The 144179-nt window shown below is 35.3% G+C and overlaps 2 protein-coding genes across 7 annotated transcripts; both read right to left on the bottom strand.

Moving 5' to 3' along the window:
- Positions 1-30776: 30776 nt before the first annotated feature.
- Positions 30777-62518, bottom strand: LOC136029070 (ankyrin repeat domain-containing protein 40-like). Of its 4 annotated transcripts, none has more exons than XM_065707111.1 (4): positions 62447-62518; positions 52637-52815; positions 48611-49005; positions 30777-31301 (listed from the first exon to the last, which is right to left on the bottom strand). In XM_065707111.1, exons 2-4 carry the CDS (start codon positions 52759-52761, stop codon positions 30934-30936), a joined length of 888 nt encoding a protein of 295 aa, XP_065563183.1. In that variant the 5' UTR covers positions 52762-52815; positions 62447-62518; the 3' UTR covers positions 30777-30933. The 4 variants fall into 4 exon arrangements, with proteins under 4 accessions (XP_065563183.1, XP_065563182.1, XP_065563184.1 ...); XM_065707110.1 differs by having other exon boundaries at positions 62392-62479; XM_065707112.1 differs by having other exon boundaries at positions 62386-62467.
- Positions 62519-64303: 1785 nt separating this feature from the next.
- LOC136028616 (paired mesoderm homeobox protein 2-like) lies at positions 64304-131212 on the bottom strand. 3 transcript variants are annotated; one of them, XM_065706448.1, is made up of 5 exons: positions 131013-131212; positions 110421-110590; positions 74512-74629; positions 70389-70469; positions 64304-65276 (listed from the first exon to the last, which is right to left on the bottom strand). In XM_065706448.1, the coding sequence occupies exons 1-5, from the start codon at positions 131203-131205 to the stop codon at positions 65242-65244; spliced, it is 597 nt and encodes a 198-aa protein (XP_065562520.1). In that variant the 5' UTR covers positions 131206-131212; the 3' UTR covers positions 64304-65241. The 3 variants fall into 3 exon arrangements, with proteins under 3 accessions (XP_065562520.1, XP_065562519.1, XP_065562521.1); XM_065706447.1 differs by lacking the exon at positions 64304-65276 and adding an exon at positions 67975-68094; XM_065706449.1 differs by lacking the exons at positions 64304-65276; positions 131013-131212 and adding exons at positions 67975-68094; positions 111937-112041.
- Between the last annotated feature and the right edge of the window lie 12967 nt (positions 131213-144179).

Here is a 144179-nt window from a genome sequence, read left to right as displayed (position 1 = left end):
TTTATTCAGACAGGGGGGAGCTGGAACCCCTGCCCCCTTTTTATAGGTACCTATGGTCGGAGGGCTAGCTGACATAGTTCAACAAAGCTATGGTTTTTACGAGACATATATCTGCTTCTGAGTAGAAAGTTCTGTGTTAATAAGCAAGTAAGTAGGCACAGTTTTAAACAATGTGTCAACAAAATTTTTCCTAAATGTTATCGCCTACTGGTGATCTATTACCTGTTTTGACCTCTATGAGAAGGGGGGGGGACACTCCCAGATATTGTCATTATACCATGCACAAGAACGATGTAAAATAATAAGAATTAAAAATGTATTTTCTTCAAAAAGTTTCTAAGAGGCTATCTATTAAAAAGCTGCTATCCCAACTTTAATTGCCTTAGGCTACTGGTATTAGGAGGCTGCTAACCTGATTTTGGATCGCTAGAATTTAATTAGCACCAATGAAAACGCCTAACATAGAAGTTTCAAGTGAAAAAGAGGGTTGAAAGTTCAACTCAATCAGGGCTATATTTTTTGCCGCATAGAAAAGGTAATATCTTGATCAATCATCCGATTCGTTACATGCAAATAAAGATGATTTGTCCTTTCTTTTCTAAAGTTTTAAAAAGGCTGATTGTCAAAAAGTTTCTAAAAGTCTATCTATTAGAAAGCTGCTATCCCAACTTTAATTGCCTTCGTGTACTGATATTAGGAGCCTGCTAACTCGATTTTAAATCACTAAAATATATCAGAAGCCATATTTAATGAGCACCAATGAAAACACCTAACATAGAAGTTTCAAGTGAAAAAGAGGACTTTAAGCATAACCCGTCCAGGGCTGTAGTTTTTGCCGAATAGAAAAGGCAAATATCCTGATCAATCATTCGATACGTTACATGCAAATAAAGGTGATTTGTCCCTTCTTTTCTAAAGTTTCAAAAAGGATGATTGTCAAAAAGTTTCTAAAAGGCTATCTATTAGAAAGCTGCTATCCCAACTTTAATTGTCTTCGCCTACTGTCATTAGGAGCCTGCTAACTCGATTTTAAATCACTAAAATATATCACAGGCCCTATTTAATGAGCACCAATGAAAACGCCTAACATAGAAGTTTCAAGTGAAAAAGAGGGTTGAAAGTTCAACTCGTTCAGGGCTGTAACTTTTTCCGAATAGAAGAGGTAAATATCCCGATCAATCATCCGATACGTTACATACAAACAAATGTGATTTGTTCTCTTTTTTCTAAAGTTTCTAAAAGGCTGATTGTCAAAAAGTTTCTAAAAGGCTATCTATTAGAAAGCTGCTACCCCAACTTTATTTGCCTTCGGTTACTGATATTAGGAGCCTGCTAACTCGATTTTGTACTACTAGAAGGCATTAGAAGCCCTATTTATTGAGCACCAATGAAAACGCCTAACATAGAAGTTTCAAGTGAAAAAGAGGGTTGAAAGTTCAACTTGTTCAGGGCTGCAATTTTTGCCGAATAGAAAAGGTAAATATCACGATCAATCATCCGATAAGTTACATGCAAATAAAGGTGATTTGTCCTCTCTTTTTCAGTAATGACCACGAGCTGGCAACCACAGCGATTAATGCCAATCCTTAAATCATAGAAGTTGATTTGGCATATGCTTCAATCAACCAAAAACATGTGCAAATTCTGTATACGGACGGTAATTAAACACTTTTGGAGGTCAATGGCAAGATCATCGATACTTTCCAACAATTAAACTTTTTATTGCTTTTTTAACTCAATTAACTCAAATTTGCTCAATTTTCATTCCTTTTTTGAAAAAGGGGGAAAAACACCCAAAAAATCAAGTTATCTTAGTGAAAATCACTCCATCAGATTCAACATAGCAGAAGGTACCAGAAGGCAACATAGCAACATAGGATCAAATTCCTATGTACAAAAATGTGGAATTTTGCATATTTTTTTTTTTGCCAGAATAAAGATCACAGATGCGTGTCTATTTGGTTTTTTTCCCAGGGGTCATCATATCTAACCAGAGATTGTAGAAGATTGGGGGAGAGCTCATTTGATCAGAAATAAGAAGTTCTAGTACCCTTTTTAAGCGACCAAAAATATTAGGGTGCAGCTAGCCCCCTCCTACACTCGTTTTTCTCCAAAGTCACCCGAAAAATTTGAGATAACTATTTTGTGTCTTATAACTATGTCCTTGAGGATAACGTAACCCCCACAGTTCCTGGAGAAAATGGCTGTAAGCTATGAACTTTGCCCGTTGTCCACATATAGTATTGGTTATTGGGAAGCATACAGAGGTTTTCAGGGGAGATTCTTCTGGTTGGGGGGACCAGGGATATACGTGAGAGGATCTTTCCATGGAGGAAATTTTCACGGGGGAAGAGAAGTCTCCATTGTGGGGGAGCTAGATATCATAGCATTATTGAAAAAACAATCAGAAATTAAATAAATAAAAAAGATTTTCAACTAAAAGTAAGGAGCAACATTAAAACAAAAACGAACAGAAATTATTACGTATTTTTTGGGAGGGGGTCGCCCCCTCGCCAATACCTCACTCTTTACGCTAAAGTTTTTTCGCTGCTCTTAAAAGAGCTATTTATTCTAACTAAACGACCTTACAAACAGTTCTTCTATCTTGTATATATAGCAGTATCTTGTATATTTAGAATCAGCATAATAAGTTAATTTTCTTTTGTATATATTGATATTAAAATTTTTTTTGTTAGAGTTTTGGTTAGTGTTGAGTCGAGGCATTCCTTACTTACAGTTCGTTTCAAACAGTTCTTGGTAACGAACTGTGAATAAGGAGCGACACGGCTCAATTTTAACCAAAACTCTAAGAAACAGTATTTTGATATCAATAGAAATATCAAAAGAGTAGGCTTATTATGCTGATTTCAAATATATAAGTTTCATTAAGTTTAGTGTTACAAATCAAAGGCTACGAACCTGAAAAAATTTGCCTGATTTTTCAAAAGGGGGGAATACCCCTTAAAAGGCGGAGAATCTTAATGAAAATCAAAGCATGAGATTCAGCGTATCAGGGAATCTTTTTTCAGAGGTTTCAACCTCCTATCTGCAAAAATGTGGAATTTTCTAAAAAAAAAAAAAATCAGAAGAAAGATTACGGATACGTATTCTTTTTTTATTTCCACGGACGATAGTAACAACCGAGTGATCCTAGAATATCGAGAGAGGGCTCATTTGAGCGAAATTGAAAGTTCTAGCACCCTTTTTAAATGACCAAAAAATTGGTAAGTGACCACAATATCTCCTGGAATTATTTAAAATAAAGGATCATAAATTAAATTTAAAAAAATATATATTTTCAACTGAAAGTAAGGGGCAAAATTAAAACTTAAAACGAACAGAAATTATTACGCACATGAAGGAGATTGCCGCCTCCTCAACACGTCGGTCTTTACGCTAGTTGAAAGTTTTCCCAAATTCTTTAAGAACGACTCCTGAAACAAAAGGGTTGTTTAATTAGAACAATAAGAAGGTTTTTAAAAAGTAATAAAAAACTTTAGCACAAACAGCGAGGTCTTGAGGAGGGGCAACCCTCTTCATATACGTAATAATTTCTGTTCGTTTTAGGTTTTGATTTTGCTCCATACTTTCATTTGGAAAAAACTTGTTTTTTAATTTGATGTAATTCAGGAGCCATTCTTAAAGAATTTGGATAAAATTTAAACTTAAGCGTACAAAGTGAGGTATTGACGTGGGGAGAAACCATGCCTATACGTAATAATTACTTTTCCTTTTAAGTTTTAATGTTGCTCCTTATTTTCAGTTGAAAAACTTGTTTTTTTTTATTTAATAAAGATAATGATTCAGAATGATACGAAAATATTAAACGGTATCTACTTGAAGACATATAGTCAACTTATTAAAGAGAGCATGGGATATATATATATATATATATATATATATATATATATATATATATATATATATATATATATATATATATATATATATATATATATATTTCCTTGACCAATTCTGAGAATCCACTTATACAGTTTAATTGAGTCGTATATTTCCTGCTGCCAAGTCATATGGACTTCTATTTTTTATTCTTTTCTGAAACCACTTGTTAAGCTCTATGGTGGTCTTTCCAGGTCCCGTAAAATTTATTTAATCATTTGTTTCAGATCAGTCGTGTTATCAGCTCCATGGCTCTCAGAATATTCAGATTCCGCATATTCCAACAGTGAGATCTGACTTCAATCCCTTAGTTGCATGTCATATTATTTGGAATACCCTTACTTATCTGTCTTGAGAATACCACTCTTTTGGCACCTTCAAATACTTTAAAAAAATTTAGTTTCTTGTCGATTTTTCAGCCATTGATTGACTGTCTGGTTTTTACGGATTGGTCACATGAAATTCCTGTAAACCATAAAAATCTTTCCTTCTCTCTCTCCCCTCTTGCTCTGTGTCTTTTTTGTTCATTTGTTCATTTTTTTTGTGTTTACTGTTTAAGAGTTAGTGTTTAAATAGTATGCGTATTTTTTCCCTCCTTTACGGGCCACGAAGCTTTGTTGGGGATACATAAACTAATTTGTCAGTAGATTTTAGCGTTTTCTATTAATTATTAACTCGTGTCTAACTCACTTTTTTATTAGGTCATTTTCCACGATTCACCGACTTTTTTTGGAGCTTTTTTGGTTTGTTTATACCATAAATTTGCTATATTTGTGAGCCATTTTCCGACTATTTTCGAATGTTTTATTAGTTCCAAATTTAATTAGCACAAAGTTTGAGCCCCAAAATTATCCCTTATGTATACTTACCCTTGTAGAAAAAATACAACCTAAACAGGTGATTGGCAGCAGCCAAAAGTAGAAAAAAAAACTATCAAAGAGTTCGTGGTAACGAACTGTAAGCAAGGAGCGACCCGGCTCAATTGTAATCGAAACTCTAAAAAATCGAATTTTGATATTAGTAGGTATATCAAAACATTTGGCTTATTGTGCTGATTCCAAAGATAGCAGACTCATTAAGTTTAGTGTTACCTATCAAAAGCTACGAGCCTGAGAAAATTTGCCTGGTTTTCAAAAAACGGGAAAAATGTCCGTTAATGAATCAAGGAATCTTAACAAAAATCACACCATCAATTTCAGCGTATCTGAGAACTTTATTGTAAAAGTTCTCAAACATGTAGGCACAGACCTACATGTCTGAGAAGGGGCCTTGTTAAAGTTTCGAGCTCCCATCAGCAAAAATGTGGGATTTTTCTTCTTTTTTGTTTGCTAGAAGAAAGACCACAAATGCTTTTTTTTCCCAAGGGTGATTACTCACTAGTACTACGTTGTCGCTCTTACAAAAATCAAATTTTGATATTAGTAGGCATATCTAAAGGTTTGGCTTATTGTGCTGATTCCAAAGATATCAGACTCATTAAGTTTAGTGTTACCTATCAAAAGCTACGAGCCTGAGAAAATTTGCCTGATTTTCAAAAAACGGGAAAATGTCCGTTAATGAATCAAGGAATCTTAATAAAAATCACACCATCAATTTCAGCGTATCTGAGAACTTTATTTTAGGAGTCTCAAGCTCCCATCGGCAAAAATGTGGGATTTTTCTTCTTTTTTGTTTGCTAGAAGAAAGACCACAAATGCTTTTTTTCCCAAGGGTGATTACTCACTAGTGCTACTTGTCGCTCTTACGGTTGAAATCTGTTGTATCCAAAAACGACTGGAATAAGGTTTCCTTATTGGATTCTATCATAGCCTCAAGGACTTCAGCTGTATAGGGGTGAGTTGGAGTGGGTACTCTTGTGGTTTCTGCAGCATTACTTTGTGTAATCTACAGTAATGGTGGCAAAGATTGGGGGACTAGATAACGATCCACAAGTGACAACCTTTCAAATGTTGAAGGATCCAGATATGCTGCTGTTAAAAAAAAGTAATTCCAAAATGTTAGCATAAAATACTTTTTTAACTACACAACTATGAGTTTTTGAGGGGTGTAACACTGGGGCCATCACCAGCTCTAGTGTTACAAAAGAACTCACGCCCTTCTAAGATTAGGTTTGCTCGACTACCAGTTGGATATGTAGAAGCACTTGTCAGTACAGTGGCATTGCGCATGGGAGCAAGTTCAGCAAAAGCAGCTTTTAGTACAGTCCAGCCACTAGACGTAAGCCAGAGACTCCTGATGGAATCGTTGCATTTGTTGAATATAAAAAATAAAAAAATTCCAGGCTCCTTGTGTTTTTTTTTTATTATCATTATTATTTTTATATGTAGACTCAAGCATTACACTGTGCTGTTCCATCAAATTGTTGTACAAAGAGGGGTATTTGAGGGGTTTTTTGCAGGCTCTTTGCGCCATCTTTTAAAGGTACCATGTTGGACAGTGGAAACTTTTAGTTTACTCAGTATTTTTTCCGGCTGTATCAACGCTTGAGAAAGTGTAACGTTTCTTTGGATAGCCTCTTCTGCAACCTCGTTTCCTGACTGACTCCCAGCTCCCCACTCTTCTTCTCCATTACTTTCACCACCCTCTTCTGCAAACACTGTATCAGTTTCATCAGATTATTCAGTAAACTTATCTTCACTTCTGGAGTTTTTAGACTCAGAAAGGCCGTCTGAATCATTTTCACCAGTTGGCTCGACATCTTTGTTATCATCAGAGGATTCCAAGAATCCTTCTTCAGGGATGTCATTGGCTAGGCTCCGAGTAGACCAGAATCCAGCGTACATACCAGATAAATGAAGACAATGTACAAAATATAAAGTTAATATAAGTGCTCCAAGCACACAAACTTTGCTGATCTTGTCCCCAGAATCAGTCACAACATGGAAAATCTTATCTGTAAGTGAAAAATTCCTGATTTCAACTTGGATTGGTTAAAGAATGGTAGTAGCTGTATGAGAATGTTTAAGCCTCTTGAAGTGTGAAACACAGTCGTGCAACTTCTGCTCATTCTTCACCTTGCTGAGGTAATGGGCAGTAATACCTATAAGGCCAGATCCTTTTGCAGACCAGCAGTCAAAAGTCAAGCCAGCCTGATTAGTACACCTTAAAGCAGCCTTCAGTTTCAATTGTTTTTTTCTGGCAACAACGTGACGATGGATGGTTCCCTAGGATGGTACTTTCAAATTCTCTATTTTTTTTTCAATAAGCTGTGTCATATCTGGCTTATCAAACACAGTAATTGGCAATTTGTCCTTAAACAGTGTTTTACAGCAGAGCTTCTGCAGAGTGGCTTGTTTTGACCGATTAGAAATAAAGAATGATCGTATGCCTGCTCTCCTTGCTCCGGACTTGCTATTCCATTGGCCTCTGTGACAATTGCTTTGCTATCTGGAAATCTGGAGCTTTCTTTAGGGACGCAGCCTGACTTGATATACTTTTTTGATTGGGCTAGAGTTCGTTATTTGCCGAACTGGCGGCAGATATTTCATGTTTATGCCTATCAATGGTATGCTTCCTTTAAAGATGATATATCAATGTCACGGTAGACACTCCCTTCGCCTTTAGAGATACTTTGCAGAAGTTGCACCTGATACTTATTTTCCGTAGTGAACCCAGAGAGATACCTTCGAGTTTTGCTTGGAGCATCAAAATTTTCGTCAGAAGATGATGTTATGGTTTTCTTAAAACAAAGCATGGTTTTGCAATTTTGAAAAAATTAAAAGCATTTTCCAGTAGCCTCCCATTTCGAAAGTTGTACTTCCACCCAAATATCTAACTTCTTTCATCTCAGTGGCTTAAGTAGGAGGAAAGGGCTCAACTGCCCCCTAAGCTGTTTTGTTGGCAAAATAAGCCAAGAAAATTTATCGGCAAATAAAAGCAAAATGAAAGTTCCCAATTCCGGTTTCCTATTAACTTAGACCACAATATTAATTTTCAAAGAAATTTTCTCGTCTGTAGTAGGCATTTAAGAGACAGATACAAGAAGTAATATATTTGTTAGTGACAATATTATTTTATTTCTTGTGCTGTATGGTAGAAAATGCCATTTTTACTGAAGATTGGCAAACAACTGAATGAGAGAAGTGTATCAGCAATTTATATAACTTTAACACTTCCCGAAAGGTAAAATATCCTCTTGATTCATAGTATTAAAATACTGAAAAATGGAGATCACATCAGGAAGATAATTTCTTTAAAAAAAAAACAACAACAACGAAGTGTTACAATATTCTCTGCTATGGTGGAGAACTTACAGGAAATTATTGGAAGAAAATTAAGCATACATTCGAATAGTGCCAATATAGTTCACCACGTTGAAACACTGCTGAAGCGACTACTAAAGTGAGGGACAATCGCCATAAGGCTCATATCCTTAGAGCTTGTGACGTATTCAAAATTTTTGGGATAGGAAAGAACTAAATCTGTATGCTTTCGTTTTGCTTGACAAATTCGTAAGGAAGGAACGGGAATTTATCAAAAATTCTTATCTTAAATTTGCAATTTAAAAAAATGTCTAATTGCCAAGAAATGTTTTCCTGAACTGATTTGGTTTACTTAAAAGTTATAATTAGAGGCAAGTCATCCACAACTATTTCAAATAAGGGATGTTAATTGGTCTGTCCTTATTTAATTATTTTTAACAAATCCAAATGTAGTTAGATTGATGTAGTCTAGAATTTTGCTTTTTTGGGAAATTTATTTAGGAAATACACTGCAACAAAAAACATTCTGGATGAATTTTATGCTACAAGACTAAAACTAATTTCTTGAACAAAGTTACCAGAAGTTGTAAAGATTACAAAGCCAAGAAGCATGGAGACATAAATCCATTTTTAGACTCAAGCTAATTAACGATATATAATTGATCTAAACAGGCAGTTCTAGCATGTGCAGAAGGTTATATGTAAAACGACTACGGCTACTGCTATAGTTTTTATTAGACACTACCAGGAATCATTAGTATGAAACTGAAAGCAGACAAAGTACATATACAAGAAACAATAGCATTTCCTCAAAATTCTTCTCTGATAGAACTTTTGGTACCTTGAACAGATTCTGTACTTTTCTTCATTTTGGGAGGTTTATATTCTCTTTTCAGTAATTTTTACGCAAGAATTTATGTAAATTTTACTAAAGTTGCTTTAAAAAAGGTGTTTTCTTTTTTAGCTTTTGCTTCTTCATTTACAATCCTTTTTAATTTATCTTGTTTCTTTTTCAATATTTCTGATTTTAAAATGTTAAGTACAACATTAATTTCAAAAACAATGTATTTATAGCTTCTTTTACAAAAAGTGATATATCCATTAGTGAATATCTTACATTTCCTCATGATTTGGCTTCCGAACGCTAATAAAAACGATATATAGATAAGTCGAACCTTATCAAACAGTTCGTGGTAACGAACTGTAGTAAGGAGCGACCAGGCTCAATAGTAACCAAAACTCTAAAAAATAGAATTGTGATACCAATAGTTACATCAAAAGAATAGCATTTTAATGCTGATTTTAAATATATAAGTTTCATCAAGATTAATCTTACCTATAAAAAGTTACGAGCCTGAGAAAATTTGCCTCATTTTAGATAATAGGAGGAAACACCCCCTAAAAGTCATACGATCTTAACAAAAATCACACCATCAGATTCAGCGTGTCAGAGAACCTTGTTATAGAAGTTTCATTTGTAGAATTTCATTATTGTAGAAGCCCCTATCTACAAAAATGTGGAATTTCGCATTTTTTGCCAGAAGACAAATCACAGATTCGTGTTTATTTGTTTTTTGTTTTTTTGTTTTTTTTTCTCCAGGGGTGATCGTATCGACTCAGTGGTCCTAAAATGTCGCGAAAGGGCTCATTCTAACGGAAATTAAAAGTTCTAGTGCCCTTTTTAGGTGACCAAAAAGTTGGAGGGCACCTAGGCCCCCTCCCACGCTCATTTTTTACCCAGTCATCGGATCAAAATTCTGAGATAGCCATTTTATTCACCATAGTCGAAAAACCCAATAAATATGTCTTTGGGGACGACTGACTCCCCCGGAATTGCCGTGGGAGGGGCTGCAAGTTACAAACTTTGACCTGTGTTTACATACGGTAATGGTTACTGGAAAGTGTAAAGACGTTTTCAGGGGCATTTTTTTGGTTTGGGGGGATATTTGAGGGGGGAGGGTTACCGGGGAGGATCTTTCCATGGAGGAACTTCTCATGGGGGAAGAGACTTTCAATGGAGGGGGCGCAGGATTTTCTAGCGTTGTTTAAAAAAGAAAACAATGAAAAAATAAATATGAAAAGTTTTTTCTACTGAAATTGAGAAGCAGCATTAAAACTTAAAACGAACAAAAATTATTACGCATATGAGGGGTTTACCTCCTCGTAATACCTCGCTCTTTACGCTAAAGTGTTTTTAGTAATTTTAACTATTTATTCTACGGCCTTAGGGATTCAGGGGTCATTCTTAAGGAATCGGGACAAAATTTCAGCTTTAATGTAAAGAGCGAGGTATCGACGAGGGGTGAGCCCCCTCATATACGCAATAAAAACATACGAATATGGAAGTTCGCTAAGTAATTTAATTCGTAAGTTACGTATATTTTTTTCTTATAGAAACGTTCGTAAAAAATTATAAGTTCTAGTTGCCTTATTAAGTAATCAAAAACTTGGAGGGAAACTAGGCCTCCTCCCTCGCTCCTTTTTTCTCAAAATCTTCCGATTAAAACTATGAAAAAGCCATTTAGCCCCAAAAATTTAATATGTAAATTTCGTTTTAATTATTTCTGTGCGGAGAGCCAAGATCAAACCATGCATTATTTCAAAAACTTCCAGAAATTAAACAAAAAAAAACAAGTTTTTTTTTAAATAAAAGTAAGGAGCGACATTAAAACTTAAAACGAACAGAAATTACTCCGTATTTGAAAGGGGCTTTTCCTCCTAAACGCCCCGTTCTTTGCGCTAAAGTTTTTTACTGTTTTAAAATGTAGAGTTAAGAAAAAGAGTCAAACTTTAGCGTAAACAACGGGGCGTTGAGGAGGAAAAGCCTCTTTCAAATACGGAGTAATTTCTGTTCGCTTTAAGTTTTAATGTCGCTCCTTACTTTTATTTTTTTTAAACTTGTTTTTTTTTTGTTTAATTAGCAAGAAAAGACAAGACAATACTCTGAAATGTGGCAACTATAGGGATACTCACATGATGTTTTTTTTTTTTTATTATTATTATTAAAATTTTGTCACTGCTAAATATCAAATAAAGCAAATAATATTTTAACATTGACCCTTTTAAGATAGATGTTTACAAGCCTTAGAAGGAAAGAAGTGAGCATGAATTTCAAGTCTATATCCAGTGATGGTTAAAGGTTCGAATGCCCCTCAAGATGTTTGTCTGACAATAAAAACATAACAAAATGAATAAATAAAATTATTTAATGCGTTTTATAAAGTTTATTCGTAAAATTCTCCCCAAATAAACTATCTTTTGATCATCCCAATTTTTCATATTTTTTGACAAAAAAATCAATTTAAATAAGCGCATATAAATACTTATATCCTATATAAGTAAAATCGCAGTATTTATAACCGTAACAGTATAACTGTAACTATTCTATTGTGTAAGTTATCCCTCGTGCCAACCCTGTAAACGTGACTCAGGTCTGAGACTTTTTACATTCAATAATTGTCATATAATAAGTCCTCGTGCTTCGTCCATATCCCTGCCCGTCCTCCACATCCGAATCCCCAAAGCAAATCCTCCTCTTACCCTTCTTCTCCAAAGCATAATAAAGTTAAATTAAAACCCTACCCAGGAAATTCTCAAACCCATCAAAAACAAACCCTGTCGCGATTCCCCAATCGGTTTGTTTTTCCTAAACTTTTAGTTACTAATGCTGAAAGTCTTAATTTTGAAAAGCTTACTGAACTCGAGGTGGTTTCAGAATCAAATTTGATAGATATTATAGCTGTTACTGAAGTTCAATCCCATGACCCAGGGTCCCTACGCCTGACAAATTATTCAGAGTTTATTAAACTCCCTCCTTCAGACCACCCACTCGAAAAAAAAGGTGGCGGAATTTTGTTTTTTACTAAGAGTCACCTTTACCCAAAGGTTATTCAAGTCCCTAACTTATCCGAGTATGATGAAATCCTCTGGCTAAGTGTTAGACCAAAAGTACTCCCTCGTCCATTTAGTATTATTGCACTAGCTGTTTTCTATCACTCCCCAAATCAAAATATCGAGTCAAAACGTAATTTTATCCAGCAATTACAGGCAAGTACTGATTTTGTTATTTCTAAGTACCCCAATGCTGGCCTTTTTTTAGTTGGCGATGCCAACGACCTTAAAATGGATTCTTTATGCTTCGCTTAAAGTAAAGCAAATTGTTAAAACACCGACGACTCGGGGTAATACCTCTCTTGATGTTATTTTAACTAATATATACAATTTTTACAGCCCTCCCTCAACTTTGCCCCCATTAGGTGGGAATTATCATCTTTCCATTCTTTTGTCCCCCTCCTCAAATTTTAAGCATACTTTCTCAATAGCTTATAGCACTTACCGCCCTCTTCAAAATTCTGGTCTTCTTTCTTTCGGTATGTGGCTGAGTACAGAAGATTGGTCCGACATTTATAGTTTACAAAACCTTGATGAGAAAACAGCCACGTTTCATAAAAAGCTAATTGATAAATATCAAATTTGTTTCCCAGAAAAAAGGATTAAAAGGTGCTCAAGTGATAAACCCTTTATTAATCAAACAATAAAAACACTAATTAGAACCAAATTGAAGCTGTTTAAAAATGGTAAACTCGATAGAGCCAATATACTAAGAAAATCAATCAAAAGAGAAACTCGTAAATTGGCACGATCCTACTACAAAAATAAGATCGAAGAATTGTTCACTAATAAGCCAAAAACTGGTATTCCGAGGTTAAAAAGCTATGTGGCAGGAGTCTTGACCAGCTTAATTTCAACTTACCAGAGCCCCCTGATTTTACTGCAAATAGTCTAAATAAATTTCTCGCTTCCATTGTCCAGAGCCTTCCAGCATTGTCAATCCAATTATCAACAGGAGCCCCATCCCCCTTTTTCCCGACCATTTCCCCGTCTGAGATTGAAAGAAGAATTGATAAACTAAGAAAGCCAAGTGTTTGTCCTTTGGATATCCCGCTTCCTCTTATTAGAGCCTTTGGTGACTTCCTGTCTAAGCACTTGTCTGTCCTGTTTAACGAACTTACTAAGTCTGAGTAAATTCCAACAATTTGGAAACAGGGTTTCATTATCCCTTTGAAAAAGAACAAGAGCTAAGAGCTCATATGGCACTTGTGACGAGGTCGGAAGAGCCAAGAGCTAAGAGCTCATACGGTTTGAGCTCTAGCAAAATTCTAAGAATCAATAGATTGCTTTAAAAGGAAAATCAGAGGCTTTATGTCGGTTGGGATTTAAAATAAGAGCTCTGAGTCACGAGGTCAAGCTAAATATCAAAATTCATTAAGATCCGATCACCCACTCGCAAGCTAAAAATACCTCAATTTTTCTATTTTTTCCTCTCCCTTCAGCCTCCCAGATGTTCGAATCGGAGGAAACAACTTTATCGAGTCAATTTGTACAGCTCCCTGACATACCTACCAATTTTCATCGTCCTAGCACGTCCAGAAGCACCAAACTCACCAAAGCACTGAACCCCACCACCTAACTCCACCAAAGATATCGGATCCGGTCCGGTTATGTCAGTCACCTATCTTGGACTTGTGCTTATTCTGTCCATTAAGTTTCTTCCCGATCCCTCCATTCTAAGCATTTTCCAAGATTTTAGGTACCGCCCCCCTCCCCCCCCCCAACTTCCCCTTCGCCGGATAAGGTCGAGATTTAATATAAGAGCTCTGAGACATGATATCCTTCCAAACATTAAATTTCATCAAGATCCGATCACTCCTTCGTAAGTTAAAAATACCTATTTTCGTGCTTATTTTTCCCACCAAGCTTCATCCTGATCCCTCAGCTCTAAGCGTTTTACAAGATCTTAGGCCCCCCCCCCTCAATTCTCCCGGATCCAGTCGGGATTTAAAATAAGAGCTCTGAGACACGATGTCCTTTCAAACTTCAAATTTTATTGAAATCCGATCACTCCTTCGTAAGTTAAAAATACCTCATTTTTCTAATTTGTTCAGAATTACACCCCCTCCCCAACTCCCCCAAAGAGAGCGGATCCGTTCCGGTTATGTTAATCACGTATCTAGGACTCGAGTTTATTTTCCCCACCAAGTTTCATCCCGATCCCTCCACTCTAAGCGTTTTCCAAGATTTTAGGCCCCCCCCTCAATTCCCCCCAATGTCACCCGATCCAGTCGGGATTTAAAATAAGAGCTCTGAGACACGATATCCTTTGAAACTTCAAATTTCATTAAGATCCGATCTCTCCTTCGTAAGTTAAAAATACCTAATTTTTTCTAATTTTTCAGAAATACCCCCCCCCCCTCCCCCAACAGAGCAAATCTGTTCCGGTTATGTCAATAACGTATCTAGGTCTTCTGATTATTTTTCCCATCAAGTTTCATCCTGATCTCTTCATTCTAAGCGTTTTCCAAGATTTTAGGTTCCCCCCCCCCTCTAACTCCCCCCAATGTCATCGGATCTGGTCGGAATTTAAAATAAGAGATCTGAATCACGATATCCTTCCAAACATCAAATTTCATTAAGATCCTCTCCTTCGTAAGTTAAAGATATCGTCCTAGCTTATCTGTAAGTGCCTAAAGTAGCAACACCGGGACCGACAGACAGACAGACCGACAGACAGACCGACAGAATTTGCGATTGCTATATGTCACTTGGTTAATACCAAGTGCCATAAAAACAGAAAGCCTTGCTTTGAAGGCGTCCTTCATCCTGATCCCTTCATTCTAAGCGTTTTCCAAGATTTTAGGTTCCCCCCCTCTAACTCCCCCCAATGTCATCGGATCTAGTCGGAATTTAAAATAAGAGATCTGAATCACGATATCCTTCCAAACATCAAATTTCATTAAGATCCTCTCCTTCGTAAGTTAAAAATACCTCATTTTTCTAATTTGTTCAGAATTACCCCCCCCCCATCTCCCCCAAAGAGAGCGGATCCGTTTCGGTTATATCAATCACGTATCTAGGACTTGTGCCTATTTTTCCCACCAAGTTTCATCCCGATCCCTCCACTCTAAGCATTTTCCAAGATTTTAGGCCCCCCTCAATTCCCCCCAATGTCACCGGATCCTGTCGGGATTTAAAATAAGAGCTGTGAGACACAATACCCTTCCAAACTTCAAATTTCATTAAGATCCGATCACTCCTTCGCAAGTTAAAAATAGCTCATTTTTTCTAATTTTTCAGAATTAACCCCCCAGAATTAACCCCCCTCGAACTCCCCCAAACAGAGCAGATCCGTTCCGGTCATGTTAATAACGTATGTAGGTCTTCTGCTTATTTTTTCCACCAAGTTTCATCCCGATCCCTCCACTCTAAGCGTTTTCCAAGATTTTAGGTTTCCCATTAGATCTGGTCAGGATTTAAAATAAGAGCTTTGAGACACGATATCATTCCAAACATCAAATTTCATTAAGATCCCATCACCCGTTCATAAGCTAAAAATACTTCATTTTTTCTATTTTTTCCGAATTAACCGGCCCCCCATTCCCCCCAGATGGTCAAATCGGGAAAATGACTATTTCTAATTTAATCTGGTCCAGTCCCTGATACGCTTGCCGAATTTCACCGTCCTAGCTTACCTGGAAGTGCCTAAAGTAGCAACACCGGGACCGACAGACAGACAGACCGACAGAATTTGCGATTGCTATATGTCACTTGGTTAATACCAAGTGCCATAAAAACAGAAAGCCTTGCTTTGAAGGCGTTCGACCTATTACGCTTACTCCTATTTTTTCAAATTGTATGAAGGATTCCTTGCAGATTTGCTAAAGGAAAAAATCCTACCTCTTTCTGACCTGAAACAATTCGGAAACCTAAAATCAACTTCTACTTCCCACTACCTCGTTTCTCTTATTTACTACATCAGGAAAATCCTCGAAAAGCCTAATTCCTGGCTAAACTTAATTTCCATTGAACTTCAGAAAGCCTTTGCCCTTGTTAACCACAATATTTTAATTGAGAAAATAGAAAGCGAGTTCAATATCGACCCCTTACTGGTAAAATTGGTTGCCTCCTTTTTAACAAATAGATCGTGGGTGGTTAAATACCAGAACCATTCCTCAAATCCTCTTCCTATCTACAATGGCATACCCCAAGGAACTCTCCTAGGTCCCCTCCTTTTTTCAGTCGTGATTAACAGCCTCACGAAGGAAATTCCTCACCGTTGGATATTTGTTGATGACCTAACGATTGTTGAAAGTTGCTTCAGAAATTTAATAGGCGACCCTATGAGTATCCTCAATGAAATTGGAAGTGAGGCTTTGGACCTAGATATGATAGTAAGCCCCTCTAAGTCCATGATAATGCCGATTTGTTTCCTCCAATCTCGCCCTGTTTTCTTAACCCTATCCCTCCTGAAATTTATGCGTCCTCGGTTAAATTACTTGGAGTCACAATTTCTTCAAATTTAAAGTGGGATATCCACGTTAAAGATATCATCCATAAAGCTAATGCGTCTATCGCCCTCCTTAAGTTCCTAAATAAATATAGTGTCCCCCCTTCTCACTCCTTAAGGTTGTACACGTCTTTTGTCCGCCCGCATCTTGAATATACTTGTCCAGTTTGGCACCCTGGCCTCTCCCGTGAAGAATCAGACAAAATTGAGTCAATCCAAAAAAGAGCCTTGCGAATAATTTTCAAAGAAGGCAAGGTGCCTTACTCTCTGCTCCTAAAAAAAGCTAGTTTGGAAACCCTTGAGCGAGGGAGGTCGTCGTTGTGCCTCCGTTTTTCAAAAAATGCAATAACGAACCCTCGGACGGCAAGTATTCTCCCCAAACGTCACTCACCATCCAGATTACGACAGCCTCGAGCTGTTTCTGAGCCTATCCCAGTTTTGTCCCCCACTCGCTGCGTTACTTCCAGATATGAAAAAACCTTTGTCCCCTTCATCACAGAAAAATAAAAAAAAAAATAGCCAACTAGTTTCTCCCCCCCTTTTTTTTCATGTGAGGTGCTTTAGGTCGTTGCACTAATTTGCTTGCCCCCCGCTTTTTTGGTTTAGTTTCCCTTTTAATCATATGTGTTTTTCGTGTGTTTTATGCTTCGTTCTTTTTTTTGTGAGTTTTTGGACTTTTTTAGTGTCCCTTTTAATTTTTTTATATATATGTTTATTTCTTGTTCTTTTCTGTATTGTTAGATTTTTTTTGTCCCCTTCCCTTTTTTTCTGACTTGTATTTGCTCAAGTTTAGTTTGACAGATTTTTTTTTTTTTTTTTACTCATAATTTGATTATCCATTATTATTAGTGTTTTTTGCTTTGTTTGCTTTGTTAGTCGACTCCGAAGTCCAAATTCGGCCCTTTGAGGGCTTGTGATAGTGATCTTTTTGAAATTTTGTCCCCTTCCCTTTTTTTCTGACTTGTATTTGCTCAAGTTTAGTTTGACAGATTTTTTTTTTTTTTTTTACTCATAATTTGATTATCCATTATTATTAGTGTTTTTTGCTTTGTTTGCTTTGTTAGTCGACTCCGAAGTCCAAATTCGGCCCTTTGAGGGCTTGTGATAGTGATCTTTTTGAAATAAATATCTTATCTTATCTAAGTTAATCGATGGTTATCTTTCCTATCTCTAGTTACTTTTTTCCCCGGTTGTGTTTTTCTCTCTTTCTTTTTCTAGCCTCGTCTTCCGAAAAAAATGCTGGACACGGCCCTGGTGAATTTTAGGGATACACCTCTTCTCAGCAAGTCTCATTCGGGTGATCTTAAAATTATAACAACAGTCGGAATTAAAAGCTGCGTGTTTAAAATCTAGAAAACAAAGACGGGTTTTCTTTAAGGTTGTTTTCTAAAGAATACTCAGTCCTATCATAATTTGGATTTATTCAAATTTTGAAGTAAAAAATGATTAGAATTCCACTAAGTTAATTTATTTTGAAAAAGGCGGATAACTAATAAATTACATCAATAGTTGTGTTGATACAAAGGGTCGCGTATTTGACATTTATACATAACTTTAAACTTTAGTACTAATTTATAAAAAGTGACAATACTTTAGAGCCAATAGTTTAATATTTATTACCAAATTTGAGCTCAATTTATTCCCTGTGGTATAAATCTATGGTAGTAATCATAAGAGTATTAGTATATATTTTTAGGTGAGTCTAAACTTTGGTATGATAGGAAGAAGGTGTTAAGCTAGCCTGTAGCTAGAGATCAGGCGCGCACCTACGGGGAGGGGCAAAAGTAGCTTTAGGCCCCCCCTCCTTCAAGAAAAAATATAATAAAAAACGGTATTTAAGTTAAAACACCGGTTTTTCTAAGGAATTTTTTTAAGTTTTCCGTTGGTTGGCCCACGGACGCCCGATCAGACCCCCCCCCATAGTTTTTTCTGAGTGTGCCACTGCTAGAGATGGTTAAGTATTAATTGCTGCATTAAGCAATATTCGGACCGATTCTGCATCGCCTCATTATCAGGCCTCTTTAAATCTAAATTCTCTGCCAAAACACGTGTTTTGACAAAGGAAAATTTTATACCGGAAATTAAATAAAAAACTTCGTGCTAAGAAACTGTAATTATGATACAACTTGGCTAATAGTAGCTTGTAACCTAAAAGGAGTTCTGACAACAATACACACGTCCAACGAATGAACCCTTTAAGGTTATAAGATATATACAATTAATCAAGTTTAAAGTAGACTGCCAAAAATAACGGGCATAAGCTCCAGCCTATGAGCCTAACTCGTGCAGTTTTCAAAACAGGGGGGAAGATGCACAAACAGAGGGTGAAATCCTGATGAAAATTACGCAATCAAATTCAAAATGTGAGACAAGTCTCTTGAGGAGGTTTCAAGTCTTTATCTACAAAAGTATCATTTTTTTTTAATCTAAAATGGAGGTGCAGTTTCCTTGTTTTTGGTTGTTGTTAGTTGTTGGGTTTCTTTTTTGTCAGAGTTGATCTTATCAAAACCAATGGTTTCTAGAATGTCGGAAGAAGGATTACTTGAATGGAAACCATAAGTTTTAGTGCCCTTTTAAAGTAGCAAAAAGGATTTTGCTACAACAAAGTTGTGTGTCCTCCCATTTTGTGGCACAAAACAACAACTTTGGCCAAAAAAATGCCAAAAATGCTATCGAGTAAAAATCCAGAAATAGAAAATCGATTTATATCATCGAAGAGTTTTAAGCTGATCTTCAGAGCTGAGATTCAGACACAATTAAGGAGCACTGCTGCATTTTCGCTCCTAAAGATACACATATTTGATTTAGTTGAGGCCTGATAAAATAATGTACAGTTTTGTATAATCGGACATAAATAATTTTGGAGTAGGGTCAGTGGACCTTTTTGTAGGTAGGGAAGGCGGTTTGAAGCCTCAAGAAAAGCTTTGATTCTAAATTTTCCATTAGATGTTTTTAATTTTCCAAATTATGAATTAGCCTCTAATGCACTTTCATTCTTGATAATATTTTTGGACAGAATCCTTAATTTGAGGGGTGATGCATTCCTTCTTGTTATAGATTGTTTGTTCTGGAGAGAACAAAAATTTGCACTCATATACTTACCGGCACAAAAGAGGGGAAGGGCACCAAGAAATTTCCCGGCGGGGCAATACAACCAGAGCTTTTTTCACCAGAATTTTAATGGGAGTATTTCTCATTTTCTAATGGGTCCCTATTAAAAATTGATTCATTCATAGAACTCATCGGGAAATGATGAATTTATAACTAAATTTACATATTTCAGACCCTCTCCTAATTAATATATCAGGTGGTGCGTCTTCCCAGGGATGAATATCAGAGTATTTTTATATAGATATTAAACTTGAATTAAGGAACAAGGGTTAAAACAAGGATTCCCTCACGTCCAAGAGAGCCTTGAATTAAACATTTCGTATCAAACTCAACATGTGTGAGAACCCTTAAGCGACTAGCTACAAAATATGAAATCTTAAGGAATTTTTAAGGAAGTAGATGGCCACATATGTGGGTATCCACAATCCGTATTCATAGAATAACAAAGAATAACAATAAAAAGTCTTAGAATAGCAACATCTGTTCCTAAACATAAAAATTGACTATAAAAAGAAACGCTTATTGTAGAGCATTCGTCCAATAGCACTAACGGTTATAGAGTATGGCCTAGCTGCACATTATGTATGAGGGTGGTGACCAATGGATTTTTTAATTTCAAATTTAAAACAAAAAAAAGAAAAATGTTAGGAGATTGTAGTTTCAAGCATGTTTAGACCTAAGATGGGTTCAGGGAAAAAATTATTTTTATATTAAGGTCCTTGGTACCTTCAATAGATGCAGTAATTATAAACAGAATAAACAAAGAAATTCATAGGCCTGTCCAGTTGAATTTAAATAATTTTACTCATGTTATTAAAGGAATCTTTCAAGCGCTGCTGAATTCATTTTTGGAGATACAATCCATTTCTTAACTTCTCACTGTAATATTTTAACTAGGAACATTCTTATTAGCTTATTTTCTTTAGCTACACGACTGTTCAATAGCTTTCCCCTGCTTTAAACATTGTTATTTTGATTTCTCCAGACTCTTCCACAAGGAATCAAAAGTGTTTAATTTTATTGACTCATAAAAATTAAAACTATTAAATTTTTGAAAATTTTTTAACCTTTCATATTTAAAAAGTTACCCTCCAGGATTGCCCAAGCCATTTTCTTTTTAAAAATTGTCTTATTGTGAAGAACCGATCTTTGCTTTATTCAGGTACACTGCATTTTGATTGAAATCTACCATATCGCCATCACTCTTACCGGTAGAAATTCAAATAGTTTTCTAAGTCTTGCACCTATGGTCTTAGCTAGGATGCCACTGGGACATTGTTTTAACGAGTTATTATTGCTTTATATATAGTTCCGCTGTTGTATTAATCTTAATGGGTGTATCATGGGCAGGACAATAGCGCTGCCTAAGGAAAGAGAGAATTGGGGTCCATGTATTTTTTCATCAAGGCACTTCACATGGAAGGAGCCGACTTAGAAACTTTTGGAAAGGTCTCATTTGATTGGAAAATAAAAGTTCTGGTGCTCTTTTCAAAAATTAAAAGTGATTAGGGGGAAACCACCCCTCCTCTCACATCCCTCTTTGCTTTCCACCCCCTCAAAAATACAGTCAAATAACCATTTTAATCAGCATGGTCCATTATCTATACCTCTGTGGATGATAGGACCCCCCCCATGGTCATTAGGGAAAGGGTTGTAAGTCACGCAGTTTGCCCAATGCTTAGATATAGTATTTGTTACTGGGAAAGTTTGATTCAGTGTCTCCGAAATGGAAAAGGATGTTAAAGTGAAGCTTTCGGGGAATGTTGAGGAAGAAGTTGAGGAAGATACTGAAACTTGCAGGATATATTGAACAAACAAACCACACCATGTGCATACTATTGCTACAACTACTTCTACTGCTGCTATTTGCAATAAATCAAAACAAACTTTGTAAATGCAAGTTGTCAAAAGGGCGTATCAGAAATATCTTAAGAAAAGCCAAGGGTTCTAAATTGAAACTTTCAGGAGCAAGACGGAGGCACTTTTCAACTGACCAAAAGGCAATATGTGCATGTTACCACCACCACTACTACTGCTACCGCTACAGCTACTGCTGCAACTACAACTATTTCAACTACCACTACTACTTCTACTACTACGACTACTACTATGGCTAAGAGTTCTAAGATGAACATTTCACGAAATATTTAGGGAGGAATTGATGTACATCAAATCGTAGTATGTGCATGGAGGTTAATGGCTCAGGAACAGCTTGGAGTAACGAGTTGAAACTCACAGGCATACTGAGGGCAGGGGCGTAATTTTCTACACAGGGGGGATGCCCCTCCCAGACCTTGGTTTTCCCCACCCACACCCATGGGAGTTATATAATAGTTATTTCTCCAAATTATGGGGGGGGGCAACTGCTCACCTTGCCCTCCCCCCAAAACGACGCCCCTACCCAAAATCCTATTTCACCCCCTCCCCCAATCTGAAATTTAGTTTCTTCAAAAATCTTGTCAAAACTAAGGTTAGTTAACGTAATTCAAGCATCCAAAGAAACTGGTCAGTCTTCTTTAGTATATCTTTACCTTTATGGAGCTATGTGGCTCATTTTTCAGTTATTACTGTCATTTTCACTTGATTTTAAATATTGGCTACAACTCTATCCTTCCCCCAGGATTTTGACAAAATTTCACCACTGGCTTAGGGGAATGATGAACTAACCAAAAGGCACTATAAGCATTCTACTACTACTGCTTTTACAACAACTATAACTACAACTACTGCTAAGGCTAAGAGTAATGATAAAATAATTTCAGATACTGATGAACTAAATTAAACCACACCATATGTTTACAGATTGTCAAAAAGGCTAACAGCGATGCAGAATAATGACTTAGGGTATTAAGTTGCCACTTTCTGGACATCTTGAGGGGGACTTTGAACAAATCAAAAGTCATTACGTGCATGCTACTACTACTTCCTCTACTGCAACTACTACAACTTATATTGCAACTACAACTGCTGCTACTACTGCTGCAGATTGTCAAAAAGGCGCATAAACAATATCCAGAAATGGCTTAGGATATTTACACGGAGCTTTCTGGATATCTTGAGGATGATGTTGAACTATATCGAAACCCGCTATGCACATGCAGGTTGTCAAAAGGGCGTATCAGCAATATCACAACAAAGCCTCAGGGTATCAAGCAGCAACTTTCAGGGCTACTATTATTATCATTACAGCTAGCATTTCTATTACTGCTACTACAACCACTACTATTGAACTAAATAATAAGGATTTCAGTTTATCCGGGTTGTCAAAATAGCATAGATGCAATATCTCAGGCATTAAATAGGGTATTAAGTTAAAACTTTCCAGGGAATTTATGTTGATATTAAACGAAATGAAACAGCGCTAGGTACATGCTGGTTGTCGATAGTTTGGATCAGCTATATCCGAGGAACAGCTGAGGAAACTATGGTTGTAACTTTTAGGGCAACCATTATTACTGCTACTTCTCCTATTACTTTTATCGAACTAAACCAAAAGAGGTTAAATATATCCATGTTATCAAATGGCACAGAAACAATGTCTTAGAAAGAAAATAGGGAATTAAGTTTTAATTTTCAGGGAAAGCTGGGGGGGGGGGTGTAAAACTTAATAAAAAAGTAATATGTGTAGCCAGATTGTCTTAAGAGCGTTTAGTAAAAGAATGTATCCGCAATACGTTGAAGTGGGTAAGGGCATTGAGGTTAAACTTTTAGAGGATATTGGGGTGGATGTTGATCTAAATCAAAATACACTATGTGTTTGCAAATTGTCGTGTGAGCAATATCTCAGGAGCTGCAGAGCTTGAGTCTAAGACTACTTGCGACTAAGACTACTCGCTACAGCGACTAATTGTGACTCTGACTACTTGCGACTGTGAATACTTGGAACTGGGATTACGACTGCGTGCAACTGCGACAACTACTTGCGTCTGCAGCTACTCACGACTGTGAAGCAACTAATTGACACCGTGACCGTCACTATTTGTGACTGCGACTACTTGAAACTCCAACTGCGGCTCTTTGCTCAACTTGAAAACAGTAACCATGACTATCTGCGACTGCGACTACTTCTAACTACAACTACTAATGATTGCAAATACTGGTACTACTGCGACTGTTACTGCTACTACCACTTCCGCCACTACTAATACGACTGCTACTACTGCTACTACTACTTTAAGTGCATCCAGGTTCTCAAATTGGCACAGATGCAATATTTCGGGAACGGAATAGAGTATTAAGATGAAACTTTGAGGGAAGGTTGAGGACGATATAAGACTAAATTATAAGAATGGGTAATCTGGACCCATAAGAATGTGTCCAGATTTTCAAAAAGGTGTTTTTGCAATATTCCACGAAAAGCTTGTTGGGGCCCCCCTTTCTTATCAGATAATTCCCATTTTTTTATATAGATTTACCTGAATAATTTTTCAAATACATGGCTGCCATAAATCACTATCAATAAATAAATGAAACAAAAAGCAAATAGAAACTGTATTGAATTTTCTGATTACATTAACCCAGTCAGACTTAGAATGAGTACAACTACAACAAGGAGTCGCGCTAACACCCCTGTGCCTTCTAAAGATCAAAACGTAAATTTTACTATACTGAAAACAAAATATATTTTAAACATTTTCTCATTTATAACTGTAACATGTCCAAAATTGCAGGAACGAAAGTCAGTATATAGAAACTGTAGATTCATATTCATTTGTCCTTTTCGTTAATCTAAGTTAATATTTTGTTGTTTGTTTTTATGTGAGAAATAAAAACACATAGTTCGAAATGAACATTGATTGTGAAAAAATGGAAGTTCGGCTGAATTCACAATGGTTTAACCACTACATTATTAGGCCGTTTTTTCCCTTGCCATTTTCACGAATTGATTTTTTTCCTAATTAATTTAAAAACTTTTTTCGCAAAACACGTTTATCAAAGAAAAGTAAAGAAGTCCATTAAACCAAAAATGAGCAAAAATAAAGTCAAATTATCTTCTAGGCGTAAAACTACCAAAATAACTATCAATAAATAAATGAAACTAAAAACGCACAGAAATTACAATAAATAGGCGAGTCAAATTCAAAACGAGCAAAAATTAACATGCTTAGGACCAATAGCCCCAATGCCTTCTCAATACCAGAACATAATTTGTGCTTTAATGAAAAAGAACACACACACAAAAAAAATACAGTCTATTGCTAGTTAATTGGCATATACTGATACTTATTTCTTAAAGTTTTGATAATTTTTATGTATGAGAGTAAAAAAAAGTGAAAATATTTAAAACATGTTTTATTTTCAGTTAAGCGCAAATTATGTTCTGGTCTTGAGAAAATAAGGGAGTTATCGGCCCTACACAAGTTAACTTTATCTCGTTTTGAGTTTGACTCGGCTGTTTACTGTTCTTATAGTTTTCAGTTTTATTATTCAATGATAGTGATTTGTAGTAATTTACGCTTAGAAGATTGGTTGAATTTATTTCTGCTCATTTTTGGCTTAATGGAGCTCTTTAGTTTTATTTATAAAATTTACTTTTTGGAAAGTTTTGAAGATTAATTTCTGTTCGTTTTTTATTGGCATCCTCTTTTTTTATAAATATTTTATACCTTTTCAGTTTCTTTTCTATAAGAATCCATAGTCTGGGTTGCTATTTGTATGTTCAAGAAACTTTTTCAACATTTTTAAATCCTGACACAAACAGTATTTTTTACTTCAATTTTTATAACTCCTGAAGTTGACCAAAAAAAACTTAATATCATTCCCAAAAGATCCTAGCTATGCTCTTGGATAGCCTGGATACACTTATACTCTTTTTATTTATATAGACCGCCAAAGCAGAATCAACAATAGTAGTATACCCTAAAAGGTTCAACTTACTACCTGGAGTCGTTCTCGATATACTCCTGATGTGTCTAATTTGCAAACAAAAACACAATCCCTTTTGATTTAGCTTAAAGCAACATTTAGTTTTAAAGCATAATGGCCCAATTCCATAATTGTGGGGGGTTGACGTCCCAAATATCCCTAAAAAATAGCTGCTGGACAGTTCTACTATGCTGAACAAGATGGTTGTATCAAAATTTTGACTGGATGCGTTTGGAAAATAACTGTGCTTGAGAGAAGGCTGTTTCCCCTTCAATCTCTTTTTAGTCTTAAAAAGGGCACCAGAGCTTTTAATTTTGAATCGAATTAGCTCCTTTAAGAAGTTTCAATGATATACCTAGCTATTATAGAGTGATGCTGTCTATGATATTGCTTAAATGCACTTTTGAAAACCTGTATATATACAGTCTTTTCGCTTAATTGAAACTCCTCCAAAATGTTCCCTAAAAGTTTCATGTGTATACCCTTAGCGTCATTCGTTACACTCACTATAATGGCAGTATTAAAAGTATACATATAGTGCCTTCTGGCTATTTCAAAATCCCCCACAACAGCTTACAACTCAACCAACTACCAGATTTCAATTTCTCTTGATGAATGACAAAGAAGACCAGCGTCAGGCCAGCGACTCATGAAGTTTCTAACTCATGAATAGGCCCAAATCTGCCGTAAATTAAAGGTGGGATTTAAGAAAGACTGATCAAAACATAAATGTTTCCGGTCAACAATGATCAAGCTGACCTTACCTTATAAGCACGACGCCGGGGACTAGTGGTAATTGTAGTAACAGTGGTAGCATACAAATATTCCATTTTTGATCATCTCCCTTATCATTTCCTGACAGTTACAAATTGAAATGCCCATTCATTCATGAGTTGCGCCCTTTTGACAATCCGATAAACAAGTAACGTTTTTGATTTACTTCAGCCCTATCCTCAACATTCTCTGAAAGGATCACCTATTTTCTCTTTGCCTTTTTGGAAAATGAAGTTCAAACATGAATACATTTCTCAATGACATGTACTATATGTAAGCAATGAACAAATTGCCTAACTTAGGGGCCTTAACCAGAGGACTGTGGGGAGGATGACATACCCAAAGATATAATTATTGAACCTTTCAATAATACTAAACAAAATAGTTCTCTTAAAATTTTGATTGGATGTGTTTTGGGGAATGATAGGATTGTCGGAGAGGGGCTAGTTGTCCTCCTTTCACTTTTGATTCTTAAAAAGTACACTAGATCTTCCGACTTCCAATCGAATGAGCCCCATAAGATTTGAAGCTTATACGACCATTTCTTCCATAAGAACTTTATATGCCCAGGGCATAACTAACTACCCTAGCATATGGGCTCTGGAGGATTGTGTCCGCCTTGAAGCCATTGTTATATGCTCTTTGAACTATTGGGAACAAAATGCCTATCTCACAATTTCGATTGGATGCGTTTGGAGAAAATATGTTGTCAGGGAGGGGGGCTAGTTGCCCTCTATCCATTTTTTCTCTTAAAGGGGAACTAGAACTATACATTTCCAATTAGATTAGCTTCCTCGGAAGATCAAACAACCACACCTTCCATAGAAAGCTTATATGCCCCCGAGGCATAACTTATAACCATGGCCCCCAGACTCTGGGGGGTTGTGTCAACTAGAAAGGCCTTGCTATGTGGTCTTTGGACTGTTTTTGAACAAAAACTATCTCAAAATTTCCATTGAATGCTGGGGAAAACAGACCGTAAGGGTAGGGGGGATAGTTGCCCTCTTATCATTTTGACTCATAAAAAGGGAACTAGAATTTCTGATTTCCAATCCAATGAGCTCCTTCCGTAGTTTATAGCACCATTCTATCAGTTTAAACATTTTACATTGCCTTCGAGACATAAATTACAACCCTTATCCTGAGGACAGTGTGTGGGGGATGGGGGTTATCACCTTCAAATACACAGTTACTGGACCTTTCAACTACATTAAACAAAACGGCTATTTAAAAAAAAATTATTGAGTGCTTTTGGCGAAATGATTGGCGCGCGGATGAATAGTTGTCCTCCGATCACTTTAGCGCACCAGAACTTCTGATTACCAGTCCAATAAGTCCCCTCCGAAGCTTATACAACAACCATTTCTATCAAAACCTTATATGACCCCAGGACATAACATACAACCCTTGCCCTGTGGGCTGTTGGGGGGAGGGGTTGTCATCTTCAAAGACATAATTTCTGAACCTTTTGACTACGCTGGACAACTGATTTTTTGCAAATTTTGATTGGATGTGTTTGGAGTAATGATGGGCAGGGGGTAGCTGCCCTCCGATCACTTACTCTTAATAGGGGCACTCGAACATCAGATTACCATTCCAATAAGCCCCTTCGAAGCTTGCACGACCACCCTTGTCTATGGAGACCTTATATGCCCCCAGGGCACAACTTACAACACTTGCCCTGAAGGCTGTGGGGGAGGGGGCTTGTCATCCTCAAAGACATAATTTCCGGACATTTCAACTACGCTGAACAAAATGGATATCTCAAAATTTTTATTCGATATGTTTAGGGGAATTATGGGCGTGTGGGGGGAGGGGTTGCTGCTCTCCAATCACCTTCACTCATAAAAGGGCCCTAGAGCTTCTGATTACCAATCCAACAAGCCCCCTCTGAAGCTTATACGACCATCCTTTTTATAAAAAACCTTATGTGCCCCGGGGCATAACTTGCAACCCTTACTTTGAGGGCTATTGGGGGAGGGGTGTCATCCTCAAATATAATTTCTGGAACTTACAACTATGTTGAAAAGCATGGCTATCTCAAAATTTTAACATAAGTTTTGAGAAATGATTGGCGTGTCAGGTGGTTGGATGCCCTCCAATCACTTTCTACTATTAAAATAAGCACTGGCCCCTTCAATTTCCAACCAAGTGAGCCCTTTTCAAAGTTTCTGCCACAACTTCTATACGAAATACACTGGTAAAAATAATAATAAATTGAGCTCACGTCGCTCTTTGCTTGGGTAGCGCGATTATGCCGCCTATGATGATCTTCCTCTTTAAGCCTTCTCTAGAGGTTCCAAGTTAATACCCAAATCGATTCTTGAGACACACTATTTTGACAACTTGCATGCACATAGTATCTTCAGACTTAGTTTGAATTTCCCCCCAATACCGTAAATGGAGTAGTCTGGTAGGAGTAGCGGTGGTAGTTGTAGTAGCATTGATAGCATATACATATTATCTTTTTGATAAAATCGCTTATCATTTCCTGAATTTTCAAGATTAACATACTCAGTTATTCCTGTGTTACACCCTTTTGACAATCCTTATACACATAACACATTTTGATTTAGTTTAACACTCCCCTCAATGTTCTTCTAAGGCTCACCTAAATGCCCTTCGTCTTCTAAGAAAACAAAGTTCAAACATGCATACCTTTCTTAATAACATATACTATGTGTAAACAATGAACGAACTGCCTAGCCTACAGCCCTTGTCCTAAGAACTGTGGGAAAGTTAACATCCCCAAAGACATAATTACTGGATCTTTCAACAGGGCTGAACAAAATAGATGTCTTAAAATTCTGGGCGGATATGTTTTTGGGAATGATAGGCTTGGGGGGGGGGGCTGATTGCCTTTTATTGATTTTTGACTCTTAAAGGGCACTAAACTTCCAACTTCCAATCAAATCCATCCGATCCAAATTTTATATAACTTACAGCCCTTGACCATGGGTTCTGTCCACCTAAAAGAAGAAAATGACCATCTTACCATTTCAGTTAATGCGTTTTGAGAAAAGAGGATGTCAGGAAGGGGGTGGGGGGCTAGTTGCTCTCCATCGTGCTTTACTCTTAAAAATGAGCTAAAACTTTACATTTCCAAAAAATGAGCCTACTCTAAAGTTCACACGACCCCCTTCAATAAAACCCTATGTTCCCCCTGGAATATAACTTACAATCATTAATCCCAAACTCTTGGGGATTCGGTCAACCCCAAAGGCCTGATTATATGATCTTTGAGCTATTTTTGAACAAATGGCTATCTCAAAATTTCTATCGGATACACGTGCGGAAAATACGACGCGGGGGGGGATGCCCTCCTAAGACTTTGACTCACAATAAGAGCACTACAATATCTGATTTACAGTCAAATGAGCCCATTCCGGAGTTTATACGACCACCCTTTCCATAAAAACCATACATGCCCTGGGGACATAATTTATAGCCCTGACACTGAGGACTGTAGGGGGGGGGGGAGAATGTCATCTTCAAAGACATAATTTCCAGACCTTTTAACTACACTGAACAAAATGGCTATCTCAAAATTTTGATTAAGTTTGTTTAGGGAATTGATGGGCGTGGGGGTTGTTGCCCTACAATCACTTTTGACTATTAAAAAGAGCACTAGCCTTTTCAATTTCCAATCGAATGAGCCTTTTTTTCAGTTTCTACGACATCAAATGGCCATCTCAAAATTTCTATCAGATGTATTTCAGGAAAATACAAGGTGTGGGGGGAGTATCTACCCTCCAATAAATCTGAATCTTAAAAAGGAAACTAGAACTTCTGTTTAGCAATCCAATGATCCCCCTCCCAAGTTTATACTATCACCCTTTCTGTACAAACTTTTTGCCCCCAAGGCATAACTTACAACCCTTGCCCTTGAGGGCTGTGGGTGGGTTTTCATCCTCAAAGACGTAATTTCCGGACCTTTCAACTACGTTGAACAAAACGGCTATCTCAAAACTTTGATTGGAAGTGTTTGGGAAAATGGTGGGCGTGAAAGAGAGTGAGTAATTGCTCGCCAATTACTTTCGACTATTAAAAAGGACACTAGCCCTTTCAATTTCCAATCAAACGAGCCCATTTCGAAGTTTCTACGACAAATCCTTCCATACGAAGTGTCCTGGCCTAGAATAGAAAAGAAAAATAATAATATATTTGGCGCTCTTTACTTTGGCAGCGATATTGCGCTGCCTATGATACTTGACTGTCTTCTTTCGATAGCATTTGATTGTTGACTAAATCTCAAAATGAGCCCAATAATTACTATTTGACAGATGAAGAATGATGGATTGCAAAAGATTGTTCTTTTTGGCCGTCCATCTTGGGGAAACCAAAAGCATATCGAACCCAATGAGGTGGGAGAAGGTCACGAGGAAATATTTAAAGAAAATTGGAACTTCATGAGAGACGGGTGAAGTGTGACACTTTGAACAGATTGGAGTGAAGTACGTGCAGCTGTGTCGGTGTCGTGTGGCTTGGTGCCGCAGTGATTTTTCAGTAGTGGAGCAGTAGCACGTATTTTAACATGGACAGGAAGGGTATCTTGACGAAAAACCCGGTCTATTACACCCTTTTCATCGTAAATTGTTTTTATTCAACAAGTTGAGCACTTTTGAAAATATGCATATAGATTGTAAAGAAAAAATCAACTAACATTATAATTCACACTTGAAAATATCAATTTGAACTCCATCCATCTTCTGACACGATAAAAAAGCAACCATTTTATTAGTATAAAACCCTCTGATTTTTATACATTGAGATTGATTGATATCCATTGCTCACTGAAGTTGTCACTTCTCCTGGCTTTGAGCCAGGTTTCGAAAATTCACAAGAACCAGCATTAGAATCCAAAACTTTACTCATGAGCAAGACAACTTCAATTTCCGCATAATCAGTAAGACGACGCACTTCATTATCCTTTCTTAATATAGTGTTGGGTAATTTCCGGATTCGCTCTATGTACCGACAATCTATTTTCAATTCGTGACAGCACAGATTGACTAGGTTGGCGTAAGTCGCTTCTTTTTTTGACAACTCCACTTCTATAAAATCCTGGTCACCAGTGTCAGCTATTCGAATTTTCAAGATCATTTCTAAAAACAAAAGAATTAAATATAACGACAGAGTATTAAAGAAAAAAAAACTATTACTAAGTCTTTGTAGGACAAATAGTTTGAAACTTATCCGGATCAACATGTCAATGTCCGATTTCTCAATATCAAGGTACTTCAGTTGGTTAGGGCATATACCCAGTATTCAGGAAACCATGGATTCATATGTCTCTTCTAACAAATTTTTCAGAACTTTCCTTATTAGTTTCACCAAATGCCACAAATAGGATGAATACTAAATAAAAAGATTCAGTCATTCATAACAAAGGATCCCCTCCTCAGTTGAAAAAACAAAAGTAGCGGCTTAATTTGTGACTGTTTCCAATTTTAACCCTTCGCCTCATCCCAAGGCTCACACCTAATCATATCTAAAAAGTCGTTTCATGAAAAAACAAACCGACTTTTAGAGGATCGAGCAGGATTTTTCTCATTGGTACACGAGTCAAAGCTCCAAAAGAGAATCAGAAGATCTTCTTTCATGAGATTCAGAGTAAGACTAGGAATTCGCTAACTGGTGCAACGAATAAAGCTATGAATATTTCTGGGGGCGAGAGTTCCCCTGCATAACAAAGCTTTTCGCCAGAAATGTGGTGTGTTTTGTTTTGTTTTTTTCTTCCTATAGTACGTTCCTGGGGATGATTCTCATCGCTATTTAAATGTGTCAGATATTTCAGATATATGCATATATAATCACAATTCCCCCCTCCAGGTTGTTCAAAAATCATTTCTTCTTAATATTAAACAAAATTCAGATATTCTTCTTTAAATGAAAGTAGACCAAAGTTGAAAATCAAAAATTAATTTTCTCTTCATAATTGTTAGGTTTTTCTGGGGGGAGGGGTCTTTCGAGAAATATTTTGCACAGGGGAATGCCCCCTTCCCCTCTTACCTCTGTGTAGGTAAGTATATGAATGTAGTCTCCTATTTTAGATTCAAAATATTTCAATAATAAAAGGAGACTTACGACACCATCAACCGAAAAATAATTTTGACCGAATAAAGAAACATAAGGAGGCAAAGTCCCACCTCCGTATTTTTCTCAAATGTTTGCCACAGAAAACTGGAATTTTTGATGCTCTTCCCCCTCCCCGTACTCGAAGACACAATTACCTTCTTTATTGTCCCCCCATCTCTGACTCTCCTCTCCCCCCAAAAACATCGGACGCATCCATCCAATTGAATGAGCGTTAAAAGATAGATTCTCTCACCTCATTCACCTTCTGTAGAAGTTCTCACGAAAAGTGGGAGGATTCCGGCCGAAAAATGTTATTCTGAAGTTTCCACCCTCCCCTCTTTTCGCAGGAGAATTGATCTGCCCCTATTAATTTATACGTAACTGCAATTCTGTACATTAAAGAATTGAATCTAAAAAAGCTAAGTGAAATGAAACCAGCAAATAAATGTCTATAATATATGCTTAATTTTAGTAGAATGTATATCAAACAGTATATGGTAACAAACTATAGGCGATGGGTGACAAATGTCACCATCTTCGCCTATAGCAAAATCGGACTTGAAGGGTATTTCGCCTTTTTGCTGAAATTATGGAAATTCACATTAAGCAAAGAAATTTTGACTAGCACCTTGAATTTAACAAATTGTGACTATTTTGAATCAGCATAAAATTGAGAGCTCTAATATATATATATATATATATATATATATATATATATATATATATATATATATATATATATATATATATATATATATATATATATATATATATATATATATATATATATATATATATATATATATATATATATATATATATATATATATATATATATATATATATATATATATATATATATATATATATATATATATATATATATATATATATATATATATATATATATATATATATATATATATATATATATATATATATATATATATATATATAAAGGTAAGGTAAAGGATACGGCATTAGACTTTACAGTCCGTACCGGCGGTGCTGATCTCCATTTCTTGGCCCTTCAGCCAGGAAGTGCAATGGGGGGTTGGGGGCCAGCCATCCTGTGCTTTCGCATACCCTTCCTGCTTACCTTCCCCAGATTTCTCCAGGTACCCATTTAGAGCTGGGTCGACTCTGGCTAAGCTTACAGAGTCATGCCACTGACCCCCGTCCCAAACTAAAGAATTGGGTACACCGGGATTCGAAATATGTATATATATATGTATATATATATATATATATATATATATATATATATATATATATATATATATATATATATATACATATATATATATATATATATATATATATATATATATATATATATATATATATATATATATATATATATATGTCTATATATCTATATATATAAAAATAAGTTGATGTTAAATATATATATATATATATATATATGTATATATATATATATATATATATATATATATATATATATATATATATATATATATGTCCTTATATCTATATATATAAAAATAAGTTGACGTTAAATATATATATATATATATATATATATATATATATATATATATATATATATATATATATGTATATATCTATACCTATATCTATATCTATCTATATATATAAAAATAAGTTGTCTGTCTGTGTATCTGTCTTTCTGTCAGGTGACGTCATGTTTCTGTGTCGACTGACGTCATGATGTTAGTTGTCGTCATTTTTGCTATGACGATGACGTCATTAAAGATATTTAATCATGAAGTTAGTTGTCGTCATTTTTGCTTGGACGGTGACGTCATTAAAGATATATAAGACATATGTTCACGTAGAAATCTATTAATGTTTAAGTTTAAAATGACTGATGAACTTACAATGGCAAAAGCCGATGAAGATGCTCAAAGAGTGTATGCCAAAAAACTTGCTGCTGATAGAGAAAGTCAGAAAAGAAAGCGTGCCGAGGAATCAAAAGAACAGCAAGGAAACAGGCTTGAGGCTGATAGAGAAAGAAAGAACAGAAAGCGTGCCGAGGAATCAAAAGAACAGCAAGGAAACAGGCTTGAAGCTGATAGAGAAAGAAAGAACAGAAAGCGTGCCGAGGAATCAAAAGAACAGCAAGGAAACAGGCTTGAGGCTGATAGAGAAAGAAAGAACAGAAAGCGTGCCGAGGAACTACCAAAGCAACGCGAAAGCAGACTTGCTGCTAAAAGAGAAAGTGAAAAAATAAGGCGTGTCGAGGAATCACAAGAACAGCAAGAAATCAGGCTTGATGCTGATAGAGAAAGTAAGAAAAGAAAGCGTGCCGAGGAATCACAAGAACAGCAAGAAATCAGGCTTGCTGCTGATAGAGAAAGTAAGAAAAGAAAGCGTGCCGAGGAATCAGAGCAACCTGAAAGTTATCGCCTGGCTTTCAGGTACAGCCCAGTCGGGACAATGTCTAAAATTTGTCCCTATTGCAAGGCCTTGAAATTCAATGCTGAAACAATGGGAATGTGTTGCGCCTCAGGAAAAGTTAAACTTTCTTTATTGGCTGCACCACCAGAGCCATTGAAGACTTTCCTTACTGGAACTACGTCAGAATCTAAGCGTTTTTTGTCAAAAATCAGAAAATACAACTCATGTTTCCAAATGACGTCGTTTGGAGCCCAAATCGAAAATCCAGATCAATTTATGTCTACTTTCAAAGTAAAAGGGTAAATTTATCATAGAGCAGGGTCCCTTCTACCATTCTCAGGCGAGAATAATAAATTTTTACAATTGTACTTCATCAGTGATAGAAATTCTGAATTGAATGCACGTTGCGAAATTTCTCCCAACGTTGAAAGGACAATCGTTTCCCAATTGCAACATCTTTTCCACGAAAATAATAATTTAGTGCGTCTGTTCAAAACAGCCATCGATTTGATGCCTACTGATACGCATAAAATTGTTATTTCCGCTGACAAAACGCCTCCTGGCCAACATGTGCGTAGATACAATGCTCCAACTATCGACGAAGTGGCAATCGTTATGGTCGGTGATCAGTTTTTACCTCGAGATATTATTCTTCATAAGCGAAATGCTCAGTTGTTAAGAATTGCTGAAACTCATCGATGCTACGATGCCCTACAATATCCTATCATTTTTTGGGATGGAGCCGACGGCTATCACTTTAATATTAAATTGATGAATCCAGCCACTAACAAAGAAATGAATAAGAAATGCAGTGCAATGCATTATTATTCCTATAGACTAATGATTCGGCAGGATGACGAAAATTATATTTTAAAATGCCGTGAATTGTTTCACCAATTTGTCGTTGATATGTATGCTAAAATTGAATCAGAACGTTTGCTATATATCCGCCTGAATCAGACCAAGCTCCGCTCTGAACAATACATTCATTTGCGAGATGCAGTTATAAATGACGGTAATACCACAAACGTTGGAAGATTAACAATTTTACCTTCGTCATATGCTGGCAGTCCCCGTCATATGCATGAATATGCTCAAGATGCTATTGCGTATGTTCGTCTCTATGGTCGTCCAGATTTATTTATTACATTTACATGTAATCAATCTTGGGACGAGATACTGCAGCTTTTACTTCAAGGACAATCGGCGGTTCATAGGCATGACATTACGGCCCGTGTCTTCCGGCAAAAGTTGAAATCACTGATAAACTACATAGTAAAACTTGAAGTGTTTGGGTCAGTGCGGTGCTGGATGTACTCAGTGGAATGGCAAAAACGAGGTTTGCCACACGCACATATACTAATCTGGCTACATAAAAAAATTACTTCGAACGAAATTGATGATGTGATTTCCGCTGAAATACCTGATAAAAATGTCGATAAAGGGTTACATGATATTATTGTAAAAAATATGATACATGGACCTTGCGGTGCACTGAACGAAAATTCACCATGCATGGCCAAAGGAAGGTGCACAAAGCAATATCCTCGACTTTTAGTATCAAACACAATTACTGGCAATGATGGTTACCCACAATATAGAAGAAGATCTACCGAAGATGGCGGTAAAACAGCAATAATAAAGAAGCGTAACGGTACCACCATCGAAGTAGATAACCAGTGGGTTGTTCCATATTCCCCATTATTATTAAAAACATTTAATGCACACATAAACGTTGAATACTGTAACTCCGTAAAGGCAATCAAATACATATGTAAATACGTCAACAAAGGCAGTGACATGGCAGTTTTTGGCTTGCAGACCGAAATCAAAGATTTCGACGAAATCGTACAATATCAGGCTGGAAGATACATAAGCAGTAATTAAGCTGTTTGGCGAATTCTTTCATTTCCGATACATGAACGTAGTCCAGCTGTTGTTCACTTAGCGGTACATTTACAGAATGGTCAACGTGTTTATTTCACGGAAACCAACGTGCAACAAAGAGCCCTGAATCCACCGGATACAACATTAACAGCTTTTTTTTCGCTTTGCAAAAATGATTCTTTTGCAAAAAAACTGCTGTATACTGAAGTCCCTTCGTATTACACGTGGAATACTAAAAATAAAGTATTTGAACGTCGAAAACAGGGTAAGTCAGTCGACGGCCAACCTACCTTCTTCAAAGATACCACGATAGGAAGACTCTACACCGTTCACCCCAATCAACATGAATGCTTCTTTCTACGCCTGCTTTTGGTGAATGTACCCGGTCCGACATCCTTTGAGTATTTGAGAACTGTAAACGGTACTATACATGACACTTACCGTAGTGCATGCCAAGCTCTGAATTTATTAGAGAATGACCAACACTGGGATAACTGCATCAATGACGCGTGCGAAACGTCAACCCCAAGTCAAATTCGTGCATTGTTTGGCATCATTTTAACAACTTGCTCTCCATCAGCTCCTACAGAGTTATGGGAAAAATATAAGTCAAAAATGTCCGAAGATATACTCCATCGAAAACAGTTAGAGACGTCAGATATGAGTTTTGATTTTACATCAGAAATTTATAACTACACTTTAGTTATTATAGAAGATTTGTGCGTAAGTATGGCAAACAAACCTCTTCAGGATTTGGGAATGCCTTCACCTAACCGTATCGCCGCTGTTTCGACATGTGTAGAATTGGATCGTGAACAAAGTTACAGTACGAGTGATCTATTGTCGTATATACAAAATAACATTTCCAAGTTAACGTCGGAACAAAAAGACATTTATGATACGATAATGCATTGTGTCGATAAAAACGTTGGAGAAATTTTCTTTTTGGATGCGCCAGGAGGTACTGGTAAAACGTTTGTGATAAAACTGATTCTGGCATCAATTCGATCAAAAAATGATATAGCGTTGGCAATTGCGTCGTCCGGAATAGCCGCAACATTGCTGCCTGGTGGAAGAACTGCTCATTCCGCTTTGAAATTGCCTCTGAATTTGCATTCTACAGAAACTCCCACGAGCAATATTTCCAAATCATCTGGGATGGGTAAAGTATTGCAGCAATGCAAACTTATTATTTGGGATGAGTGCACAATGGCACACAAAAAATCGCTCGAGGCTCTGGATCAATGCTTGAAAGATTTGAGAGGGAAGTCGAAACCCTTTGGCAGCACATTAATATTGCTTGCGGGAGATTTCAGGCAAACATTACCTATAATACCTAGATCAACTACTGCAGACGAAATGAATGCTTGCCTGAAAAATTCTAATTTATGGGCACACGTAAAAATATTAAAATTAACTACAAATATGCGTGTCCGATTGCAAAACGATGACTCTGGTCAAACATTTTCAGATCAATTGCTGGCAATTGGAAACGGAAAGCTCCCAGTAGACTCAATTTCAGGACGTATACAACTACTTGCTGATTTCTGTAATTTAGTGACGTCCAAAAATGAATTGATTGAAAAAGAATTTCCGAATATTCTAAAAAATTATAAAAATAATAAATGGCTAAGTGAAAGAGCGATTCTCGCACCCAAAAATATAGACGTCCACGAAATCAACAATATTGTTTTGACCAAGATTCGAGACCAGGCAGTCCTTTACAAGTCAGTCGACACAGTTTTGGAACCAAATGAAGCGGTTAATTATCCATCTGAATTTTTAAATTCCATAGATCTTTCAGGGTTTCCACCACACATGCTACAAATAAAAATAGGCGTACCAATAATACTTTTAAGAAATATCAACCCACCAAAGCTTTGCAATGGCACGCGACTTGCCGGAAAAAAAACAATGGAAAACCTAATAGAGGCCACAATCTTGACAGGGCATTTTGAGGGTGAGGCTGTTCTTATTCCTCGCATTCCCATGATTCCAACGGATCTGCCTTTTCAATTTAAAAGATTGCAATTCCCAATTCGATTAGCATTTGCAATCACCATTATGCAGCGACAATTGGACAGCGAAGAAGGTTGTATATTCGCAAGTTTTACGCAGTTAATTTGTATTGTATCTATCTATCTATCTATCTATCTATATAAAAACGAGTTGTGTGTATGCATGTTTGTTTGTCTGTAAAAAGAGCGTTTGCATATGACGTCATTATTAGTACATACGGCTTTGTATATGCACAGACAATGGGAAAGCCAAGAATGTTGTATATTCGCAATTTTTACGCAGTTTGAAACAGATATATAAATCTATCTATATTCACATGTGGGACACAGGGACACAACTACAACAGCTAGTATATATATATATATATATATATATATATATATATATATATATATATATATATATATACTAGCTGTTGGGATGGCGCTTCGCGCCACCCCAACACCTAGTTGGTGGGGCACTTGGCGCCCCCCCAAGCCCCCCCGCGCGCGTAAGTCGTTACGCGCCATATTAGTTATGCGCCATTGTAGTTGTGTCCCTGTGTCCCACCTGTGAATATAGATAGATTTATATATGTGTTTCAAACTACGTAAAAATTGCGAATAAACAACATTCTTGGCTTTCCCATTGTCTGTGCATATACAAAGCCGTATGTACTAATAATGACGTCATATGCAAACGCTCTTTTTACAAACAAACAAACATGCATCCACACAACTCGTTTTTATATAGATAGATAGATAGATACAATACAAATTAACTGCGTAAAACTTGCAAATATACAACATTCTTCGCTGTCCAATTGTCGCTGCATATAAATACATTGTCAGGTTTACCGACCCTCGAACATGCAACGTACAATTGTCCATGGGAAAAACAATCAGTATTAAGATCTATACCACATTTTTCTAATGATCGACCTTGAGCTTTGTTAATGGTGATTGCAAATACTAATCGAATTGGGAATTGCAATCTTTTAAATTGAAAAAGCAGATCCGTTGGAATCATGGGAATGCGAGGAATAAGAACAGCCTCACCCTCATAAAGCCCTGTCAAGATTGTGGCCTCTATTAGGTTTTCCATTGTTTTTTTTACGGCAAGTCGCGTGCCATTGCAAAGCTTTGGTGGGTTGATATTTCTTAAAAGTATTATTGGTACGCCTATTTTTAGTTGTAGCACTTGTGGTGGAAACCCTGAAGGATCTATGGAATTTAAAAATTCAGATGGATAATTAACCGCTTCATTTGGTTCCAAAACTGTGTCGACTGACTTGTAAAGGACTGCCTGGTCTCGAATCTTGGTCAAAACAATATTGTTGATTTCGTGGACGTCTATATTTTTGGGTGCGAGAATCGCTCTTTCACTTAGCCATTTATTATTTTTATAATTTTTTAGAGTATTCGGAAATACTTTTTCAATCAATTCATTTTTGGACGTCACTAAATTACAGAAATCAGCAGGTAGTTGTATACGTATTGAAATTGAGTCTACTGTTTGACCAGAGTCATCGTTTTGCAATCAGACACGCATATTTGTAGTTAATTTTAATATTTTTACGTGTGCCCATAAATTAGAATTTTTTAGGCAAGCATTCATTTCGTCTGCAGGAGTTAAACTACGTAAAAATTGCGAATATACAACATTCTTGGCTTTCCAATTGTCTCTGTATATACAAAGCCGTATGTACTAATAATGACATCATATGCAAACGCTCTTTTTACAAACAAACAAACATGCATACACACAACTCGTTTTTATATAGATAGATAGATAGATAGATACAATACAAATTAACTGCGTAAAACTTGCGAATATACAACATTCTTCGCTGTCCAATTGTCGCTGCATATAAATAGATTGTCAGGTTTACCGACCCTCGAACATGCAACATACAATTGTCCATGGGAAAAACAATCAGTATTAAGATCTATACCACATTTTTCTAATGATTGACCTTGAGCTTTGTTAATGGTGATTGCAAATGCTAATCGAATTGGGAATTGCAATCTTTTAAATTGAAAAGGCAGATCCGTTGGAATCATGGGAATGCGAGGAATAAGAACAGCCTCACCCTCAAAAGGCCCTGTCAAGATTGTGGCCTCTATTAGGTTTTCCATTGTTTTTTTTACGGCAAGTCGAGTGCCATTGCAAAGCTTTGGTGGGTTTATATTTCTTAAAAGTATTATTGGTACGCCCATTTTTAGTTGTAGCACGTGTGGTGGAAACCCTAAAAGATCTATGGAATTTAAAAATTCAGATGGATAATTAACCGCTTCATTTGGTTCCAAAACTGTGTCGACTGACTTGTAAAGGACTGCCTGGTCTCGAATCCTGGTCAAAACAATATTGTTGATTTCGTGGACGTCTATATTTTTGGGTGCGAGAATCGCTCTTTCACTTAGCCATTTATTATTTTTATAATTTTTTAGAATATTCGGAAATACTTTTTCAATCAATTCATTTTTGGACGTCACTAAATTACAGAAATCAGCAGGTAGTTGTATACGTCCTGAAATTGAGTCTACTGGGAGCTTTCCGTTTCCAATTGTCAGCAATTGATCTGAAAATGTTTGACCAGAGTCATCGTTTTGCAATCGGACACGCATATTTGTAGTTAATTTTAATATTTTTACGTGTGCCCATAAATTAGAATTTTTCAGGCAAGCATTCATTTCGTCTGCAGGAGTTGATCTAGGTATTATAGGTAATGTTTGCCTGAAATCTCCCGCAAGCAATATTAATGTGCTGCCAAAGGGTTTCGACTTCCCTCTCAAATCTTTCAAGCATTGACCCAGAGCCTCGAGCGATTTTTTGTGTGCCATTGTGCACTCATCCCAAATAATAAGTTTGCATTGCTGCAATACTTTACCCATCCCAGATGATTTGGAAATATTGCACGTGGGAGTTTCTGTAGAATGCAAATTCAGAGGCAATTTCAAAGCGGAATGAACAGTTCTTCCACCAGGCAGCAATGTTGCGGCTATTCCGGACGACGCAACTGCCAACGCTATATCATTTTTTGATCGAATTGATGCCAGAATCAGTTAACTTTGTTCACGATCCAATTCTACAATTGTCGAAACAGCAGCGATACGGTTAGGTGAAGGCATTCCCAAATCCTGAAGAGGTTTGTTTGCCATACGTACGCACAAATCTTCTATAATAACTAAAGTGTAGTTATAAATTTCTGATGTAAAATCAAAAGTCATATCTGACGTCTCTAACTGTTTTCGATGGAGTATATCTTCGGACATTTTTGACTTATATTTTTCCCATAACTCTGTAGGAGCTGATGGAGAGCAAGTTGTTAAAATGATGCCAAACAATGCACGAATTTGACTTGGGGTTGACGTTTCGCACGCGTCACTGATGCAGTTATCCCAGTGTTGGTCATTCTCCAATAAATTCAGAGCTTGGCATGCACTACGGTAAGTGTCATGTATAGTACCGTTTACAGTTCTCAAATACTCAAAGGATGTCGGACCGGGTACATTCACCAAAAGCAGGCGTAGAAAGAAGCATTCATGTTGATTGGGGTGAACGGTGTAGAGTCTTCCTATCGTGGTATCTTTGAAGATGGTCGGTTGGCCGTCGACTGACTTACCCTGTTTTCGACGTTCAAATACTTTATTTTTAGTATTCCACGTGTAATACGAAGGCACTTCAGTATACAGCAGTTTTTTTGCAAAAGAATCATTTTTGCAAAGCGAAAAAAAAGCTGTTAATGTTGTATCCGGTGGATTCAGGACTCTTTGTAGCACGTTGGTTTCCGTGAAATAAACACGTTGACCATTCTGTAAATGTACCGCTAAGTGAACAACAGCTGGACTACGTTCATGTATCGGAAATGAAAGAATTCGCCAAACAGCTTCATTACTGCTTATGTATCTTCCAGCCTGATATCGTACGATTTCGTCGAAATCTTTGATTTCGGGCTGCAAGCCAAAAACTGCCATGTCACTGCCTTTGTTGACGTATTTACATATGTATTTGATTGCCTTTACGGAGTTACAGTATTCAACGTTTATGTGTGCATTAAATGTTTTTGATAATAATGGGGAATACGGAACAACCCACTGGTTATCTACTTCGATGGTGGTACCGTTACGCTTCTTTATTATTCCTGTTTTACCGCCATCTTCAGTAGATCTTCTTCTATATTGTGGGTAACCATCATTGCCAGTAATTGTGTTTGATACTAAAAGTCGAGGATATTGCTTTGTGCACCTTCCTTTGGCCATGCATGGTGAATTTTTGTTCAGTGTACCGCAAGGTCCATGTATCATATTTTTTACAATAATATCATGTAACCCCTTATCGACATTTTTATCAGGTATTTCAGCGGAAATCACATCATCAATTTCGTTCGAAGTAATTTTTTTATGTAGCCAGATTAGTATATGTGCGTGTGGCAAACCTCGTTTTTGCCATTCCACTGAGTACATCCAGCATCGCACTGACCCAAACACTTCAAGTTTTACTATGTAGTTTATCAGTGATTTCAACTTTTGCCGGAAGACACGGGCCGTAATGTCATGCCTATGAACCGCCGATTGTCCTTGAAGTCAAAGCTGCAGTATCTCGTCCCAAGATTGATTACATGTAAATGTAATAAATAAATCTGGACGACCATAGAGACGAACATACGCAATAGCATCTTGAGCATATTCATGCATATGACGGGGACTGCCAGCATATGACGAAGGTAAAATTGTTAATCTTCCAACGTTTGTGGTATTACCGTCATTTATAACTGCATCTCGCAAATGAATGTATTGTTCAGAGCGGAGCTTGGTCTGATTCAGGCGGATATATAGAAAACGTTCTGATTCAATTTTAGCATACATATCAACGACAAATTGGTGAAACAATTCACGGCATTTTAAAATATAATTTTCTTCATCCTGCCGAATCATTAGTCTATAGGAATAATAATGCATTGCACTGCATTTCTTATTCATTTCTTTGTTAGTGGCTGGATTCATCAATTTAATATTAAAGTGATAGCCGTCGGCTCCATCCCAAAAAATGATAGGATATTGTAGGGCATCGTAGCATCGATGAGTTTCAGCAATTCTTAACAACTGATCGTTTCGCTTATGAAGAATAATATCTCGAGGTAAAAACTGATCACCGACCATAACGATTGCCACTTCGTCGATAGTTGGAGCATTGTATCTACGCACATGTTGCCCAGGAGGCGTTTTGTCAGCGGAAATAACAATTTTATGCGTATCAGTAGGCATCAAATCGATGGCTGTTTTGAACAGACGCACTAAATTATTATTTTCGTGGAAAAGATGTTGCAATTGGGAAACGATTGTCCTTTCAACGTTGGGAGAAATTTCGCAACGTGCATTCAATTCAGAATTTCTATCACTGATGAAGTACAATTGTAAAAATTTATGATTCTCGCCTGAGAATGGTAGAAGGGACCCTGCTCTATGATAAATTTGCCCTTTTACTTTGAAAGTAGACATAAATTGATATGGATTTTCGATTTGGGCTCCAAACGACGTCATTTGGAAACATGAGTTGTATTTTCTGATTTGTGACAAAAAACGCTTAGATTCTGACGTAGTTCCAGTAAGGAAAGTCTTCAATGGCTCTGGTGGTGCAGCCAATAGAGGAAGTTTAACTTTTCCTGAGGCGCAACACATTCCCATTGTTTCACCATTGAATTTCAAGGCCTTGCAATAGGGACAAATTTTAGACATTGTCCCGATTTGAACACATCTACTCAAGCTATAATCATCGACTGGGTTGTACCTGAATGCCAGGCGATAACTTTCAGGTTGCTCTGATTCCTCGGCACGCTTTCTTTTCTTACTTTCTCTATCAGCAGCAAGCCTGATTTCTTGCTGTTCTTGTGATTCCTCGGCACGCTTTCTTTTCTTACTTTCTCTATCAGCAGCAAGCCTGATTTCTTGCTGTTCTTGTAATTCCTCGGGACGCCTTCTTTTTTCACTTTCTCTTTTAGCAGCAAGTCTGCTTCCGCGTTGCTCTGGTAGTTCCTCGGCACGCTTTCTGTTCTTTCTTTCTCTATCAGCCTCAAGCCTGTTTCCTTGCTGTTCTTTTGATTCCTCGGCACGCTTTCTGTTCTTTCTTTCTCTATCAGCCTCAAGCCTGTTTCCTTGCTGTTCTTTTGATTCCTCGGCACGCTTTCTGTTCTTTCTTTCTCTATCAGCCTCAAGCCTGTTTCCTTGCTGTTCTTTTGATTCCTCGGCACGCTTTCTTTTCTGACTTTCTCTATCAGCAGCAAGTTTTTTGGCATAGACTCTTTGAGCATCTTCATCGGCTTTTGCCATTGTAAGTTCATCAGTCATTTTAAACTTAAACATTAATAGATTTCTACGTGAACATATGTCTTAAATATCTTGAATGACGTCACCGTCAAAGCAAAAATGATATTTTTATATATATAGATGACATCACCGTCAAAGCAAAAATGACGACAACTAACTTCATGACGTCAGTCGAAACAGAAACATGACGTCACCTGACAGACAGACAGACACAGACAGACAACTTATTTTTATATATATATAGATATATCTATACATATATATATATATATATATAAATAAGTTGACGTCATTATATGACTTCTGAATCATTTCATCATATACCAATTCAAATACGAATGTATTCAAACCGAAGTAGCTGAGTTGGTAAAGTGTTATGTTCCAGGTTCCAGGTCCGAGAGGATCCAGGCTCGAACCTTGGCTTTAGCATTAATACAAAAGAAGAAAAAAACTAAAAAAGGTAAAAACTACAAAAAAAATTAAAAAGAAAATACTAAAAAAAACTAAAAAAAGGTAAAAAAACTAAAAACTAAAAAAAAAACTAAAAAAACTAAAAAAAGGTAAAAACTACAAAAAAAAACTAAAAAGAAAAAAAAAGCTAATAGAAAAAACTAAAAGAACTAAAAACTGAAAAAGAAAAAAAAAACAAAAAAAGGAAAAAACTGAAAAATAAAGGAGAAAAAGAAAACTAAAAACCGGGACACAGGGAATATAAATGACGACCGGGACACTCAAAGAGAAATTAAAGACTGGGACACTGGGACACAAATAACGACCGGGAGATATACATGACGACCGGGACAATCAAAGATAAATTACAGACCGCGACACCGGGACACCGGGACACAGGGAATATAAATGACGACTGGGACGCTCAAAGAGAAATTACAGACTGGGACACTGGGACACAAATGACGACCGGGACACAGGGACACAACTACAAGGGGGATGCCGGGGGCACAGGGGGATATATAAATGACGACGGGGACACAGGGAATGTTCGATTAGGAATCACCATCAACAAAGCTCAAGGGCAATCATTAGAATAATCAGGTATAGATCTGAATATGGATTGTTTTTCCCATGGACAATTTTATGTTGCATGTTCAAGAGTCGGTAAACCTGACAATCTATTTATATGCACAGACAATGGGACATCGAAGAATGTTGTATACTCGCAAATTTTACGTAGTTAAAAACATATATATATATATATATATATATATATATATATATATATATATATATATATATATATATATATATATATATATATATATATATATATATATATATATCTATATCTTTCTATATTCACAGGTGGAACACAGGGACACAACTACAATGGCGCGTAACGACTAACACGCGCGGGGGGCTTGGGGGGGGGGGCGCGAAGCACCCCCACCAACTAGGTGTTGGGGTGGCGCGAGATATTCACAGGTGGGACACAACTACAATGGCGCGTAACGACTTACGAGCGCGGGGGGCTTGGAGGGGGGGGCGAAGCGCCCCCACAAACTAGGTGTCGGATCGCATGGATGACGTAAATTGGTTTGGTTTTCTGTTTTAAGGTTTTCGAATTGCTTTAATCCATTTGGTTTTCTGTTTTAAGGTTTTCGAATTGCTTTAATCCATTGTCAAAATCTATTGAAATATTTGTGCAATCACCAGTTTTTTACATTTTAAGCAATTTAATAAAATTTAAAAAGAGCCTCAATTTCTTGAGCTCGTGTAACGGTAATAATGGTCATGTAACAGACGGACACTACATCTAAATATATATATATATATATTAGATCTCTCCATTTTATGCTGATTCAAAATAGTTACAATTGATTAAATTCAAGGTACTAGTCAGAATTTCTTAGCTTAATGTAAATATGCATGATTTCAGAAAAAAAGGCGAAAAACCCCTCAAGTCCGATTTTTCTGAGAATCGGATCATTGAATGCTAAATATCCAAGATCCTCTAACAAAGTTTTCAAGCCCCTAACTAAAAAAAATGTGAGATTTGGTATCTCTCCTTTCATAGATGAGTATTTAATTGTTGTTTTTTTTTTTTTTTCACCAGAAGTGATTGCATCCAACCCACAGTCATGGAATGCCAGACGAAGCTTTATTAGAATAGAGATTGCGATTCCTGTAGCCCTATCTCAGAGCCAAATTGGACAGTAACTACTAACACCCTCCTGGACTTTTCCCTCTAGGGTCGAACATAGCCAAACACGACGTCGCGTAAAAATTTTAAGAAACTCGATAAAAAAGAACAAAATACCCAAAACAATTTCAAGATCTAAAGAGAATTTCCTTTTTCACAAATAAATAAACTATACAGGCTATATCTTACATAGCCTGTATATAGTCTATAGCCTATATTTTTATGTTACATAATCAAATAAATAAATAAAGTATATTCTTGTGTCAATGCCTCGTTCATGCACCTCCGGAGAAATAAGAGCATATTGTAAGATTTTGAAATATACATCAATAAAAGATGCAACCCAGTGGGCTTAAAGGATTCTATATCCTCCTCCTTCCTATAACCCTCTACAACGACCATCGCAAAGATTGCTAACTGACAGATCGTTGAATAAAGTCGCCATGTATTGTGCATTTTTTAAGTTAGAAGTTACTAGAGACTGAACCTAGAGACTGAGACACTGAACCTATTAGTGTTTTTGGCCCGAAGTCCCACCGTGACAAAACATGAAGTAAGACTGAAAATGAAAATACTTATTCAAATGAAAAGGATTGAAATACAGAAAAATGTGTTCCTGAAGATAAAATTCCTGGAATACCCTGAATTACGATGTTAAAAACGAACAGATACTGAAAAACCAATAGCACTTTTTTTCAAATGAAAGTAAAGAGCGATATTAAATCTCAAACCGAACAGAAATTATCATTAATATAAGGGGCTATCACCCCTTCAGCCCCTTACACTTTAAGCTAAAGTTTGATTTTTTTTTGCCCAGTGCTTCAAGAACAATTACTACAATACAAGGGCAATGTGATAAAAAACATTTTCACAATGCCTCGAAAATGCAAATGCTTACTTATTTATATTTACTTCAAAAAATAAGTTTCTAGTTCAAACGTTTTGAGAGGCAAATGATACGTACTAAACAAAATTTAACGTATATCCCTGCACAGAGGCACGGAAACCCTTATATAATGGACACTGAATGGTGGAACACTGTTTCCTCTTTCACTGTTGAAGCAGATAATATTGAATCATTTGAGCATTACTTAGTGCTTACTCGATATTATTTAGAATTCGTTATATTTAACGAATGTATACATAACAAATTCTTAGGTCATTGTTTTATAATACTTCAACAGTTTATTCATAGCCAAATATGCTAAACTCCTTTCTAGCTTTATTGTATGCGTCTTTCATATAATTATTGTGTGCGTAGGTTGTTTTATTTTCTCACATTTTATTTAACGTTACACTTACTCATGTTAATTGTAGCTACAAGCATTTTGCTATTTGTTGTAGTATACTGATTAATGAATAAATAAAACAAAGATTCATTTTTCAAAAGTTATTAAACATACTGCATTGCAAAATAATAAAAGCAGGCGATTCCAGGCAGGAATTATAGTTTATTTGCAAAAACTGAAGCTCTTTTTGTATAACAAAAACACAAAATTGATCATTACTTTTTCCATCTTCTTAATAAAAAGAAACAAAGTGGTGTTGAACCAACTTAGAATAAAGTACATTAAAAACTAACCATGCTCACAGCTGTCTTCTTGCTTGAAAGTATCGAAAGACTTCAAAGGTAAATGTGCACAAGGCTTTGAAATGTGTGATTCTTGGATCACATCGGCTTCTAAATTGGCAGCTTCCAACTTTGGCATTTTTCTTGGTAGACTGGTGTCAACTTTATAGCACAATGGTGCATTTTTCAAGTAATTTGGAGTTATTGGGAGGGAAATGTCCGATATGTCTGTATCATTCATCACTGATTCTTTATTTGGGTCTAGCGCCTTTATAATTTTCTCATCAGTTGTCAGCTGAACAGCTAGGTCTCCAGTTTTGGTTAATATTGACACATCTGCTCCATTTATTAGGAGAATCTCCACTATTCTTAAAAGATTTCTCTTGCTCGCCCAATGAAGCGCAGTCCTAAAACAGATCTAGACATATTTCAAATTGAGAGCTAAGTCAAAGTAACCAAAATAATGTATAGGAATGTAAGATATATAGGTAGGAGGAAGGGCCTTTCAGTCCATCCTCCTAAGTCCCGTGTTTTCACAGATTCCTCTATATTTTGTATATAGATCGCCTTTTTGTTGCTGTTTTAGACCTCCTCCTCCCTCCCCCCCCCTCTCTAAAATAAACACAAACTTCAGGCAACGCATCTTTGTAATAGTCAAACTCATAGCTTTATCTAAATAAAAAAAATACATTTTTGTCACAATTACTGAGGTAGGTTTAGCTCTTTAACCAACTATGACCATAGCCACAATAGATACGCCTGAAAAAAAAGCATTCTTGGTAATACCTTTTCAATTTTCTGGAAGGCGGCTTTTAGGACCAATCCAAGATTGAGGAATTCAGAGAGAGGAATTCTGATATTAAGATAGTTCGCCCCAAAAAGAAATAAGGCTTCCTCAATATTTTTTAAGTGAAGGGTAGAGCTACCTCACCATTTAGACACGGGGTTGATAACAGTAACAGTTTCGTGTGACTATCATCCGAATTACACTAAAGTCCCATAAACAAAACACAAGCTTAGAAGCATCTGTGTGGCATAAATAGGAATCTTCTGGGCATTTGATATATCTGGACTGTATCAAAATACGATGAACTGTTTATAATTGCGTTCAAAAAATCATTTCAAAGAAGAAGCAACAACTGCAATCAACACAGAGCAAAAATCTGAGACACTTTCATACCAATAAGCATCATACAGTTTGAAGACAAGACTCGTTAAAGTGCAAGGAGCAAGCGTTTAAATATGCGTTAATAACGCATAGGGAGTCTGATAGATGCGTTATCTATCAGACTCCCCTTCAAGTTCCTACATCGCGGAGGAACCACCAACCATATTGAGCAGCGTAGAAACAGATAATACGCCTCAGGTAATATCAGACTTACAAGCCGCATTATAGAGTATCAAGGAAAGAGTGATTAAACCGCAGGAGTCTAGTGGCCTAATATGCTTCAATAACTGATTATTCCAGCACTCCACGACAATTAATACAACTAGCAACTCACTGCAGCACCAAGCCGTACGAGACCAACACAACTGCGTATGCTCCCTTTCTATTTCGGTTGATTCAAATCATTACTCTACACCCCCTCCCATAAAGTTTCAATCTCTGTCGCCGCACTCTGCCTTGAAAGTACCATGGCAAGGAAGAAATCCTAGCAGCAACGAACATAGAAAATACACCCTTCCCAAAGAAAATCATGCCCCCACTAAGTGTGGGAGGAGGATAGAAGCCACTGAATTGTTTCAACAGCCTCTATTATAAGAAAAGAAGAAATAAGCACCAATCACAAACAACCTCAATCAGACGGCAAAGGAGAAAAAAACATAAAAGCCCTGGGTGAATTTTGCAATTTCTCAATTCAAATACTAAGCCTTAAGGTAATCAATAGACCAAATTTTTTGAAGAATTGATAAGTTAAGTTTGAAAACAATTACGTTGGAAGTGAAATTACAAACACAAAGTACAATAAACGAACAAAGTACCATTTTCACTAGCAATGTCTTATTGTACAACTACAGAAGAGAGAATAATGAGGACTTTTTTCCCAAGACAGTGAACCAACAAAACCTATTTGAATATTTCGGCCCTATATCTAAGGGCCGCCTTCAGCAAAGAAAATAATAAACAATAAAACACTTACAATAAAAGTTTTCGGTTAAAAATCCATTCTTTTTTTAAATAGCCTTGGCATCATTACTTCTTAAACAAAAGTTCAGCCAAGACTGTGTGATAAATGCTAACATTTTACAAGCTAAAAAGGTTCATTCATTGAACTAACTGTATTTATTAAAAATTGAAATAATTTCTTTTTGCGATATTTGCCTTCTCTGCAGCTAATCTTGTAGTTCTTTTGGGATTGGGCTTGTTTTATTCGTTCCTATTTTTGTTTTATTTTGAATTAGATTATTTTCTGTAATTAATTTTGTGTACACAGGGTTGAGTGTGTATTCGCCCAAGTCTCTATTTAGGGATGTATTATTATTTAAGTTTCGTTTGATTTTAATTGCCTCGTGGACAGTTTGTTTGATTCCTAGATCATTGCCAATTAGAATAGTTTCGTCAAATAGAACATAATGGTTTGGATTTTTAAAAATATGATTGCTTAAAGCTGAATCGAAAGATATGGATTTATTTCTAGATTTTAATGCTTTTTCAATACTTTCTTTGTGTTACTGTAATCTTGTTGCTAAATTTTGGTGTGTTCCACCAATGTAATAATTTCCACAACTACATGGTATTTGATACACCCCTCTTAGACGAGTAAATGGGGTTTTATCCTTACCAGAATTGAGAAGATTCATTATACTTAAATTACTTGTGAATACAACACGTAAATTGTTTTTTAAACAAATTTTTTTCAGTTTTGAAGTAATTTTCGGAATATAAGGTAGGTAAATCGTGCTTGTGGGATTATTTGAATCGTTTTCTGGTGTGGGGTTTAAGGGTTTAGAAGAATGCATCTTTAATCTTTGAGCAATAACCCATCCTGTTTACCTTGCACGGATTTCTTCAAGCACCCATCTGGAGCTGGTTCGACTTTGGCTAAGCTTACAGGGGCACACTACTAACCCTCGTTTCAAACCAAATAACTGACAACATCAGGATTTGAACTCCCATCCCGAAAGATGTAGGATCACAAGTCTAGAACGCAAGCCACTCATCTAGAAGAGTTATGTCGAAACCATGCAAATCAATAGCTGATGGTATTTTTTGAATATTCGTGTTTATTTCTAGCGGATTCACACGCTGTTTTAGAACTAGGAAGAAAAAGTACCCTATTTTAATAATTATCATTCCGGAGAATATTAATGTGCAGGATCAAAATCAATTTCATTCCCCTGGATCTATTGATCCTGTCCATCAAATTGGCAGTATTATATCAAATATTTCTGTAAAATATTTTGTTAATATTGGATTCTTTTTGCAGGGCCCTATTTATGTACTAAATATTTAAATATAATTCAAATTCAGTATATATATATATATATATATATATATATATATATATATATATATATTATATATATATAATATATATATATATATATAAATATATATATATATATATATATATATATATATATATATATATATATATATATATATATATATATATATATATATATATATATATATATATATATATATATATATAGATAATATATATATATATATATATATATATATATATATATATATATATATATATATATATATATATATATATATATATATATATATATATATCAAATTTTAAAGAATAAACATACTAAAAAATTTCATCCAGCAATGCAAACTTAAAATAAGTATATTTGCCATTATTTGAATAATTTGTCATTTTTCCATTATTGTCAAAAGCAATTTACTTTAAATTTTGATTTTTTTTTCAATCTCATGGTAATGCAGGGCCCAACCACTCTAAGCACCCTTTATCCGGCTCTGGGTCCTGGCATGTAATTTTTGATAGGTTTCAAATTATATGGTTTGAAATGTTAGTAGGAAGGGGTCAAAATTATGGCCTTGTAATGCACGCTTACCATCCATTGATGTCATGTTGTGCATTAACATTAACACCTCTATTAAGAAGTTCTACAACAGCTTCAAAATCTCCAAAACATGCTGCCTCTCTCAACATTTCTTCATTGAATCTTGATTGGTTCATGATGAAGGCAAAATTCTAAAATATCTTCTTTTCCAAAAGTAAGAGCATGGAGAACTGAAAAAAAAAATCAAGCTTGTATATAGAAAAAAAATATAATATATACAAAAATAAATCTGCATATAATAAAAATATATCTTGTATATATAAAAATATATCTGCGCAAATATCAGTTGTATTTACATTTTATTTAAGGTTTTGAACTGGATCCAAAGAAACTTGGATCTTTAATAAAAATTTATAATTTAACAGATTAAAATTATACTAAATTTCATGCTTTTTTTTTTTTTTTTGCTGAGCAATGCTGCATTATCAGTGGCACTAGTGTTTACTTTAATTTTTCTAAACCTTGGCAGAACTACAGTTTGAGAGTTGTTTCTAATAGAGAAACTTGTGAAGCTAGTGAACACAATATTCTGGGATGGATCTAAAGCTTGCATTAATATCCAGAAGGGGGATATCAAGTAGCCTATCCACCTCTATTCCTCCCTCCCCTCCAGGCACTAACTTATCATGGACTTAGAAAACTCTTCCAAAAAAGCCTATTTAAATGGAAAAAAAAAACTAAAAAGGGACTGAAAGGTTGTTCTCATTTTTATATCTCCATTCCGTTCTTACTTTTAATTAGTAAAATTCCAGATGAGAGGCTCTTCACTATCTTGAAAAGCAATCAAGCTATCTGAATTTAACTGTCAGAATGGAGCTTAAATTTAAAGGAAAGGGCTTTTCAAGCTCCTATCTCTATTCCTTCCTAATTTCTAGGCTTGGAAGATTGCAAAGAAAATAAGATTGTCCTCACTTGGGCAAAAACAAAATTCTTAAATTTGATGCAGTCTACTTTTCTTTGTTTTAATCACACAATTCTAGGATTTCTTTTCGATTTTTTTTTAAATGTATTTTTACAAGTTGTAGCCTTAAAAAATTACAAATAAGGATTTAGAAAAGATATGAGGCTCAAAAAAACTTTTCTGTAGCCTTATTTGTGGAGTAGATATGTTCCTGTAAATCTTACTTTTAGAGCATAAACATTGTCGAAGTTCATAAGGTCAGCAGTCTTTGGAACAGAAAGGGGACAAATATTTTAAAAACCCTTTAGGGTTGTAATTTAGATTCTACACACATTTCTGAACTTTGTTGTATCTTCTAGCACATTGCTGATTAATATTGTGCATTTTGATGCATAATAAATTGTTGTGCTACAACTACTTACGAAGATAGTAAATACATTTTATCTAGAATGTAAATTGTGTAATATAAATTTAAATTGTCCCCTGTAATGTAAATTATCCTGCCTCAATTACATCCTACCTCTAAAAGTCAAATTCTGCAGAGAATTTAACACAAGTGCGTTCTATATTGCCAAGACAAACTATGTAAGCATAACATCGGCTACTTTCAGCCAAACTTAAAATTGAGACAGTTCCATTGCCTGTTGTCATATAACCCTTGAAACCTACCTTTAAAAGTCAAATTTTGCAGAGAATATAGCACAAGCGTGTTCCATATTGTCAAGACAAACAATGTAAACATAACATACTTTAAGCCAAACTTAAAATTGAGACAATTCCATTATCTGTTATCATAAAACCCTTGGAACCTTGTAAGCAGCAGCGGGTGAAGATGGACACTTGAACACATTCTCTTTGATCCTTAATTGGACTTTCTGTCCATCATTGAGGATTTCATTCACCTGACTCACAAGATTTCCAAGATATGGTAAATAATTATTTCTTTGGCAGTAACCTATTTTAGTCTAATGACCCATCTAATCAAGCTGGTTCAGCAACCCAAAAAAAAGAGAAATGATTCAGCAACCTTATAGAAATACTCTCCTTGTAAACTAGGTACAACAACAACACAACTAATGTCTAATTTTATCAGTATGTTCTTTTATAGGCATTTTTAACTTAATACTGCTACTACTACTAACAGCTCACCACATCACTATGCTGTCAGAGGCTGGCACAGCTATGCCCACTCCTCCTCAACCCCAATTATAGCCTACCAATACAAACCCTCTAAAAAAGTTGTCTTTTCTCTTAAATCTTTCTTTAGGACCCTCTATTTTTGAGACGACCTGTTCTTTATTTGGCCATAGATGTTTAGTCTACCAGGTATTCTCTCATCCTTCATCTCCAGCCCATGTCTCATCCATCTAAACTTTTCTCTCATATAGGCTGAGAAAGCAGGATTCAACCACATTCTGCTTCCTGTTAGATATATGGTTAGTCAGACAGATACCCAAAACAATCCACAAGCAATATCTCTGGAAAACACCTAGCAAGTCCTTTCTCGTCTTTCAGACTGCGCAAGCTTCAAAACCATACTTGACCACTGTCATAACTGTACCTTCCAATATTCTAATCTTGGTTTGCTGACTTATGTTCCTATTCTTCCAAACTTTTTTCAACTGTGAAAAAACACCCAGAGCCTTGGTTATTCTACTTTTAACATCTTCCCTAAACACACCATCTTTACTAACACTATCCTACCTAGGTAAGTGAGACTGTCCACTTGATTGATCTTCTCATTACCCTGCATTACCTCTTCACCTTTGCTTATTCCTAGACTTAGCAGCTGAGTCTTCTTAGCATTAATTTTCAAACCTATTCTTTCACCCTGAACTCTTAGAACCTCAAAAGTTCATTCATTTTGCTAATATTTTCATCTAGGATGCTTAAACATCAGCATAACTCAAGGAGAGTCTCACTTCCCCATTTGATTCCATATTCTCTCATTACCTTTGCTGTGCTTCTTAGGACAAAGTACATTAAAGTAATCCATATAAATAGGGATAGAATGCAACCCTGTTCAATTCCTAGTTAAATTCAAAAACAGCTACTAACCTCACTTTCTACCTCAACCGCAGCAAGATTATTCTTGTACATAGCACTAATCACTTAAAAGTATTTATTTGGTATAACATACAAGGATAGGACCATTGATATAGCTCTTTTATAAGCTTAATCAAACACTTGCTCAAAATGTATAAAACTGGACATTAGAGGGGTTTGATGACTCAGGCACTTCTGAATTAATCTAAGAATGCAAATTTGGTTTAAAAATCCTTTCCCCTTCTTAAGAGCATACTGTTCTTTTCTTAAGACTTTATCTCCAGCATCTCTAAGTCTAAAAAGAATCATCATGCTAAGTAATTTGCTTCCTACAAAAACCAAGCTAACACCTCAATAATTACCATCACTATTGTTGTCTTTCTTATAGTGAGGTTTAATTAAGGTTTTCCCAAAATTGGTAGATACTTCCTCTTTTTCAAAAATTGTTTTCATAATCTTCAGTAATTTATCCCCAACTTCACAGCCACCGTGTTTTAAAAAACTCATTTACTACACTATAAGTACCCGCGGTTTATTATTTTTTAATCCTTTTAGTACTGCCACTAATTCTTCCTCATATAGTTAACCTCCCTTCGTATCCAAATTGTCACAATCTTTTTCACTATTGTTTATATTATTTCCTGTTATTTTATCACTGCTCTACCCATCTGTATCTTACTCTTATTGCAAAAATAATTGTGTCCCCATTCCTACCTTGGACTGGGACAAGTTTAGATTGAGTATTCTTTCTCAATTTATTAACATGTAAACACTGTACAGTGTTTTACAACTATGCCATCTGGCGGTACTTTCCAGATCTACAGCAATTTTATCTATTGCCATCAGACCTCCTTAGTTCCTATTATATGCTTTCTCCACTTTCCTCACAATCCTTTTATTTTAATATGATCTATCACGCAAATAACTCTTGTATAAGCCCCTCCTCCTCTCTGTTAAACATAAAGCATTTTCACAAATATTCCTAGATATGATTCTATCTTTATTCCCTAAGACACCATCAGCAACTTCACAAACAACTTTTCCAAAATTATTCTATCCATCTTCTACATTGTCAAATTTTAGACTCTCTGGCAAAGTATTCAACTGCTACATGAAAATTTCTCCTAAAGTCATATAAACACTCCTCACCAGCTGCATCTAAATCACACTAGAACCTTCAACTTCTTAGAAGAATCATAACCAGTTTGTCATGCAGAATCTTCCTAAAGCTGCACAGGGGAACTGTGAGACCAGTACTGGACTTTGGAACCTGCCTTGCCAGGCTCTTTATGAAAGAGTAAATCCAGCATTGGCAATTTCTTTTTTTTTTCAAGAGAATAATTAATGTAATTTGTTTTTGGCTGTATGCTTTAGAGCGTTCACCTACTTCTAATTATATTTCTTGCATGGTATACAATTTTGTTTCAAGATATTGGAACAAAAGCATCATTGCAAGATTTGAAAAGCAAGAGATGTTGAAAATGAATGAGAAAAGTAAAGGTAATTGTGTATGGGGCCTGACCAATATATATCAGCCAGTCGATATGGGGGTCAGTGTCATTATTGATGAGCCAACCCAAAAATCTCATTCATCCCTTAGTTCTATGACTATCTTCCTTAGTCCTGCCCAAGGATGGATGGATGGTAGACTATATATCAACAAATGAAAATGACATCATTTTTATACAATCCTGGAAAAGGTTAATGTCAACTTTGTTTCTCACTCAGATTATCTGTCTTGGCTTTTTCTCCGATTAGCCATAGCTTGATTTTAATTCAAAAATCAAAAACATTTCAAAAAAATATTAAAATACAATTCCTGCTATTGAAATTTGGGTTTTGAGTAATCAATTTCATTAAATATGTTATGCTTCTTTCAATCAAATTTTCACACATTTGTGTTTGTGTAAATAAACCAGCTCGAAATAGTGTTACTATCCAGACTAGAACTTTATTTGGTTTAATTATTTTTCTATATCTTTCCTAATAAATTTTTTTTGCATTATTTGAAATCCACAGTGAATCATTGAGGTTGTTCTAACTGAGGTGTGTAATAAACCAGGAAGAAACATATGACTATAAATATGGACAGAGAATGAAGGGTTTAAACTTTAGGTAATGTCTTTTTTTCCAAAAGGGATCTTATCAGCAAATTATACTGGTATTGTATTGGTACAATATTGATATATTAGTATCAGACCACACATATCCATATAAATTGGGCCCTAATCATGTACATTCATTCTCCTTTAATGGAAACACTATAACAACAAAAGGGCAGTACCATTCAACCCCCTTACCAAATAGCATAGAATGGGGTTACTTTGGTCCAGTGGAGTATCATCAGTCCAAAATCACAAAAAGGATTCATGAGTCCATATTTTTGCCTACGCTTACTGTAAGTAATTTCTTTACTCTTTTCCACACATGTGATTTTTGTGAAGGATCTCTGAATCCATCTGACATTAAAAGGTTAGTTTGCTTGTTCAAAAAAACTGACAATTCAAATTTTTAATACCACCAACTAAGTATCCTCCATAGTTAGATTTGTTGATAAGCCAGTTAATTTTTTTCAGATAATCTGTTTGTCAGACAACCAAGATTTATGCCTCTGATGGTCATGAGCCTAAAAACTGTCACTTCTTACAAGTAAGGTAATATTGGTCCACACATTATTTTGCTCCAATCAACTTATATACTGTATTTTGTGATTATTCATCATCTAATTCTTTCATCCCTTAGTTCTATGACTATCTACATTAGCTCTGCCCTAAGAATGACCCATGGATGGATGATAGACAACCTTATCTATCAACAAATGAACTAGCATCATTTTCATACAATCCTATTAAGGGCTTATGCCAGATTTACCTCTCACTCACTTGGACTATCTGTCTTGGCTTTTTCTACAATTACCCATGGCTTAATGCCCACAACTACTTGATTTTAATTCAAAGTCTGTTGAATTTAATTTGGACTGATGATAGATAGACTTATCTATCAACAGATTATCACTGGCATCATCTTTATACAATCCTGATAAGGGCTTATGCCAGATTTGCCTCTCACTCAATTGGACTATCTGTCTTAGCTTTTTTTTAAAGAGCCATGGCTTGATGCCCACAACTATTTGAATTTAATTCAAAATCAACAGAGTCCTTGACTGAGTCCATTAATTTCAGATTAAAATAAAGTTGTTGTAGCCATTAAGCCATGGCTAATTTTAGAAAAGGCCCAGACAGATAGTCCAATTGAGTGAGAGGCAAATCTGGCATAAACCCTTATTAGGATTGTATTACATGAAGTAGTTGAATTAAAATCAAGTGTTTGTGGACATCAAGCCATGGCTAATTGTAGAAAATCTAAGACAAATAGTCCAATTGAGTGAATTGCATCTGAGAACCCCCCCCCCCTTGATACACATTCAAAGACAATAAAAAAAAATGAGAAGGAAACTACAATACAAAATTTTACTTTGCAATACATAGAAGGTTTCTATTTTAAAGATATTTCATAACAAATCTTCAATTGTTTCTTTAATGTTTTGAAATAATACATGTCACATAGTCTTCTGTATTTCAACCCTATACAAATAAACCCAATTCAGTTCAAATTCCTCAAATTAACCCTATTCATCTGGGCATTCATTCAACTCAACTCCCATTCAACTCAGACCCATATATTTCACTCCTATTATAATCAACACCATTGGAATCATCCCCTATGATTCAGGTCAATCTTCCTAATACAGAACTTCAATTCAGATCAAACATCAGTACTATGGCCACAAATGAAAAGCTCTTTACTCATTACTTGATTCTGGTTTTATTAACTGGGGTTTTCTAAGGCAGGTATGGAAGGATTCTAGGCATTTACCTCCCTATAGAAAATATCCCATGAGCCTGCTTAGCCCATAAAAACTGAGTCAAACTCAAAATGAGCAAAAAATAACATAGGAGGGCTGACAGTCCCCATGCCCTCTGAAGACCAGGACATAATTTGCACCTCACTGAAAATAAATGCTGCATACAACAACTCAAGAGATTTTTAGAAGAAACTAGGCTTGCTCCTTAATTTTTAGACCTAGAAATTGTTGCCCCTAATGCTCAACTGTAAACATTGGTTTAATGGTGCTCTTTACTTTTCTTTGAAAAACTTGTTTTGCAGAAAAAGTTTTTCAAATTAATTTTTACAAAAAAAAGCCTTACATGAATGTTGTTAAGAAAAAAGTGCATTTTTAAGTGGGGTTTACTTGAAAGATTGCAGGTCCCCTGGCACTTTTCTGTCATATTACTGCAATTGAAGTAGTAGTAGCAATAAATGTAGCAGTGGTAGTAGTATTAGTAGTTGCATGCATATATTGCCTTTTTGGTCAACTGATCATCTCCCTTATCATTCCCTAAAAGCTCCAATTTAAAATACTCAGTCACTCCTGAGTCACACCCTTTTGACAACACATATACAAATAATGTGTTTTGATTCAGTTCAACACTATCCTCAACTTTCTCTGAGAGGCTCACCTGAATGCTCCTTGTTGTTCTGAGAAGTAAAGGTCAAACATGCCTGCTTCTTTCAATAATAAATGCTATGTGTAAATAATGAACAAATTACCTAGCTTATAACCCTTGCCTTAAGGTCTTTGGATGGGAGGAATCCCCAAAGATATAATTACTGCAACTGTATAAATATTGCATTCATGTTTCTACCAGCATGAAGGGGGAAAAGTTGGGCATCATGGGCTTTGCCAGGAAATTATTGGGGGATTGTTGGTAACAAGTACTACCAGGAACTTATGTTTTCACAGATTTTTAATAGTAATTTCACCCTTTTCCTACATAAAATGTTTTTAATCAAATATAAAAAATTTGCTTAAACATCAAAGAACATAAATTCCATTCAAATGAGCAATAATACCTGTCTCTTTCCACCCAAATTTCTTTAGTAAATTTATTATTAAGAACTTATCCAATAAAACGTCTGTTCAAATATGTTTACTAAATAATCAAATCTTTTCCAAAATTTTACTTCCAAATTACAATCCAATATTCAAATTCTCAAGCAGAAAACTAAAAAAGCAGGAAGCTACCAATCAATTTACAATTAATGGTACATACATTTCAATAGTAATTAATAGCTTTCAATTTCCCTTCTAATGAACATCTGGAATTATCCAGGGGGGATTTGTAAAACAATTTGTGACAAGCTACTTGACACCATCTTGGAAAGTGGCTAGGTTTGGAAAATGAGACTTTCAGGGATGAATCTACAGACTAAAGTATGTCCTGGGAAGGTATTTTTAAGTACCCACCTCTACTCATTCTCTAGGTAGAGGGCACTGATGTTTGATGACATTAAAATTTCTTTGTTTTATAACACATAAACCTTCCAACCAGTATCTTCTAGGTTGCTTAAACAAGGTACAAGGAAAGAATTTTTAGCTTCACAACTTTGCTCAATCCCATTTCATGAGGTTTCAAAGATCTACAAATGTATTTACTAAATTTAAAGCAAAAAAAATCAGTAAAATTGGTGTAAACAGTATTATTGGCTTTCATATAAAGTGAATATACCACTCAATCCCTTTTTTAATGCTGTTTACAAACATAATAATTGCTTCTACCACAAATTCAGATTTAAGCACTTTTTCACCTCTTAAAAATGACCTATATATGGGGTCATTAAATATCTGTAATAGTTTAGAAACAAATTTGGGATATATATTTGCACATCAGGGGGGTGGGGGTAAAGCATAGCATATATTAAATACATAAACTAACCATTGCTGTATTTTTTTATTTATTTTTTTTTATGTGTTTGTGCTGTTGCAGTGGTGATTTCTCTTCTCATTAAAATTTGATGTGCACAAACACATAAAAAAAAAAAAAAAAAAAAAAATAGCAATGGTTAGTTTACATATTTAGTATATGCTATGCTTTACCACCACCACCCTGATGTGCAAATATATAGCACAAATTTGTTTTTAAACTATTACAGATTTGTAATGACCTCATATATAGGTCATTTTTAAGAGGTCAAGAGGTCAAAAAGTGCTTAAATCTGAATTTGCAGTAGAAGCAATTAGCCTATTATATTTGTAAACAGCATTAAAAAAGGCATCAAGTGGTATATTCACTTTACATGAAAGCCAGTAATACTGTTTGCACCAATTTTACCAAAAAATCTTGAATATGGCTTAAAGTTCTACTCAAATAACAAGAATTACATTTTCAAAACTAAAACTAGAGAAAAAGAAACTGAAAATTAAGGTGTAATATTGTTTTGTCAAAATTCCAATAGGGATAGAAATGTCTATTAGATAAATTACTAAGACCTAGAACTCAGAAGAAGGTTAACATAGCCTAGCCTAGTAGCTAATGAAAGTTTTATTCTCCTTGCCAAACAACTTTCCAAGATACCAAAAGTAGCTTGTCTAGAATTTCACTAGAGGAATATACAATTAATAGTACTATTGATATGATTAATAGTAGCCTACTACCACAATCACCATTGTGTATATAAATAAGAAATGCAGTCAACAGCAACAATTGCATACAGTATATTTAAGAGCATTAGCCTACCAAATTGAGTCTTCCTAATAATCTAAACCAATTTGCTGACAATTGGCTAAGGTTTTTTGTTCTTACATTTTGATTAGTAGGCCTATCATTGAGTGAGCTTATTTGGGTTTTTTATTTCTCACTTATTGATGGCTATGTTGACTAAGTAGCCTATAATTGTGACAGCTGAGCATTGCGAACTATAGTAGCCTACTGTTTTTTCTTTGCTGTATTACCCTCACCCTAGCAGTCAGGTAGCCTTAGCATGCTTGAATATTGATTATAGAATCAGCACACCTTCTGATAATTTTGAATTTAGAGCCAATATAGTACCAGTGTCGCCAGATCGGACGGTGAGGATTACGCTTCCTTGAGCCCAAACTTTTGTTTTTTGGACAGATTTATGCTAAGCTTCTATATTTTCCCAGGTTTCACGAAAAGTTGATCAGTTAAGACAAGTTGAATTCTGTCTTATCTTAATAAAGGTTCTGAATAGAATATAAAGTGATAATAATAGCCTAATAATTTATTTTTAACCCGCTAAGGGAACAAAAGTGGGGTATAACCAAAAGAGGCAAAGAAAAAGGTAAAATAGCATAGAAAATAAGTAAAAAGGCTTTTTATGTCCAGGGAAGGATCTTGGTTCACAACTTTGTTCACGTTTTTGTCTTTTTTCGCAAGTCGTCTTTCTTCTCGAAGTGGTTGGTGGCATTTGAAAAACATAGTGTCTTGCATCATCATCAAAATTTTACTTCAAATACATTCAAAAAAGAAGGAAAAAATGCGGTATATAGTCAATGATCTTCTTTATCTTTGCTTTCGGATTCTACTTCTTGACCAGGGGGTAGGGTGGCTACGCAGAGGTTCTCGGAATTGTGGAGCTTGGTCTGATTGTCTGTAGGGACATATTTATAGCAACAGAATTCCCTAAGAGAGGTATAACCGATTTGGCAGCAGCTGGGTGCCCCATGTACAAATCTAAAGGTTCAGCCCAGGAAGATAATTCCCAGCTGCTGAAGTCAGCTTTGAACAAACATTGTAACGAAATGAAAGCATGTGCATTTCAAAATGAAATGCTTACCTCTCTTGAAAGTATTAATGCTAAAGTGCAAAGTTTAGAAAGCATATCATTTAAAGTGTCTGTTGCCAATGTTGAGGAGATTGTCAATCAAGTTTATAAGCTGCAAACAGAAGATAGAAAGAATGTGCTATAAGAAAATGACAGACAGAAAAGATGCATGAATTGAGTTAAATATGGTGTCCCACCCCAAAATAAAGACTTACATTTCTTACAAAATTTTCTGAGAAACAAGTTTCGAATTAATGTTTGTTCAGTGACTAATTTGCAAAGGCTGTCTAGCACTAACACCAAATCGAATGCTCCCAGCTTATCGAATCAACCAGACCCATGACTGTTCTCAGTTAGTTCCTTTAAAACAAAAATTGACAACACAGTCCCGCATCAAAAAAAAAAGAGATATTCATTTCTTTGCTGATACCTCAAAGAAGACTCGCTACACAGAAAAGAACTAATAGAAGAAACCAAAAAAAGAGCTGCTGCTGGTGAGCAAAATTTAGGAATCAAGAATAGTCGTATAGTGACAAAAACGAACCAAAACAGGGAGTAATGCCCCAGTCATCAGACTGGATTTTTAAATATCTGTCCCCTACCTCCACGTAGTACAAATGGAGAGAGTAATTTATCTGTTCAATATAAAAACGCAAACTGTTTATCTTCAAAAATTTGATGAATTTTAAGCCCTAATATTAGTCCCCAAACCCTACGTAATTGTTGCTATGGAATCACTACCCAAAAACTGTCAGCAACCAGATGTGTATTTCCAGAAAATACATGATTATAATATCATTGTAAACAATAATTATAAGCATGGAATTTTCTCTTATGTTCATACCTCATTGCAGTATATCCATGTTAATGACCCAATCTCTTCAAGTATAAGTGAATGTTTAGTTGTTGATTAAAGTTACTTGGGTCCACTAGTGCTGTTAGAGTTATAGCCGTTTATCGTAGTCCTTGCGTTAGCGAATTGTCTACAATTAATAATCAAAATATTGCAGTATTTGTCCTCTGTTTCCTTACTTAGTTCTAAGTTTTTAGTAGTTGGTGCTATTAACCTACCCTATATTTATCGGACCTCAAGTACAATGACACTTTCTGATGAATAATTAGAAAACCAATTTCTAAAAACTTTACAAGGGCTTTACTTGCATCAGCACATTCAAAACCCTTCTCATTTGCGCGTTAGTCTTAGTCTTAGACCTTGCAATTACAAAATCACCTGATGATATTGCTAGTTTTTAGTTTTTACCACCACTAGGAAAAGGTGATCATTCAGTACTGGCGACATTATTAAATTGTTTTTCGGGTTTTGCTGAGATTCCAAATAGTTCTCCCAAATACGATTATGGTAGAGCAAACAACGTTGCATTTTCTGATTATAATTTGTCTCGTTCTGTCCAAGAGGAGTTACAGCAATGTAATGCTACCGCTGATGTGTCCTTTAATTTTATTAAGCAGGCTCTTAATGACGGCAAAGATTGATATGTACCATTTTTTACTTGCAGACAGTTTTTAAAAATAGACAGATCCTTCCTCGGTATATTGTACAAATTCTAAAAGAAAAAGATGATAGGTGGCGTGAGCACGTAAAATTTAAAACCTTTGATTCATGGTAGATGTATAAAAGAGCTAGAAATAGAGAATATAAGTTACTTCGTCTAAATCATCAAGAGGTTGAGTCAAATGTTATTACATCAGTCCCTGGTTGCCCAAAAAGATTTTGGAAGTATGTAGGAAGGAATCAAGTTTCACAATCCCCATCATCCACTTCCTTTATGGATCCTGAAACTCTTTCACATATAGATGATAATTATGTAAAATCACAATTTTTACATAAGTTATTTGGTTCAGTTATCACACAAACATACACAGAAACACATATTGATGATTTAGACTTTACAGTCCATCAGGCTTATCAAACACTCCAAAATCTTTATTCTGGAAAGGCTCTGGATATTGATGGATTTTCAAATACGATGTTACACACTTGCATCAGTGCTTGCTCGACCACTCATCTTTGTCTCTTGTCTGGTGAATGTCCTTCAGCTAGGAAAAGAGCAATCATTAGGCGGTTGTACAAGAATGGTTCAAAGTTCTATTTTGAAAATTAAAGACCAGTATCAAATACATCTATCTTTTCCCCTATAATCCAGGCACATTTAGAGGAAAATAACTTATGGCATTCACCTCAGTGTGGGTTCTGTAAACAGTGTTCTTGTAACAAGCAACTTCTGCATAACAGATTACCATACAAATAGAACCCAAGAGGTTACAGTAGGTGATGCTTTGTCATCACCTATGTCTGTCATAGGTGGAGTTCTGCTAGGCAGTTGTCTTGGGCTGGTACTTTTCTGCCTTTTTATTAATGATTTGCCACATATTGTTAAGATTTCGATCTTAAAAATGTTCGCAGATGATGTGAAAGTTTACAAGTCAGTCATGAATGAACATGAGATCTCTTTACTTCAAGAGAATTTGGTTGCTCTGCATGGGTGATGTACGGTGAACTCTATGTTCAGTAACAAAACCAAGTGCGATGCTGTGTACTATTTGTGTAGACTCCCTCAACATTACCATTACTTCGCTGATGATAAATCAATTTCAAGTATGAAGCATGTTTAAGACCTTGGGGTTTGCTTTGATTCGAATCTCAAATTGGATAAACATGTATCGGATAACACCCGAAAGGCATATTACTGATTACTACGTCTAAAGCGTACATTTTCTAAGTTTAATCTTTGGTCATTGATTTCACTTTATGTACCCACTGTATGTCCAATACTTGAGTATTGCTCATCAGTATCGTATCCCCTTACTAATAAAGAGTGAGAACGTGCAACGTAGGGCCACCAAATTCATATCTTACCATAGACTTCTATCATACCACCAGATAATGCAGAGGCTACAGCTGTCTAGTTCGACATAATAGCGCTGACATTGTTAGGAACATTGATAATACCACTCCAAGTCACTTCTTCACTTTTAAACAATGCAGTAGTACCCGTCAACACGAACACAAAATATGTCCACAATGTTTACAGAAAAGATCAGGCCAAAACTCTTTATTTAGCCAAGTGTAGAAGACTTGGAACGGACATCCATCTGAAACAGTTGCGACCATCGTGGTCTATTCTTTCAAAAGTAGTTTAGCCTCTACAGATTTCATTCTACGTCTTGTCAAAATCCCTTTTGAAAATATTTTTTGTTTTTTGTATTAGTCGTTTTGTGACCTGTATGTTTTCATACTGTATTATTTTCATAGATTTGTATGTGTGTATTATGTTGCCAGCATAGTCATAATTTTTTTTTATATATTGTTTAGTGTGACAAGCTTGATAAAGCTTACTGTATTTTGGTATTAATAAATAAATAAATATGCCAACACCTAATAATTTGGCAGAAATAGGTAGGCTATATTTATTTTAGAAAAGAAGTATTTTTACAAGGTTACTGAAAATTTTTATAGATATCAGCATGATATCCAGAAAATAGCCCCCAAGAGTGTAATATAATTTGGGGGGGGGGTCCCTTAATGTTCTCAGCTAGGCTTAGTTGCAAGAAAAACGTTGGGTTTGTAAAATAGTGGTGCAAAGCACTGCTATTTTACTGTCTCAGTTGTTCTGTATCTGGTAAATTTTCTGACGGAAATAACTGACGTAAACTTAATGAAAGAAGTTCAGTATCAGTTGGTAAAAGAAAGTCTAGTTTTTTCAATAGTATCACTCATTGGTTATTATATTGTTTAGCTAAGAAAAAGCATCACACATCAGGATTATCAGAACCACTTTAACACGCTTATAATTCCTCTTATCTAAATTTCTCATACTTTTTTGGCAGGCTATTGACAAAGCAAGTTATTAATATTACTAATGGTGCGCCTTTTTGAAGCTACAGTTCAGGGTGAGTCCAGTTTTAACGAAGCTGTGCGCAAGTCCTATTTATGAAAGCTATTTAAGAAAAAAATGGATCACATTGCTTTAAGGCTTAGAGTATTTGTTGGCCAGATATCCACACGTAAACTATACCAATGCCTGAATAATTAGAATCCTTTAGTCCTTCTCCTAACTGATTATGAACATTGGCAAAACACTTTAGTTCGTCCAGGGTGAGTCCAGTTTTAATGAAGCTGTGCGCAAGTCCTATTTATGAAAGCTATTTAAGAAAAAAATGGATCACATTGCTTTAAGGCTTAGAGTATTTGTTGGCCAGATATCCACACGTAAACTATACCAATGCCTGAATAATTAGAATCCTTTAGTCCTTCTCCTAACTGATTATGAACATTGGCAAAACACTTTAGTTCGTCATCATTTTAGTGATAACCAAGACTAGTGCTCTTTGACCATTTTTCTTGACCAAATAAAAAATGTAAATGTTATCAAACGGGCTGATATGATTTGATCAGAAAGGATTAAAAAAAAAATTAAAACTTTGTGCAGTTCTTCCATTTCTTTTTTGCAAAAATAAGGAATAGTTTGTACCAATAAAATAATGTTCTGACGATATTTATGACCAATTTCTGTAATTAATTGAGCCCAAAACTTAAAATAGCCTATTGATTCAGACGTAAACATAATCAATTTAAAGAAACTTGGTCGGATGAAAGCTTTAGTATATAAGAAAACGGCTTACACAATTTCTACGAGACTAAGAATGTTTAAATCAAAATTCTTAGGAATGAAAATGTATTTTTTTCTACAAGTGTTCATGTAGTCAAAAGAAACTAGTAGCATTAAAGACAAAGAAAAACAAAAGTATTTTTATTTACAATATAAGATGAGAAATTAAAAACAAACAAAAGCTTAAAATCCGTATCGATAATTTTGAGACGTGGATGGCTGATATGTTGTCGCAGTGTATAAACCTAAAAATAGTGAAAAAGTTAATAGATATGAGACAATCAATTGTTCTATCAGAAAAATAGCACAGTGAAAAGCTTCTTGGATTGAAATTGTAGGAAAAGCTAGCAAAACCAAAGGAACAGTTCACAAAATAGCCAAACCAACAAAAATGCATTGACCAAAGCAGGCTTAAATGCTAAAAACAATTATATACTTTCTTCTTCTTCTCCTTCTTTTTGTAAATACATTCTAAGACCACACTGGCTATACATGAATTATGAAACCAAGAAAGGAAAGGATAGTTGAGAAAACGAGGATTTTGTCAGCCAGTAGCAAAATATGAAGACGAAAAACAAGCAAATATTTTGACAAGAACCTCCACCAAGTCCTCCTCAGTGGTAAAAAAAAAACAGAAGAAAAAAAGTAGCAAAATATAACCTTTCGAAGTAATTGAACAAGAGCAGAAAAGATACTAAAAAAAAAAAAAAAAAAAAAAAAAAAAAAAAAAAAAAAAAAAAAAAAAAAAAAAAAAAAAAAAGACAGAAATCAATGAAAGAGAATTCACCAGGTAGAATGAACAAGTATTCTTTACCCTGCAATAGATCTTGACTGTCTGCAATTTCGGTTTTCATTAGGTATGCCGACAGGTTGTATTAAATTAGACTGGGCGAATATATTGATAGAGTCTTTCAATATTAAGTAGTTATAAATTGGGCTTAAGGAAATGACAAATAGAATCGGATCGCGAGTCTCCTTTATTGGAAGAATGCCTGTTATATTGGTGCTTGATATTAAAAAGGCCCTACTTTACGATTCTAGTAGGTGTGAAGGCATCTATAAAGTTGGTATAGAATAGTCATCTACCAATTCGAAAAGATTGATCAAATGGATAGCTTCACTTACATTGGTGGTATTATTAGTAAAGATTGTGGAAAAGTGAAGATGTTAAAAGTTGACTAGCCAAGGCTCAATGTGCTTTTTCATAATTGAACAAAGTTTGAAAGAACAGGAAGATAGTCTGCAAGCAATAATTAGAATATTGGAAGCAACGGTGATAACAGGGGTCAAATATGGTTCTGAAGCATGGGTGCTCCAAAATATGGATGAAGATTTACTAGATGTTTTCTAGAGAAATTGCATATGGATTGTCTTGGGTATCCTGGGACTGAGTGACCGTATTTAAAACAGCGGGTTGTACGAAAGGTGTGGTTCGATTCCGCATTCTAAGGCTATAAAGAGAGGAAGGTTGAGATGGCTAGGGCACATTTCGCGGACGAAGGATGACAGATTGCCGAAGATTGTCCTTTTCGGCCAACCATCTAGGACTAAACGGAAAGCAGGTCATCCGTAGCTGGGGTGGAAGGGTGTCATACAGAAAGATTTAAGGGAAATGGAAATGTCCTGAGAGGGTGTAAAAAGGGAGGCTTTGAACAGATTGGGATAGAGGAGGAGTGTGCATAGCTGTGTTGGCCTCAGGTGCTCAGTGCTACGGAGAGTTGTTATTAGCAGTAGCAGCAGTCGTCTACCAATTATAAAAAAAGTATTAATGGTCCATCAAGAAATACTTTTCAGGATTCCCCTCCCCCTCCACACCTGAAATTCAAAGAATTTGACGAAATTTGTATTTTTCGTTCATTAAATGTGCAACCAAAGCTCAATTTACTGTTTTTATTGTTTACTCCCCCCCCCCATTAAAATTTGGCTTTCAGTAGTTTCCATTTAATATGATAAATTTCTAGGTGCAAGCCTAAGATTACTTAATATTAATAGTGGTCAAAGTTGGTTTGTAAATATTATTGAAGCTAACTTACGTCAATTAGAAAAGATCATTCCAAATCGTCAGTAATTGTATTATGTAAAGTATGGTTAATTGATATACAAAACTGTTTGCTCAAAGGAATTAGAACTTGTTGTTGTAAGATTCACTGCACTAGGCTATATACAACTATGAGCATGTGAAGTTTGTTAATTACGCTATTAAACAGCAATAATAATGCCAGCAATCAGCCGTCAGGTAATAAACATAATATTCAGTTTTGAACGGGCCAAAACATAGAAAATTACTTTTAAGAGTAATTAAGTGGGAAAAGGAAATAGTGTTGTGTTGATAGGTATGTAGATATGTAGGATATGTAGGAAATGTGTTGATATAGTTCGTATACATATCTTAAATTTTTATTTATCGTTGATTAATTCTTCCTTTCATTTCATTTGTAGTTAATATCTTCAACCATGAGATGGTATGGCCAGTTAAGTCTTCTTACTTTTTTCTTACAGCATTTTATTCAATCCCTCTTATTATATAATAAACACTCACCTGTTTGCATTAAAGCACAAGCAGCAAAGGCATTCGTCGACATACCAAATGGGGGTGCGGGCTTCCAACAATTACTCAAATCTGAAAACACAAAATCAACTTATGTACCATTAAAGAAACAACGCAGATCAGAGGGGTGGGGATGTTTTCTACTTTCACCAGTGTCTTTCAATACAATCCTATGCTAAATTTTGCTTTGTTAATTCTAAAATATCAGCTAGTTCCTCTTCAGCCTTAATTTAAAATTTATTTTATTTTGATAAAAGTCTCTTTTCCCTCAGACGTGTCTCTATCTTTTTTAAGTCGTCTTTTATCTTTATTCTCTCCCAAGAAAATGTTTGAGTGGGGTGGATTTGAGTGGGGTGAATTAGTAAATATGAAAAGGTGAGGTCCGGTAACGAAAAAATTGATCAAGTCTACACCGAAGCTCTTCGGTGTAGACTTGAGAAGATGTTTTGGTCCCCGTCCTGCAATGGTATCCAGGATCATTGCTTTTCCTGAGGTCAAAATATTTTCAATGATTTGAAGAACATGAAAATTGGAACTTTGAAATACTACGTTCAAAAATGGTTATCGTATTGAAATTTTGACTGCCAAATTCAGATGATTCGAGCTGGACTTACTAGGAGTTTCAGAAACTCATATTCCAGGGGTAGGAAGCATGAAATTAGGTGATATAGAATTTGATTACTCAAGCAGGAAGAATGGGGTATATAGACAGGGAGTATGGCTCATGATGAATAAGGAAGCCGCCAAGTCTTATGTAGGCTGAAAAGGTATTTATAATAGAATGCTAATTGCTCATTTTATGACAAAAAAGTTCAGGATATCAGTTATAGTAGCATATCCCCCTGTAGAACCGACTGACGAAGCTGCTTGTGTCTCAGACGAGTTTTACTTATAGTTACAGGAGCAAGTAGACTAGGGTTCTAGGTAAAAAAAAGTGATGTTTTTACTAGGAAATTTAAACGCCCAGGTCTTTAGAAATAGGGATAGATGGTATCTTAGTCTAGGTAAATTTGTTGTAGGAAAAGGAATAGTAGTGGCTACATACTTTTGCAATTTTGTAGGTATAACAATCTAGTTATACCCAATATGGTGTTTGGTCATAAAATGGTCCATACGTTAGCATGGCATTCACATGACGCTAAGACAGCAAAACCTATTGATTATGTAATAGTTAATCGAAGACTGGCAGGATCAATACAAGATACTAGGGTATATAGGAGTGCTGTTATTGATGTTAAAAGTGAAGATCAGAATCTAGTAGTGTCTAGGGTTAATTTGAAGTTGAAATTTCGGAAGAGTAACAACCTCCCAGGAAGTTATGATGTTGGCAGACTTCAGGATGAGAATTTGAGAGAAACTTTCAAGGAAGTGATAGATAATATGAAAACAAAAGGAATGTAAAGAAAGTGGAAAAAGTACTAAAATATGAACTTAGGAGGTGTGAATCGGAGGCCATGGATAAAATTGCCAAAGATCTGGAAGATGCAGCTAGACGGCATAATAGTAAAATATTGTACTGGTATGCAAATAAATTTAGAGGGAATAGTCGATCCGGACCAGTCCCAGTTAAAAATAAGAATAGGGCCACAATTAGTGATAAGAAAAGAGTTAAAGAGAGATGGGTGGAACATTTTGAGAATATGCTAAACTAGGGGCAAGAAAAGATTTAGAGGAAAATGAAAAAGTTTGTGATACCTTGGATGTGAACGAAGATTTCTTTTGTTAGGAAGAATGAGTGACAGTGCTAAAAGTATTAAAAAATAATAAAGCTCCAGGTGCTGATAGTGTAATTAATGGGTTTCATAAATATGGTGGCTCTGAGGTTAAAAATAAGTTACTGAAGGCTATGAATATGATTTTTGAAAAAGGGGAAGCACCTAACGATTTTAAGGAAACCTTATCCCTGAGATTTCACAATATTTGGCAAAAGACTATAGGCCTTGACCTAAATAAAATTATCATTGCTACTGTGTGACGTCACCATTACATTACCAATCGAGTGACCGTCTCTGGGCTTTAATTTATGGATTACGATTCAGATTGTGGCTTAATTTTATGAAGACTAAGTCACTAAGGAATTAGTAAATATGAAAAGGTGAGGTCCGGTAACGAAAAAATTGATCAGGTGGGCAGCTTCGCCTACCTTGGTAGCATCACTGATAAAGACGGTGGAAGCAGTGAAGATTTTAAAAGTAGAATAGCCGAAGCTCAGGGTTTCTTTTCACAGTTAAAACTTTTTGGAAGAATAGGAAGATAAGTCAAGACACTAAGATTAGAATGTTAGAAGCTACAGTGATGACACTGGTCAAATATGGCTCTGAAGCATGGAAGCTCCAAAAAGTGGATGAAGATTTACTAGAAGTTTTGTAGAGAAATTGCCTACTGATTGTTTTGGGTATCCGGCTGACTAACCGTATTTCAAACAGTAAGCCGTAAAAAAAATGTAGTTCAATACCGCCTTTAACAAGAAAAAGGTTGAGATGGATAGGGCACTTTGTGTAGATGAAGGATGACAGATTGCCAAAGATTATCCTTTTCGGCCAACCGTCTAGGGCTAAACGGAAAGGAGGTCGTTCTCGTTTGGGGTGGGAGGACATCATAAAGAAAGATTTAAAGGAAATAGAAACTTCCTGGGAGGATTTAAAAAGGAACACTTTGAATAAATTGGGATTGAAGAGAAGCGTGTGCAGCTGTGTTGGTCTCATGCGGCTTGGTGCTGCAGTGAGTTGTTAGTACTTTAGTAGTAGTTTGCTAGTTGTTTGTAAAATTTGCACTGGAAACATTTGTGAAGTTCGTCTAACAATAAAATAAAAATTTTGTATAGAATATTTTTAGTTTGAAGCCCTATCTCCTCCCTCTCAATATCAAAGCAAGATTGTAACTACCCAACTAACCACTAGATTTTGTAAATCTGTAACTTTCAACGGCCTTATTGTGCAATTTCCATGAAATTTTCTTGTTTAAAGTCTGATTGGTAAAACGGCAAGTGACAATTGTACAAAAATAAGCGAAAGACCTCTCCCATGTAAGGATAGAAGTTTTAGAATTTAGCTGCACCTCCACTCTCATCCCCACGCTTGTATTTCTGAGTGTGCCCATGCAGCTTATGTATTCGGATTAGTGGAATTGTATTTGAAAAACCAGCATTTAAAAAATTTTGTTTATTCAATATGATTTATACTGAGCATACAACTCTCCTAATCACACGCAAACTCACGCATAAGCACACGCTAAAAAAAAAAACAAAAGAAAGTCACTTTGCAGAAGATGTGAAACGGAAAAATGCATGTTGTTCAAATTTTAAACATATTTGAAAGTAGAGCCATCTGGTTATGCTAGTAAATTTTAGGGCATATGAAGTACCAGTAAAAATTTGTTTAAAGTTGTTACTCTGAGAGAAAAGATGGGGATGTGGGAGGGGAGAGGCTTGAAGGGGTTACGGCGTGCTTCGCACCTCTAATTATACATATTTCAAGTTATCGTTTGTTTCCAATTTGGAAAGATACTACTGAGATTCCCTTACCTAAAATGTTGTTTAGTTGGGAAGGACTTTGTCGGTTTTATATGTAGACTTAGCATGGAGTTTTGCTAATATGTTGACAACAAGGGATACAGCTAATAGAGGGGGGTTGAAAAAGTTGCAAGAGGGAAACTGGAGGGGCTATGGAGACTAAACAGAGAGACTGAAGGAGTAAAAGCCCCCCTTATCTCCCATTTTCGCCCAAAAGTCCACAAAAACGCAAGTGTGGAGGTTTGGAAGCCTTACCGATTTCTTTATTTTTAGCGAAGTTTTATGTCTTTTAGAATTCGGATACCAAACCAAAAAAATGGGATCAATAAATGTCAAGCACTGATATTGCAAGTCAATATGCACATTTTTCCTCACCGAGCTACTACTGGAGTTACTGTAATAAAAAAAGAGAGAAAACAATCCAAAACTCCGCAATCCTCCCCTAGTCATCTCATACCACCTTAAAAAATTATTTTATTTTATTATGTTATTCAACACAGGAGAAGGCCAAGGTTGAAACTACTAGCATTAAATATCACTATCCTAAAGAAACTTGACTTAATCATAGATCACCATCTTAACCGGCAAAATTATATCTCTTACCAGATTGACTGCTTAATATAGGCTTCGATGTAACAACTTGTTCAATTGCATCGGACTTCGTTGATTTCTGACTCCTCTCATTCCTCCGAAACTTAGCTCTTCTATTTTGAAACCATACCTGCCGAGAAATTACAAAATTATTTACTATTTTCTTAAAAGGACTGACAGTATAGTAACAGGTTGAATTAGTTTACTCGGTAGAATGAGCGTAATTCAAAATCTTACCTCATAAAGTATTTATGAAAATGTGATAGATTTCTTCCAGTTGCCTAACATTAGTTGCTTTGAGCTATAGACACACGAGAAATTTACTCCGGATGAAGGAGGGGGGAAGCTAGAGAATTTGTCAACGACTTGTATACAAAGGCTTAAAAATGTTTTTGTGAGACTTTTTTCTACAAATGTAATTTTTTACATAATTTTGTATATATGTTGACAATCTGAGACTATTGGATAATGAGTTGGGTGGGGGGGGGGAGTGATTAGTCTGCCAATACGGTCAAAGTAATTTTTTCATCTTTTTTATACTTCTAAAAATTTGTTATACTGCTTCCGAATATATACGAAATATTTCTTTGGGAATGAAAGAAGAGATAACTATTTTTCTATTAGCAAATTGGTGTAGGGGGAGGCAAACCATCCTCTGTCCTCTTTGCCACTATGAGCTAAGAACTATTAAAAGCTACTAAGGTATCAGAAATCGTTGCCAAATTTGTTAAAAGCGATAAAACTCCTTTATGGATTTCCATGACTTGTTTATCCTTTTACTTTTTTGGAAGTTTCATTTTATTAGCTCTTGAATGTTCCACGCAGTGATGCAGAACTTCAGGTAGAGTGACACATTTTACAATCTTTAGACAAATGTTGTTATTCGAAACCCTTGGGAATTCCAACCTTCTAAGAAAGAGTCATGAAGAGACAGGTGGCTTTTCAGAAGCCTAGAAAACATAATCTCGGGTTGCTTAAAAAAAGAAAATATATTCACCATTGAAAGCGATTAAACCGAATAATATAAAGTAACAGCTGTATTAAGAAAATTTGATTACCAGAAAGCAAATAATAATAGTGTTTAATGAAATATTTGTTACTACCAAAATCAAATTAAATCAGACTAAATCGTTTAGTTCGAGACAGAGCCAGATTGACCAGGTTCGGGGCCCGATTGGAAACCTTTTTGTGGGGCCCTCTTTTTATGTTAAATTTTAAGTAAAATACAGTATATATATATATATATATATATATATATATATATATATATATATATATATATATATATATATATATATATATGTATTTACAGTGCTGGGAGACCAACGGCTACGCGACAGGCTTTTATATATTGCGCGACATGCTTTTATATATTGATTGTTATTGTCACTTGTCTTCTATCCCAGCCAGTAGCTCCAGTGAAGCAACAGGTTGCTTCTCCACTTTTTGAATTTTCATGTAACCTTTAGCATTACTGTTTGTGTATCGCAATATTTCTTCCAAGAGATCAATTGGATTGCGAGAAAGCCCATTATTTTGTAAGATGTGCAAGATGTTCTTTTACAGCTCCATCGGGGTTTAAAAAGTAAATTTGACCAAATGAATGCGGTTCAAAATCGACTTCAGGGGTCTGTAACGGTTGCGCTACTAAATTAATTCTGTGATAAGTTTATCCAGCTACTTTTAATCTGGAAAAACTGCGACTATTGGTAGTTCAATCATCATTTACGTTAAATGAGGCTAAAGCAAAACATGCGTTAAAGTTTTGTATTGGTTTCTGGAATTTTTTAGAGAGCAAGTTATGTCCTATAACAGGCCAAGCCAATTTATTTGGAAATTCTGGAGATGGCAATGCAGTTTGGCAAAGCAAACAACAAGCTTCAAATAAATCACTTGTTTTGGCTATTTTCCTGCGGGGAAATGAAAAACTCCACGGTGAATCCACATAATGATAAAGGGTGCCAATGACTTTTAATGAACACTTGCGTAGTTGACGGGATCTTTGTGGGTTTTTGCCGGCTTTCGCATTATAGTTTGCTGGCGTCGAAGAGTGTGATGGTGTTGTCCTTCTAATGTAATGTTTCTTTCTTGTTTACTTTCATTTTTGACTCATTATGGTCTTTATTGTCGCTCGTCTTCTAATAGCACAGTTCTTTGTTCTTCACTGCCATTTTGACATTGTCTGAAACCTGCTTTCACGTTTCGGCCAACCCTTTAATTCTTTGTTTTTCATTTTCATGTGGCTCCCACTTTTGCTTGTAATTCTCGCTGCCGCTTATCTTCTTACTGCATATTTCTTCGCTCTCGCTGTCATATATATTCAAACCGTATATTCCTTTGTTTTTTATTTTCATTTTGATTCATTCTGACCTTCATCGTCACATTTATGTAAAATTAAAACCTAAGACAACCAGAAATTATCCCATATACGAGTGGCGGGTGGCCCTCTCCTCAATACCTCGTTCTTTACGCTAAAGTTCAGCTCTTTGTTAAAAATATTTAAGAACAAATCCGGAATTACAACGACAAATGATTTGAATAAAAAACTTTTCTAAAGTACTAAAACACTTTTATACCAAGAGCGAGGGGCAGAGGGGGATTATTCCCTCCCAATAGGGAATAATTTATGTTATTTATAGAGTTTTAGAAGTTGCTTCTTACTTAAACTTAAATTTGTTTGTAGTTAGCCTAATTTAGCAATCAACATTTTTTTCTCCACTTTCGTTTTTGAGTCGTTGTAATTCTCGCTGTCATCTTTTAACCTTATATTTCTGTGTTCTTCCATTTCGCTTTTGAATTGTTGTAATTGTTGTTTCCGCAAGTATTCTAACTACATATGCCTTTGTTCTTTATTTTCATTTATCATTGCTTCAGATGTTTTTTCAATGTCCTTTGCCTTAACTGCTCTGATTGGTCTTGTCATTTTTGATGGTCTAGGTTGTTCATCTTTATCCGTACTTTTACAATTTTCGAGTCATTCTATTGATTATTCTCATTTGATGGCCCAGTCTGTTCGTTTTGAGCTTAAGTTAATTATTTTTTTGTCCCTTAGATATTATGAAGCTCCTGAAAATGCCTCTTGAAATTTACATCACCGACTAGGAATAAATGAATTTACAGATTTCTAAGTTTTTGTTCTGTAAATATCTTGGCCCTTCTGTTTGGAATTCACTTCCTGTGAGTGTTAGGGAGGCTGAGCACCTCCCACAATTTAAAAAAAGATCAAAAGAGTATTAGCTGTGGAATAAGTTTTTTTATTTGGGCTGGGTTGGAGTGGGCTATAGGGCTGGAGGAAGGAGCGGGTTGAAGGGTTGGGATAGAGAAGGTTGCATTTGGATGAGGGTTGTTACCCTGGGGGTGTTTGAGAAAAGGTGATTGTCTTTTTTTCCTTTCATTATTATTTTAATTAGTGTAGGATGCTTCTAGAAACGTTTATGGAGGTTTTTTTTTCATTACTATTTTTAATTTAGGTTGTCTTTAGGAACGTTTATGTAGTTAATCGCTACGCGATTAACTTTTACAGGCCCAAAATTTAAATTTTTCCCTAGCGTAGTTATTTATGTCTGTAATAGTTTATATTTTTGTTTATTATGTGAATAAAAGTCAAAAGTAAAAAAAGCCAAATCTTTCTAAAACTGATCGAAAATCTAATATCGTAGAGTCTTCACTTTTAATCGACATAATTGCTAAGCCAATCAATCTATCCTGATTCACTGCTTATATCAGATTGTTTTTTCATCGGATTTATCCTGGAAAATGATCAATCTCCAAAAGCAACGTTTACTGGAACTATTAAGAATATGCTATTTCGCAACTCCAAAAAAAAATGTCCCTTTCCAACACGGGGCCCTTTCCAACACTGGGCCCGATTTAGCCCAATCGTTCCAGATGCCTTTTATCCAGCCCCAGTTCGAGATATAAAATCAGCTAGTGGTTTTACCAGAAGCTATTAACCATCCTTCACGAATTTTTTTCATTGTGATTGCCAAATATGTTTCTAATAATTCTGACTTGCTCTTATAAAAAAAAAAAAAAAAAAAAAAAAAAAAAAAAAAAAAAAAAAAAAAAAAAAAAAAAAAAAAAAAAATGTATTGAGATAAATTTAAGGGTACTCAAAGAGAGGGCATGGGAACCCCCCTTCCTTGATGGAAAGACCGAACACAAATTAAGTGTGTAATTTAAAAAAAAATAAAAATCATGTGACCAAAACTCATATTCTATTTTACCTTTCCCCTCTCCCTTTGGAAAACATTCAATTTCGTACCGACATTAGAAAAGTTTATACGGGGGCCCTTAGTTAGGGCTATAGATATTAAAAGTTACAATCTTCTGAGTTGATAAAGCTCATGAAATTAGATCCAACATTTTATTGGGAGGGGGCAAGAGGGGCTTATATCCAGATAGTCAAGAAGCATGGGCTATATAATAGTTATTTTCTCCAAATTATTGGGAGCAGTCCCCCTTGCCCCGCAAAATGACACCCTTAATAAAGTTCATGGCCTGAGATGGCATGAGTGACCTTAAGCACAAACTTTCGTTGTCTTTCTTTTGAGCCGTCTTTTGATAAGATAACTTACGTTAAACCATAAAAAAATACAAAAACAGTGACAATTTTGATTCATACACATGTAAATCAACATAGGGTGCCATAGGGGCCGCATTCAGGATTTTTTTTTTCGGTGGGTGTTTTAGACAAGGATTTATTTAGGAGGGGTTCCCTCCCTAAGAAATCCTTCAAAAACGCATAAAAAGCCTTCAAAAAATGAATAAAAAATTTGTTTATATCCATTTTTGTTACATTTTTAAGAGTCAGACAAGCATCTGGGGGAGGGGGGTTAAACCCCATAGCCCCCTGAATACGGCCTTGGGCGCTATAATTTACAACCAGGGGCAGTAGTAGGAAGTTCACAAACTGAATCCCAAAAAAGGAGCGCTGTTTACTTATATTAAAAAGGTTATAAGTATTTTTCTGGCTTTTTCTTTAAAGCTTTTTAAATCTAAGATTTCAAATTATGAGTTCTGGCCATTTAGTGGCTCGTGAAATAAACAAATTAGTTCACAGAATATAAATGGATGCTAGGAAAGTCCAAAGAATCATGGCGATGGTAAACAATAATCATGGACAATATTTGCCTTTAATCTATAGCATTTGCGTCAGTGAGCTTGAGGTTTAATATCCATTCGGCTATTCAGTAAATTTATCTTGTATTAAAAAAGCAATAAGAAACTTTGTTCAAAATAAAGACACCTCTTTAGCTCTATTTTAGCCGTAAGAAAAGGTTTGAAAATTATTTTTGACATCCCTATTTTCATCTATGCCTCAGCTGTTTAAATGAAGCTATGAGTTCAATCTTCTGGCCCATATTAAAATTAGTCAGAGTGACTTGTATGTTGCGTTATTTAAAAAATAATCGCAGGTGAAAGAATTGTAATCCACAATTGAATTAACTGATTGATTTTTTAATCAATTGATAGATCATTTGAAGTCAAACAACTGTAGTTTTCTTTTACCTGGTACTTTTGTTGTCTTAACCTGGTTGTTGTTTTTAAATAATGTTTATTTTATTTCAATTTATAAACAAATTAGTCAGTCAATTAAAGGTTTTCGTGGTTCCTATATGGGATATGGAGAGATATGTAACAAGGCCTGCAAATACTTGGAATACTAGTAAAGTGAAAAAGCGTATCAGACCCTTAGAGAGGAGAGAAGAAACCAGAATAGAATGTTTTTTTCTGGCCCAAATTATTAACATTTTTCTCGGAACTATTTCAAATCAGAGACAAATTCTCCTGAAAGATAATAATCTACTTTGGGGGCTCAGAGGCTTTCTATCTCTCTGTCAAAGCAAATTGACTTGTATTCTTCGGTAGAGATATCATTTGGAGGAGTATGTGATTCCCCAAGTTTCCATAGTGCTCAGAAAAGGTTCGAAAAGAAAGAGAGAAGACTACCTGAAAATGGAAACTTTTCCCCGCTTCTCTCTACCGACTAGAGACAATTTTGTAGTTACTCCTCATCCAGATAAAATAATGGAACCTGAATATTAGTTACGAATGGCATTGAAATTGTTGATGTGGCTAGAAATTATCATGCCATAAAATATTGTTATTCTTGAGTTTTATTCATAATACCCAGTAAGTGTGAAAGTACTCGAATAATTATTATTGTTTTGTACATAACGTTCACTTAAATCTATTCATGACTGTTTTTACAACTTTAGTTGGCCATGATTTCAAATTCGTCAAATCCATAATTCTTACCTAGAACCGAAATTTAAAAGGTAAAAAAATTGGTTTTGGCTCGTAGGCCAGTTTTAAACATTCCTGCTATGCGAATAGGATGCTTACATAATCTTCTAACTATGAGGAACTACCATCTAGATCAGAAGCTAAGATATAAGGCTCGCAAGAGAAAAAGCGAAAATTTGGACCTTGTTCGCTAATGAAACTGTCATTCAGCATAATCTTCACATGGGGAATACTTCAAAGAAAGCCGCTTGTCAGTTGTTGATTGACAACCCTGGCTTCTACAAGAAATACAAAGACAGATGGACGAAACAAAGCAAATTCATGAACTTCCTCATATTCTATCAAGATGACATATGTGTTTGATGAAACTAGAACAAATTTTTAAACGAGAAATTCAGGTGTGAAACATTTTATCAGTTCAGGTGTTTTCATCAATGTATCTAACCTGGCGGATTGACACTAATGAATTTGTAACGGCAGTAGTAAGTTTTCATACTGAATACGAATAGACTAGAGCATATTTTTCATAGAAATGCAGTTTTATAAGGTCTGTATTAAAAGGAAAATAATCATGCGCGTAATGTTAAATCAGATGCTGTTCACAAGATTACTGTATATTTTTTTTTTTTATCTTGAGACAGCGTGTTTAATTGTTCTGTGTTTACTCTTGATTTTATCTCCTTAGAAATGTCAGAAGACTAATGCTGGTGTCATATTATCGTCATATGCATGACTCTGTGAGCTCAGCCAGAGTCGACCTAGCCCTAAATGGGTACCTGGAGAGATCTGGGGAAGGTAAGTAGGAAGGGTGTGCAAAAGCACAGGATGGTTGACCCCCCACGGCTTTTCCCGGCTGAAAGGGCCACGAAACGAAGATCATCACCGCCGGTTTCGACCTTAAAGGTCGAGTGCCCTCTTACTTACTTACTAGTTGCATATTACCATCACACAACATTTATTAATTGTCCGTGTTCTTCGTTGATCTTATGGTTACATTTACACTACAAATGCCAAACAATGAAAAGGAAAATGTACTAGAGGAAATAGAACGGTTTGAAAAACACTAATAGAACAATAGTTTGTACCCAAGGATTTTCTAATGACGCTGAATCTTTACATCTTTCGTTCGGGTAGGAATAGCTTCCTACTTGAGGCAGTCTCTAGGGGAGTATACCGGGTTTACTCCCCCCTGAAATTTTTGTCCGACACGTAAAAATATAGCTAAAATACATATAAAGTATTTGGATGCGTTCTTTAAATTTTTTGTACCCCCGGTGAAGAATACCCCCCTCCTTGTACAAAAATTCTAGATATGCCCTTGTTCCTACTATATAGCATGCAAACTGGAAGACTGTTGTTTCAAGCGTTTCCGTTTTCTAACTACACAATATTTGTCTTATAGTAGGAGAGCCAAGGAAAATGTTGAAATTTAAAATTTTGTCTCATCAGCAACCAGTGAAATATTTGATTATTCAATACAACTTAATCTACAATCCTAAATACGAAAATCAACGTTATATGGATAAAACGTGGGTTCAGAAATCAATTTCTTAAAAATTCCAAAAATTCGCCTAAACTGTTAAAAATCGCCGGAAAAAAAAAATCCAAATCATACTAAGGCTATAGCTTAAGTTGAAGAAAATAAAATACTTTTTCATATCAAACAGTTCGTGGTAACGAACTGTAGTAAGGAGCGACCCGGCTCAATAGTAAACGAAAATCTAAAAAACGGAATTTTGATGCTAAAAGATACATCAAAAGAATTGGATTTTCATGCTGATTTTAAATATATAAGTTTAATCAAATTTAGTCTTTGCTATCAAAAGTTACGAGTCTGAGAAAATTTGCCTCATTTTGGAAAATAGGGGGAAACACCCCCTAAAAGTAATAGAATCTTAACGAAAATCACACCATCGCATTCAGCGTATCAGAGAATTTTATAGCAAAAGTTTCAAGCTCCTATCTACAAAAATGTGGAATTTCGTTTTTTTGCCAGAAGACAGATCACAGGTGCGTTTTTATTTGTTGTTGTTTTTTTTTTATTTTCTTATTTTCCCCCAGGGGTCATCGTATCGACCAAGTGGTCCTAGAATGTCGCAAGAGGGCTCATTCTAACAGAAATGAAAAGTTCTAGTGCCCTTTCTGAGTGACCAAAAAAATTGGAGGGCACCTAGGCCCCCTCCCACACTCATTTTTTCCAAAGTGAACGGATCAAAATTTTGAGATAGCCATTTCGTTCCGCATAGTCGAAAATCAAAATAACTCTGTCTTTGGGGATGACCTACTCCCCCACAGTCCCTGGGGGAGGGGCTGCAAGTTACAAACTTTGACCAGTGTTTACATACAGTAGTGGTTATTGGGAAGCGTACAGACGTTTTCAGTGGGATTTTTTTTTGGTTTGGAGGTGGGGTTGAGGGGTGGGGGCTATGTGGGAGGATCTTTCCTTGGAGAAATATTTTATGGGGGAAGAGAAATTCAATGAAAAGGGCGCGGGATTTTCTAGCATTACTATAAAAAAAACAATGAAAAAATAAACATGAAAAAGTTTTTTCAGTTGAAAGTAAGGAGTAGCATTAAAACTTAAAATGAACAGAGATTATTACGCACATGAGGGGTTCTAAAACTACTTTAGCATAAAGAGCGAGGTATTTAGGAGAAGATAAATACCTCGCTCTTTATGCTAAAGTATTTTTAGTAATTAACTCTTTTTTTTCGGCCTTTCTGATTCAGGGGTTATTCTTAAAGAATTGGGACAAAACTTAAGATTTAGTGTAAAGAGCGAGGTATTAACAAGGGGACAAACCCCCTCATATACATAATAAAAATATAAGAATATAAGAATTTGTTACGTAAGGTAGTTCTTGAGTTACGTAAATTTTTTACTAATAAAAACGTTCATTAAAAATTAAAAGTTCTAGTTGCCTTTTTAAGTAACCGAAAAACTGGAGGGCAACAGGGTTCCTTCCCCACCCCTTATTTCTCAAAATTGTCTGATCAAAACTAAGATACAGCCATTTAGCCAAAAAAAGGATTAATACGCAAATTTCATTTTAATAATTCATGCGCGGAGAGCCAAAATCAAACATGCATTAATTCAAAAACGTTCAGAAATTAAATAAAAAAAAATAGTTTTTTTTAACTGAGAGTAAGGAGCGACATAAAAACTTAAAACGAACAGAAATTACTCCGTATATGAAATGGGTTGTCCCCTCCGCAATCCCTCGCTCTTTACGCTAAAGTTTGACTCTTTGCCACAGTTCTACTTTTTAAAACAATTAAAAACTTTAGCGTAAAGAGCGAGGGATTGCTTCTTAAGAATTACTTCGTCTTTCGCCGTTTAACTGGAAGCCCTAAAAATCAACAAAAAATGAATTTATAGTATATTGGGAATTATCTTTGTCCTAGTTGAAACTTTGCCTGCATAAGTGATAACTTTATTTATAGATTCGACAGTAACTTAATTTTTTTTCACGAAATTGCCTATTTGGGAATTATTTACATTGGTCAGTTTTGAGTGATTAGTGGTCTAGTAAGCAAAGAGATCTAATTTAGCCTTAGGAGCGGGAAATTCGGCAGTATATTCTGACATTGCCCTTATAATGGTCTTTTTATTTTAACAAATTTTTCGGGGGTGATGATTTAAGGGCTGATATTCTGTTAGAAGAAAGTGTTTAATGGATAAATGTATTATTAAATTCTTGCTGTTCATATGTTAGTCCTCAGGGCCGTATCCCTTATGTAATGGGAATCTTTGAGATATTTTTTTCCAAATCAGACTATTTATTGTGCATTGGCTTTTCGATGAAATTGGAGACTTACTGTGGAACTTAAAAATCTCAAGAGAGGACACTCGCTTTCAGTGTCTTCTGAAATACTTACCGCATTATGGAGAAACCACGTGCAAGCACAGAAACCAGACGTAACAAAATGATTCTAATATTGTGGCAGTTTTTTACTAGTGAAAGATCTGGCGACTAGGATAATCATTTTGCAGGAGTGAGCCAAATACTTCTTTATTTACTTGCATATTATCAGAGCCACCGCTGTAGCGTTGCCTTTCGTAAAGAGTCGTAAGGCTTCAATGTATTATAGTTTATTATTGTTTTTTTTCCAAAGGGCATTTCATATAGGGGAGGTGGTCGTATAAACTCCGGAGGGGTCCTTACGATTGAATCGAAAGTTCTAGTATCCTTTTTAAGAGTCAAAGTAATCGATGGACAAAATGAAATATATCCGATCAAAATTTTTACATAGCCATTCTGTACAAAATAGTCCAAATGTAGAATCACTATGCTTCTGGGGTTGGCAAAACTGCCAACAGCCCCGAGGCAAGGGATGTAATTTCTGAAACTTGCCCATTGGTAACATATAAGGGTTCTTCTTGAGACAAGAGGACATCCAAATACATCTAATCAAAATGTTAAAATAGCCATCCTGTTCAAAATGGTCGAAAAATAACATAACTATGTCTCAGGGGATAATATAACCCCCAGAGCCACTGGGACAAGTGTTTTAAGTTATTTAAGTTGCATGTTTCTGTTATGTGAGGTTGATTATTGGTAAAAGGGGACATATCTGATCCTGAGTCTCCTAGAAGGCTATGGATATTGAGGTAAAATTTTTAAATGTTTTGAGGGGATATCAAACAAAATCAAAATACACTATATTAAGAAGGATAATCAAAAGAACACTACAGCAATATCTGAGGAACAGCCTCTAATTTCGACTATGTGCAACTGCGGCTATGATTACTTAGGACTACTTACAGGTGTTACTACTTGAAACTTCAACCACCTCTACTTGAGACTGAGACCACGATTGCTTGTGACTGCGACTACTTGCGACAGTTACTGCGACTACTTTTGACTGTGGCAGCGATTATTTATATCTGCTAATGCGAATACTTGTGACTATAATAAATTATGACTACAACTACTTCTGACTGTGAATACTAGCGAGTGTGACTACTTATGACTGTGACTAAGGCTACTTTAATCCATGACTGTGACTATTGGCGACTACGACTGGTTGCAACTGCAACTATTTACGACTGACAGCTTGTGACTACAACCGCTTGTGACTGCGACTACTTAAGCCTACTAATACTTGCAACTAAGACCACTTGCAATTGCCACACCATATGACTGCGACTGGAAATACGAATGCAACTCGACAGCTGTTGCAAATACTAGTGAATTTGACTACATGTGACTTTGACTAAAGCTACTTCTTATTGCGACTATTACTATATGTGACTGTGACAACTTGCGACTGTGATCACCTGTGACTGTGACCGCTTAAGTCTACATATACTTGTGACTAAGACTATTTGCAGTTGGGACAACTTATGATGCAACTGCAACTACTAATTACAGCGAGTACGAATGGAACTCGATTGCTGCTGTGGTTACTGACAAATTTGACTACTTGCAACTGCGACTGTAACTCTTTATGGCTGTAATTGTGACCACGGCTGCGACGACTCATGACTGCTATTACTTGCTACTGTGACTGCGGCTATTAGTACTGTTACTGCTGCTGCCATTGCGACTGTGACTGTCGATACAACTACAACTTCTACCATTACAATTAAAACTTTTGAACTAAATCGAAAAAATTTAACTATATCCTGATTTTCAAAATGGCATAGTGAATTAAGGTTGTCAAAAGGGCTTATCTGCAACATCCCATTATTGGCTAAGGTTATTAAATTGTAGATTTCATTGGATGTTGCACGAAATCGAAAGACACCAGGGCCATTTAAGTTGTCAAAAGGGCGTATCTTAGTGTATCTATGCTGATCACAGGAATGGCTATGGGTATTAAGTTGAAACTTGTACGAAATGCTAAGGTGGATGTAAAACGAAATTAAAGGACACTATGTATTCAGGTTTTCAAAACCTGGATACATAAAATTCAATATTTCAAGAACAGTTATAGTATCAAGTTAGAACAGTCAGAAGAATTCTGAGGGGAATGTTGAACTTAAAGACCCTATGTGCATCCCAATTGTTAATGGGCGCAGCCGCAACATCTCAAGATCAGTTGAGATTTATCAGTTAAAAATTGAAGAAAATGGGATGGGACACTAAACTATATCAAAAGACACCAGATACATTCTGGTCGTCAAAACAACATGTCTGCTAAATCTCATGAATAAGAAAGAGTACTGAGTTGAAACTTCGAGAGGTAGGAGGGATATTTAACTTAATCAAAACAAAACTACTTGCGTCCCAGTTGTCAAAAGTACGTATGTGAAATATCTGAGGATCGATTGGCTAATTGTATTTAGTTGACACTTTCAGGCTTTGTTTAACTAAATCCAAAAATATTATGTGCATCCGGCTTTTTAAAATGGCGTGTGCAATATTTCAGGGACATCTAAGGGTATTACTTTTCAACTTTTAGAGAATTTCGAGGGAGGTTATGAGCTCAATCAAAATATACCATATACACCCCGGATGACAGAACGACGTGTCTGCAATATTCCAGGAACGGCTAGTGGTATTTAGTGGAAACTTTCAAGGAATGTTGAGGGGGGTGTTGAAATAAATCAAAAGACACTAATTAGAGAAAATAAATTAGAATCGAATATTTTAATTCTTAAGCTAGAGACAGAGAATTTCGTTATATTAACCGAAATCAAACTTTTAGCAATGAAAATGAACAACAATTAATTAAAAAACTTTCCGAAAAAGAACTTTTTCAAAAAAACGTAAAGAGCCATACTAAACTTAAAACTAATAGAAACATAGTAGAAGACTCTAAAAAGCAACCATTAAAACAAAAAAAAAACTTCCCAAGTAACGGTGTTAGTACATGTTAATAATATGTAGTGTGAGAAGTGGCAGTTTTAGCGGGGGGGGGGAGGAACTTGCCTCAGGCACAGAAATATTCGGGATGCAGAATTTCAAATACATAATCTAACGGTTATAATAATTTTTTAAATTGGAAATTTTATTTTTGTTAAAATAAAGTGGAAGGCATAGTTGATAAATGAAAGTATGTAATGAATTATTAATTAATCAATAAAATAAAAATAAATTAAAAGTAAACAGATTTTAACAATAATTGAATTAAGATAATAATAATTAAAAACATATATTAATCAATTATTAAACTGAAAATAATACTGCTAATAAATGAAAATTTTGTTAAAATTTGGCCTGAAAATTTTTGGAGGACAGGATGGGGGGCACTAATCAATATTTTTCCCCGGGCGAAAGAAAGACCAGCACCGCGACTGAACGTAAGTAACATGTTACTCTTTCACAGTTGCTTGGAAAGGGTCTTACTTTTATCTTAGTGTTGTTTTTTTATAGTTGTTTTTCTGTTTAAATTCTTTTTTTATTTTTGCACTGCATACGGTCGATCAGAGGTCTCAACCGAAATATTTGCATTGCAGTTTCATTTTCACTGTTTGTAAATATTCTTGTTTTTTCGTCCCCTCGAGTTTTATCATCTTTTTACGCTTAGCCAACATGGCCCCAGATTTTACTTACACAACTCAAAACGATTAGAAATTCCTATTAAAAAATAAACTAAACCCAAAATGAACTGCAAATAAAATTATACGACCAATCTCAAAACGAGTAAAAATCAAATAGAACTTTCAAGTCAAACTCAAAACAAAGGAAAATTTTTACATACAGGAGTTGTGTCATTTGCATCTTACTGAAAACGAATTCTGTTACAAATATTTTCTTCTTATATTTACAACATTAAAAAATAAAGTAAAATTACAGTGAAATGCAATCTTCAATTGTTCAGTTTCTAGGAAAGAATAACATTATACATTTAATGTTTAGTCTATGCTCATTAGTTCTTTCCTGTTATCTTGATTATCATAGTGACTTATTTTTTATTTGTCGTCGTTGTTTTGAAAGACCAAAGCACCCCGTTCAAGATGTCGCTGTTCAAGTTTCCAACAAAACACAAATGACAGAATCAGCTTTATAATTTGCCAAAGGAGGGGGGGGGGGGTGAGATTACAGAAAAAATTATTTGCTAATCTATGTATTAGGGAAAGTATAGGATTTTGTGGACCCGGGGCCAGGAAATGAACTGTAGATACAACTTAGACCCGGAAAACAGTAGAATAAAAAAAGAAAATAGAAAATAATAGAAAACTAAAATACAAAATGGATGAACTAAAAAATTTAACTTATTTAAGTCAACTCCCCTTTGAAATGCAAAACTAGTTTTTACACACCATTGCCAACAGTAACCATTGGTGTTCAAGAACAGGGGTTGCTTAAAATCAAAGTAATCTTTGGGTGCTTATCAATTACCTATATAGCTCGCAATAGTACACGGTATAGAAACTCACCTAGTAATGGCTGTGATGGAGATTGTCGGAAAAAAGAACAAAAACTCAAGTCTTGGGTAGCAGAACACCCGAAATATTATTTTTATCATTATAAAATAATTCATTCAACATTGCAAGCTAAACAGTCATTTCTATCATCAATATCTTTATAAAAATAAAATGAAACAATGTCGCACTAGAATTTGCCTGAATACTAAGTGCCATCCCTAACAATGTAACAAAGGAAACGAACATTATTCAAAGCACTATTTACTATCTAAGAATAGTCCCAAGGGCCGTTGCATTTGCCTTTTGATGTTTTTAGTTCAAATTTAAGAATGTGAAAAGTCACTTCTGCATTCGGCATTTATCTTAAAAACTGGGTCAGAAAACTGGGGGGGGGGGGGAGGATACAGTCTACTCAAGCTTAAATCACAACAAATTTAGAAAATCAAAACTCAGCTGTATGATACCAAAATGTAGCTGTATGGTTATTATGGTAGTAGCCTGAATAAAGGGTCTTGGCTTAAATCTTGGCTCAGCAGATAAAGTTCACCCGAAACTCTGACTATTTTTCCCACAAGACTTCCAATCTGTATTGTTTTGATTTCCCCTTCCTGAGTCCTTTTTCTAGGTTGTATTTTATTATAGAGGTCTCTGAAGTACTCCCCCCTAAGCATTAATTTTCATTGGTTTCCTTTTTGGTAGCAAAGGATTTAGTTTTTAATACCCCATTATTGTACGAATCTTAACTTTAGGTCCTATGTTTTGCATATCCTCCTATTTGTTCTTTCAAATTGGAAAATCTTCCGGCATTTTCTTGCAAGATACTCAAAAAAGAGGTAACTTTTTTGTTACTTTTTTGTATTTTTTTTTGAAAAAAGGGCTTTTCTCAGAAACGTAAAAAAGGTAGTAGAAGCTGTGTACACTACCTAGTTTCTAAGATTCGTACCCCTGTTTTGAGAAAACGCTGATTGCAGATGCGGCTTAATCATTGAGAAAATGTTGAAATTATCTACTGGGTAGCAAATCAAATTCAACAATAGTATTTAAGATAATATGACAAATTCAGACAAATGCATTTATAAACAGTGTCATAAAGATATCCAAGTATTATGTTTATAATGAAATTATAAAACGATAAGCAAATGCTGCGGTAATTTAGGCTAAATTTTATTTATGCTAACTATTTAGCTATTGGTGGGTTGGAATAACCGAAATTTAAAACGCTGAATACAGAAGTGGCTTAATGATTGAGTAAATATTGAAATTATCTACTGGGTAGCAGTTCAAATTCAACAACAGCATTTATAATAATATGAAAAATTCAGACTAATGCATATATAAACAGTGTCATCACTGATATCCAAATATTATGTTTATAATGAAATTATAGAAAAGATTAGCAATTGCTGCGGTAATTTAGGCTAAACGTTATTTATGCTAACTATTTAGCTATTGGTGGGTTGAAATACCTGAAATTCAAAACGCTGAATGCAGAAGTGGCTTAATCATTGAGTAAATATTGAAATTATCTACTGGGTAGCAATTCAAAATCAACGATAGCATTTAACATAATATGACAAATTTAAACTAATGCATATATAAACAGCGTCATCATACCCATGGCTTTTATCCGGGGACCAGAGGGGCCGACTAACGACCAAACAGTCATTTAAATTTATTTTTCATAACATAAGTGCTGGTTTTTACGCAACTTTCCCTGTTTCAAAGGGGAATAGTTCAAACCCAGAACTTTTTCCCTCCAGGTCTGAGATTGTAAATAAGATTAGGAATTGCTGCGGTAATGTAGGCTAAACTTTATTTTTGCTAACTATTTAGCTATTGGTAGGTTGCAATAACTGAAATTCAAAATAAAAGTGAAAGTGTAAGTAAAATTCATATGTTAATTAATAATTAGTTACATATTTTTTAGATATACTTGGACAAAATAAAAAGTATTAGAAGGGAAGGAAACCATCTTGCAATGAGAGTCTTCATTCCCTGCATTACGAAAAGTCGATATGGGTGGTAATTCAACCGTTTATTGTCTCTCGGTTTTTCTAAGACCGTGTCCTTTAATCCATCACCTTTGTCTGACAGCCAAGGAATTTCTAAGGGAGGGCATCAATTAATGTCTGTTCTAATACTACTCATTACCTATACATAATGGATATTGTATACGTTTTCTACAATAATTGAATATTAGAAAAGGATTTTGTTTAGATTTTTAAGACGCAAAGTTTTAAAAATGTAGGGTTAATTAAGTTTTATAATTGATCAATATAACAGAACTAAACTGTCAATAATATTAGTTTTTCAACGTTCTAAGTTTTAATGTCGGTCTTTACTAAAAAAAAAATATCCTCTGTTTAATATTTGATTTGTAAATTTTTTCAGAAAAGCTTCCTTTATTTGTGAAAACCAGCTTGTTATTTTATCTTTTCTGTAATAATTGAATATTAGAAAAATAATTTGTTTTGTTTTTTTAAAGCTTAAAGCTTTAAAAATGTAAGTTTAATTAAGTTTTATAATTAATCCATTTCAGAAGAAACAAACTTTCAGTAGTATTAGCTTTTACACATTATGTTTTAATGTCGCTCTTTACTAAAATATAACCTCTTTTTAGCATTTGAGTTCTGAATCTTTCCAGAAGAGCTACCCTAATTTTTAAGGACAAACACGTTACTTTACATTTTCTACCATAGGTTATGGCCAAATAATTGTTTCGCTTTGTTTTAAGCGACTTTTCAATTTAGCATTAACAATTTTCATTGTTAGGGTCATTTAAGTGTTGGAAATAATTAATTACAACAGAAAAACAAAATTGCAGAAATAATAATTTCTGCTCATCTAACATTTTCATTTAGCTCTTTGTTTGTAATTGAAAGATAGTCTCTTTTAAAGGGCTTATTTCTGTCCATGAATATTTTTAGAGAGGACAGCCCTACTTGCAGAGACCAACGTGTAACGCTAAAGCCTCCCTTTTGCTTCACTGGAAACAGCTTAATCTCTACAGCTATTTTTTGTGTGGGTATGTTCGCAAAGTGCATTTTTTTTTTCAGAATGATCATTTTACAAAATTGCAAAATAATTTTTCTTATTCTTAAATTAGCAAAGTTTTAAAATGTATGTTTTATACTTATTTCTAGTAGCTTCTGAATTTAGGCTCAATTAAGGGTTAGGCTATATTCCGCTCTTTATAGAGAGCAAATTCAAACAACTGGTGGTAAGGAACTGTAAGTCAAGAGTGACTGGGCCCAATAGAAATCGACAATCTAAAAACGGAATTTTTATAATAGGTATATCAATATGATTGTATCTTTATACTGACTCCAGATGTATAAAATTTATTAAGTTTAGTGTCACCCATCAAAAGTTACGAGCCTAAAAAATTGTTTGATTTTTGAAAAACACGGGTAACTTTCCCAAAAAAGTCGTCATCTTGATGAAAATCCCGAATCAGTTTCAGCCTATCAAAGAACTTTACAGTAGATGTTTCAAGATCTTACCTACAAAAATGTTGAAATTTGCATTTTTATTTCGAACACATAATGAAAGACATCTGCTTAAGATTTTGTTAAAGTCGAAACTAGTACATATCATATTTTCCATAAGGTCATAGAAACTAATTTTCCATCAATGTTTCTTCTCTACTTCCGCAAGCCAGGGACTTCATAAAAAAGGCGTCGAATGAAAATTTCGTATTGTGATATTATTAGACTCAAAACTAGTAAAAATATTTCGTTTCTATTTCCTCCATAGTAGTTGCGTACTAGGCTCTTAGAAAGTGGTACAGAGAAAAGACAAACAACAAAGCCTAAGCAGTTTCTCGATAGCAGTTTTAAAATCTCGAGTAGAGTAATTCAAACGAGTCGGCAGTGCCTCTGAAAAATAACAACAATATCTTCCTTAATTCTTCTAAGTGCCCACGTTTCAAACCTGTGCTTAATAGCAAGATAACATGCTATGATTAAAAAAAAAAAAAAAAAAAAAAAAAAAAAAAAAAAAAAAAAAAAAAAAAAAAAAAAAATCGTGCTTCAAATATAATGCACTGATCCCCACAAAGGATCTATGGTCTGTGAAGAAGGGGAAATATTACAAAAACAATTCAAACCACAACTCGTAAATAATACATAGAGAGAGAGAGAGGGAGAGAAAAAAGAGTGAGAAAGAAAAATATTTCAACAGTTTACAAGAATTTATTTTGATCACTCAGCAAAAACTAGACAGGCATCCAATGGTTCAAAAGTCCTTTGAAGGTACCGAACGAGTAACATTCACGAGCCGAATCAGGAATGGTATTCCATATAATGTGACACGCAAGTAAGGGAATGAAAACAGGCCTCACTATTTGAGTATACAGAATTTGATTATTCTGAGAGCTAAGAAGCTGTTAATTCGACGAATCAGATCCAAAGGAAAAAGTAAATCTAAGGGAAATTGGATGATCTCTACAGGGCTGAAGGGGGATGAAGGATGCACAGGGAAGAATATAAAGCTTTTCAACATTCAGTCGGCTTAGTTGCTGATTGATTTGTTTCTTCGATTAGACTTACGGCTTTATTATAAATGTTTCGTCATTTCATATTATTGCAAAATTTCCTATTGATAAAACCAAGCGCAAAAACTTGGATGTTCTACGTTTTATGTCTTCTCTATATTCACCTTTCTCGTGCCCCCTCCATCTCTTTAAGGTAGTTTCTTGGCCCCCCATTTATACTGGCTCTATGTAATCCAATTATCTCATTTGTCTTATGAAAATTAAATCCAAAGAGCTCATTTATTTCGAAATAAAAGTAGCTGCCTAAAAAAAAGTAGCTAAAAAGAAAAACACTTACTGGAACAGTCTTTTCGATTAGTCTTTAGTTTTCCTTTTATTGGTTATATTTACTAACATCAAAGGACAATAGAGATGAAGAATGGCTTATCTGGAACTTTGTTTATCCCAAACAATCCCCTCATATACAAATCCACTCATTTATGGTCAAACAGGGTATAACCAGCCTTGTAATCTTATCCTTTATTCGTAAATGACACAATGAATTGGCTTTTACCCGCACCAACTCTGACACTAATAAAAGTAGATAAGCTGACATACTACAGCTGCTTACGTACTTTAATAATCATTCTTTCAACAGCTACTGAAAATCATCGTTTTTTTTCTCCAGCCACTTGGTATCATCGGGTGAGCAAGATAGTAAGACTGATTTTACGGGTAGGCAAAATAGGCCTAGTTTTATTACATCAATTACTCTTCTGAACAAGACCTCTCTAGAGAGGGTTTACTTACCCTTTTAGCCTCAGTAAAACAAACTCTTTACGAAGTCAGTATTAAAATTACTATTTTCCGCACCATATTGCCCATTCTTCTTGACCAATCATAATCATTTTAAAAAAGGCTAATGGACAAGTTACTTGCATAATGTGCCCCTAGCCAACCATCCCATTGGCTGCACTGTTGAAAAAGTAATAATTATGGCATCTGAAATAGGTGTTTGTCATGCCATATTACACCTTTCAATGGCTTTGTCATTCTGAGCTTAAAAAGTCTAACTCTAATTGGCTTCTAGTGTTGGTGAAAAATAGAAATCAGGATTCAATCAACCCAGAAAAAAGGGAGTTACTGGACTTGGAATGTTCTTGTTCATCCCAAGCCAAAAGATTAAAAGATTCTTGGATTTCTAAATTAGCCATAGGTATTTTGTATCCGTGGTCAGCTTGAAGATTATATGTGTAATCTCCCAGGAGCCACCCGTGTCTAAAGGATGACATGCTGTACTTACAATCCCACGTTTCAAGGACCGGGGTTCTAGTCCTTTAATTTGAGAGGGATCAGTGAAGGGATTGCAAGCTCAGCCACCATGACTTTGGGGAGCTTATAGTTGAATTATTCCTATTTAACATCTGAATTTCAGATGCCTGATCCTGCTGTGAGCAAAATTAAATAAGTATAAGTTACTGGGTCATGCAAACCTCAATGTAGGAAAAATTGAAACTAATTTTGGATGAAGCAATTCATGACACTCCAAAAGGAACTCAAAGTGAATTTCGTCTCTAATTGTGATAAGTTTTACAAGGCGATTTAGACATGGACAGGCAGCTCTTACGGAAGATAAGCCTTTTGGAAAAAATTTAGGCTGTTTACGTAGGTTCCTGATACTGAAAACTAGTCAAAAAATTGTTTTTCTTCTGATTGGTTTAAACTTACATGTCAACCGGACCAAGGAAGGTTCCCCTGTTCTTGCGAGTAAAGATGAAGTAGGCTACTAAAAAAAAAAAAAAAAAAAAAACAGTTTGCATTCACATATCACTGAAGAATTTTCAAAAAAACTTATCTCCGACTAGCTACAAACTTACAGAGCGTGCAAACAAGGACGCATAATCTGTCAATGGAATAGGCAGATATAATTTGTTTTATTGGTTCGTGAAAACAGGCTTGAGTTTTTTGCTCCCATTGGTTTGTAGCTTACTGAGCATATTGACTACGGAAAACGGACCAAACAGGTTGTTTTTTTCTTGTTTTTTTTTAAATATCCTCAAATTGGTTCAAATCGGCCAATCTACGTGCTAGTAGACCGTAGTAAGGGTATCCTTTATCCTTTGTAGTATAGTCCGATCCCATTTTGTAGGTGGAAGCTACAGAAGCATATGATCAGGATACTGACTGCAAGTGGAAGGAAGGGCAGTCACATTTTTTGCTTCTATCGTTTTTCTTTCTTTTTTTTTACCACTCAGAGAGCGAGCTTAAGAGGGCATAATTATTGCTATTCCTCTCTATCGTTAGTGCACATTCGACGACAGGGAGATGAGAGCAACAAATTTTGAAAGAAAAATTAACTCCGGACACAAGAAGTTTGATTTCTTTTTTGCAGATTGGCTTGAAGCATATTAGGAATATAAACAGTAAAAAAGGAACCATATAAAAGACAAAATTATGTTAAAATATTCGGCTGCATTGATTCCTGATGTCCATAATTTTTATTTTAAGACAAAAAGACAGGAATCTTCTAATAAATAACCCAGACATGAATTTAATCGAACATACGAACAAGAAAAGTTTCAATTCTTATAATCGGATTTGAGACACGTCTATATAGAGGATCGATGATATTGGCTGAAAATCCAAAATTGCCTAAATTTTAAATCGCAATGCAACATTTTAGCTGAAAAAAAAAGACAGAAAAAAAACTTTGAAAAGGGGAAAGAAAATACAAAAAAACTTTACAAATATTCGTACAAATAGCACAAAAAATGTGTTGTGTCAAATAAAAACCTCATAAACTAGTTTAGAAATATATTTTCTAAGAACTTTTTAAAGTGCGGGCAAATTGAAAATTGAACTAGAAGATAAAAAGTCATATAATAATTCATAGTTAAACAAACAGAAATTATTTTGGATGATTAAATGAAATCTAAAACCATCAGAAATCAAACAGTTCGTGGTAACGAAATGTAGTAAGGAGCGACCCGGCTCAATAGTAACCAAACTCTAAAGAATGGAATTTGGATAAAAATAGTTACATCAAAGAATTGCATTCTAATGCTGATTTTAAATATATAAGTTTAATCAAGTTTAGTCTTACCCATCAAATATTACGAGCCTGAGAAAATTTGCCTTATTTTACAAAATAGGGGGGAAACAACCCCTAAAAGTCACAGAATCTTAACAAAAATCCCACCATCAGATTCAGCGTATCCGAGAACCCGAATTTAGAAGTTTCAAAGTCCTATCTACAAAAATGTGGAATTTTGTATTTTTAGCATTATTAAAAAAAAACAATAGGAAAATAAATTTTACTTTCAACTAGAAGTAATGAGCAGCATTAAAACTTAAAACGAACATAAAATATTATGTATATAAGGGGGTTCGTCTCCTCCTCAATACCTTGCTCTTTACGCTAAAGCATTTTTAGTATTTTTAACTATTTATTCTACTGCCTTTGTGATTCAGGGGTCATTCTTAAGGATTTGGGACGAAATCCAAGCTTTAATGTAAAGAGAGAGGAATTAATGAGGGGGTGACCCCTTATATACGTAACAAAAATACACTAATACAGAGGTTTGTTCCGTAAGTTAATTCGTAAGGTACGTATGTTTATTACTAACAAAAACGTTCATAAAAATAATCTAGTTGCATTTTTAAGTAACTAAAAGCTAGAGGGCAACTAGGTCTCTTCCCCCACCCATTTTTTTATCAATATCGTCCGATCAAAACTATGAAAAAGCTATTTAGCCAAAAAAAATAATATGCAAATTTTGTTCTGATTATTCATGCGCGGTGAGCCAAAATCAAAACATGCATTAATGCAAAAACGTTCAGAAATTAAATAAAAAACAAGTTTTTTTTAACTGCAAGTAAGGAGAGACATTAAAATTCACAACGAACAGAAATTATACCGTATATGAAAGGAGTTTTCCCCTCCTCAACGCCTCGCTCTTACGCTAAAGTTTTTTTTATTGTTTTAAAAAGTAGAGCTGTGACAAAGAGTCAAGCTTTAGCTAAAAGAGCGGGGTGTTGAGGAGGGGATCATCCCTTTCATATACGGAATAATTTCTGTTCGTTTTAAGTTTTAATGTCGCTTCATACTTGCAGTTAAAATAAAACTCGTTTTTTTTATTTAATGAACAGAAAACTCAAACTTAAAACGAACATCAATTACTGCAGAAGAAAGCTGGACCATTTCCCCCTAAAATTGTCTAAAGACTAGAGTGTCAATTCCAAGATGATATTTAGCGTTTTATAGGCCTCAAAAACTTTAGAAAAAATAAAAATATTGCATTTTGAATTCGTGCGGACGATTTTTATGGACATCGCGTGTACGCATCATATGCGTAATGTTGAATGGCAATTTTTGCATGAACGCACACATTTTTGTGCACATGTATACGTAACTAGGTTTATTCGATCTGTAAGTAATCCGACCCTTTAACTGTAGACAGTCTCTCCGTCTCGTTTTGTTTCCAGATGTGAAGCTCTAATTACATGTTTTTCGAAGCAAATGGGTCCCTAATGCTGGAAATTTATTGTCTTTGGAAATTGGTTCAGAAAGGGTTTTGGAATTATTTCCAACGAAGCTTCAAATATTAGAATTTAACTTATAATTTAGAGAAACTATTTCAGACAAGGCGAGGGTTAGCATCCGGTTTCCACATTTGAATTATAAGGAACAAACTGGTATGGTAGGAAGTGTTCGTTTTTCTGCTAGTTTCGGTTTCATCCTTCTGTTGACTTGTATAGGATCAAACAGTTAGTGGTAACGAGCTGTCAGAAAGGAGCTATACGGCGGATAGTCATTGAAACTCAAAATATTGGGGTGGGGCTACTGTGCCACTATTATCATAGCCCTAGATTTGTCCTTCTTTCTTAATATTCTCAACTGAGATTCTAAATGAAGTCTCGTTACTGCTAGTAACTTTAGTAACAACCATCCAGCTTTCATTTCTGAACTAAGTAGAAGTAAGTAAGTATCGTATGGAAATTTACTTCTTTTTTTACAAAAGTACAAAATGTGAAAAAGGGGAACAATAGTAGAGGAATCACCTTTATTCACAAAATCCTATATAGCTAATTTTCGTGATTTTCAAAGTAATAGTTGTTTAAGGGGCTAATAGTTATTGAAACTCAAAATATCGGGCTTTAATGATGATTTGAAATATAGAAAAAATTCATCAAGTTTCAAGTTAACCATCAGTAGCTATTAGCCTGAGAAAATTTGCTGATTTTTGAAGCAGCGGGAAAACACCCTCAAAAGGGCATTTGATCTTGAAGAAAATTAAATTGCAAAATTCAGCATATCAGAGAACCTTGATGCAGTGATTTCATCTTTAAAATTAGGAATTTAATATTTTTTTTTGAAAAGTACTTTTACGAATGCGTGTTTGTTTTTGTTTTTTCACGAAGCTTATCATATCAACCCAATGGTCCTAGAAAATCAGACCAAGAATTATTCAAACAGAAATAAAAAGTTTAAATCCCCTTTTTAAGTATCCAAAAAGATTATTTGACGCGAAAGAAGCGTTGTATCCCATTTTGTGATACAAAACTAAAAGTTTACTCAAAGAGGGCTAAGTTGCTATTGGTTGAAAATTTTGAAATAATAGTCGATTTAAAGCTATCAAAACACTATAAAATTAGCTTCCCAGCTTCAGACGCTAAAATACCTTCTTGACAACCATCGTGCACATAGTCTGTTTTGATTTCGTTTGACGTTCCCCTCAACATTTTCTGAAGGTTTCACCTTAATACCCTGAGCCTTTTTGGAGATTCAGGATCAAATATGACTGTCTTTACCCGATAATGAAACTTATTTATGAAAAACGGGCAACTTGGATAACCTACAGCCCTTACCCCAGGGGCTGTGGAGGATTTTGTTATCCCCAAAGGCATAGCCATTGGAGCTTAGGCTATTTTGAACAAGACAGATGTTTCAAAAACTGGATAATATGTCTTTAAGGGAGGGTAGCTGAAACAGCATGGGAGGGGGATGGTCACCCTCCAACCAACATTCGATCCCCCTCAACAAGCCCTGAAAGTTTCAACTTACTGCCCTCAGCCATTTAGATATTGCAGATTACGATTGTAAACCTTTTACTACTCCTTTCTGGTGATGTCTTGGTTTATATTGATAATTAAATAAAAAAAACGAGTTTTTTTAAATGAAAGTAAGGAGCAGCATTAAAACTTAAAACGAACAGAAATTACTCCGTATATTAAAGCGACTGTTCCCTTCTCAACGCCCCGCTCTTTACGCTAAAGTTTGACTCTTTCTCACAACTCTACTTTATAAAACAATAAAAAAAATTAGTGTTAAGAGCGAGAGGTTGCGGAGGAAAAGCCCCTTGCACATACGGAGTAATTTCTGTTTGTTTTAAGTTTTAATGTTGCTCCTTACTTTCATTTAAAAAACTTATTTTTTTATTTAATTCCTGGACGTTTTGAATTAATGCATGTTCTGATCTTGGGTCTCCACACATAAATAATTAAAACGAAATTTGCATATTACTTTTTTTGCCTAAATGGCTTTCTCATAGTTTTAATCGAAAGATTTTGAGAAAAAAGGAGCGAGGGAGGAGGCTTAGTTGCCCTCCAATTTTTTGATTACATAAAAAGGCAACTAGAACCTTTAATTTTTTACAAAAATTTTCATTAGTAAAAAATATAAATATGCGTAACTTACTAATTAACTTAAGTAGCGATCTTATATATTCGTATGTTTTTATTGCGTACATGAAGGGGTTCACCCCTCGTCGATACCTCGCTCTTTACACTAAAGCTTAAATTTTGTCCCAATTCCTTAAGAATGACCTCTGAATCACAAAGGCCGTAGAATAGATAGTTGAAATTACTTAAAATACTTTAGCGTAAAGAGTGAGGTATTTCGAGGAGGTAAACCCCTCATATGCGTAATAATTTTTTTCGTTTTAAGTTTTGATGGTGCTCCTTACTTTCAGTAGAAAAAACTTTTCATATTTATTTTTTCATTGTTTTTTCAAATAATGCTAGAAAACCCTGCACCCCCTTCATTTAAATTCTTTTCCCCCATGAGAAGTTCCTGCATGGAAATATCCTGCCACGTACCCCTCCCCCTCAACTCTCCCCCCTAAACTAAAAAAATCCCCTTGAAAACGTCTGTACACTTCCCAGTAACCATTACTATATGTAGACACAGGTAATAGTTTGTAACTTGCAGCCCCTCCCACGGGGACTGCGGGGGAGTAAGTCGTCCCCAAAGACATAGTTATTAGGTTATTCGACTGTGGTGAATGAAATGACTATCTCAGAATTATGATCCGGTGATTTTTGGGGAAAAAATGAGCGTGGGAGGGGGCCTAGGTGCCCTCCAGCTTTTTGGACACTTAAAAAGGGCACTAGTAATTTCCATTGGAATGAACCCTCTCACGAAATTCTAGGATCAGTGAGTTGATACGATCACTCCTGGAAAAAAAAAACCACCCATCCGTGATCTGTCTTCTGGCAAAAAATGCAAAATTCCCCATTTTTGTAGATAAGAGCTTGAAACTTCTACAATGAGATTTTCTGATACGCTGAATGTGATTGTGATTTTCGTTAAGATTGTATGACTTTTAGGGGGTGTTTCTCCCTATTTTCTAAAATGAGGCAAATTTTCTCAGGCTCGTAACTTTTGATGGGTAAGCCTAATCTTGATGAAAACATATTTGTTTAAAATTAGCATTAAAATGCGATTTTTTGATGTAATTAAGGATATCAAAATTCCATTTTTTATAGTTTCGGTTATTATTGAGCCGGGTCGTTCCTTACTACAGTTCGTTACCACGAACTGTTTGATCATCTAATATTGGTATGCGTGTACTGGTAAGCGTGTAGCCGAATTGCTCAGAGGTAAGGGTTCCCGTGGGAGGAGATAGAAGAAGAGTGTCTTTACTATAAACTTTTCATTTATTCCATAAAGTTTATGTACTTGTTTTGAAAACAAAAACAAGAGAAGAACTTTCGAGAAATACTGCACGAGAGTACCTAAAGCACTTCAGAAATCCTATATAAATGGTTTCCAAGGTTCTTAGAAACACATTCTACTATATTTGAATCGTCGAGTTCCACTTTCTGGTATTATAAACCTAGTTTTTCTGATACCCTTTTCAAAGGACGAAGCATTAAAAACCCCACAAGCCCGTGCCCCCCTTAGGCCTTTAGAGTCCGATAAAGATAACAAGATAAAACTGACCCACATTGCATTGAAGTTAGATGGCATGTGTCGCGCTCTAAGACTTACATTCCAAAGTTTACAGATTTACCCCAATTTTTTTATTTTTTATTATTTTATCGAGAATACTCTTCCAAATACAGTAAAATTTTCTATTTAAGGGCTCTTTATACCAACACAAAATCAGTTACGAGTAGAAAATTAAGGAGGGGGGAATTATCCCCCTTAATTGTCATATTATCGGTCTTGCAGGATTGATCCGAATTGTTGGTTTCTTCAGATATTTTTTTTTAGTTCTTTTATGGTTTCAAATGGAAGCTTTTGTTTACTCATCTCTTAAAAATTCAAACTCATCATTCATAAAAATTTTAATAGAACAATCAAATTGAAATGTCACTACCTTAAGTCACGCTTGCAATTTTGTTGGCCAATGAATTCGAAGTCCTTACACTTAAGTAAGAAATACACTGTTCTCCATAACAAAATTTAACAGACATCGAAGAGAACAAAAAATTCATTACAGTAAAAATATTTCTATGAACAAAACCATGCTTATAAAAATAAAAATAAAATTACAATTTTTCAAATATTTCGATTATCAAAATCAAGGAATTTTCCTCACATATTTCCAACTTCAAATCTTTAATTTTTCTAAATTTGATTGAACAGACTTTTAATAAATCTTAAAGTCAACCTTTTGCATTTTCCCTTAAAATAAAATAAAACAATGTATATATCAATTGACTGCAAACTGAAGAAAATGTAAAGAATTTTTTTTAATAAATTCTATAAAAAAAAAATTTGAAAAATTTTTATTAGAAGATTTCGAGGAAAAAAGGAGCACGGAAGGGGGGATAGTTGTCCTCTAACCTTTTTACTCATTTGGGAATGAGCCCTTTCCAATATTCTAGGACTATAAGGTCTATACGATCACCCCTGGAAAAAAAATAATAAACACGTATCCGTGATCTTTCTCCTGGCCAAAAATACAAAATTCCACATTTTTTCAGATAGGACCTTAACAGCCTTACTGCAGAGTTTTCCGATACGCTGAGTCTGATGGTGTAACTTTCATTAATATGCTTTGATTTCCCCGTTTTCGAAAATGAGACAAATTTTCGCAAGCTCGTAACCTTTGTTAGGTAACATTAAACTTAATGTATTTTATATATTTGAGATCTGCATAATCAACCAATCATTTTGATATATTTAAAGTTATCAAAATTAAGTTTTTAGAATATTGGTTACTATTGAGCAGCGTCGCTCCTTACTTACCCATCGTCCACTACCACAAATTGTTTGAAAAGCGTCATGGCGGATCTGTAATAGTTTATATGCACGAAATATACAGCTATGGATAATAACACACATATATATAGTGAAAATATTTATAAATGAGTGGGTTTGTTTTAAATTCGTTGACTGTTTTCCTTACAAGTAATTGATTTCTTTAACATAGTCACAAGTAATATTAGGAGCTGCCGCAGCAGTCGTAAGCAGCTGCACTTGCAGTCACAGTAGCATTTGTAGTAGTAGTGCTCCTGAATGTCAAAGATAACCTGGATGCACACAGTGTCTTTTGTTTTGCCTCAACATGTCCTTCAACATTCCCCAAAATCTCATCTAAATACTCTTAGCCTTTTCGGGCACACCCAGGATTCAACATTCCACCTCTTTCCCAAAGATATGTCTTGCATGCAAAAAAGGCCAAATTGCATAATTTAAATTCCTTGCCCTGGTGTCTAGGGAGGGGGGAGGGCAAGCCGTTCCCGGGGGAGGATGCCCTGACTTTTGAACAAAATAGCCCTGAGGTATTTCTATCGCTGCTGGGGGTAGGGTAAAAAGGGTTAGGTTGAGGTGGGAGGGGGTTGCCCTCCGATAATTCTTTAACACCCACCATGTCATAAGAGTTTAAACTAAACACCCTTAGCAGTTACTTCGATATTGCTAATACACCCTTTTGATAACTATCATGAACATATTGTGTTTTGATTCGCCAGGGGAGGAGGTTTAGAGCAGCTCACAGTTTATATAAATAATTAATCCTAGTATTGTTTTGAAATCAAGGACACGTAACGTGTCCACCTTTATTCTAGAATGTATGTAATGGGGAGTAAGTGGGGGAGTAAGTCGTCCCCAAAGACATAGTTATAAGGTTTTTCGACTACGCTGAATAAAATGACTATCTCAGAATTTTGATCCGTTGACTTTGGTAAAATAATTAGCGTGGGAGGGGCCCTCCATTTTTTTTGGTCACTTAAAAAGGGCACTAGAACTTTTCATTTCCGTTAGAATGAGCCCTCTTGCAACGTTCTAGGACAACTGGGTCGATACGATCACCCCTGGGTAAAAAAACAAAAACAAAAAAAAACAAATAAACTCGCATCCGTGATCTGCCTTCTGTCAAAAAATACAAAATTCCACATTTTTGTAGATAGGAGCTTGAAACTTCTATAGTAGGGTTCTCTGATACGCTGAATCTGATGGTGTGATTTTCGTTAAGATTCTAAGATTCTAGGGGGCATTTCCTCCTATTTTCTAAAATAACGCAAATTTTCTCAGGCTCGTAACTTTTGATGGGTAAGACTAAATGATGAAAGACTTGATGAAACTTATATATTTAAAATCAGTATTAAGATGCGATTCTTTTGATGTAGGTATTGGTATCAAAATTCCATTTTTTAGAGTTTTGGTTACTATTGAGCCGGGTCACTCCTTACTACAGTTCGTTACCACGAACTGTTTGATATCGGTCAGCTTTTTGTGCCTTCTATTATATACCTTCCCTGTAGTCGTGGGGGTTCCCGGTCTGCATATCCGCCCATGACTGTACCTTCTTAATTTCAACTTGCTGTTTGTTCAATTCTTGCAATGACCTAATCCTCTGTTGTCCCCTCCCGAATCTTGACCCGATACTAATTATGGCGATGATCTAGTCTTCAAATATCTAACCCGATTGCGGTTTCTAAAAGGAAATCGTCTCGTCAAACTCAAGGGGGGGCTAATTAACCCGAAAATTGGAACTGTCTCCATGTCACCATATGGGCAAGAACAAAAAAGAAGGTGAGATAGATACATTTATGAAGAAAATTAATAACTGCGGAGACCCGTGGATACAGGTGAATCCAATAATTTAGGACGGAGAAGGAGCTATCCCTTAAATACATCTAGGGAGACATAGAGACCCGGAGCATCTACGTTATATCTTTTATTTTTTTATATTTTATTCAATTTTTCAAACCAAAAATTGAACTCTCGGTGTGTCACCACATGAGAAAAAATAAGGCTAAAATAGATAAATTCCATATATTGTAGGATTGTTCACTGCAGATACACTTAGATATGAGGGAATCCAAAAATGTTGGTTGGGAAAGGGTCTAAAATCAAGACAATCCCGGTTAAAACGATATGTAGCCCTGGGGCATCATTTATAGTTTTTTTTTAAATATTAGTGCAGACAATTAAGTTATGGTTCAAAGTACTTAATTCCCCACTTTTATGTATTTAATAAGGAAATATTATTTATTTATGTCTTCAGTGTCTTTGATAATTCACATCTTGTTAACAGACATACCGGTTGCAAAATATGTCGCCATTTTGCCCAGTTTAACCATTAGGTTGTATGCATGTCTTGAATCTTTCAAACAGTTTTAGTAACGAACTGTAAGTAAGGACTGACTCGGCTCAATAGTAACAGAAACTCTAAAAAACGGAATTTTTATATCAATAGATGCATCAAAAGCATTGACTCGCTATGCTGATTTCAAATATATAAGATTCATCGAGTTTAGTGTTGCTCATAAAAAGTTCAGAGCCTAGGAAATGTGCCTAATTTTCAAAAAAGGGGGAAACACCTCCTATAAATCAAGGAATCTTAGCTAAAATCACACCATCAGAATCAGCGTATCAGAGAACCCTACTGTAGAATGTTCAAGCTCCTATATACAAAAATGTAGAATTCTGAGATTTTTTTTGCCAGAGAAAGATCATGGATGCATATTCAATTGTTGTTGTTATTGTTTTTTCCAGGGATAATCGTATTGAACTGATAGTCCCAGAAGATTGGGAGAGGATGTATTCCAACAGAGATTAAAATTTCTAGTGCCCTTTTTAAGTGACCAAAAAGATTGAAGGGCAACTAACCCCCCCCCCCTTCCCGCCCATTTCCCCCTAAGTTGTTCTATCAAAATTTTGAGACTGCCATCTTGTTCAGAATAGTTGAAAGATCCAAAAACTGTGCCTTTAGGGGTAACATGACCCCCACATCTCTCGGGAATGAGCTGTAAGTTATAAAATTTGCCCAGAGGGGTTCCTGGAGTGACCAGAAATTGACTGGAAATTAAAGTCTTTTTCCAATAAAAGTTTGACAAGGATAATTTTTCACGCTGAGTCGTCCGCAGGAAATTTGGAGGGGGGCAAAGATTAAATTGTCAGCGACGATGGAATTGGCCAGAGTGAATTTTACAGAGAGGGAGGGGGAGGGTTTGTGGGAGGAACTTTCCACGGAAGATTTTCATATGAGGGGAGGAGATTTTTCTAAGAGTGAGCCAAATTAATGGGCATTATTTGGAAAACGATCAGACATTATATAAAAAACAAGTTTTTTGAGTGAAAGTAAGGAGTAGCATTAAAACTCAAAGCAGAGAGAAACTATTCTGTATACGAAGGGGCTGCCACCCTCCTCAATGTCTTGCTCCTTACGCTAAATTTTAACTGCTTATCTCAATTTCTTAAGAACGACCCCTGGAGCACTAGAGCTGTTTAATTATAATAGGAAGCTTTGTTTAAAGTGCTATGAACTTTAGCGGGTAAAGCAAGGTATCGATGAGGGGAGTAACCCCTTCATATACTGAATAATATTTGTCTGTTTTGAATTTTTAATGTTGCTTCTTACTTTCAGTTGAATTTTTTATTTATTTATTCAATGCTCAAAAGAATCCACAAATTGGCCTAGGTGATTAGGGTAAACGCATCATTCAAGTCAGAAGTTTTCCATAGAAAAGCAAAGAGCTACATTTAACCTAAAATGAACAGAAATAAAGTTAAATAATTTTCCACGCGTAAAATTACCGACATTTACCATCAATAGATAAATGAAACCCAAAGCAAACAGAAATTATAATACATAACTAAGTTTTGTTCAAAAGTAGCAGAAACTAAGATGAGTGTGCTGATGCCCCCTCCCTTTCTTCTTAAGATCAGTACATAATTTGAACTTCACTGAATACATTGCTTATTTTGAGCTGAATTTTTCTATTAATTACTAAAGTAGGAAAACAGCATTTTTAAAATAAAATTTGTTCTAAATATTTTCACTTTTTTGACTTTCACAAATAAAAATATATACAAAATTTAAGGAATAAATACAAGTATATGTTAGTTAAACTGACCATCCATGGTTTTTTTTTCAGTAAAGTGCAAATTATATTCTGGTTTAGAGAAGCCATGGGGGTTATTAGCCCTATTCGAGTTAATTTTTGCTCGTTTTGAGTTTGACTCAGCTATTTATTGTAATTTTTGTTCGTTTTGAGTTTCATTTATTTATTGATAGTGATTTTTGGTAGTTATTACGCTTGGAAGAATATCTGAATATTTTTGCTCATTTTTTGCTCAATGGAGCTCTTTAATTTCCTGTGAAAAACTTGTTTTGTTGAAATTTTTTTATTTCAGTTAAAAGCTAAAATAGGGTAGTAAATATAAATTTAAATTCACATCCGTGAACTCTCACTTAAAATAAACCTTTTGAAGTTTATATCACCATTTGATGTTGATTTTTATTCTCTTTTTAACTACAAATTAACAAAAAACAAGCAGAAATAATCAACAATTTTGAACTGAGCCTTTTAACACCTCTCTTCGGTGTTACAGTGTTGCAAAGGTCCCCTTCTGTGCCTCCCAATTTCTTACCCCCATCTAGATTTTAAACATAAAAATTTTTCTTGGAGTATATTCATTGAAAGTGGCCCTTTTTGGTATTTTCATTGGATAGAATTGAAAAACAACAAATTTGCTTCCTCTAGAAATTGAAAATACATTTTGTACCCCTAAAATTTTCGTGAGTTGACACAACTCTCCTAGCTTAAAACCTAAGTAGCCTACAAGGGTGAATCTAGAGCAAAACCTTGGGGGTGGATGTGGCAAAGGTGCCAATAATTGACCAAACTGGTAAATTTATCGAAAAAAAGGAAAAGAGGGCACCAGAAAAATCTTGGGAGACCCTGCCCCCTCCCCCTATTTGTCCGATTATTGGAATCTTTGTCACATTTTTCTCCCCCAAGATATTTCTCATTAGTGCCCTTGTCACATTGCCCCTCCCCCCAAGATTTTGCTCATTGGCGCCATTGTCACATTGGATCCTCCCAAGATCTGCTCTAGATCTGCGCAGATTGGCAGATCCGGGGGGAGGAGTCCTATCCTCCCAAGATTATTTCTGGTGCCCTCTTTCCCTACTTTTTTCATTCTTTTTTTAGAATAAAATTTTCAATTCGGTCAATTATTTGCATCTTAGTCACATCGGGCCCCCCCCTTAAGATTTTGCTCCACCCTTGTCAAATTGGATCCCCCAAGACTTTACTGTAGATCCGTCCCTGAGTCTAGATCTTTAGTCGGGAGACGAAATACGAAAAATACTAAGAGGACTTGGAGGGAGACTATACGAGAGGAAGCGATTCAAACCTCATACATAAGGATATCTACACAGGGATTGTAATAGCACCATTCCCATGCTTATCAGCTTTTCTTCTCAAGTAATGGCACCCAAAATGAACTCTTTGGATGCAATGTGGCGTTTTGTGATGGTGTTATTAAGTCGAACCTATAAGATGTACATATGCATAAAAATTGGATTTTAAACGAAGGGGGGAGGGCTCTAATTCTTCCAAACCTGGGTTTTGACCATGTAGTTTCCAGTGGTGTTTCCATTTCATTTCAATCCAACGCCTTCGTCGGGAGTTTAAGGCTTTTTTTTTCGAAATTTCTATAGATTTAAGCTATCGGTTACAATAGACAGTAGTTCACTATTTACTAGGTTGCAGCTACTGCTGCAACTATGATTAAGGGGACTAACAGGAGAAGAAAACAGGAGGGGGATTTATTGGTACCAGCAGTTCTTAGAACCTTTTCTACTAACCATCAAAAATTCCAAATGAGAAAATATGACCTAATCAATTAGTATGGTTCCTGATTTTGAGAAATCAGAAACCATACTTGAGATAAGGAACATGGAAGACCATTTCCAGTGGTGTTCATTTCATTTCAATCTAACGCCTTCGTTGGGAGTTTAAGGCTTTTTTTTAGAAATTTCTATAGATTTAAGCTATCGGTTACAATAGAACAGTAGTTCACTATTTACTAGGTTGCAGCTACTGCTGCAACTATGATTAAGGGGACTAACAGGAGAAGAAAACAGGAGGGGGATTCATTGGTACCAGCAGTTCTTAGAACCTTTTCTACTAACCATCAAAAATTCCAAATGAGAAAATATGACCTAATCAATTAGTATGGTTCCTGATTTTGAGAAATCAGAAACCATACTTGAGATAAGGAACCTGGAAGACCATTTCCAGTGGTGTTCATTTCATTTCAATCTAACGCCTTCGTCAGGAGTTTAAGGCTTTTTTTTAGAAATTTCTATAGATTTAAGCTATCGGTTACAATAGAACAGTAGTTCACTATTTACTAGGTTGCAGCTACTGCTGCAACTACGATTAAGGGGACTAACAGGAGAAGACAAAAGGAGGGGGATTTATTGGTACCAGCAGTTCTTAGAACCTTTTCTACTTACCATCCTTTTTACTCCCGAAATGGCACAAAAAGTGTCATTTCGTGTGCCACACTGAACTTTGTGATAGCGTTATAAAGTAAGTTTTATAAAAAGTACGAATTCATAAAAAGTATCTTTCATATGATACCATAAACAGCTTTCTAATGTGCCAGTACCACGCTAGCAGTGGAGAAAAAGCAAAGAAAAAGTGACACGTCAGTGCTGTATCGAGTTGTTGTTCTCCTGTATCGAGTTGTCGACCTTGGCGATTGTAATAGTGCAATTTTTAATTTAATATTATCCCTCCCATTCTGAAATATCACTTATTTAGTATATCAATTCAATTTGTTAATGACTGCAATTTACTATAGTTTTCTAAGAATAGGCTCTAAAAGGAATTTAAAGGACAGTCTCTTGTGAGTTTCACTTAGATAGGCTTAAACTGCCAGCTCACAACTATCGAGGAAAAGGAGGTCACGTGATTCCAGTTAAAAAAATCTTACATTTATCAATAAGATTTATTCACAACTATATTCATAGCTTATTCAAAATAATCTCCAAATATCCCCCCTATATTACCTCTATTTGATGGTACGGTGTCTTGAAAACACTTCAATAGCAATTCAGCTCTTTACTGGGCCGTTCTTCTCACTTCTTCGTTTCTTCTCAATTCGCTCAGTATTAGAATGGAATTTAAAGAAACTATCTGCGAAACATCACAGAAAATGTAGTAGTGGGTTTTGACAGAGACCGGTCACTCAACCGATTCAATTTTATCTTAGTTTTCCTGTAAGAGATTCACAGGTCGCTGTATTATCTCGCAGAAAAGAGATTCGATGTATATAAATGATTCTCTGAATTACAATATGAATAACGTAAAAGCCTATTAATGATAAAAAGAAAAAAAGAATATTACCTGTACTCTGGCTTCTGATAAGCTAACTTTTTTGGCTAGATCTTCTCTGACGAAAGCGTCTGGGTAGTGAGTTTTTTCAAAGATTCTTTCCAAAGCGGAAAGTTGAGCGGTCGTAAAAGTAGTTCGATTTCGTCTTGGCTTTTTCCTTTCCTTGTCTGCATTACATTCATCTGGGTAAATACAAAATAGTGAATTAAGTTAAAGAAAATTTCAGGGCTAGGGTGTAAAAAAAGAGGAAAAGAGGAGATGAGAGAATGAGACAGATCTGTGAAAGGAGGATGATACAGAGCATATATATATATATCTATATATATAAAAATAAGTTGTCTGTGTGTGTGTGTGTGTGTGTCGAGTGATGTCATGTTTGTGTGTCGACTGACGTCATGTTTGTTGATTGACGAAATTACACACCGGGACATCGGGACACAAATGACGACTGGGACACCGGGACATAGGGAATATAAATGACGACCGGGACACTCAAGGAGAAAGCGACCGGGACACAAGGATTGTTCGATTAGCAATCACCATCAACAAAGCACCGGGACACAAATGAAGACCGGGACACAGGGAATATAAATGACGACCAGGACACTCAAAGAGAAATTACAGACCGGGACATCGGGACACAAATGACGACCGGGACAAAATGACAACCGGGACACCGGGACACAGGGAATATAAATGATGACCGCGACACTCAAAGAGAAATTACAGACTAGGACACCGGGACACAAATGACGACTGGGACACAGGGAAACAACTACAACGGGGATGCCGGGGGGGCACAGGGGGATATATAAATGACGACGGGGACACAGGGAATGTTCGATTAGCAATCACCATCAACAAGGCTCAAGGGCAATTATTAGAATAATGAGGAATAGATCTGAATACAGATTGTTTTTCCCATGGACAATTATATGTTGCATGTTCAAGAGTCGGTAAACCTGACAATCTATTTATTTGCATAGACCATGGGACAGCCAAGAATGTTGTATATTCGCAATATTTTTAACTACGTAAAACTTGCGAATGTACAACATTCTTGGCTGTCCCATTGTCTGTGCATATAAATAGATTGTCAGGTTTACTGACTCTTGAACATGCAATTGTCCATGGGAAAAACAATCTGTATTCAGATCTATACCTCATTATTCTAATGATTGCCCTTAACTGGTACCTTGGGATATTCTCGCATAAAAAAAAACAATCTAGATAGGTCAAAAATTCAGAGCCTTAATTTTGTTTTTTTTTGCAAATGACATCATGTACTATGTTAGTATATCATATAAGCATTGCTTATGACAGCATGTATGACATCATATAAGTATATATGATACCATGTATAGCATAAATAAGATTATTGAGTTTCCGTCACATCAATTATTTACATAATATAATATCTGTTGGAAGGCACAAAAATTAAAATCTGTAGTTGCAGTTACTATAAATGATGATTCTTTGGAGCCACCACCCGAACTATCAAACGTGATAAGATATGAAAATCGACAACCTGGACGATCGATTGCGACAACACCAATACGGTTAGATAAAGGAAAGGCCATTGCTAAATTGTCTGAAGTAATCAAAATCCGATCCTTATCGAGTTGGATTGGCACTTGAGCTGTAAACTTAAAACTGTCTTTGGGGCGAAGAATAGATAAGGTGTGTAAGAAATGCGAGAGTGCCATAAATTGGTTGAATTACATAGATAATAGTTTCTTTGCAGCTTTGTTAGGATGAAACATGATATATTTGTCCAAATAGACGGCGGCATTCAAAAGAAGTTAAGCCACAGTATTTGCCAAGTCATGATTTGTTAAGTGTTATAAAATTTAGCTCACCAGATCGACTAGTTTTCTGTTGTCTCCTGTATTTCATTGAGTTTTCTAATACAAAATGTCCATTTATTTACAAGGTGCGTTATAGATATTCTTCTCTTACTTGAAGAAAGTGTTGGGCATTAAAGTTGCTGACATCAATATTTGATTTGCATTGTCTTGAAGGTATAAAAAACTGTCAAACAGTTCGTCCGAGCTGTTTCATCGTATTGATCACATTACATATGGATTTGACGCTCAGAGATATTGCTAGCGTTCATCTTTCATGTACAGAGGATATTTATATTTTTGAACTACGGACTAAAGAGCTAGGAAACTTAACTTAGTATTACAAGGTTTATATTGAGTGAGCAGAAAAACCAACATTTTTTTTATTTTATTTTATAGTTTCTCCAAAGAAATTTCCCAAAAGAAAGTAATTTATGAGAGGAGAGAATCCTTCAAGTAAGACTGGGTATACAAGCAGACTTGTATACAAACCAAGAGAAGTTAGGCTACAACCTTATAAATATTTTTCGTTTCACTAAAACATTAATTTATTACCTTTATAGCTTATGAAACCAAGAAAAGAAAGAATACAATAAATGAAAAAACAAATCAAATAGGTGAGAAAAAACGAGGATTTTGTCAGCCAGTAGCAAACTATGAAAACGAAAACAAGCAAATATTTCAATAAGGACATTCGCCAAGTCGTCCTTAGTGCTAAAAAAAAAAAAATCAAAACAAAACCTAACCTTTTGACCTTCTTTTAGAGTTCACTTCAAAAGGTAAAATTTAGTCTTTTTTTTTCTCAACTCCCCAGACTTTACGCCAAAGTTTTTTACTGTTTCATAAAGTAGTGTTGTGAGAAAGAGTCAAATTTTAGCGCAAAGAGTGGAACGTTGAGGAGGGGACAACCCCTTTCATAGACAGAATATTTTCTGTTAGTTTTAAGTTTTAATTTCGCTCCTTACTTTCAGTAAACAAAAAACTTTTTTATTTAATTTACATGTAGTATTGGTTATTGGGAAGCATACGGAAATTTTCAGGGGGGATTTTTTCTGGTGGGGAGGGGAGGTCGGGCTGAGAGGATTAAATGGAACGATATTTCCATGGAGGAAGTTTTCATGGAGGAAGAGAATTTCCATGAAGAGAGCGCTGGATTTCCCAGCATTATTTTAAAAACAATCAGAAATTAAATTAAAAAACATTATTTCAAATGAAAGTAAGGAGCAATATTAAACCTTAAAACGAACAGAAACTATTATGTATATGATGGGGGTTCACCATCTCGTCAATACCTCGCTCTTTACACTAACGTATTCTTAGTAATTTCAAAAGAGCTATTTATTCTAATTAAACGGCTTTTGGGATTCAGGGCGTATTCTTAAAGAAATGGAACAAAATTCAATCTTTAGCTTAAAGAGCGAGGTATTGACGAGGGAGCTAATTCCTTATATTACGTATATGAGGGAGTTTCTTCCCGCCGTCAGTAACTCACTCTTTACACTAAAGTTAGAATTTTGATAAATAACGGTCGATATAAACAATAATTGTTTGTGTTATTTTTCGGCCAATCTTAACATTAAATATTATCTTAAACAGCTTCTTAACTATGATTATTATGTGATAATAAACCAAATATATTGTACGTCTTTGGCTTGTGGCTGTTATTAAATAAACAAAGACAATTTTTTTCCAACTGAAAGTAATGAACAACATTAAAACTTAAGACTGATAGAAATTATAACGTATATTATGGGGTTGTCCCTTTCTCAGTACCTCACTCTTTACGCTAATGTTTGACTTTTTGCTCCAATTATTTAAGGATGACTCCTAACACACAACGACCGTTCATTTAGAATAATAAGCCTTTTACAAATTCACAAACACTTAAGCGTAAAGAGCGAGGTACTGAGAAGCGGGCAACTCCCTCATATACGTAATAACAACCAAAGGAAAAACCTGAGAAAATTACGTTTCAAACGGCTCGTGGTAACGAACTACAAGGAAGGAGCCACCCAGGTCAATAGTAACTGAAACTCTAAAAACCAGTTAAAAAAAAGATTTTGATACCAAAAGACATATTAAAAGAATCTGCTCTATATGCTGATTAAAAAAAAAAATCAATTAAGTTTAGTCCTACCTATCAAAGGTTACGAGCCTGAGAAAATTTTCCTGATTTTAGAAAAAAAGGAATCACCCCCTAAAAGTCAAGTGATCTTAATGAAAATCACACCATCAGATTCAATGTATCAGGAAACCTTGTTGTGTAGGGTTTGATCTCTGATCTGTAAAAATGTGGAATTGTGCATTTTTTTTCCGGAAGAAAGATCACGGACGAGTGTTTTTTTTTCAGGTATGATCGCATCGACCCATTGATCCTAGAATATTGGAATAGGGCTCAATCGAACGGAAACTAGACCTCCGTTGCCTGTGCAACGGGAAGTGTTGCAGCAAGTGTGCCCTGTTCCTTAGGGCACAGTTGCGGAGCAACACGTGCAACTGTGCCCTACGGGACACAGTTGCGGAGCAACAGTCTCTATTATGTCCTTCAGAGGACATTTTTCTAATGCGGCTTCGATTGTTATCTTGAAGCATCTTTGGTATGGTTTTATTTCGAGCTCCTACTAAACTGAGTCTGGTAAAATGTTTAGCTGGTCCAGAAATAAACGAGAAAAAAAAAATTCTAGCTGGCCCAGAACCGAAGTTACCTCTAGAACGTCGAAACTTCGGAAATTATTTCTAAGAGAACGAAGCAACTTGGTATAAAGAACACTTCACTTCTTCTTGCATAACTTTCATAACAATACTCGATAAAAATAAAATAGATATCAAAATCGAAAATTTAAGAAAATTTCAAAAAATCGGAACGAGATTGACTTTTCCGGAATTATTTCCGGGAAATCTGTAAGAGCTACGGAATTTCATGCTTCAGTTCTCGAAAACATCAATAAAAGTTCTATATGAGTTCATAATTATTTTATCTCTAAAACGTTTACTTCCGAAACTAGGGCCGTCTTAACTTGACGCCAATTCGAAGTATTATGTTTCGAGACGCACATTTCGGGAATTCTGAAAAACTAATCCGGGAAATCTGAAAGAGATACGGAAATAACGTCTTATAGTTTTCTGCTTAACTTTTGATGGTCTAAACTAGGAAAATATAAAACAAACCAAATTCACCAAAAAATTTAAATTGCCCCGAGGGCATGACAAAACTTCCAAATAGAAAAAACCCGAAGAAGGAATTTTATTTCGGAGAAACTATTGTAAGCTCCAATTGTTAGGAGATCGAGACCTGTCGAACCGCGTTGGAAAAAAAATTCTAGCTGGTCCAGAACAGAAGTTACCTCTAGAACGTCGAAACTTCGGAAATTATTTCTTAGAGAACGAAGCAACTTGGTATATAGAACACTTCACTTCTTCTTGCATACTTTTCATAGCACTACTCGATAAAAATATAAGGAACATCAAAATCGAAAATTTGAGAAAATTCCAAAAAAAATCGGAACGAGATGGACTTTTCCGGAATTATTTCCGGGAAATCTGTAAGAGCTACGGAATTTTGTGCTCTGGTTCTCGAAGAGACAAATGAAAGTTCTACATGAGTTCAGCATAACTGTATTTCTAACAAGTTTATTTCCGAAGCTAGGGTCGTCTTAACTTGACGCCAAACATCGAACGCACAGTTTCTAAGAAAAAAACGGTTTTATTTTTTTTTTATGGAAAACTGTTAGAAATTTTAGGAACTTCTCTGGAACTTTTTTACTCTGTTTCACGTTTCCCTACCCTCTGAAAAATCTCAAATTTTTAACTCTTACCACTTCGGAGCTACAGGTCGCTGATCACGGTAAAAAAAAAAAAAAAAAAAAAAAAAAAAAAAAAAAAAAACTACGAAAGCAGTAGTGGTGCTCCGCAACACAAAAAACAAACAAATAAACACGCACCCGTGATTTGTCTTCTGGCAAAAAATACAAAATTCGCCATTTTTGTAGATAGGAGCTTGAAACTTCTACAGCAGGATTCTCTGATACGCTGAATCTGATGGTGTCAATTTTCGTTAAGATCCTACGACTTTTAGGGGGTGTTTCCCCCTATTTTCCTAAATAAGGCAAATTTTCTCAGGCTCGTAACTTTTGATGGGTAAGACTAAACTTGATGAAACTTATATATTTAAAATCAGCATTAAAAGGCGATTCTTTTGATGTAGCTATTGATATCAAAATTCAATTTTTTTAGAGTTTTGGTTACTATTGAGCCGGGTCGCTCCTTACTACAGTTCGTTACCACGAACTGTTTGATATAGTAATGGTTACTGGGGAGTGTACAGACGTTTTCAGGGGGATTTTTAGGTTTAGGGGGAGAATTGAAGGGGGGGTTACGTGGGAGGATATGTCCATTGAGAAACTTCTCATGGGGGAAGAGAATTTCAATGAAGGGGGCGCAGGATTTTCTAGCATTATTTTAAAAAACAATGAAAAAATAAATATGAAAAGTTTTTTCTACTGAAAGTAAGGAGCAGCATTAAAACTTAAAACGAACAAAAATTATTACGCATATGAGGGGTTATACCTCACTCTTTACGCTAAAGTATTTTTAGTAATTTCAACTATTTATTCTACGGCCTTTGTGATTCAGAGGTCATTATTAAGGAATTGGGACAAAATCTAAGCTTTAGTGTAAAGAGCGAGGTATCGACGAGGATGGAACCCCCTCATATACGCAATAAAAATATACGAATATAGAATTTCGTTACGTAAGTTAATTCGTAAGTTACGTATATTTTTTACCAATGAAAACGTTTGTAAAAAATTAAAAGTTCTAGTTGCTTTTTTAAGTAATCAAAAACTTGGAGGGCAATTAGGCCTCCTCCCTCACTCCTTTTTTCTCAAAATCTTCCGATTAATTGCAATTAATTAATATGCAAGATTCGTTTTAATTATTTATGTGCGGGGAGACAAGATAAAACATGCATTCATTCAAAAACGTCCGGAAATTAAATTAAAAAAAAACAAGTTTTTTTAAATGAAAGTAAGGAGCAATATTAAAACTTAAAACGAACAGAAATTACTCCGTATATGAAAGGGGCTTTTCCTCCTCAACGCCCCGCTCTTTACGCTAAAGTTTCTTACTGTTTTAAAAATAGAGTTAAGAGAAAGAGTCAAACTTTAGCGTAAAGAGCGAGGCGTTACGATCTAGTTAGAATCACCTTAGATAATTCCTTGCTATCAGCAATAATCTTATGCAAAAAACAGGTTTTGCACGGTTGACTTTAGCGAGATGTTATCACCTTAAATGACCAGCCAAAGAATAACAATTGTCTTACTGTATTTGTGATTATATCCAAAAAAAGGTGTTTGCAGTATGAACTCTCAAGCAAGACTGAACTCTCAAACACTTAAGTTAAACTCAAATACCTAAATTTTTTACTTAAGCAGTACTTGAAGTAGAAGTACTTGAAGTGCTTCCCAACACTGTGTAAGGCTAAGAAAATTAAGATGAAAATGATAAAAGTATATAAATATACAGATTATCAAAAGGATATATCATGAATCTCATTGTATTAAGTATTCATAGCTAATAGTATTAAGTTAAAAATTCCAGGACTTGATGAGAATTATGTTCAAATCACCAGAAGGCAATACATGTACTGACAATACTACCACTATAGTTACTGTAACTGAAGACGCTAAGGGTATTAAGGTGAATCTTGTAGGGAACGTTAAGGGGAATTTAGATTAAACGAAAAAACTATGAATGCAGGTTTTCAAAAGGGCATATAAGCAAAATTTTAGGCAGCACCGCGCTATAATAGCTAGAAATATCATTGAAACAATTATAGGAACTTACAATTTAAATAAATTTAAAAGAGTGCAAATGTAACAAGATTGTATAACAGAATATATTGACCTTCTTAGAAATGATATTAAGTTTTATTTTTCATGTCAACTTTAGGAGGTATAAACTCAGTGGTGGACCCCAAAGATTTTTTCTGGTGCCCTCATTCCTTGTTTTTTCCTTTTTTAACTCATATTTTCTTGAAAAAATTGTCAATTTGGTCGATAGTGACCTTTGTCACCATCGACCTCCAAGATTTTGCTCATTGTTATCCTTGTTACATTGGGCCTCCCCCAAGATTTGGCTCTTAAGCCGCCCCTGTATAAACTTAAATTGCACAATACCATCTGTGTCAGGATTAAAAATTCTTGAAAAAAATTCTCCAACATACAAATAGCAAGTCAAACTAAAGATTCTTAAAGAAAGAAAAAACGGAAACATAAAAATGTTTTTCTATATTCATAAAAAAGGCCACATCAATAAAAAGCAAACAGAAATTAATTTAAAAAACTTTTCCACACAACAAGTTTTTCAAAGAAAGGTAAAGAGCTACACAAAGTCAAAAATGAGCAGAAACAAAGTCAACGCGTGAAATTGAGATTCCTGAATTCCTGAATTGAGATGAAATTGAGAAAAGTGAAATTGAATCCTGTTTACTTTGCTGGTTTTTATTAGGCTGCGTAACCTTTTTCTTAATGCTGTTTATTCATAGGTTGCCTGCCCACTGTTTTTCATAGACAAGAAGTTTTAATTATTGCCGGGCTGATAAAGGGCGATTAGAGCAATTGGGCCCTATCAGGCCCCACATTTGAAAATGAAACCATCAAAATGAGATTTACCATCTAAACAAAAAGAAAAATTCGAAATTTCAAGCAAATTGCTTTTGACGATAGTGTCCTGCAAAAGTTACTTTAAATAACCTCCCACGCAAAGAGGATAAAACACACTTATTAAAAGTGCATCTGCATAGAGAGCTTATGAATGTTAAAATAACAAAATAATAAAATGGTAAGCTATCCTTGGAAATATATTCTGAATAAGAAGACAGAATATTTTGTATTTATTGTAGGTTATTCAGTATGAGTGTCTCAATTGCATTAGCCACTGTAGGGTTTAATAGGGGGTCAAATACTGATGATAGATTAGCCAGATGTGAAAAATCAAAGGATACCTATGTGGAAATGTGCAGAGCTTCAAAAAAGTCTTTCTACTGAGTAAACAATGAACAATATTCAACATTTGTCGTTGAACCAAGATAAATTGGCTTGTATAAGATGTGGTTGTATGGATGAGTAGGGTTAAGGCCTCATTCAAGTGCTGGTCTATATTAATCACTAATTTAGGAAAACAGTGTTCCCTTTCTCCTTATATCTCCTTTCTTCTTTTTTTTTCTTTTTTTTATATGTTTGTGCTGTTGCATTGATGATTTCTCTTTTCATTATATTTGAATCATTATATTCATTATTCATTATATTCATTAATGTTTTCATTATATTCATATATTCATTAATTCATTATATTCATTAATCTTTAATTAATTCATTATATTCATTAATCTTTTCATTATATTCATTATATTTTGAAGATTATTTTCTGTAGTTGAGTTTTTAGCAGAACTTAGCAGTACATTTAGAAAATCCATAAAAAACCTAGGAAGTCACGAAATGGAAGTTTTATTCCGTTTTCTTTGTCATTCTGAAATGCATACATGTTTTGTTTTTCCTTCTTCAAAAAGATTTTTTGTACTTCTCAAATATGTATATTACTGGAAAGCCTATTAGCGGTACCAATTGGGAATATAAAATTTAAAACGTAAAAGCAGTGAGATACTAAACAGGTTAACTTTTTGAGGCTAACTTTGAAATATTGGAAATTCCCGAATATTCAGAAATTAAAAGTGAAGCAGAATCTCTGGGAAATGCAATGAAAGACTTTTATATTTACTACAATGAAAGAAATTTTTAGTTTTACTGGTTTTTTTGTTGTTGCCTTTTATGTATTATTTAGTGTTCCAAGTCTCAAAGTGAAATTCTATACGCATTCATTTCACTTTTTTTATTTGAAAAACTTTTGAAATGTTAAGCAGCTACAAAAATGATTTATATGTTTATTATGTAATATTTGTTGTATCATAATAATAAATAACGTTTTAGTTCAGGCAAAAACTATTTCAAGATATTTGGAAGCACAAACAGCATTTTGAAATAAAAATCTTCAGAAAAGAAAGACAAATTACAATCATGAAGTCGATGATAGCCTATACCTATTGACGACATGGTAAACTATACAAGCATACTAGCATATACGCATACAAGATATGTTTCTTTTATGTTGTTTTAGATAGAGCTAGAGAATCACTAAACGATCGTTTTGAGCAATTAAAAAATCATGATGAACTATTTGGGCTTTAGGGAAAATTTCAAAATATGGAAAAAGAGTGCTTCAAAAATATACCACTTAACTTGTAGTTTCTCTGATAGATTTTAAGCTAACAGAAATGATGTAGCAATTAAATGGTGTACCGATTAAAAAAACGAACTGACATTAAAACTTAAAACGAACAGAAATTACTTCGTATATGAAAGGGGCTGCTTCCTCATCAACGCCCCGCTCCTTACGCTAAAGTTTGACTTTTCTCTTAACTCTACTTTTTAAAACAGTAAAAAACTTTAGCATAAAGAGCAGGGCGTTGATGAGGAAGCAGCCCATTTCATATACGAAGTAATTTCTGTTCGTTTTAAGTTTTAACGTCGCTCCTTACTTTTCGTTGAAAAAGTTAGTTTTTTTATTTAATTTCTGAACGTTTTTGAATCAATGCATGTCTTGATTTTGGCTCTCCACAGATGAATAATTAAAACAAAATTTGCATATTTATTTTTTTGGCTAAATGGCTTTCTCACAGTTTTGATCTGGTGATTTTGAGAAAAAAAGAGTGGGGGAGGAGGCCTAGTTGCCCTCCGATTTTTCGGTTACTAAAAAAGGCAACTAAAACTTTTAATTTTTTTACGAATGTATTTATTAGTGAAAGATATACGGAACTTACAAATTAGCTTACGTAACGAACTTCTGTATTCTCATGTTTTTATTACGTATATGAAGAGGTTCACCCCCTCGCTCTTTACACTAAAGTTTAAATGTTGTCCCGATTTCTTAAGAGTGACCCCTGAATTACGAAAGCCGTAGAATAAATAGTTGAAATTACTAAAAATACTTTAGCGTAAAGAGCGAGGTATTAGCAGGAGGTGAGCCCATCATATGCGTAATAATTTCTGTTCGTTTTAAGTTTTAATGCTTCTCCTTACATTCAGTTGAAAAACTTTTTCATATTTATTTTTTCACTGTTTTTTTAATAATGCTGGAAAATCCTGCACTCCCTTCATGAAAATTTTCTTCCCCATGACAAATTCCTCCATGGAAAGTTCCCCCAATATATCCCCCTCTTATCTAACCCCCTCCTCCACAACCCAAAAATCCCCCTGAAAACGTCTGTACACTTCCAAATAACCATCACTATATGTAAGCACTGGTTAAAGTTCGTAACTTGTGGCCCCTCCCACGGGGACTGTGGGGGAGTAAGTCGTCCCCAAAGACATAGTTATAAGGTTTTTTGAATACGCTGAATAAAATGGCTATCTCAGAATTTTGGTTTGGTGACTTTGGGAAAATAATTAGCGTGGGAGGGGGCCTAGGTGCCCTCCAATTTTTTCGGTCACCTAAAAAGGGCACTAGAACTTTTTATTTTCATTAGAATGAGCCCTCTCGTAAGATTCTAGGACCATTGGGTCGATACGATCACCCCCGGGAAAAAAACAAACAAACAAATAAACACGCATCCGAATACAAAATTCCACATTTTTGTAGATATGTATCTCTGATACGTTGAATTCATGGTGTGATTTACGCTAAGACTCTACGACTTTTAGGGGTTGCTTCCCCCTATTTTCTAAAATAAGGCAAATTTTCTCGGGCTCGTAACTTTTGGTGGGTAAGACTAAACTTGATTAAACTTATATATTTAAAATCAAAATTAAAATGCAATTCTTTTGATGTAGCCATTGATATTAAAATTCCATTTTTTAGAGTTTTGGTTACTATTGAGCGGGTCGCTCCTTGCTACGGTTCGTTACCACGAACTGTTTGATAAAATGAAAAATAGGATTTGTTTCAACTGAAAATAGAGAGTAGCATTAAAAATTAAAACGAAAAGAAATTATTTATGTATATGTTGGGTTTGCCCCCTCCTCAATGCCTAGCTCTTTACGCTAAAGTTTTATTTTTATCCCAATTATTTAAGAATGACTCTTGAAACACAAGTTCCGTTTAATCAGAATAACAAGCTCTATTAGATATTTTAAAAACACTTCAGTGTAAATAGCGAGGTATTAAGGAGGGGGAGATCTCCCTCATATACGCAATAATTCCTGTTCGTTTTCATTTTTAATGCTCCTTACTTTCACTTGAAAAAAACTTGTTTCTTTCTATTTAATTTTCCTAAAGATTGCACCATTTACAAGATGCTTAGAATTTACCCTAGCATTTCTCTATCCATGGAAGATTCCCTTTACCCATGAAAAATTCTTCCAAGGAAAGACCCTACCACCAACTTCCTTTCCATTAGAAGCCCCCCCCCACTTCGAAAAACGTTTGTGTACTTCTCAATAGCCAATACTATCTGTAAACAATAGGTAAAGTTCATAGCTCGCAGCCCTTCCCCCGGGGTTTGTGGGGGTTCAAATCATCATCAAAGATATAATTATTAGATCTTTCGACTGTGCTGAACAAAATGGCTATCCCAAAAATTTAATCGGTGACTTCGGGAAAATAGGCCTGCCGCCCTCCGATATTTATCCCTTTAAAACAGCAATAGAACCTTTCATTTCCAATCAAACGAGCCCCCTTCCGATCCTCTATGATTACTGGTTTGATACAATCACAGCTAAAAAAAATGACAAAAAAACATACAAAATTTGTTTGCATTTTTTCTTCTGGCAAAAAATTCGAAAATCCACATTGTTTTATATAAGAGCTTGTAACCTCTACAGGTGGTTCTTTGATATATTGTATCTGATGATTTGGTTCTTATTAAGATCTCGTGATTTTTTAGGTGTGTTTCCCTCCTTTTTCAAAAACTGGGCAAATTTTTTCAGGCTTCCAACTTTTGATGGGTTATACTAGACTTAATGAATTATGCATACTTTGAACAAGTATGAAAACTCGATTCTTTTGATATATCTATTTTTATCAAGACTCTGTTTCTTGCATTGTTGGTCACTGTTAAGCCGCATGGCTCCATACCTACAGCTCGTTATCACGATCTGTCTGATTAGCCAGTAAACTCATTGTATGCGAAGAACCCGTGACTGAAGCTTGCCAACATTTCTAAAAGATTTTGTTGTTCCCCTGGGAAGATTAGTTTATTTATTTCTTAGTTTGTATAGTTTTTAAATTCATGGGGGCAATCATATTGTACCATTGGTCAAATGTATTAGGAAAGAGCTCCTTCGAAGTGGAATTCTTGGTTTGAGTTGCCATTAAAGTGGCAAAATATACCAGGTCTGAACAAATTATTTGAGACAGGCTTACACCCCCTAAGCCTACTACTTTTGACGCCACCATAAAGTTACGGCTCTTGGCTCTGCTTGAATAAAATTAACACGTCGTGCAAATATTCGTGAATTGGCAATGACCAATTTTAAATACTGCTATATTCATATAAATTTTCATCATCAAATCATCATCAATTTTTTAGTTTCATTACTTATCTCGCCAGTGACTGCTGCAGTTTTTGAGACACACTTCGACTTCCAAGACTAGAAAAAGCTTAAGTAAAACTTACACTAAGGGTAGAGAGGCTTTGCACTCCCTCTTAATTGAGGACAATTTATGTCAGTTCCAAGTTTGTATTTGCTCAATTTTCAGGTTTTTCAGTATTAATTAAATTGTTTTCAGTTTTTATATGGCTTTTAATGAATGTTTCGTTTTATTATTTACTCCCAAACCAAACAAAGGGAAAACCTTTCTTAGTGCACTTTTAATCTAAGCTTCACGTCCATGGTCTATCTAGACAGAAACTTATGAACACACCAGTCATTTCAAGTAGCTTTTGCAGATTTGGATTGCTATAAATTAAAACAGAAGTTTTTAATTTAAATATTTTCAACTGAAAGTAAGGAGCAACATTAAAACTTGCAACAAACAGAAATTATTAAGTATATGAATGGGTTCACCCCCTCGTTAATGCCTCATTCTTTCCGCTAAAGTTTATTAGTACTTTCAAAAGAGCTATTTATACTAATTAAACGACCTTTGTGATTCAGGGGGAATAAAATTCGAACTTTAGCGTAAACAGCGAGGTTTTGACGAGGGGACGAACCCCTCATATACGTAATAGTTTCTATTCGTTTTAAGTTTTAATGTTTCTCCTTACTTTCAATTGAAAAAACATGTTTTTACTTATATCCATTTTTGTTACGTTCTACGAGTCGGACAAATATTTGGGGAGGGGGGGGGCAAACCCCCAAAACTCCCTGGAGCCTGCCTTTCCAGCAAATAAATTCAACACGCCCTGCGCCAGTAATGGATCTAGAGCAGTACCCAACCAGTTTGGCACCATGCTCCAGTTGATAATTTTTAAACTCCTGATGGCCCCCTCTCGTGATATACTTTGTTATTCAAAATTTTATGTGTATTCACCTGAAGAAAGCTTTAAAGGTGAATTTTTTTTTTTTTTGGGGGGGGGGGCGGTTGTTCTCTAGGCATATTTTATGCTAATAAAAATACTGTCTGTCTATAACACCTTTTATACAATACATGCCATCATTACAATACTATCGTGTTTCTTGTCTGCTCTTTAAATGCAGGGAATATTTTATTTTTTTCAAGTCAAGGGTCTAAGATATAGTCAGCTTAAGGGTGTACGTCCTACCCACGACTCACCAAAATATTGCTAAGCCCAGCCGGTGGGTCCTGCACCCCCTGTTGTGAGTCCCGGTTCTAGAAGGTCTTTACCCATAACGCACTGCAGTTTTCTTAGCTGCATTTTGTCTGCATATTTTTGTTTATATTACATATTTTTGTGATCTTTTGTTTATCCCTCTGTTATAGCATTGCATAGTTCAGTACTGAACTAGCTTTCAGTACTGACCTAGCTTTCATGGTGTCAACATCTAAACTAATCGGATTATTTTTCATTTTCACATACCTGATAGTCTGAGGTATGAACTTTAATCCCACTTGCTAGATCTTGCAGTATTTGGCAAAATACCAGTTTTAATTAAAACTTGTGTGACGGTTTATCAAGGTGTCAACATCTATTGATTTCACATATTTGATATTCTGTGGACTTAAATTGAATGTAAAGAAAGAGGGAATAGAGGGAGAGGAAAGAAAAGGAAGGAGAGAGGGAAGGTGGAGTAAAGGAGTGAGGCAGGTTAATTTTAGAAAGCATTTGGTCAGTGTAAAATGGAAGACAAATTAATTTTGAATCCTGTTTTGAACTTTTTAAGCCGATCTCTAACTGATGGAGTTAGGCAAGAGTTAATCCAAAAGGCAGCTTTCACTTATTTTGATCGCGATACCATCATCCAAGCAAAGAAAGTTCTTTATGCCAAACTAAGTGTTACAAACCGAATGGTGTCTCACTTTAAAGATGAAGATAATATTCTTAACATGTGTGAAACTTTAGTTGCTGCTGCCAAGCAAAACCTAAAAATCCCAAAATTAATTATTCTTAGTCCACGGGAACTCCCAACTAGAGGAGAGGCCGTAAATGCCACAGTTGTATTCAGGATCAACGAGTTATCGCGTAAATTGGACAGCGTTCTGGCAAACATATCCCACCCTTTAAGTAGCCTCTCTGACTAGTCACTGGTCTTGCCCCAAAATCATGACTCAATGCCTAAGCCCTCGTATGGTGTAATACTAAAAAACCCTCCAAAAGAGCTAAAAGGCCCAACTGAGCATCAATCGTTTATAGACAGTCTTTGTCCTAGCCCTGGCAGCGATGTATCTGAGCTACGCCGTGGCAAGAATGAATGGAAACTTGTCGTCTCGTCTAAAGAAACCACTAGTCTAATTGTTGAAAAGGCAAAGCGTTCTGACACCACTCTATATGCTACACTTAAGGAGCCTGCTTTTTTGTTGCTGTTATTAAACAAGTAACGGACGAACTAGTCGACTCGTCACTGAAGGAATTAATCCCAAAATGTATCAAAACAGCTAAGTGTGGTGCGTCACGCACATTCAAAGTGTATTTTAAATCAAGGAAGACTTAGATCAGTTCCTTCAAGAATCAGTGAAAATCGGCTATGAGCGACTTGCCAACCAGAAGTTTGTGTTTTTGCCTCGTTGATGCTTTAACTTACATATGACTGGCCACCTTGCAGCAAACTGCACAAACACTACCCTGTGCTCAAAATGCGGAGCATAATGACCATAATTCTGACCGTAAGTCTAAATCTGAATCCCCATGTAAGAACAGTCCTTTTTGTGTTAGTTGTAAAGCTCCAGGCCATACGTGCTACAGCATTAACTGCCCTAAAAACCGTAAAACAGTGAGCCAATGACTCCTATGACAAATTTCGTATCTTGGCATATATATGGTTCTTTCGCGATTAAATTACCAGTGCTGATTATTTGTTTATTTCTTGGTTTTTCCTTGTTTCTTTTTCCTTCTCTTTCCCTGCTTTTTCTTATTTATCCTTACCTCGATTATAATATTTTTTACTTTTTTTCCTTATATTTTTTTCCTTATACCTTTGGTATGGTGGGTTTGGTCATAGAGCGGAACTGCCACCCGCCATGAGTAAATCGACGATTTCTATTGGTGACCAGGTTGGTATCAACTCTTTGGGGGAACGTTTAATTGAATTACAAAATAATCCTTCAGAAATTGAAAATATAATTAATAATTTAATTGGAAGTAGGAATCTGAAGAATATTGATTCTAATTCGGCTAATAAAAGTTAGCATGTCTATGACTGAATGGTATATACTTCGTATATGAAAGGGGCTGCTTCCTTATCAATGCCCCGCTCTTTACGCTAAAGTTTGACTCTTCTCTCAACTCTTCTTTTTAAAACAGTAAAAAAAATAGCGTAAAGAGCGGGGCGTTGATGAGGAAGCAGCCCCTTTCATATACGAAGTAATTTCTGTTCGTTATAAGTTTTAATGTCGCTCCTTACATTCAGTTGAAAAAACTTGTTTTTTTTTATTTAATTTCTGAAGTTTTTGAATCAATGCATGTTTTGATTTTGGCTCTTCAGAGAGGAATAATTAAAACTAAATTTGCATATTTATTTTTTTTTGGCTAAATGACTTTCTCATAATTTTGATCGAAGGATTTTGAGAAAAAAAGAGCGGGGGAGGAAGCCTAGTTGCCCTCCAATTTTTTGGTTACTTAAAAAAGCAACTAGAACTTTTAATTTTTACGAATCTTTTTATTAGTAAAAGATATACGTAACTTATAAATTAGCTTACGTAAAGAACTTTTTATTCTCATGTTTCTATTACATATATGAGAGGATTCGCCCCCTCGTCAGTACCTTTCTCTTTACACTAAATCTTAAATTTTGTCCCAATTCATTAAGAATGACCCCTGAATCACAAAAGCCGTAGAATAAATAGTTGACATTACTAAAAATACTTTATCGTAAAGAGCGAGGTATTAGGAGTATGTGAGCCCCTCATATGGGTAATAATTTCTGTTTATTTTAAGTTTTAATGCTGCTCCTTACTTCCAGCTGAAAAAAACTTTTTCATGTTTATTTTTTCATTTTTTTTTAATAATGCTGGTAAATCCTGCGCTCCTTTCATGGAAATTTTCTTCCCCCATGACAAATTCCTTGCTGGAAAGTTACCCCAGCATTTCCCCCTCTTTTCAACCCCTCCCCCAACCAAAAAATCCTCCTGAAAACGCCTATACACTTCCCAATAACCATTACTATATCTAAGCACTGGTCAAAGTTTGTAACTTGTTGCTCCTCCCACGGGGACTGTGGGAGAGTAAGTCGTCCCCAAATACATAGTTATAAGGTTTTTCGACTACGATGAATAAAATGGCTATCAGATTTTTGATCCGTTGATTTTGGGAAAATAATTAGCGTGGGAGGGGGCCTAGGTACCCTCCAATTTTTTGGGTCACTTAAAAAGGGCACTAGAGCTTTTCATTTCCGTCATAATGATCCCTCTCGCAACATTCTAGGACAACTGGGTCGATACGATCACCCCTGGGAAAAAAACAACAAAAAAACAAAAAAATAAACAAACAAATAAACACGCATCCGTGATCTGCCTTCTGGCAAAAAATACAAAATTCCACATTTTTGTAGATAGGGGCTTAAAACTTCTACAGTAGGGTTTTCTGATACGCTGAATCTGATGGTGTAATTTTCGTTAAGATTCTATGACTTTTAGGGGGTGTTTTCCTCTATTTTCTAAAATAACGCAAATTTTCTCTGGCTTGTAACTTTTAATGGGTAAGACTAAACTTGATTAAACTTATATATTTAAAATGAGCATTAAAATGCGATTCTTTTGATGCAGCTATTGGTATCAAAATTTCATTTTTTGAGTTTTGGTTACTATTGAGCCGGGTCGCTCCTTACTACAGTAAGGAGCTACCACGAACTACCACGAACTGTTTGATAGAAATGCTTGGAATATTCTTTTAGCAAAAACCACGGTATTCATGGTAAACAACAGAAAATGTCATTGCTTAACTTTGCAGCGGTATTTTTGGGAATTAATTAGATTAATATTGACAATTCACATTATTTTTTTTTAGAAATAACAAAAGTATCCTTTCTTATAACAAGTTCAAAATTCTTTGCAGCATGGCAATACAATGATAATAAGAATTTTCTTAAAGTATATTAGCTAAACATCTGATTTAAAAATCGAGCTCATAATCCACAAAATTCAGATACTACATACTTTTCAACATATCAGATACTTTCAAGTTGTTTTTGCAGAGGTAGATTGTTATGGAAATGCTTGGAATGTTCTTTCAGCGAAAGCCATGGTATTAATGGACAAAAAAAAACAGAAAATGTCATGAATCAACTTCGCAGCGGTGATTTCCATTTTTATATCAATCAATACTGGGATTTACCTCTAAACATTTGTTATATTTTATTGAAAATTGTATTTTCTTAAAACCTGACAACATTGTCATTGCATGCTATGGCTATGGACTCGTATGACTTGAAGCACATGAACAACTCTTCAGTAGACTAATTCCGACATCAATAAATTGGCTTTACATCTTATTCTCACAAAAGACACGTCAAGTTGTTTTCGTAATATATCAAACATGTGGCCAAAATGTGTTACACTAACATGACAATGTCAAGACTGACTGTGAATTGTTTGAATAGAAATGTGTCATCTCCTAGGTAAATCAAAATACAACATTGGTCAAGACACGCAGGCTATGTACATTAGCGGCGGGAGAGGGAGATCCCTGTCCCTCCGCTACGAAATATTAATATTGTTCGAATATTTTTTCTGCTTACTTCGCTTTCCTTTTTTGGTTTTCTTCTTTTTTTATTTAAGCTTCTCTCAAAAAGACGTCTCCAAAGCAAATTCCCGCATACATAAATGATGTCTCTGCTTTTAGGTTTAGGCAAGGTTATGGGAGGGGGGTTTAACTCCAGGAAGAATTTGTCTTCAATTTTTCTTACAATCGAACGTTTAAGATGCAACTTTTTAAAACTATGAAGTTAGCCTTTTTCAATACTTTTTTCTTGGGTCAAACTTGGATACTAAAGTTGTTACAGCATCATGTGTTAAGTTTCAATCCATCTCCAATTATTTACCTGTAAATCTGAAAAGAGAATGAAGGAAGTTTTTCTGATGTCAGTAAGGAGCGAAGTTGAAACTTAAAACGGACAGAAACTATTGCTTGGCAGTTTACTGAATATATATGCAACTCCGATTAAAAAAAAGGGATATTTCCCTATATGCCCAGAATCCTAAGAAACTAGATTTCATTGAAAACGCAAAACCAACGCAACAGAACAGAACTGGGAGCAGAAAAGCCCTTCAGTAGGTATGCAGAAAATAACATACTAATTTACATAGCTCTTAATAGTCTTTCATCGGCCGTGAAATCAATAAAAAATTGAGTATGCCATTTGAATTCTCCAGATACTCAAGCAAGCACAGTTTTAAGTTAACCATCAGTTTTATTTATTTTATTTTAATATTTTTTTTCGTTTCTAGATTTTTAAACCGCAAACAATAAACCTTACAAAAAGATATGGTAAAATTCTAGTTAATTGACTTCTTGCTACCTCAGAAAGGGTTTAGGTTAGGAAAATGAAACTTTCAGGGATGAATCTACAGACTAAAGTATGTCCCGGGAAGGTATTTTAAAGCAGCTACCTCCACTCCTTCTCCCTCTTAATTTCATTTTATAAGGTTTTAAAGATATGCAAATACATTTCCTAAATTTTGAAAAAAAACATTGATATGGCTCAAAATTTTACTCAAATAACAGGAATTGCATTTTCAGAACTAAAGTCAGAGAAAAAGCAACTAGTAAATGAGAATTAAGGTAAAATATTGTTTTGTCAATTTTTCAATAGGTAGCCTATAGACCTGTCATGCAGGCAAATTTCAGGGTCCTCTAGAGGGAGAAAAAGCGGAGGTGGGTACTTGAAAATACCTTCCCGGGACATACTTTAGCCTGTAGACCCATCCCTGAAAGTTTCATTTTCCTAGCCTAAACCCTTTCCGAGATAGCAAGAAGTCAATTAATTAGAATTTTACCAAAGATATGTTTCTAACTTAAGCGGTGAACCTCCGCCTCTCTATATTTGAAAAATCTCTGTGGAGTTTTTCCATTGAAAATATATGCACGGTACACATTGTGGTTAAGCCATAGTTTAGCAGCAGCAATTGAAAATTAATTCTAATTGTTACTTACCCTCACTTTTTTCTGAATCAAACGAACTTCCATTCTCTAAAGTAGGATTAATGTCAAATCTTTTCTCAGTATCAATCTCTTTCCTCAAAATATCATTTACCGAAAATTGTCTTTTGAGATTAATCTGATAATTACTTAATATGTAGTTATTATAAAACAACTTCTGCGAATAATCACTTTCCTGATAATTCATCTTCAGGAGCAGATGAAGACTAACTGATTACTCACTAATTTTAATTCGATTAGAGAAGAATTCATTGTATTGGCCCATTTACCCCATGACGTCACGAAAGAAATAATTTGCATTGGATACCAAATGAAAAGACTATAATGGTTGGAAAGCATTGGTGAAAACGGGAGGAGATTCCAAGTAATTGGCATTTAACGTCGGTGCAGATTAGAGCGTGTGTATTTATGTCTTAAGAAATTAGGCATCATCTCATAAATACGATTTGACATATGTAAGGTTCAGAAATGTTTTTATAGTGCTAATTAATAGAAAAAGAATGACTATTATTCCTAAGGAATTTGCAGATGGCTATTTAGAAAAAAACACAAAAAGACATTGCAAACCGAAATATTGCTTTTTATTTCTTTTTTCTTCAAAATTGAACAGTCCTAAATGAGAAAAGGAGAGGCAGCCTCAGAGGTGTACATGGTCTTAACCGAATATCATATACAGACCTGAGAGCCGGAAATGCAGATGTAAAGTTAGGAAATTGTAAATAATTTTGCCAAAAATCAGTAAAAGTTGGGATAAACAAAGGTGGAATAAGGAATAGAATATGTTTTTACTCTTTTATTTTTCTCTTAAAAAAGGTGACTTAAAAGGATTTAATCAAACAGTTCGTGGTAACGAACTGTAGTAGGCTAAGGAGCGACCCGGCTCAATAGTAAACGAAACTCTAAAAAACGAGGCTAAAAGATATATCAAAAGAATCATATTTTTAAGCTGATTTCAAATATATAAGTTTTATCAAATTTAGTCTTTGTCATCAAAAGTTACGAGCCTGAGAAAATTTGCCTTATTTTGGAAAATAGGGGGAAAAACCCCCTAAGAGTCATAGGATCGTAACGAAAATCACACCATCGCATTCAGCGTATCAGAGAACCCTATAGAAAAAATGTCAAGGTCCAATCTACAAAAATGTGGGATTTCGTATTTTTTACCAGAAGACTAATCACGGGTGCGTGTTTATTTATTTTTTTTTTTCCCAGGGGTCATCGTATCGACCGAGTGGTCCTAGAGTGTTGCAAGAGGGCTCATTCTAACGGAAATGAAAAGTTCTAGTACCCTTTTTAGTGACCGAAAAAATTGGAGGGCACCTAGGCCCCCTCCCACGCTCATTTTTTTCCAAAGTCAACGGATCAAAATTTTGAGATAGCCATTTTGTTCCACATAGTTGAAAACCATAATAACTATGTCTTTGGGGATGACTTAACCCCCACAGTCCCTGGAGGAGGGGCTGCAAGTTACTAACTTTGACCAATGTTTATATACAGTAATGTTTATTGGGAAGTGTACCGACGTTTTCAGGGGGATTTTTTTGTTTGGGTGTGGGGTTCAGGGGAGGGGGCTATATGGGAGGATCTTTCCTTGGAGGAATATTTCATGGGGGAAGAGAAATTCAATGAAAAGGGCGTAGGATTTTCTAGCATTATTATTAAAAAAAAACAATGAAAATATAAACATGAAAAAGTTTTTTCAATTGAAAGTAAGGAGAAGCATTAAAACTTAAAACGAACAGAGATTATTACGCATATGAGGGGTTCTAAAAATACTTTAGGATAAAGAGCGAGGTATTTAGAAGGAGATAAATACTGCGCTCTTTATGCTAAATTATTTTTAGTAATTTCAACTATTTATTCTACGGCCTTTCTTATTCAGGAGTCATTCTTAAGGAATTGGGACAAAACTTAAGATTTAGTGTGAAGAGCGAGGTATTAACGAGGGGACAAACTCCCTCATATATATAATCAAAAATATAAGAATATAAAAGTTTGTTACGTAAGTTAATTCTTAAGTTACGAATATTATTTAATAATAAAAACGTTCGTTAAAAATAAAAAGTTCTAGTTGCCTTTATAAGTAACCGAAAAAATTGGAGGGCAACTAGGCCTCCTTCACCGCCCCTTTTTTCTCAAAATCGTCTGATCAAAACTAAGAGAAAGCCATTTAGCCAAAAAAAGAATTAATAGCAAATTTTATTTTAATAATTTATGTACGGAGAGCCAAAATCAGACATGCATTCATTCAATAACTTTCAGAAATTAAATAAAAAAACAAGTTTTTTGAAATGAAAGTAAGGAGCGACATTAAAACTTAAAACGAACAGAAATTACTCCTTATATGAAAGGGGCTTTTCCTCCTCGACACCCCGCTCTATGCGCTAAAGTTTGACTCTTTCTCGCAACTCTACTTTTTAAAACAATAAAAAACTTTTGCGTAAAGAGCGGTGTGTCGAGGAGGAAAAGCCCCTTTCATATAAGGAGTAATTTCTGTTCGTTTTAAGTTTTAATGTCGCTCCTTACTTTCATTTCAAAAAACTTGTTTTTTTTTTTATTTAATCTAAATTAAGAATCCAATTCACCATCTTCAGAAATTTGTGGTCTTTCAATAGTATTACAATTTTTTGACTGTAATACCGTAATTAAAGGTATTAACATAAAAATTACTTAATATTAATCATCTGAAAAATTTGAAATTTGTAGAATAACTACTTCAAATTTTTTTTTACCATTGTCATATTCTACTAAGGTAGGTAGGTAAATAGGGTAGGAGGTTTTTTGGGCTTATTCTTGATCCCCACACCCCTCCCCCCTCCTCAGTTTTATTCTAATATTTTGCAATTTGTTACGCCACCTGATTTTTTATTATCATAAAAATATGCTTTTTCTTAAAGTGATAAGCAACCAACTGATTACGTAATTCTTTTTCTATCCCCAGAGATTTTGCCTGGTGCCAATTCTTCTTAAGAAATTATGTACAATGATGTAAAATGCCCACACAATCACCATATTAGGAGTCTCTTAAAATATATTTTAGTAATTTACTCAATTCGAAGTTACGCCACATTATATAATATTCCAAAGGCACTAGATGCTTCAAGATAAGCTGACGACGACTAAATGATTCTTTGTAAGGGCCCACTTCAGGCGAGGGGTCTTAGGAACTTGCCCTTGTCGTTACCTCCAAAAACCTATCTATGATCAAGATCACGCTCAGATGGTGCATGAACAAGGGCAAACCTTCTCAAACTCGTGATCTATGTAGATCATTTTTGCAGACCGGAAAATCCCTGGATGTCAGTTTTCAAAAATATTTTTGACAAGTTTTGATTATCGCTGTTGCTTGTAATTCTGTCTGTCACTTATCTTCTACCGGACTTTTTTGTTCTTTACTTTGAATTTTTACTCGTTTTAATCGTCGTTGACACAAATATTCTAATCGTATATTTTTCTATTCTTCATTTTCGTTAATCATTATTTCAAATATTTTTCCAATGGCCTTATCTTAGCTGCTCGGATTAGCTGCTCTGTCACTTATCTTCTACCGTACTTTTTTGTTCTTTACTTTGAATTTTTACTCGTTTTAATCGTCGTTGACGCAAATATTCTAATCGTATATTTTTCTATTCTTCATTTTCGTTAATCATTATTTCAAATATTTTTCCAATGGCCTTATCTTAGCTGCTCGGATTGGTTTTGTCATATTTACGTTCTGAGATCATACTGGCTATGCATGGCGTATGAAAACAAAAAAGGAAATAAAAAATGAAGAGAGAAAAATCAAATAGGTGAAAAAATGAGGAATTTGTCAGCCAGTAGCAAAATATGAAGATGAAAATCAAGCAAATATTTCGAGAAGGACCTCCGCCAGGTCGTCTTCAGTGCTAAAAAAAAAATATAAGAAAGAGGAAAAAAACAAACAAAATCTAACATTCTTAAGGTTAGATTTTGGTGGAGGTCCTTATCGATATATTTGCTCGATTTTCATCTTCATATTTTGCTACTGGCTGACAAAATCCTTGTTTTTTCACCTATTTGATTTTTCTCTCTTCATTTATTGTTTCCTTTCTTGTTTTCATACGTTTTGTCATGTTTGATGGTCTAGGTAATCCATTTGCACTCCAAGTATTACTAAACTGCCTAAAGCACAATTTGTAAATAGACTCATTACATTCCGTATTAAAAGTCACAGGATTTGTGTTTTTGTAACTCAACATTTCATGATATACCATCTAAGTTGACGCCACCATGTTAAGCTATTGCTGATCCCCTGGCACCCTCTGAAACCCCCTCATCCTCCCTAAGACATTTTCCAGAAAATTTCTTGTTAAAAACATGCGTTAAATCCATTGGTTCATGTTTTTCCTCAATTCAAACCACCGTGTCATACTATCACTGACCCTCTTGCATCCTCTCCGCCCCCCATAAATCATTCCTAAGACAATTTTCAAATATTCTCTTGATAAAATTATGCTTAAAGTGCATTGACTCGTGTTAACGCAACTCAACACTCCGTGATACAGCATCATACTTCGTGCCACCATGGCATGCTATTACTGATCCTCTGGCACTATATGACACCACTCTCATCATTCCTAAGATATTTTCCAGATGTTTTCTCGTTAAAAATCATGCATTAAGCCCAGTGGTTCATGTTTTCGCAAGCAAACACTCTAATATACATCATGTCCATTTTCACCATCCTGACACACTATGACTACCCTCTCTAGCACCCTCTAGCACCCCCCTCATCATTCCTAAGACATTTTCCAGATATTTTTTGATTACTTAAATCCATAAGTTCATATTTTCTGCATCCAATGTGATATATCCTGTAAATTCACGCCACCGTACCACACTATGACTGCCCCTCTGGCACTCCTCCCACTCATCATTCCTAAGACATTTCCCAGGTATTATCCTCTTAGAAATTATAGATAAAATTCATTGGCTCATGGTTTTGCAAGCCAATTCTCCGTGATCTACCATCTAAATTCACCGCACTGTGCGAGACTATGACTGGCCTCTCTGGTACCTTCTAGCACCCCTCATCATTCCTAAGACATTTTTCAGATATTTTCTTGTTAAAAATCAAGCAATAAATCCAATGGTTCCTGTTTTAGCAATCCACCCCAAAAAACGATGACTCTCATGACAATTCACTTCACTGTGGCAAACAACAAATGACACACGACACCATATGGCACTTATTATTATACTTGTGGCATTGTTTGGGCATTTTTCTGCAAATAAATTCGTTTATGCTAGAATCGATCGTTTGAATTTGATGAAAAATCCCTAATGGCGTTTCTTCTGATGACTCCTAGCAATTGAGGCCAGCGTGGAACAAGATACAAGCCCAGATGAGACCATCTAGAGGCGCATTATCAAACCTGTGGTTTTTTTTCAACCTTTCTCCCTAGACCTTTCTCCTTTCTAAATAAATTTATAAAATAAAAAATGACCATTTTTTTTATAACAGCGGAAACTTGCCATTTTATTATTAGACTGTGATGTTCTATGTCAATTCCCAGTTGTGACACTAAATGACTGACATACGGTAGAATTTAAAACATTGTTCTTGAGTAAGCCTTTTCCTTATTACCAAAACATTTAAAAACCCAGACAGAACCATAAACATCAAGACCAAGCCTCAAAAATCTAGACGAACTCATAAAAATCATGTCCAAACTTTAGAAATCGAAGGTAACCTCCAACATCAAGACCAATTCAGAGAAACCATAACCAATGCTTAGAAATCCACATGAATTCATAAAAATCAGGGTTAGCCGTAGAAATTCAGGCCAAACCATAGAGCTGTAGAAATTCAGGCCAAACCATAGACATTAAGACCAATCCAAAGTAATCAAGAGATTACCCAAGCAAACTAATCAAGAGACAACCCAAAAAACTTTAAAAACCCAAAACCAAACTCTAGAAATAAAGCGAAACCTCTAAAATCAAGATCAATTCGGAGAAATCAAGATAAAATCTAAAAATCAAAATCAATAAATATAAATCATGACGAGACCATATCAATCTAAACGAATTCATTAAAACCAAGACCAAACGGAAGAAATCAAGCCCAATCCCTAAAATTCATGACCAATCCGAAGAAATCAAGAGATCAAAAGGCCAACCTCTAAAAATCAAGAACAATCCGAAGAAATCAAGAGGTCAATATGTAGGAATCTAGAGCAAATCAATAGGAATCATAACCAGTGCTTAGAAATCCATACGAACTCGCACAAATCAAGAGGTCAAAATGATGAAATTCAGAACAATCCTTAGAAATCATGACCTATGCATAGAAATCCAGAACAAACCGTAGAAAATCAAGACCAAAATCTATAAATTATGGTCAACCTTTAAAAATCAAGACCAATCCAAAGAGATCAAAGGCAGCATCTCAAAATGAAGACCAATACATACAAGTCGTGCCCACGCCTTAGAGATCCCAATGAGTTCATAAAAATAAAGACCAAACGGAAGAAATAAGTGCCAATCTCCAAAAATCAAGACCAATCCAAAGAAATGAAGAGAACAAAATACCAAAATCTAGAAATCAAGACCAATCCTAAGAAATCAAGGGATCAAAGGCCATCCTCTAAAACTCAAGATCAGTCCGAAGAAATAAAGAGGCTAATACGTAGAAATCCAAAGCAAATTCATAAAAATCATAACCAATGCTTAGAAATCCAGAAAAATTCGCAAAAAAACAAGAGATCAACTTGAGGGAATACAGAACAATCCTTAGAAATCATAACTTCTGCATACAAATCCGGACCAAACCGTTAAAACCCAGACCAATCTCTAGAAATCATGGTCAACCCCTAAGAATACCGACAAATCCAAAGAAATCAAGGGCAACATCTAAAAATCAAACCTATACATACAGGTCATGACCAGACCCTAGAAACCCAAACGAAGTTACAAAAATAGTGACCAAACTCAAGAAATCAAGGCCAATATCTAAAATTCAATACCAATCTAAAGAAATCCAGAGATCAAAAAGCCAAAATCTAAAAATCAAGACCAACCCGAAGAAATCAAGAGGGTAATATGGAGAAATCTAAATCAGCCCGTTAGAAATAATAACAAATGCTTAGAAATCCAGACGAACTCGAAAAAATCAAGAGATCAACATCTAGAAATCCAAAACAATCCATGGAAATCAAAACCAATATATAGAAAGCAAGACCAAACTGAAAAAACCATAACCAGTGCATAGAAGTAGTATAACCAGTGCATAGACAAAACCGTAAAAACCAAGAGCAAACTCTATAAATCAAGGTCAACCACTAAAATCAAGACCAAATCCAAAGAAATCAAAAGCAAAATCTAAAAATCGAGATCAAAACATACAAATCATGACCAGAGCATACACAAAAATGGCATTTATGATGAAATCACAAGATCATGCAATGAAAACGACCATCAAATAAAAAAAAGTACAAGAGGAAATTCAACAAATATGCAGTTTTTTTGGTGTACAGGCTGTTTGCGTTAAGGGAAACACCCAACGGATAAGCTCTAAATTGTGGAATGTGATAAACACATTCCGTTATTCAACTTGGAAGATTTTAGTTGTGAGAAATACCTGCATTTAAATCATAACCCCAAACACGTAGTTCGATAATTCACACAATGGGCTCCAGAGAATATACCTGATAAAGAAAAATACATCAAATATACGAAGAGCTAAACTTTTGCGACTTCTATCAAAAAATTACTGAAAAAGCGGAAAATGGTTAAGTGAATCTGACCTTGCATGTGACAAAAATTACCCAAGAGCCCTTTTAAGGGCTAAAAATATTTTTCGCTCACACCAAAATTTTCTGCATCATAAAGACTTAGAGATGAGTTGACTGAAGGATGAGATTCTTTGTGTGGCAGATATGTCATTTCCAGGAAAAGAATTCGTCTGGATTTCTTTTGGGATCTGGTCATGATTTTTGGATGTTGGTCTTCTGATCTCTTGATTTCTTTGAATTGGTATTGATTTTTAGAGACCGGCCTTAAATTCTTTGGATTAGTTTTGAATTTAGAGGTGTGACAATGATTTCTTGAGTTTGGTGTTGATTTTTACGGCTTGGTCTGAATTTCTATGCACAGGTCATGATTTCTAAGGATTGTTCTGGATTTCCACATTTTGATATCTTGATTTTTGCGAGTCCGTCTGAATTTCTAAACACTAGTTACCATTTCTATAGATTCGCTCTAAATTTATACATAGTTATCCCTTGATTTCTCCGGATTGGTTTTGATTTTTAGAGGTTGGTCTTTTGCTCTCTTGATTTCTTCGGATTGGTCTTGATTTATAGGGATTGGTCTTGATTTCTTCAGTTTGGTCTTGATTCCTTATGAACTCATTGGGATTCCGAGGGGTCTGGTCATGGCTTGTATGTAATAGTTTTGATTTTTTTATGTCGCCCTTGATTTCTTTAGATTTGTCTTGATTTTAGAGGTTGAGCATGATTTCTAGACTTGGTCTTAGTTTTCTACGGTTTAGTCTGGATTTCTGTGCACTGGTCATGATTTCAAAGGATTATTCTGAATTTCTAAATATTGATCCCTTGATTTTTACGGGTTGGTCTTAAAGTCTATAGTTTGGCCTGAATTTCTAGGGTTGACCCTAATTTTTATGGATTAATGTGGATTTCAATGCATTGCTTATTATTTGCAAGGATTCGTCCTGATTTGTATGCATTGGATATGATTTCTATGTTTTTTTCTTGATTTTTAAATATTGATCTCTCAATTTCTAGAGGGGGAGTTGGTCTTTATTTCTATGATTTGGCCTGAATATTAATTTATTGATCTTTTAATTTCCATGGTTTGGTCTGGATTTCTAATACTCATCGCTTGATTTTTGTGAGTTTGCCTGGATTTCTATGAGTTGGTCATAATTTCTGTGGGGTTGCTCAAGGTTTCTACATATTGACCACTTGATTTCTTTGGTTTGGTCTTGATTTTAGAGGTTGACCTTGATTTCTTCGGTTTAGTTTTGATTCTTATGAATTTATCTGGATTTCTAGGGTCTTGCCTAGAAATCCATTGTTATGTATTGGTCTTGCTTTCTAACAAATTCTAGCATTGATTTCTAAGGTTCTGGATTTCTACATGTTGATTTCTCGAATTTTGCGAGTTCGTCTGGATTTCTATGTATTGGTTATGATTTTTATGGGGTTGCTCTAGATTTCAACATATTGACCTGCTGATTTCTTCGGGTTGGTCTTGAGTATTAGAGGTTGAACTTTATTTCTTCAGTTTGGTCTTTATTTTTATGAATTCGTCCGGATTCTTACGGATCGGTCGTGATTTTTAGAGTTTGTTTTTGATTTCTACAGTTTGGTCTTGATTTCTATGGTTATGTCTTGATTTCTACGCGTTACTTTCGATTTGTACGGTTTGGTCTTGATTTCTAGAGTTTGGTGTCGATTTCTATGTACTGGTATTTGTTTTTAAGGATTGTTATGGATTTCTTTGTATTGATCTATTGATTCCTGGGGGTTTGTTTGGATTTCTAGGCATTGGTTATGATCTATAGGGGGTGCTCTAAAGATCTACGCATTGATCACTTGATTTCTTTGGTTTGGTCTTGATTTTATGAGCTCGTCTAGATTTCTATGGTCTGGTCATGATTTGTGTTTATTGATCTTGTCTTGAGATTCTTAGATTTTGTCGTGATTTCTTAGGACTGGTCTTGATTTTAGAGGTTGATCGTTATTTCTAGAGTTTGGTTTTGGTTTTTACGGTTTGGTCTGAGTTTCTATATAATGGTTATTATTTCTGTGTATTGGTTTTGATTTCTAAGGATTGTTGTGAACTTCCATATATTAATCTATTGATTACTACGTATTGGTCTTGAAGTCTATGGTTTTGTATGAATTTTCAGGATGACCCTGATGCTTTATGAATTCTTTTGGATTTCTATGCATTGGCCATTATTTCTATATATTGGTCTTAATTTTAGAGGTTGCCCTCGATTCCTATAGTTTGAACATGATTTCTATAACTTTGCCTGGCTTTTTACGGATTGGACTTGATGTATATGGTTTGGTCTGGATTTCTACATGTTGTGGTAATAAGAAAAAGACTTGTTCAAAAAAACGTTTTAGATTCTGCCGTGTGTAAGTCATTTAGGGTCTCAGGTTGGGAATTGCTATGGAACATCGCAATCTATTAACAAATTGCCAAGTTTCTGCTGTTCAAATGAAGGCAATGGTCATTTTTTAGTTTAAAAATTTATTTTTTAGAGAAAAGTTTGAAAAAACCCTTAGGTGTGATAATATGTCCCTAGAGGGTGTCATCAGGGCTGTTACATTATGCCACTCTGGTCTCAACTGCTAGGAGTCATCAGAAGAAACGCTATTAGGGATTTTTCATTAAGTTTAACCGATCGATTCTAGTCTAAACGAATATTTTTGCACAAAAATGCCCGAAAATGCCATATATGTGATAATCTGCTCCAGATGGTGTTGCCTGCCATTTGTAGTTTGCCACAGTTCCGTGAATTGTCATGGGGAAATGAAGTTTGGGGGTGGATCACTGAGACCTGATCCATTGGATTTAAAGCGTGATTTTAACAAGAAAATATCTAGAAAATGTCTTAGGAATGGTTAGGGATGCTAGCAGGTGCCAGAAAGGCCAGTAATAGGTTGGCACAATGGCGTAAATTAAGGTGATGTATCATGGAGGGTTTACTTGCAAAAACGTGAACCAATTGTATTTCATTTATGATTTTCCAAAGGAACATACCTGAAAATATCTTAGTAGTGACGAGTGGAGGAAACCAAAAAGTGCCGGAGGGGTAGTCATAGTCTGGCACGGTGGTGGGAATTAACATGGTATATCACGTGGGGTGGCTTACAGAAAAACATGACCCAATGCATTTAAATCATATTTTTAACAAGAAAATAGCTGGAGAATGTCTTAGGAATGATAAGGGGGTGTTAGAGGGTTCTAGACCGGACAGCAATAGTGTGGCAGGGTGGTGAGAATTGACATGCTGTATCATGGAGTGTTTGCTTACAAAAACATGAACCGCTGGGTTTAATACATCGTTTTTAACGAGTAAATATCTGGAAAATGTCTTTTGAATGACGAGAGGGTGTCAAAGGATGTCAGAGGGTTAGTAATAGTGTGATATTGTGGAGAGGATTGAGATGCTGCATCACGGAGTGATGAGTTGTGAAAACGGGAATTAATGGCCATTAAGCATAATTTTATCATGAGAATATCTGAAAAAATGTCTTTGGAATGATGAGGGCGAGCTAGAGGATGCAAGAGGGCCAGTCATAGTGTTGCACGGTGGTGGTAATTGAGATAGTGTATCACGTTGGCGGAGGCTTGTGAAAACCATGAACCAATGGCTTTAATTGGTGGTTTTAACGAGAAAATCTGAGAAATGTCTTAGGAATGATGAGGGGGTTTTCAGAGGGTGCCAGGTGGTCAGTAATAGTGTGACATGGTGGTATGAATTCAAATGGTATATCAGGACTTCAAGCATAATTTTATCAAGAGAATATCTGAAAAATTTCATGAGAATGATGAGGGGGATGCCAGAGGATGCAAGATTACCAGTGATAGTGTGGCACGGTGGTGTCAATTGAGATGGTGTATCACGGAAGGATGGCTTGCGAAAAATATGAATCAATAGATTTTATGCGTGATTTTTAACAAGGAAAAATCTGGAAAATGTCTTAGGACTGATGAGGGGGTGCCATTGGGTAGCCCCATCTTGGCATGGTGCTTGAACTGAGAATTTGTGAATTGCTTGGACTAACATGTTCTACAGCTTAAAGTAAATGTGGGAAGTGTTAATTGAACTTATTGGCGCTGGGGGAGCGGGCTGGAATCTAACACCCAGTCAAAATTAGTGAGGTATTTTCAGTAGGACCTCTCAGAAATACCTCCAACTATTGCTTAAATTTATCTCTAATAACAACCCACCCCCTCTTGAATCACTTGCTAGGTTGGACTAGCCGTGAATATGCATAGTCTTTACTCAAAGAAACGCGGCATTTTCATTGAAAAATCTCATAAATATCTCTTAATAGGTCTTAAATTCGCCTGTAACGAGATTATGTAGAATTTGAAGAGAAAATACTATTCAAGTATGCGGTTGTCAACCGGGGGTGCATGGTTTTGGCTCAAGGAAACGAGGCATTTTCATCAAAACCCCTCAAAATATCTTAATGTGCCTTAAATTTACCTCTATTAATAAGTCCCCCTCTGGAATTGTTTACTAGAACCACCCCCCGTTTTTCTTTAAATCACGCTTCTTTTTACTTATATTTTATCCTATATCAGGTATTTTCACGTTTTGTGTTTTCATTTGTTGAGTTTCAACTGCTTTTTCAGTTTTTAATAATGCTTTGTAAATTGCTTTTTATTAATCAAATTTGTATGTAAAAAAGTTAGGATCCTGTAGATTTTTTGATCCACGATAAAACTTCAATATATTTTACTAATGCAATTTGAGCATCTTGTAACCTATGCAAATAGATTTTCTCAGTCCAGAATACCCTTAATATAATTGTAAAATTCTGGGTAGAAAAGAGTAAAAATGAAAAACATTCGATTATGTATGAAAGTGTATTATATTCTAGCCATAACAGTAGTCTTGCTTTTATTCCATCTCTGATAGATATTTTATCTGATAAAACTCTCTAAACTATTACCTAACATACAGGTGCATACCAAGTGTAAGTAATTGCAAGTAACCAATTGCATCTCAATTATTGCAGTCATAGGAAACACGTAATCAATAGCTTAATCATTCTAGTAAGCGGAACATGGGAATTTTTCGCGCGTGGAATTGGTTATTTCGTAAAATTTATTTCCTAAAGCAAAATATTAGAAAGGTTTTCATGGTCCAGCTGTCTAGGGCACAGTTCTTTTAGATGGTAATAGTCCTTTCTATCCTAATGTAGACTTAAAATCTTTAGAATATAAAGGTTTCCTGAATAAAAAACGCATTGAAAGAAAATGAAATCTCTTAAAGCACTGTATAATATTCCATATGTGCACCGTCATTACGTAACACCCACGTGTGTGTTTTCAGTTACAAGCGGTGATCCCTTACAGGGGCCTGAAGAAATAAGTCATGTGGGGATGCGTCATCTTTAACATAAATAGACATTCCCCTATTAC

Source organism: Artemia franciscana, chromosome 7 (genome assembly GCF_032884065.1).
Source record: "Artemia franciscana chromosome 7, ASM3288406v1, whole genome shotgun sequence".
In the NCBI taxonomy this organism is placed as follows: Eukaryota; Metazoa; Arthropoda; class Branchiopoda; order Anostraca; family Artemiidae; genus Artemia; species Artemia franciscana.
This window is presented reverse-complemented; position numbering and strand designations above follow the sequence as displayed.

Bases quoted from the DNA above. Each gene is read 5' to 3' on its own strand.
- LOC136029070 (XM_065707111.1), bottom strand. From the start codon at position 52,761: ATGAACCAATCAAGATTCAATGAAGAAATGTTGAGAGAGGCAGCATGT. The intron at 49,006-52,636 runs GTAAGCGTGCAT...GATCTGTTTTAG, and splicing joins CAACATGACATCAATGGATG to GACTGCGCTTCATTGGGCGA. The intron at 31,302-48,610 runs GTTAGTTTTTAA...TTTTGTTTTTAG, and splicing joins AGAAGACAGCTGTGAGCATG to AAATGATCTTGAAAATTCGA.
- LOC136028616 (XM_065706447.1), bottom strand. From the start codon at position 131,205: ATGAATTATCAGGAAAGTGATTATTCGCAGAAGTTGTTTTATAATAAC. The intron at 110,591-131,012 runs GTAAGTAACAAT...GTATTTACCCAG, and splicing joins TGATTCAGAAAAAAGTGAGG to ATGAATGTAATGCAGACAAG. The intron at 74,630-110,420 runs GTAATATTCTTT...ATTTCTCGGCAG, and splicing joins TATCAGAAGCCAGAGTACAG to GTATGGTTTCAAAATAGAAG.